Source organism: Phyllostomus hastatus, unplaced genomic scaffold, assembly GCF_019186645.2.
Source record: "Phyllostomus hastatus isolate PE091 unplaced genomic scaffold, TTU_PhHast_1.1 phas_contig_244, whole genome shotgun sequence".
Taxonomy (NCBI): domain Eukaryota; kingdom Metazoa; phylum Chordata; class Mammalia; order Chiroptera; family Phyllostomidae; genus Phyllostomus; species Phyllostomus hastatus.
This window is the reverse complement of record NW_025333796.1, coordinates 3,654-144,673: the sequence shown is the minus strand read 5'-3', so window position 1 is coordinate 144,673 and position 141,020 is coordinate 3,654. Positions and strand designations below refer to the sequence as shown.

Below are 141,020 nucleotides of genomic sequence, written 5' to 3'. Positions count from 1 at the left end.
TACACGTTTATTCCTTATTGTTTATTTTCTGTCCCTTCTAGGAACACTGGAAGATCCAAACCAAGAATTGTTACCTGCAATTATTTGCTGATACATCCAGGTTCCTAGAATGGTGCCTGGCACATAACATGCTATCATAAAAATTGAATGGAAAGCCAGTTTTGTTGGGTAGTTTGTTCTTGTTGGTTTAGAATTTGATTGTTATACTCGCCTAAACTTCTGTTCTCAACCTAGGTCTGGTTATATGCTTTAGATTCAAATTACTTTTGTGATCCACTGAAAAAATATGTGTGTGTGTTTTTTCACTGAAACCTTTGGTTCATGTCTCATAATTACAATTTTCAATCTATAATGCTGCATATAAAATTTTTATTTTTTGCCTTCTACTTGTCCAACCTGACCCATAATTAATTTTTGTCTGCTCTTGTTGAATTTTAATTATTTGGGAATTTTTTCACAGTCTGTGTTTTTCTCTACTAGTTTGGAAGTTATACACACTTTTCCTCACTTTTTAGTACCTACCCAGTGAATATAATACATACTGCTAATGGATCAAAGTCTGAAGTTAATCTATCCTTTTATCTTCCTCTTATACAACAAATTACCTTGGACATTTTAATTCCATTCCCACCTCCATCCCTATCTAAATATTACTGTGTATTTTGTTTGATTTTTTCCTTTTAGAATCTAGAGGCTATTTCTATTATTTTGTACTGTTCCTGCCAGTTTAACTTAGTCTTTGTTTTCCCCTCTGAGTCACTGATGGGATTGCTTTCCACTCGTGTCCAGCACACTCTGTAGAAATCCCTCCAGGGAGGTCGTGCTGGGGGCAGGAGCGCTCCCCTTCGTTGTCTGAAATGCACGTGTGTTGCCCTGACTCCTGACAGCTGTCCCCTGAGTGTGGAGCTCTGAGTCAGCTGTCATCTTCTCTGAGCTCAGTGCAGGTGTGCTGGCACTGTCTCTGGCTGCTCTGTTACTGGGCAGGGATCAGTGCAGTTCCACCATCTCCTCCTGGAGGATCATGGGTCTGTGCTTCTGGCTCCTTTGAGGAATTCTTTTTGCTTTGATGTCTTACAGCTTCATCTTATGTGTCAAAGTGTGAATTCCTTCTTCCTGATTGTCTTTGGGATTTGCTGGATGGTCTGAAGTTTGGGTTGGTGTGTTTCCTCAGCTCCACCATCGCAGCCTTAAAGATGTCCTCTGTGGTCTTCCCTTCTGTTTTCTCTCCACAAGCATCTTCTGCCTGTTTGCAGTGCACCCTGGCCTTTTCTTTCCCAACCCTCCCTGCACTCACCAGGTAGAGCTCAGTGACATTTTTCAGGGGTTAACCTTTTGGGGTTTAACGTCAGAGTTCCCTGTGAGATCCCTGTTGAATCTACCCTTGCCTTTGGCTCCCGGGTCAGTGGGGCTGGAGATGCACAGTCGAAGTTTTCCCAGTTGGTGAATATCCTCAGAGAGCCGGTAGGCTGCTGTCCTTCACTTACAGGTCTGGGTTTCCCCTTTCCCGGGGCTCCACATCTGAGCAAGCTCCTTTCCTTGACAGTTCTTGCATCCTTTTAAGAAAATATAGGTGATATTTTCCACTATTTTTAGTTGACTTCAGAGGAATGGTTAATAACCTCGATACCTGGGGGAAAGTTTATTTTTCGTTTGTTTGGTTAGGTTTCTTCCCAAGGTTTCCTGAGTTCATGGCTCTGTTAGGGGTTAGTTATTGTGTTATCTGTGTCCCTTCAGTGTCTCTTTCAGTTGTCTGCTTTTCCCTGGTTGTTGTTTTTTGTTTGAAAACAAATCCATACAGCAGTTTCGTGGGTGTCAGGAGGGGGGATGTCCTGTAGGCTGTCCCTGACTTCACCTGGGGCTCTCAGGTCAGCCCCTGTGGCCACCTCAGCCTCAGCCTCAGCCTCTCTGGGATGGGGTGACTGAGTGGTCACCTCAGTTCATCCTCATCTCTGTCTGCCTTCCAGAGATGGGTTGAGACCTCTCATCCTCAAGGCTCAGACTCCTAAGTCTGGGAGAAGACCCTGAGAGATGGGCTGACAGTGGTGGTCAACCCCAGGCTTCCTGGGACTGGGGTGTGATGGGTGTGAAGACAGGTTTGTGGTCTCTTCACCATGTAATTTCCACCGCAGTGGTGCAGACCTGTTTATGTGCATAAGAAGGTGAGACTTGTGGTGGAAAAGATGTCAAACTGTGAAAAAACAGGAAATGTTTACAAGACTGAAACTTGTTGAGACCACAATTGCAAAGCCTTTGAGTCTTTGAGCTTGGAGAGTTGCAGAAATAGCCCCAGGGAGCTCAGCTGGCTGGAGCATGTTCCCTGTGTGCTGACTTGCAGTTTCTACCTCTGGTCGGGTAACATAGGAGATGTATAAGTACATGGAACACCCAATCGATGTTTCTCTGTCTTTTTCTCTGCCTCTCTTCCTCTCTCCCTCAATAAATAAATTGAGAAAAAAGAACAATAACCCAGGCTGGGTAGCTCAGTTGGTTGGAGGCCCATCCCATGCCCCAGAAGGTTGTGGGTGCATTTCTGGTTCTGCAGCGTGCGGGGGGTGACCAGCGGAATGTCTCTCTCACAGTGATTTCTCTCTCTCTCTCCACCACACCCCTTCCTCTCTCTCTAAAATCAATGAAATGTCCTTGGGTGGGAATTATGAACAACTGTGCATACATGGACTCTGTCCCTAGACAGGAACAGGTACAAACTCACATGTAAAAGGCACCGACACAAGTCCATGTGACAACTCATGGCCTGTTTTACCATCAGTCTTCCACCAGTGAGTCTCCTGGTCATACCCAGTGGTACCTAAATATCTGCCATTCCCATCTTTATTGCATTCTAGTTTACGTATAATAAAATTAATTTCTTCTTTATAGCAGGTTTAATAACCAATTCTGTAAACTCATTTCTAACAAGTTCTAGTACTTCCCGTTACCTTGTATACATGTTATCATGTGACAGTGTGCACTCAGTTTGTTTCATTTGTAATTCATTTTTACTTTTACCTTTGTTCCCCTGCAACCACGCCTCTCATCTCTCGCCTCTGGGAACCAGCAATCCACTCTCTGGATCTTGAGCTTGTTTTTTCGTTTGTTCATTTGGTTTTGATCCCACACAGGAGATCATATAATATTTGTGTTTCTCTGTCTGATTTAGTGTCACCTAGCAAATGCTCTTGCATCCATGTGTGTCATTGCAAATGGCAAGATTTGGGGTGTTTTATGGCTGAACACTGTTCTGCATACATCACGGTTTCCCTGTCCGTTTGTCCATATACAGATCTTCGATTGCTCCCCATCTTATCTATTGTGAATAATGCTGCAAAGTGTTTTTTGCTTTATGCAGCTAAGATCCAGTAGTAGAAATTCTGGATCACGTGGTAGTTCTATCTTTAATATTTTTGGATCCTCACCTGTAGACATTTGTTTTCATTGCTGTTAGAACAAGGGAGAGAGAGAAACATGAATAAAAGAGAGAAGCATTGATCTCCTGCCTACCACAGCTGCCCCGACTACGGGTGGAACCCACAGTCCTTCCTCTGTAGGACGTCGCTCCATGGAAACCAGCCTCGCCAGCCAGGGCAGCTGTTTGTAATGTTTGAGGCACCTCCACACTCTTTTCCGAAAAGGCTCACCAGTTTACATTCCCACTAACAGTGCATGAGGGTTCCCTTTTCTCCACATCCTCACCAATGTTTGTTATTTCTGTCTTTTTGATAACAGCCATTCTGACAGGTGTGAAGTGACATCTCTCTGTGGTGTTGATTTCCATTTCCCTGATGGGTAGTGAAGCTGAGCATCTTTTCCTGTACCTCTTAGTTGTCCCTATGTCTTTTTAAAAATATCTATTGAAAACTTCAGCAAATTCATTCAAATTGAATTGCTTGATTTTTTGCAGTTGTGTTGTATGGATGCTTAATATAGTTTGGATATTTGCATCTTTCAGCTCTGTGATTTGCAAATGTTCTCAAATTCAGATGGATGCCTTTGCATGTTGTTGATGGTTCTATTGCTTTCTTTCATTTGCATGAAATATCTTCTTTCATCCCCTCACTTTCAGTCTCTGTGTGGCTTCCGTCTTGAGGTGGGTCTCCTGTAGACAGAGTGTACATGGGTCAGGTTTTCTTGTCCATTCAGCTGCCCCATGACTTTAGATTGGAGCAGTTAATCCATTTACATTTAAATTGGTTATTGATGATTACTTGTTTATTGCCATTTCAATATTTGTAACTCTTCCTTTCTTTGATTGTTTTTTCTTACATAAGTCCCTTTAAGATATCTTGTAACTCTGGGTTCGTGACAAAGAACTCCTTTAGCTTTTTCTTGTCTGGTAAATTCTTTTTTTTCTTTTTCTAATTTTATTTTAATCATTGTTCAAGTACAGTTTTCTCCCTTTTACTCCCAGTCCAGCCCCCCTCCCAACCCTCCCCACTTCCCTCCCATTACCACCCTCCCCCATTTTTGTCCATGTGTCCTTTAAGTTTGTTCTCATGAACCCTTCCCAATGTCCCCTGAAATTTCCTCTTCTCTCCCCTGTGGTCACTGTCAGCCTGTTCTCTATTTCAGTGTCTTTGGTTACATTTTGCTTGTTTCTTTGTTTTGTTGTTTAGGTTCCTGTTAAAGGTGAGATCGTATGGTATTTGTCTCTCACTGCCTTTCTTGTTTCGCTTAGCATAATGCTTTCCAGCTCCATCCACGCTGTTGCAAAGGGTAGGAGCTCCTTCTTTCTTCCTGCTGCATAGAATTCCATTGTGTAAATGTACCATAGTTTCTGATCCACTCATTTACTGATGGGCCCCTAGGTTGCTTCCAGTACTTGGCTATTGTAAATTGTGCTGCTATGAACATCGGGGTGCACAGGTTCTTTTGGATTGGTGTTTCAGGGTTCTTAGGATATAATCCCAGCAGTGGAATTTCTGGGTCCAAAGGCAGATCCATTTTTAGTTTTCTGAGAAAATTCCATATTGTTTTCCACAGTGGTAGCACCAGTCTGCATTCCCACCAACAGTGCACTAGGGTTCCCTTTTCTCCATATCCACTCCAACACTTGTTTGCTGCTTTGTTTATAATGGCTATTCTCACCGGTGTGAAGTGGTATCTCATTGTGGTTTTAATTTGCATCTCTGATAGGTAGTGATATTGAGCATCTTTTCATGTGTCTCTGGATCCTCTGTATGTCCTCTTTGGAGAAGTGTCTGTTCAAGTCCTTTGCCCATTTTTTAATTGGGTTGATTGTCTTCATAGAGTGTAGTTGTGTAAGTTCTTTATATATTTTGGAGATTAAACCCTTGTCTGAGGTATCATTGGCAAATATGTTTTCCCATACATTTGGTTCTCTTTTTTATTTTAATACTGTTTTCTTTAGCTGTGCAAAAGCTTTTTATTTTGATGAGATCCCATTTGTTTATTCTTTCCTTTATGTCCCTTGCTCTAGGGGACATGTCAGTAAAATGTTTCTGTGTGAAATATCTGAGATTTTCTTGCCTATGTTCTCTAGGACTTTAATGGTGTCACAGTTTTATTTTAATCTTTTATCCACCTTGAATTTATTTTGTGTATGGTGTAAGTTGGTGCTTGAGTTTCCTTTTTTTGCATGTAGCTGTCCAGTTCTCCCCACACCATTTGTTGAAGAGGCTATTTTTACTCCATTTTATGTTGCTGCCTCCTTTGTCAAATATTAATTGATCATAGAGACTTGGGTTTATTTCTGGGCTCTCTGTTCTGTTCCATTGGTCTGTGTGCCTGCTTTTATGCCAGTACCAGGCTCTTTTGATTACAGTGGCCTGTAATACAGTTTAGTATCAGGTATTATGATCCCTCCTACTTTACTCTTCTTTCTCAAAATTGCAGCAGCTATTTGGGATCATTTATGGTTCCATATAAATTTTTGAATTGTTTGTCCTATGTCTGTGAAATATGTCATTGGTACTTTAATAGGTATTGCATTGAATGTGTAAATTGCTTTGGGTAGTATGGACATTTTGATGATATTAATTCTTCCAATCCATGAACACGGTATATGTTTCCATTTGTTTGTGTCTTTCTTGATTTCTTTCTTCAGTGTTATGCAGTTTTCTGAATACAGGTCTTTTACCTCTTTGATTAGGTTTACTCCTAGGTATTTTATCTTTATTTTTGCTATATTGAATGGGATTTTTTTCTTGATTTCTGCTTCTGCTGTTTCATTGTTGGTGTACAGAAATGCCTTTGATTTCTGAATATTGACTTTGTATCCTGCTGTTTTGCCAAATTCATTTATTAAGTCAAGCAGTTTTTTGGGTGAGTCTATAGGATTTTCTATGTACACTATCATGTCATTTGCAAACAGTGACAGTTTGGTTTTCTCCTTTCTGATTTGGATGCCTTTTATTTCCTTTTCTTGTCTGATTACTGTAGCTAAATCTTCCAATACTATATTGAATAGAAGTGGTGAGAATGGACAGCCTTGTTTTGTTCCTGATCTTAGTGGAAAAGATTTTAGTTTTTTCCCATTGAGTATGATGTTGGCTGTAAGTCTCTCATATATGGCCTTTATTATGTTGAGGAACGCTCCCTCTATTCCCATTTTGCTGAGTGTTTTTATCATAAATGGGTGCTGTATTTTATCAAATGCCTTTTCTGCATCTATTGATATGATCATGTGATTTTTGTCTTTACTTTTGTTTATGTGATGTATTACATTTACTGATATGCGAATATTGTACCATCCTTGCATCCCTGGGATAAATCCCACTTGGTCATGGTGTATGATCTTTTTAATGTATTGTTGGATGCGGTTTGCCAATATTTTGTTGAGGATTTTAGCATCTATGTTCATCAGCGATATTGGCCTGAAGTTTTCTTTCTTTGTTGTGTCTTTGTCTGGTTTTGGGATTAGGATGGTGCTGGCTTCATGAAAAGAGTTTGGGAGTCTTCCATCATTTTGGATTTTTTGGAATAGTCTGTGAAGGATAGGTGTTAGCTCTTCCTTAAATGCTTTGTAGAATTCTCCTGTGAAACCATCGGGTTCAAGGCTTTTGTGTGCTGGGAATTTTTTGATTACTGCTTCAATTTCATTTGCTGTTATTGGTCTGTTTAGGCTTTCTGCTTCTTCTTCACTGAGCTTTGGAAGATCATATTTTTCTAGAAATTTGTCCATTTCACCTAGGTTTTCAAATTTCTCGGCATACAGTTCTTTGTAGTAATTTCCTACAATCCTTTGCATTTCTGTGATGTCAGTTATAATCTCTCCTCTTTCATTTCTGATTGTGTTTATTTGGGTCTTCTCTCTGTTTTTCTTGATGAGTCTGCTCAAAGGTTTGTCAATTTTGTTTATCTTCTCAATGAACCAGCTCCTGGATTCATTGATCCTTAGAGTTGTGGTTTTAGTCTCTATGTCATTTAATTCTGCTCTCATCTTGGTTATTGCCTTCCTTCTACTTGCTCTGGGCTGTCTTTGTTGTTGTTCCTCGAGTTCTTGTAGATGTAGGGTTAGGTTGTTTGTTTGAAATGTTTCTATCTTTTTTAGGTAAGACTGTATTGCTATAAACTTCCCTCTCAGGATTGCCTTCACTGTGTCCCATAAGTTTTGGGTTCTTGTGAGTTCATTTGCATTTGTTTCCAGAAACTTTCTGATTTCTTCCCTAATTTCATTCTTGACCCATTCATTGTTTAATAGCATGCTATTTAATCTCCATGATTTTGAGTGTTTTGGGGTTTTTCCCCTTAGGGTTGGTTTCTAGTTTCAGTCCCTTGTGATCTGAGAAAATGCTTGGTATGATTTCAATTTTCTTGAATTTGTTGAGGCTTGTTTTGTGTCCTATATCATGTGGTCTATCTTGAAAATGTTCCATGTACATTTGAAAAGAATGTGTATTTAGCTTCTTTGGGATGGAGGGTTCTGTATATATCAGTTAAGTCCATTTCATCTAGGGCATTGTTCAATGCCACAATATCTTTGTTGATATTTTGTTTGGAAGATCTGTCCATTTTTGACAGTGGGGTGTTAAAATCTCCCACTATAATTGTGTTGCTGTCCATATCTTTCTTGAAGTCCTCTAAGATTTTCTTTAGGTATTTGGGTGTTCCTATGTTGGGTGCATATTTATTTACAATGTTTATGTCTTCTTGGTGGATTCTTCCCTTGAGTATTATAAAGTGACCCTCTGAGTCTTTCTTTATGGCCCTTTTTTGGAAGTCTATTTTGTCTGATATGAATATTGCTACCCCAGCTTTTTTCCTGTCTGTTTGCTTGGAAAATTTGTTTCCAGGCCTTCACTTTCAGCCTGTGTAGGTCTTTTATCCTGAGGTGGGTCTCTTGGAGGCAGCATATGTGTGGGTCATGCTTTCTTATGCATTCAGCTATTCTATGTCTTTTGATTGGAGCATTTAATCCATTTACGTTTAAGGTTATTATTGAGAGGTACTTATTCATTGCCATTTATGTATCTGTGTTCCTCTCTCTCTCTTTCCCTTCCATTCCTTAAAGCAGTCCCTTTAGAATCTCTTGCAGAGCTGGTTTCGTGGAGATGTATTCTTTTAGACTTCTTTTGTCTGGGAAGCTTCTTATTTGGCCTTCTATCTTGATTGAGAGCCTTGCTGGGTAAAGTAGCCTTTGTTGCAGACCTCTGGTTCTCATTACTTGGGATATTTCTTGCCATTTTCTTCTGGCTTGTAGTGTTTCCATTGAGAAGTCAGCTGCTAGCCTTATTGGGCTCCCTTTTATGTTACTTCCTATTTCTCCCTTGCTGCCTTTAAGATTCTCTCTTTGTCTTGAATTTTTGCCATTTTAATTATGATGTGTCTTGAGGTGGGCCTCTTTGGGTTCCTCTTGATTGGGACCCTCTGTGTTTCCTGGATTTGTGTGACTTTTTCTCTCACCAAATTAGTAAAGTTTTCCATTATTACTTTTTCAAATAGGTTTTCTATCCCTTGCTTTTCTCCTTCTTCTTCCAGCATCCCTATTATACAGATATTATTATGTTTCATATTGTCTTGCATTTCTCTTAATCCCTCTTCATTCTTTCTGAGCCTCTTTTCCTTTTCTTGCTCTTTCTGGGTGTTTTTTTTCTACTTTGTCCTCCAATTCGCTGATCTGATCTTCTGCTTCATTGATCGTGCTTTTCATTCCTTCTATTGTGTTCTTCAGTTCAGAAATTGTATTCTTCATTTCCTCTTGGCCCTTGTTGATAGTTTCTATTTCCTTTTTCATGTTGATATAGTTTGCAGTGAGTTTGTTGTAATTTCCCTATAGTTTCTGGTAGCTCATTGTGAGCTCATTGAGCTTCCTGATGATCATTGCTTTGAATTCAATATCTGATAGTTGAGTTGCATCTACTTCATTTATCATTCTTTCTGAGGCTTCCTCCTTTCCCTTCATTTGGGGATTGTTTCTGTGTCTTCTCATTGTTTGCGAGACTCTTCTTGTTAGCCTCTGTCTCTTAAATTGATCTGTTCTGGTTTCCTGGGCTTATGGTGTGAACTTCTGTCATAGAATACCTGTGAGATTCAGTGGTGAAGTCTCCTTAGGGTATCCTGGTGTTCACAGCTTCCCCCTACTCTTTTTTTGTGATCAGTTGGAGGGTTAAGGCATAACGGTTTAAGACAGCAAGAGAGTATTCTATGATATTTACAGTAGCAGCCAGTAGAGAAGAGATAGGAGATCCTTTGGCTACCTATAGTGTTAACCGTGATCTTCCTCCCCACTAGCCACTTTTTAGAAAGGATGGAAAGTAGATAAGACTCTTATTGGGGAGGAAAGGATTGTGAGTTGGATCTAGAAAGCTGTGAGGCTGTGGGAGGTGAGATTATGATGTAGGGTGAGAGTAAAGAATAGTAAATAGGTGTAGTGTGTGAGAGAATAGAGTTAACCACTACAGTAATAGAGTTTGGGAAACCGTGAAGTGGGCTAAGATCTGGGAGGGGTGTTGTGTAGTGTTTACAATTGTATGGCATAGCTATTATTTATGGTAGTATTAGAGCAACAGTGATATGACAGAATCTATGAGACCTAGATAACAAGAATAGGGAGTATAGAACCTTGAGTAGTGTACTAATGGAACACAAATGAAGGACAGTAAATTAGGAATACACTATGAATGACATAACAGGGGAAACCTGTCAAATGATACAATATAACCATCCAAGCAAAGAAGACTATACATAAAGAGGAATACTAAAATACTATTAAAATAAAAAAATGTAAGAATAATGAAAAAATGATAATACAAATATGCAGTAACTTGCGGTTCAAAAAAAAAAAAGAAAAAAAGAAGGAAAAAAAGCAGAAGATGGAAGGAAGAAGAGATAAATTTAAGGGATAAACACACTCTCCTGAGCTTATGGCTGTTGTCTCCTGGATCCTGCGGAGTGTGGAGTGTGGAGTGTGCTCACCTTCCCCGTGTTCACGGCTGTGTGCTCTGGGGATCCTGCGGAGCACCCGTGCCTTTTCCTTGTTCACGGCTGTGGGCTCCGGGTCTTCCACAGAACCATACTCTCTGGGTTGCGGGCATGGGCACAGCGCATGGCCAGGCCGCCCTTTGTCGCACAGTCTCCAGCGCACACTCTTCCCAGGGCTATGTGTGGGTGCTCACAGCCCGTGTGTGATTGTCTTTCAGTTCTCACTCCCCTCTCTCTGTCTTCAAGCAACCAGGCCTCCCCCGGTGCTGCTCAATCCTTGTTTGGCTGGGGAGGGAGTGGTTGAGCCCGCTTTCTCCCAAGTGGCCTGAGGCAGACCCAGGAGCACAGGGCCTGGGGCTGCAACCTGGTCCAGGTGCTGCTCCCTGGGCCCTTATTATTCTGAAGCACTCTCCTTACCATCTGGTTTTTCAATGTCCACTACAATTTTTGATCTCCAATTTTCATGTATGTTGTGATATTGTTGGCTGTTTGCTCTGTTCCCCTGCTGATTGGCTAGGTTTTTCTCCCGAGTGTAGGAGAAGTGGAATCTGCTCCCTCCTACCACGCCGCCATCCTCCTGGAACTGGTACTCTTTATCAGTCCTTGCATTTGTTTATTTATTTATTTACTTATTTATTAAACCCTCACCCAAAGTTATGTTTTTATTGATTTTTGTAGAGGGAGAGGAAGAGAGAGAAAGCAAGATAGAGGGAAACATTCATGTGAGAGAAACATCCATTGGTTGCTTCCCTGACCAGGAATGGAACCGGCAATCTAGGAAGGTGTCCCGACCGGGAACTGACCCTGCAAACTTTGGGTGTATGGTGCAACCTTCCAACTAACTGGGCTGCACCAGCCAGGGCATTTCTCCAGTTTAAACAATTTTTTTTTTAAAAAGATTATATTCATTCATTTTTAGAGGGGAAGGGAGGGAGAAAGGGAGAGAAACATCAATGAGTGGTTGCCTCTCCTGTGCCCCCCACTGAAGACCTGGCCAGAAACCCAATATGACAGTCTTTCTGGGCAGAGGCCTCTTGACTCAGCCAGTGTGGACAGCTCCTCCCCTCACAGGCTCTCTCCTCCTCTTGGTCCTCAGTGTCCTCACTCAGCACTGCTTTAAAGTCAGAGACCAGAGCAGGATGCAGATTTTCCAGGTAGAGCAACATGGGTGATCCTGTGTGTGCTGGGGGGAGCAGCAGGGAAATGTGGGATGTGGAGCATCAGAGTCCTCTCACCCGGGATCCTTGTGAAACCTCCCTGCAAACTTGCTCTCAATGTAGATTTCTCCTTGCTTCCTGTTTCCTGTTTCTGCTGACTGAATTTGGGCTGCGATCTGATGTTAAGTCTGAGCCCTGCAAATTTGCACCTCACACAGGTTTGCTGCTCACAGGGCATTTGTACACATAAATGATTCCTTTCACCACTTAACAGACACTATAAATAAACTTGAAGCTTTCTGGGGTGGAGCTGGGTGAGTCGGCAGAATTGGCTCTGAGGGCAGCTGGTGGGCGGGGAGCACTAGGAAGGGTCAGAAGCAGGGCTCTGACTGCCATGCATTGTGGCCAAAGCTGATTTGCAAAATTCCTGGATTCCTCTTCTCAGTTTACGAGAAGGGGTTTTCTATTTCCTATCTTTAAGGCATGAAGACATAATTCTTCTTTCCAAAGGAGCGTCTGTCTTTCTGACAGTGTTTCAGGTGTGTATTTGACGGCTCCTATCAGAGGAGCCTGCTCTTCCCAACTCGCATTTTCAGCCTGTCCCAGGCAAGGTCCTCTCCACTCCCAGTTCTTCTAACGGCTCTCCCCACCGCCAAACGTGTGTAGCCAGTGAGGAGACAAAGTATTTACAATTAAACACCATGTTCCTGTGATACTGAGCATTGATGAATAAGGAAAGGGTCACCTTTTTTCACAATGTAGGCTCAACATCAAGGTCAGAGGGAATCAACAAGCAGAGGGAGTTTTGATCAATTTATTTATTTAACAACGTGTTGTGAAGAACTCTGTGTTCAGTAATGTGCTTGTCTCAGATAATAAGGGAATACAAGACTGGACACTGCCCAAGAGGGTCCATCGTCACGAACCTTACAACTGACCAGGGCAGAGTATAGAAAGCAGATGCAGAACTCCCAACTGAGATCTGTGCTGCATGGGAACCCCTGAGGACACTGGGAGAGCCAGTGGCTAGGGGACCTCAGTGCAGCTGTCCTGTGGGTAATGACGGTGTTGTGGGGAGAAGCTTTGGTGAAAATAATGAAATTTGAGTTTTAACAAACTGTCTGATTGTAGAGGTGAAGAGAGACTGAGGATGAGAGGATTGGCTAGGGGCTGTGACAGGGAAACCAGTCCCAGTGGCCTGGATCAGCCTGAAGGTGGGAGCAGAGACACTTCTGCATGTTTTGGAGGTCGATTCCACAGGATGGGTGAGCAAAACTGAGGAGTGATGCGCGGTAGGCAACCCCATGACTCTGCAAGAGCCCTGGGCCATTCACTGAAGGGGAGTGGGGGGCGGGGAATGGGATCATCCCTGTGACCTGAAGGCAAGACAGGCTGGAAAGCATGGAGGTCAAAGGTTTCCTGTGGCCATTTCTGTGTGAGATGCCCATGAACTTGCCCAGTGGAAAGGTTGAGTGGGATATGAAAGTTCAGAGCTCTGGGGGAACATCCAGGCTACAGAGTACGTTCCAATGTAGTTCAGAGGAAGAAGTTACTGAGGGGACAGGGGAAAGGGTGTCCAGTGCCCAGAAGCCCGAGCTGAGGAGGCACCTGAAGACTGTATGTTTGTGCAGAGGAAGAGCAGGAAGCAAAAAGGAGACTGACCAGGGGAGAGGAGCAGAAGTGCTGGGAAGGAAGAGAAGTCAAGTAGCCAGTCTAGGGGAAGCAGGGGCTCTTGGCTGCAGGAGGTTTGGTTTGCAGTTACTCCATTTCCCTGAAATGAGTTGTGTTTCTTATCCACAGGAACTCACACGACAATGGCAGCTCCATTGCATAGCTCAAGTTTCAGCATCAGCGAACCCTGGACCAGCCATGGTGAGAGGGAACTTGGGCTCCCCAGGCCAGGCTGAAGGAGGGGACCTGGTGGGGGCTCTCCTGTCCTGTCTCCTAGTCCCCAACTGAGCAAGACCCAAATACCCCCAACCCCATTTCTCATTTTGTCTCCATCAACTCTGCTCTTTCTTTTTCCTGGACCCTCCACCCTGGCCCCTCCTGATGTGGCATCACCAGTCAGAGGAAGAGAGGTTACAGTGTCCTGAACAATCCAGGATTGATTAGGGATCTTGTCTCCTACTTCCTAATATGCGCACACATCAGGAGGGTCAGCCATAGCCTTTCTGCGTGTTTCTCTGCCCCTCTCTTCAGTCTTAGAGAAAGTTGGGAAGGAGAAATGTGAGAGTAAATGAGTTTTTAAAGTCGTTATTGTCCCAGCTCCAGGTGGCCTCACTGTAACCAACAAATTCCACAGTCTGGCTCACTCCATTTCTCACATAAACCCCCTTTTACTCCCTTGTGTACAGAAAGTAACTGCATCAGTTGATTTCACGGTGGTTTGCAAACCACACCACAATGTAGTGGCCTGGAAGTATCAGTAATTTTGTTGGCAGTTCTTGGTTCTGGGCCAGCTGAACTCATCACACCCAGACTCCCTCATGTACCTACTGGTAAGTGGTAGTTCAGTGTATACGCTGATAATCGTTTTTTTTTTAGATGAAATGTGTTGAGGTGAGAAGGGTAATAACACTATATAAGGTTCAGGTGTACAATCCTATCATTCATCATCCGTGCATTACATCATGTATTCACAACCCAAAACCTTGTCTCCTCCCATCACCACACATTTCACCCTGTTTACCCTGTTCCTCTTTGCTCCTCCTTTCTTTCCTCCTGGTAAACACCATATTGTTGTCTGTGTCCATGAGTTTGTTTTGTTTTTTCACCTGTGGCTTCCTATTTTATACCCCATACATGAATGAAATCATATGGTTCTTGTCCTTTTTTCATGTGACTTATTTCATCTAGCATGATGCTCTCAAGACCCAGCAACTGGATAATTTGGACCTGGGTAGCCCCATGGATGTGTCTGCTAGTCAGCAGGCTCTTGGCCAGGCCAGGGTGACAGGCATAGGTGGACCTGTTTCCCTTATCACTGAGCAGGCAAGTCCAGTCTCTTCCCCAGGCAGCTACAGGGCTCTGAGGGGAGAAGGAGACAGCCAGCCCTGCACATCCACACTTTTAGGACCCATGCTGGGATCATGCTTCTGCTGCCCTCTTGTCCAGAGTGAGTCACATGGCCCACCCAGATTGAAGAGTGGGAAATGGACTCAGCATTCATGGATGTAGCTACATATCCACCTCCCAAAGAGGCACATGTCCCAGATGGGAACAGCCCGTGGCCACAGCAGCACTCTGTCACATAGATCACCACGTGCCCTCAGCATTGGCAAACTGCTCCAGGGTGGAGTTGGCCTGTGGTGGCCTTTTGTCTCACCTCCCAGGATTTTCCCACTCGCTGTGTGGTGACAGCTGATGCCCTCAGGGTGTCCCTAGGTGGTGCCGTCCACTGTGATGCTAACGGCACAGTGATCCAAACTCCCACCCACATTCCCCGTGTTGGTAGCCATCCTGTGTCCTGTGTCTCAGCTTCTGGAAACTTACCCTCTCATCCCAGGATGCTGGTTATCAAATGTGGGAAACTCACCCCCAGGGGAGGTTTGGCTACTCCCTGGATGAGCTACAGCTTCCCCACAGAGTGTGTGGAAGATGGGGAATCACTACTGATCTTGTGGAAGCCAGAGATGGGGTTTCTGCCAAATCTCTCCTCTGTTTGATGGATATTTTAAAAAATCATTCCAGTTACAGAATAGGCAGAAGGGGGCATACTGGAAATAAAGAGGCCACTCGGGGGACAGCTGAGGCATGGATGGTGATGTAGGTTGGGCTGGTATGATGGTCTTCAACATGGAGAGAAGCAGTCAGATTGTGGATGGAGGCAAGAGAACGTGCTAGTGGGTTGGATCTGGAAAGCAAAGGGAAGAGAGGAATCAAGGGAGATTCCTAGACTTTTGGTCTGAGTGCCTGGGTGATGGTGATGATTTCTCGGAAAGGGAAACGCAGTTATCACTCATGTCTCTAATGTCATCAGTGTGACCACATGGGCATGAACTCTGAGCAGAGACAGTGGCTGTGGCACAGGGTCCCTCCACAGGCCTCTGTCTCACACAAGGGCTGCACTGGAGGGTGTTCTTTCTCGGGAAAACAGGCCCTCAGCTGTGGTCGGCAGTTGACTTGCCTGGTCCTGGGCTGTGCTCACCAAATCCGGAAGCTTCCACTGTGAGACCCATTAAAGAGAGAAGCAGAGACCTACTAAACAGAAGTAGGGGAGTACTATACAGATGATCTGGTGTTTACCTTCACAGTTATTTTGAAAACATGGTTCGGTTGGTAGGCTATGCTGCTCTGTTATTAATTAACCTGCAAGTTTCCTAGGAGGTAGGTGCACCTAACCAAGTGAGACTAAGAAAGTGTAATTCTACTGATGCTAATCTGTATGAGTTGTTGTTGTTATTATTATTATTATTATTATTTAGGTATCAAGGATTTTTATTTATAGTAACTCCAGGGAATTGTTAATACTTTCTGGTTATACGTCTTCAACATATTAATTTAAAATAAGAAAACTTCATTAGATTTCTACACAAAGCTGTAGTTTTAAGTAAGGTGTTTTGTGCTTCTGTGGGTCACAGTCCCTGACAGCAGGGCTGTGTATGTGACATATAAAGGGTCTCTCTGCTCAGGTTCCCTTCTCACCCTACAAGGAGGGAGGGCCTGAATGGCCCCCATCCCTGGCATCTTCACAGGAAGAAGAAAAGTTCCCTTGTGACTATGATGTGGGGGTTAGAGGATCTTCTGCTATGATGTCCCACAGTCAGCTTTTGTGTCACTTCCTGCCTTGGATTAGAAGGGATAGCACCTACAGTGGTTCAGAGTTCTCACTTACACCTTTAGGCACCTTCCTCTATGGGCTCTCAGCTGCCAAAGGTCAGAGTGAGCAGCCCAAGGGTCTCCTGAGATGGGCTGGGAGTTCTCTTATTCCTGCAGAAGAGCTTCCTCAGAGCTCCTGTGGGTGCAGGGGTCACTCACAAGATAGAACCTGATCAGGCAACAGAGATGGGCACAGGTGGGTGTGGGTCCTGCAGGGGAAATGCTGGAGGTCAATCCTCATACTGTGGCTTTTGTTTCCTGATGTCCCAGGGCTTGGAAACCAAGACTCCGGAGAGTCACAACTGAGACTAGTCTTAGTGGGTAAGACCGGAGCTGGAAAAAGTGCTACAGGGAACAGCATCCTTGGGAAGAAAGTGTTTCACTCCAGCATCACAACAAAATCTGTCACCAAGGTCTGTGAGAAAGGGAGTAACACCTGGACTGGGAGAGAAATTGTGGTCGTGGACACACCTGGTCTTTTCCACACCAAGGTGCCAAATACTGACACACAAAAGAAGATTGCTTGTTGCATCCTCCTGATGTCCCTGGGGCCTCATGCACTGTTCTTGGTGGTCCCACTGGGCCAGTACACAAGAGAGGAGCAACAGACTGTGGAGAGGTGCTGATGATGTTAGGCCCCAGGGCTAGGAGATGCATGATTCTCATATTTACCCGAAAGGATGACTTGGATGACATGGTGTTCTGTGATTACTTAGAGGAAGCTCCAAAATTCAATCAGGATCTGATGAAGAGTTCAGGGACCATCACTGTATATTTAACAAAAAGGCCAGAGGGGCTGAGCAGGAGGCCCAGAGGGCACAGCTGCTGGACCTGGTTCGGTGCATGGTAATGGAGAACAAGTGAGGATTCTACACTAAGATGTACCAAAGGGCAGAGGAGGAGATTCAGACACAGATCTGAGTGATACAAGAGCAGTGCAGAGCTGAGCTGGAGCAAGAGGTTAGGCAGGTAAGAAAGGAATGCGAGGAGAAAATCAGAAACTTGAAGGATAGCCTGGAGTGGGAAAAGAGAAAGGCAGAAATGGAGAGGGCGTTGGCAGAAAGGGAAAAGTACTATGTTTCCAAGCAGGAAAATGCCAAGGGTGAAGTGGAGCATGAGAGCATTGACATCATCATGGGGGCACTGAGGGTTGCTGGCTTGATTCTTCAATATGTGTTCAAGCCCCTTGAAGAAAAAAAGAAAATCTGCCTATATTTCCTGCATATTTTCAGGGGTGCCTTCCCCACAGAACTCATTCCCCAAAGCCAGACCTCCCTGTTTCTGCCCCTCAGGCTCTCAGGACAAGGGAGGGCAGGAAAGTTCACTGTTGGCCATTGGTTGACATTTGATTTCACAGGGGAGGGACACGAGCCCAATCTGTAAAACTCCACAGCAGAATATACAGATGCCCCCTGTGACCTGAACTGACCTGAACTCTTTCTCAGACACACAGAGAAAAGGAATGTAGGAGACCAAAAGTCGGTGACATCAAGCTTGCTCTATTTATCGCTAGTAACTCTTTCTCCTCCAGATTCTTTGTAGATTGGCAGATAATCTGTCTGTGGCTTCTACGCCTTATTCTTGCCTCTACGACCTCAAGAGCTATTTTACTCATGTGGTTAGTGAAATCAATTCTTTGTGTTAAGTAATCTATAGATAGAGATGCTTATAGAATCCTTTCTTGATGAGCATAAATTTGTTGAATTACATTTTTACGGAAGGACTCAAACTCTTCCTCATGCGTGGCCCACTGAAGAACCAAGACCTGTCTGAAGACAGATCCCCGAGAACTCAGTGAAGTGAAATGCCAGAAAGAACAAATGACAAATTGAACAGGCTAGAGATGATCATTTGGAGTATTCAGATGTTCATGTAGAAACTCTGTGACCAGCCCTCAACAAGAGCATGTTGCTGAATGACTAGTCCTCTCCTTTTCTTGGGAAGCCAACTGTTGCCACCTCACCTCCATCTCCTTGCACCCTGATGACTCCCTGCTGGGAGGGTGTCCGCACACTGCTGTCCCACTCCCTGAATTGTTTGCTTGCTGTTATTATAATAAAACTTTTCTCTTGTCTCATATTTGTGAAAATGGGAAATCTTTTACCTTAGGAAACACCACCAAAACTTCTAAGAGCACAGGGATAAATTTCACTTTTTGCTAAAAGCTCAGGATGACTTTGGAACTTGGTGTGTCTACCCCCTAAGAGGTCTCTCCTTGTTCTTAACCCCTCTGCCCATCAACAACCACATTCTTCTTGGATTCGCTCATAAGGTGCCTGGAGAAATGATGTGTAACCAAGGTTTCTGAGACCTGTGCACATTTCTTGGTTACAAATGAGATCCCTTTAATATATGGATAACAGTAGTTGAAATCTATCCCCTCTCTTCTGGGGACACCTATCCAAATGATTTCTAAGATTTCCCAAAGCACATTTCTGTGTTCAACCCGCACGTCCTGGTGGTCACACGCCCAAAGGGAATTTCGGTGGTCTGCCCAGAGAATGAACCAAGGGACCACAGTGCAGGCCAGGTCCAGTCACCACTGGCCAAAATGGAGAGAGGATGGTCTCATTCCTTTGTGAAAAGTAAACATAATATTAAGAAATGATTTCACATCCTGAAAGATACCAACTGCTTTGGCTTTGGCAGAGGGGGATAATTTATGAAGTGTCTCTCCCTCTTGGGTTGTAGGATAAGCCCTTCCTCCTTCCAGATGGAAAGCCATCAGCTTGGTACAGTAATGCCTGGTGCTGCCTGAGGGACCCCTGCCTGTGACTTCCAAAATCTCAGTGATGAAGCTAAAGGCTATAGAAAGTTCCATACGTGCTGCTCCTGTGGGGCCAGAGACAGAACTGAATTGCAGGTCTGGGTGACCTGGACATGACGGACAGAGGACAGTGGCACATGACTGAGATCCCAGAGGGAAGAACCAGCGGGGGAGGAGCTCAGAAAGTTCTTCTAAGAGCAGCAAGGACTTGGTGCTGGGGAAGTATTCCATGAGCCAAATTGGTTCACCAACTCTCCAAAGGGTGAGGGAAGAAATATTCTGTGAGGGTCTGGTGGACACCCAGGCACTTGGTACAAACTGGGGAGGAAAGAAAATGAACACTTTGTTCCAAGCACACCAGCATCTGACAGGTGAGTGCTATGGGTGTCTTGGATGAGATGGAGACGTTTCCATAGGAAGGTCAGCTAGAAAGTGAATTCTCACGTGGACTATCCAGCTGTGCTGACTCCTCTGTCCTACACGTGGCAGCACAGGTGGTCCTGCTGTGTTCTCTGCATCACAGGGAAGGGGCCAGGGAATGTTCTTCATTGGCCTGTTGGTGATCAGTCCCCGTCAGGGTCTGCCCTGCAGTCTGAAGCAGATGCTCCCACCATGAGGGACTGGTGCCAAAGGGCGATTCAACTTCTCATCTGACAGGTTCAAAATAGTTGAACAAACCTATAGCACGCATTGAATTTTCCTCCCCGAGTTTACAACGTTCTTCATAGATTTTGGGAATTCTTTAAGACACACAATATAAATAATATTTATAGGGCAGATGTCTTATATCTCACTTCCCCTACAGCTGTAAAGAAGAACACTTGGGAGGGTCTGGCAGGTGGCAGGTGGGGAGGGAGAGGATTGCTCTGAGGAAAGAGGAGGAAGAGGAGGAATATGATGGAGACTTGCTGGAGCAGGGCCGGACCACCAGACTCACCCCAAGTCCTCCCTGGGAGCAGCGTCACAGCTTGTGGGAGTCTGGAGGGGTCAACATCAGAGGGAGGAGGAGAAAAGTGACAACATTGGGAGAAGAGGAATCTACAATGAGACAAATCCCTGCTGGAATCTGTTTGGAAGGGCAAAGGAAGTGAAGAAGGTCAATCCAGGTGTGACCCCCATAGGGACCCCAGGACACGCACCCTGTCCAGTTGCATCCTGGGGCACTGGGGCTCCTTAGAGCACTGAGAGGGAAAATGTAATTTCCTCAGTGCTGTTGTTTGCTTTGTCTGTGTCCTTCATTTCAGTCAATGAAGGGATATTGTTTACCTCTTCCTGCTATTTTTCATCTTTTTAAAATTTTTTTCCCTGACTCAAGGCAGCAATGTTGGATTCTCAGCAGTGAGGGGAAATTTATATGCATGTTTCAGCCATTACCTCTCTGTGACTTAGGATTCAGAGCATTTTTTGAAAAGTTCCTTACCTGATGATGTGTTTATTGATTTTAGAGAGAGCGGAAGTTAGGGGGAGAGAGAGAGGGGGAAAGCATCTATCTGTTGCCTCCCCTATGTGCCCACTGGGGACCAAACCCAAAACCTTCTGGTGTACAGGACGATGCTCCAACCAATGAAGCCACCAGTCAGATCCAGAAGTTTTATTTCTTTTTTCTCTGTGGCTGGAGAGAACCAGGTGCTCTGGAGTCAGCGTCGTTGGGAAGCTGATGTTCCGCTGGACGTTGCCAGTGGACGCTGGTCAGTGGGTCCTCCCTCTTTGTTGGGCCTTTCAGTGTTTATGGTTGAAACTTTATATGTAGCATTCAAATACATACTGTCAAGTGTAAAAAAAAACCTTGCAAATTTTAAATCAGTTATTGTTCCGTATTATTAAAACTGTCTTTCTTGTATGGGCAACTGTTTGATGCCTTCATGTGAGATCTTTCATGTTCAGTATGCTGTAAAAGTGTTTTGGTCTTTTATTAAAAATTGACAACAAAACCTTCCAGGACCAAAGTAATAATTTCTTTTACTGTCTCTCCATTTAAAAGTATTTTTGTAAAAAAGATTTTATTTATTTATTTTAGAGAGAAGGGAAGGTAAGGTGAGGAGCAGGAGAGAAACATGAATGTGTTGCTGCCTCTCACATGCCCCCAACTGGGGACCTGACCAGAAACCCAGGCACGTGCCCTGACTGGGAACTGAACCAGCGACCCTTTGCTTCTCAGGCCAGCACTCAAGGGCTGGTTGAGGTTATATTTTATGCAACTGTAAAAGGTACGACAACAATAGTGCCTAAATGGGGAGGGAGGAAGCAATGGTAGAATGTTGCAGAGATCTCACAGGACTTGTGCTGTGATGGACTGTTCACTGGAGGTAGAATGTAGGCTAAAGGTGCATACTGTCAATCATGGAGCAACCACTGGGAAAATGACATGAGGTTTGGCTAATAAAGCAGTTGATGAAATAAAGGGAAATTTTAAAGTTCACTAGAAAGGCTGATGAAAGGAAAACAAAGGACAGATAGGACAACAGAAACAAGTAGCAAAAGGATGAATTGAAACCCAACCATATCAGTAGTTGTGTTAGATGTAAGTTATCAAATGCTCCAGCTATAAGAGAGTCAGGTTTGGATTAAGGCAAGACCAGACTGTATTCTGTGTAAGGAAACCCCTGGGGGCTCCTCCCCGCATCCCAGCAGTTCTATTGCTGTCCCTGGCGGACCTCTGGGCTCATCCCTCCCCAACCAAAAGGCAAGGATCAAGTGTTTTGTTGCTCCCACTGGACACTTTGCTTTTCTTTCTTTCTCATTTGTTTACCATTGACCATCTCCCATCTCAGCAAAGGGATAATGGTAGCCTTTTCCTGTTTGTTCCTTTGAAAAGATATTGGAAAGTGGACAAGACCACAATCCAGATTCCTCAACAGGGCCCCCGTGGGGATCTGTGCAGGACCCTGGAAGCTGAGTGATGGTGGCAGCAGAGGAAGTGTCGAGTCTCTGCCTCGATGTTGGGTTCCTGTTCGTGTTTGCAGTGGTTCCAGGTGGGGCATGTGGGCCTCTGGCTCCACTGCATGCTCAGCTGTTGCCGATTATTTCCCCTTTGACATGTCCCTTCAGTGATGTGAGGGCATCAGTGACCTGGGACTCCCTGTCTGTGAAGCACCAGGCAGAGGACACCATAGGGACCCAGCAGGATCCAGGGTGAGCTTGAGTTTGTGTGTGAGGGTGGAGACCCCGGGGACAGAGCAAGAGTGGGTGCAGAGATGAGCTGGCTAACCTGGCTCATTTTACCTGGGCCTGGAGCTGACCCTCCCGGATCTGCATGGCACAGCATGGAGGACGCTTTGCCCACCATGGTGTCACCAGTGCTCAGCCCACCAAGGCCTGTCTGCCCTTGATTATGAGATTGGAATAAAAATCTCCAACCCTCTTAATTCTTTTGGCTTTACCCCAGAGTTGGAAAGCACACCCCACCCTATGAGTATGCCAGCCAGTGAGAAAAGTCCTCTGGGGAAGCAGACTCTCCTCAGGGCCTCTGTGGCTCCCAGGGACTTGAGTCTGTAGTTCAAGTTTCCCTTGGGCTTCAGCAGCCTCTGCATTCAGGCTGCTAAGGGGTCTGATAGTGACACAGACTCCCCCGGGGAGATGTCCCCTGCAGTGACAGAGGGACAGTTCTTCAGGGTCTTCTCTTCCTGTGGGCACACACCCTAGTGGGTGTGTGTGTCTTTCTGCACTTGGATGTGAGCGTGGTTTTGCAGGTGGGGGTGGGGATGACAGAGCAGTGCCTTTGTTCAATGTGAGTGTCAGGCGGATGAACTGACACCTACAAATACTGATGTCAGACAACATGAGGTGAACTTCCAGTGCATTTATTCACTCAATTCATGGTCAACTGAAACAAATGGGAATGGGCTGAGGGTTTGTGTGGGTTCCCATGCTTGGTCTGGTGGGGACACTGGGGCTGATTCAGTGACAGGGGACACAGCCTGAGGTCAGTGGAAACCAGGAAAAGCAACAACAGTTACTTGGCTGAAGTAGGAAAGGAGCCCAGAGAGGCCAGGTCACAGGGGCATGGATGCGGGGAGGTGTTTTTCGAGGCAGTGGGCCGTGGACCCTGGTAGGACCTTGTCGTTGGTAGATTATTGCCAGGTGAGGGATGCAAGCAAAGCCTGCAGACCCTGGAGGCACAGACAGCAGAGATGAGTATGACTGTCAGCTGGCCGGTCACAGTCCTGTTTACAGCCTGTCACTCAGGACCAACCTGGGCCTCAGGCTGGTGTCTGGTGAGCAGCAGCCAGACCTTGACCAGGGGGCCCAGCAGCAGGGCCCGGATCATCTTCTCTGTCTGCCACCCAGCCCCCTGAACAACCGTCTCCACCAGGCCTGCTGGCGGTCCTGCAGTTTCTTGGCCACCCTGCGCTCCTGCTCCTCCTGGTCCATGTTTTTCCTGGCGAGGTTCTGTGCCAGGCCATACACCTTGTTGGTGAAGGGGGCACCGGAGTGGGCGCCCTCACCAGGCGCTTCACCAGCCCCTGCAGCTCCTTCACCTGGGCTTCCTGCTCCGTGCCCACCGCCCGGTTGTTGAAGGCGCACACGCGGCCCCCGCACTCGGCTACCAGTTTCTGCAGTGCGCGGTTGTCCGTGTCACGCACGAACTCCTGCACCGAGCCCCCGGCCAGGTCCTCCTTGCGTGTGAACAGCACGATGGTGCGCGCCGTCACGCGGTCCCCGAACAGGTCCTTGAGCGCGCTCAGGGCCTGCTGGTCTTGGGCCGTGAAGCGGCCCAGCTGAGTCACCAGGATCACTGCGTGGGGCCCTGGTGCCGACAGCACGTAGCAGCGCGCCCGCTCCTGGAATCCCGGATCTGTCTTGGGGACTTGGGAGCTGAAAATGTCCGGGGTGTCCATGACTTCCACCTGCAACTCACCCCAACTGCATCTCCCCACCTCACACGTTGTGGTCACTGAGGTGGCTTCGAGCCTGGAAACGAAGACCCCTTTGCCCAGGATGCTGTTCCCAGTGGCACTCTTCCCCGCCCCTGTCCTCCCTGCCAGGATGAGCCTCAGCTTCCGCTCCTGCAGGCCCCACGTGCTGTCTTCAGAACCTGGAGGACAGGTGGTCTGTGAGCTTCAGGACCCTAAAGCAACTAGGTATCCTGGTTACCTGGTTCCCCCACCCCCAACCCCCAGAGCCCTTGTAACAAAGGAGAACAACAGGGTTTCATCTCTGCTGTCCAAGCAAACCCTTACTGTGGTCATCGGTCAGAGCTGTCCCTGCCCCAGGGCACCTTCACCATCCACCCCTGTCCTCTCAGCTTCACCATGAGCACCTGTAGATGCTCAACACCTGGTGGGCATTCCTCTAGAGAGCGTCCCTCTCTAGTCCCAGGCTCAGCCTCCCCTGCATCAGCCCTGGTCATCCCCATGGTGGAGAGCTGTCCCTGCTGGGCAGCATCAGTGGCCTCTGCCACAGTCCCCCAGGGTCCAGCCCAGGGAAGAGGGCAGCAGCGGGCAGTGGGCCTGGGCGTGAAGGGCTGTGTGGAGTCCCAGACACCCCGGGCTTGCCTCACAGGCCCGCCATGGGCCGGCTGTGTCACCCTGGAAGTTGCTTCATCTGAGTGTTAAAGCTTTGTGCAAAATTGGGAATAATAGTGTGGTGTTTCCTCCTGGGGGTGTTGGGGGTTAGATGACATCACTTCTTTCCTCCTCCTCCTCTCCCTCTCTCCCTCCTCTCCCCCTCTCCCCATCCCTCTCTCTGAACCCTGCTGCCTACTAATAAGACACCTGTCTGCCCCTCCACCCTGGGCCTCTAACCCTCTGCCTGGTGCGTGACCCCCTCCAGTGCAGGAGCTGATGCCCTCTCCACCCTCCTCTGTGGGGTCAGGTGGGGTTGGTGTCCGCATCTTACACTTTGGCACTGGTGGGTGGTGGCTCAGGCCATGAAAGAAGTTAGTGCCTCCCAGCTGGGCAGGGGCAGGAGCAGGGACGCAGCTACAGTGCATGTGGCAGGACTCTTGCTGTGTCGCCCCTGACACCTCAGGGTGCCCTTCAGGGCCTGCCGGTTCAGCCCTGAGGTTTCCCATTTCCATCATCACCCAGAGCTCATACCTGGGGGCAAGTTCCCAGTGAGAGACGTGCTCTTACCCTGGGCCTTTTTCTTATCTTGTGCCTCCTTCCGTCCTCCCATGCTTAGCTGGAAGAGTCCCAAACACAATTGGTTCATTAAAGTGGTACAACTACCCCCAAGAGCTGCTGACAGCACAGTGACACAGTCGTGGTCCCCGCCCCCCCCACCCCGAACATGGGACCTGAGGGAGCAACACTGGAAGGGCCGGGCAGGGGGGCTGACGCTGGGAGAGGTTTGCTGAGCTCGGCCTGTCTGTTCAGGGCTGACGAGGGCGAAAGGCTGAGGGGAGGTTGTGACAGTGACGACTCAGGTCAGTGACCAGGTTTCAGATGCTAATTTCTCCCAGGTAGCTCTGTGTTGGGGACCAAAGCTGTGGATGCTACATTTTCCCAGGAGTCTCTGGGAAACTGGGAGACCAGACGAGAGGCTCAGTGACTGTGGGAACCACTTAGTGGGGTTGGCTGGGAGACACACAGGATGGGAATTGGAATTGGAGTTATGGAAACCGGAGAAGAATTGTATGTCCCAGGTGGCCTGGAGAGCCTGTGACTCTGGGGAGTCGAATCCTTGTCCTGCCTCAGTGTGTCTGATGGGATCGGTGTCCCTGAGAGCTGGGCCACTGGCCTCTGACTCCTGACCTTCTGCCCCCAAAGACGTGGCTTCTCCAAGTCAGGTGGTTCCAGCCACTCAGGCATCAGTAACACGATGGAACCTTCTGTGATCACCGAGTCTCTGAGCACAGCGCCCCCTCTGTCCTCAGTGTCCTGTCCAGCCTCAGGTCAGTGACCCCCTCACTGGGTTGCCCCCCCCCGCCAAGAGAGCAGATGTCAGGTCTTTTCCCCCGCCTCCTTTTGTTCTCAGAATTGTGGCCCTTCAGCCTCCCCCACACCCTGTCTGAGCCCTGTCCTCGCTGCATGGTCCATGTCTAATTCCACCTGGTGACTGCAGGTGACTGCGTTCACTCCTGGTGGAGCCACCTAAGGAAAGGCCAAGATGGAGGCAGGCTGGACACCTTGTCTCTGGGGAAAGGACTCTGATGCCAGGCTAGTGGTCCTCAGTCCAAAGGCATTGGCATTTCTGCCAGTGCATGGCTCCCTGCCCCCCTCCAAGTCTACACTACTGTTCACATCACCACCCTCCCAGCCCCACCTTATGAATCAACACACTCCCATGGATGGCAGCAGAGCAGACCTGGAGAAAGAGCCACAGATTCAGAGCAAAGACCAGGAAATTTAGTGAAACCAAAGGGTCCTGGTCCAAGAAGGAGAAGAGAAGGTACAGGGACCACCCAGGACCCGAGGGTGGGCCCTTCAGAACTTCCCAGAGTCTGAGGTGGGATTTGGAAAGTTTTCTGTGGTTCCAGACACCCGACTTCTGGGCTGCAGGACACACGGGGTCCCTGGAGAACGGAAAGCACGCAGGGCCCTGTGTGTCAGACCTCCTCGGGGCAGGTGTGCTCACCTGGTCCAGGGCTTCTGACCCCCCGTGTTTGGGCATTATCGAGGGGACTCTGGGAAAGGTGCATTTCTCAGCGGGTTTGGTTCACATGTCAGTACTGTCAGAACATAAGCAGCCCCGCGCCCCCACCCACCAGTGATTCCAAGGTGCTCAGTCTGGACCTGGGTCTCTGGGTCAGTCTCCCCAGTCCAGCCCCTCGTCCTGCTGGGAGCGGGGGGAGCTCAGGGGCTCAGCTGCCACACACCCTGGCAGCTCGGGTTGGGAGCAGTGTCTAAGGGCAGAGTTAGGATAAGGGTGTGAAGACCAAGTTCACGACCTTGGCTGCCTCCTCCAGCAAGACCCTGTGTGGACAACTGGGAGCAGAGTGCAGTGTTTTGGGCGGTTCAGTCCGGGGGCCCACACTACTGTCCGTTTGTCTCCTGTTCTCAGGGCAGACTTGCTGCCCTGTCCTCAGAAATCTCTTGCCCATGCGAATACGCACGTGGGGAGAGTGTGCTGCCCTCTAAAGGGAGGTTTGGTTCCTGTAGGAGAGCGAGCCGACCCCTCCCTCCTTGGCAAGGGAGCTCTTGGGAGAGGGTTGGTCCTGTGGGCATCTGGGCTGGGGGAGCTGCAGCCATAACCTGCTCTGTGTGGGACTCAGGGCATCCTGAATGTCTCCCTCTGGGTCCCGAGCCCCTTCCCACTGCCCTCTGGCCCAGAGCCACTCACTCAGGGAGCCTCCTGCCCACACTGGATTCCTCCCCATCCTCACAGCCCTCCTCCCCTGGGGCACCATCTTCCTGGGGGCTCACCTTTCCTGCAGGTAGACAACAGTCCAAGAAGTGCCGGACCAACAGACCAACGGCTGTCCTCCTGTTTCAGTGCAGCAGGCTGTTCCTCCTGGTACCAGTGGAAGTGTCCTGCCTCTCAGATCTCAGAGAGCAGGAAGCCCAGGCGTGGGGTGGGGGGTGGGGCCCGGGGTGACAACTTAAAGAGACAGGAACACTCCTAACTGAGGGAGTGGGGATGCTGAGTTTCCACTGGGAAATTACGCTGTGGTCCACGGTGGTGTTCTCTGAAAGTCCCTGTGACACCAACAGCTTGTTCCCCCAGGGGCAGTAACCTCAGGGGACAAGAGCATGTAAGGTTCTGAGGCCTGTATTCACTTCTAGCCTTGACCACAAGTCTTAACTACTGTGCTCGCTAGACATTTTCCTATAAAATGCCCTCTCCAGAGCCTCCTTCCTTGGGCCAGTGCCACAATGGCGACCCTGTCTGCCAGGAAGGCCCTGGGCAGGGTCTCTGGATTCTCAACAGAAAGGAAGGCTTTTCTGAGCGTCCAGCACAGTGCTGCAGGGAGGGGAGGAGCACTCCCACCCAGAACCACCCCAGCCCCTCTGCAGGTGTCTGCTGCCAGGGGGCCAGGAGATCTGAGGAAGGTGAGGAAGCAGACAGCTTTGGTGTAGAGGGAGGAAGGCTGCCCCGGGGTTATGGGGGTTCAGGGCCTGGGCCTGGGCAGGTCAGGGACAACATGTGACAGGGTCTGACTCACTGAGACTCCCTGGAGGTGACATTGCCCATAGATGGTGAGGGCTTTGACTTCATCTGAAGATCATGGGCTGGGGTCTGAAATCAGTCCATTTTTTGCCAGCTCGTCATTTCTAATGAAGAACCCAACACCCACTGAACCCACCTACTGTCCCCCCCACTCCCCCCAGCTCTACTGAGATGTGATTGACATGTAATGTTGTGGAAGTTTAAAGTACAGAGTGTGCTGGTTTGAGCATTTACCTGTCTGCAAAGACAATCACCACCATAGTGACCGTTGGGGTGCTACCACCTGCACCACTTCCCATGATTCCTGTTTCTGTTCTGTGGTGACAACACTGAAGATCTGCTCTCCTAGCAACTTCCAGGGACAGAACACAGTGTCATTAGCTCCAGTCACCATGCGGTGCATTTCATCCCCAGAGCTAACTCATCGCTAAGTGGCTGTAGTGTAGTTTGACCACCGACCCCCATTCTTCATCCACCTGCCCTTGCTAAAGGCCAGACTGCTCTCCTCTCTGAGAGTCTGGGTTTTTAAAATCCCGCATTGATAGTGATACCAAACAGTGTTTATTACCGTGTCCGAGTAACATCAGTTAGCAAATGCCCTCCAGGTCCATCTGCAAGTGGAAAGATGTCCTTCCAATTACATCAGTTAGCAAATGCCCTCCAGGTCCATCTGCAAGTGGAATGATGTCCTTCCGATTCTCATGGCTGAAAACACACACACGCATACACGGGTGGGCAGAAGTAGGTTTACTTTTTTGTGAGTACGAAAAATAGAGGTTAATCTTGTGTCATTATTTATTAATTACTGTTTTTTACTCACCACCCTAAACCCACTTCTGCCCCCTCCTGCACACTCTGTCCCTCATACCCCTCATGTGACCTTTGTCCATGGGACCCTACACAGGACCTTAGGTGGCTCCCACACTCGGCTGCTGTGAGTAGCGCTGCAGTGAGCAGGGAGGTGCTGAGGCCTCTGTGGGGTCCTGTGCTTGCTCCCTGTGGATGGCGTCCGTGTGGACCAGGTGGTGGTGCCATTGTCAGTTTTGTGGTGACTCTCCGTGCTGTTTTCCAGAGTGCCCATCCCCCTTTCCATTCCCATGGACAGTGCACAAGAGTTCCCTCCCCCCCACATCCTCACCAACATTTGTTATTTCTTGTGTTTTTGACAATAGGCATTCTAACAGGAGTGAGGTGCTATCTCATTGTGGTTTTGATTCGCATTTCCCTGATTGTTAGTGATGTCGGGCAGCATGTTATGTTGGCCATTTACATGTCTTTTTTGAAAAGATGTCTATTCAGTCTGTCTGCCCATTTTTAAAAAAGGGATTGTTTGGTTTCTGCTACTGAGGTATAGGGGTTCCCATATATTTTGCATGTTAATCCCGGATCAGATAACATGACTGGCAAATATTTTCTCCCATTCTGTAGATTGTCTTTTCATTGTGTGGGTACCTTCCTTTGCTCTGCAGAAGCTTATTAATTTGATGTTGTCCCACTTACTTATTTTTGCTTCTGTTTCCTTGCTTTTGGGGTCAGATCCGAACAATGATGACCAGGACTGATGTCAAGGAGCTTACACCCTTTGTTTTCTCTTAGGAGGTTTATAGTTTCAGGTCATATTTTCAGACCTTAGTCCATTGGAGTTGATTTTTGTGTATGGTGTCAGAGTGGAGTCCAGCTTTCTTCTTTTTCACATGGTTGTCCCATTTCACAGCACCGTTCATTGAAGAGACTCTCCTTTTCCCATTGTATGTTCTTGACTCATTTGTTGTGAATTAATTGACCATTGATTCCTGGGTCTCTGTTTTTCCCCCTGTTGATGTATGTATCTGTTTTTGTGACAATAGCATCATGTTTTGATTAGTATAAGTTTGTAATATAGTTTGCAACCAGGATATGTGATACCTCTAGCTTTCTTATTCTGTCTTAAGGCTGCTTGGGCTATTTAGGATCTTTTGAGTTTCTATAGGAAATTTTAGGATTTTCTATTTCTGTGGAAAATGCCATTGGAATTTTGACAGGAATTGTGTTGAATCTGTAGATTGTTCTGAGTCGTGTGGACATTTGAAAAATATTAATTCTTCCAATCCATAAGCACAAAATAGTTTTCCATTTACCTGTGTCTTCTTCAATTTCTTTTATCAATATCTAATAGTTTTCAATATACCAGTCTTTCAACTCCTCTTTCAACTTAAATTTACTTCTTGGTATTTTATTTTTATGATATTTGTATGTGGGATTATTTTCTTAATTTCTGTCTCTGATAAATCATTATTAGTGTATGAAAATGCAACTGAATTTTTGCATTTGTATACTGATTTTGTATCCTGCAAATTTACTGAATGTGCTTATTATTTCTCACAGTATTTTTTGGTGGATTCATTAGGATTTTCTCTATATAACATTATGTCATTTGCAAATACAGACCATTTGACTTTTTTGTCTTTGGTTTGGATGCCTTTTATTTTCCTCATGCCTAATTGCTCTGACCAGGACTTCCAGTAGCATGTGGAAGAAAAGTGGTGAGAGTGGGCATCCTTGTATTGTTCCTGAACTTGGAAGAAAAGCTTTCAGCTTTTTACTTACAATGATCTTAGCTGTAGGCTTGTCACATATGGACTTTCTTATGTGGAGGTACATTTCCTTTGTGCCCAGCGTGTTAAGAGTTTTTATTATGAAAGGATGTTGGATTTTGTGCAACGTTTTTTCTTTATTTATTGAGATGATGAAATAACTTTTATCTCTTACATTGTGAATGTGATGCATCCCTTGGACTGACTGAGGGATGCTGACCCCTTCTCGTCTGGAACAGTGTCTTTTCTGCCTGATGGCCCTGGTCAGACCCTGCTGTGCAGAGTGGGAATGCAGTGGCAGGAGCAGGCCTCTCTGTCTTATTCCTGATCTTCCGGGAGAGCTTTCCCTCTGTCATCACTGAGTAGGTACCAGCTGTGGGATTCTTATAGATGCCTTTTAGCAGATTGTGGAAGTTTCTCTCTCTTCATAGATTATTGCGTGTTTTTATTTTGAAAGGGTGCTCAGTTTTGTCAAGTGCTTTTCTAAATCTAGAAGATTATCATGCATTTTTCTTCTCTATTCCGTTGGTAATGGTTAATTACACTGATTGATTTCTGGATGTGAACCCAGTATTGCATTCTTGGGATAGATTCTACTTGGTCATGGTGTATATGCTTTTTTTACATATTGCTGGATTCTTTTTTTTGGGGGGTTATTTTGTGAAGGATTTTTCCATCCACAGTCATAGGAGATATATTATCTGTGTATGGAAGCCATCTAGGCCTGGGTTTTTCTTGGTAGGTAATATTTTTTATTAGTAATTTAATCTTTTTATATGTATTATAGGTCTATTTAGATGTTCTATTTTTTCCTTGAGCCAATTTTGGTAGTTCATGAATATTTTTCCATTTCATCTGTGCTATCTAATTTGAGGGGCATAAAATTGTTTATGATATTTCTTTATAATTGTTATATTTTGATAAACTCAGTAATAATATCCCCCTTTTTATTCCTGATTTAGTAATTCTCTATCTGTTTTTAGTCATACTAGCTGAAGATCTGTCAATTTGTTGATATTTCCAAAGGACCTAGCTTTGGTTCTGCTGGTTTTCTGTAGTGTGTTTCTATTCTCTAGTCCATTAATTTCCATGCTACTCTTTACTATATTGTTCTTGTGACTGTTTTAGGTATAGACTGCTGCCTCAATCACTCTTTAATGTGGAAGAGTAGGTTACTGGTTTGAGATCATTGCTCTCTATTCAGTGTAGCTCCATATGAATATCCATCTACAAATTTTCCTCTAAGTGTTGTTTTAGCTGCCCCTCATAGGGTTCACTATGTTGCAGAGCCCAGCAGAGAGCTGCTGGCTTCACTCACTGGACTCGTCCTGCAGCTCAGACTGGGAGGGGTGAGAAATGCTGCCCCCCCCCACCGTTTGTGAAGCACTGAGCTCTACGGAAACTCAGGGGAGAGGGGCCCCGTCTGCTCGGCCACATGTGCCCAGAATGGGGTTTCCTTCCAGCGGAGCTGAAGGTGCACTGGGGAGGGGAGAAGAAAGTCATGGCTCAGGTACCACACGGACTCCCACTCCTCTCACTAAGGTTCAGTAGATTTTTAAAAAATAACAATTTTTCATTAACTGTGTAAATTTAGGGCAACTTTTAAAGACTTTAACTGAAAAAGTTCCCCAGCTGTGGTTGTCCCACTGGTAAGGAGTGTGCAGGGTGCCTCACGTGCAGTCTGGCAGAGGAAGCCCTGTCAGTGGTTTCAGACTAAACGTGGCAGCAAGCAGGCTCCCTCCCTGTCCTTCCTGGCGAGTGCAGGGATTTGGTGTCTCTTGGCTTCCCTTTCTAGTTGTGCTATCTTGGCATTGAATGAAATATTGCATAGTGGTGACCTTGGAGACAGCTGCCATTGTCCTCTAGGTTGCCATCTTCATCTGGAGTCCTTGGTTTCCACCTGATACCAAGGTTAGACCCGCAGAGGATCAGCAGACACATGCTGGTGTCTCCTTATTTTCCCACAGAGTCCTTTGTGGTTGTGCACAGCTTGGACACGAGTTCTGTATTCTGATTTTCAAGTGATGCTGCTTCATGACCATCAACATTAGAAAACTATGAGACTCTTCAGCTGCTTATTCACCACCCAGCTCAGAGAGCTTTGTTGTTGGAGGCTGAAAGACAGAAACGTCTGGGAGCACTTGTTCCAACGTGGAGCAGAGGACACACTCTCAGGCTCCCGTCAGAGTTGAAGTGCTCGGGGTCATGCTGGCTCAGCATGAGGATCCGGTGTGGGTGTGAGACTCCTGGGAAAACTTCTGTGCCCCATCCTCAGGGGGCTCGAAACCTGGTCCTGAGCACATGTCAGTGTGGTGTCCACAGGGAGGGCTCTTCTTGGCTCAATCTGTCTCCTTTTACCCTTCTCAACACACCACAGCAAATACAATATAGGGCATGAGCTCTGTCACCGAGCTCTTTAGCCTGTGTTGTGACCACAACTCTAAGTGATGACTCAAACAGCATCGGGAGGACGTGTGGCAGGAAAGGGCTGAGGCTGAGGCAGGTTGGACGCTTTCCTGTGCACAAGTGAATTCACAAGAAACCACCCAGTAGCTCGTTTCTCTGAAAAAATGAGGGATTATTAGAAACAATAAAACTTTTTCTGCTGTATATGCTGCAATATACATTAAAAGTGTCCCTTTGTTCCTTGTTACAGTTGTATTTATAGCATTTGTCATTAGTAATAAAGCACTTTAGAACATCTGTTTTGCTCAGGCCAGGTAGCTCAGTTGTTTAGAGCATCAGCCTTATGTGCCAAGGTTGTGGGTTCGACCAGATGTCAGGGTGCACACAAGCCACCCAGCAAATTCTTGGATATGTGGAGCAACAAATTGATGTTTATTTCTCTAACCCCCTTTCTCAAATCAATCAATAAAAATTTAGAAATATAACATGTGTTTGTGGTAGTATTGCACTAAAGCAATGAAAGATGTCATAATGGACTGAAAGAAACAATCTCAGATAATGTCAGAAATTGTGGAAACCACTGAAAATCCCAGAAAGAGGGCAAGTGCATGATGCTACCAGATGGATCCGGCCACCTCTGAATTCTCCCCCGGTGCCTGTTCTAAGCAGCCTCTCCCTCTGCCCTTGGTATCATGGGATGGTGAAGATTCAGGTGCACACAGACATGTGGGTTCTGGATGGAGGGGATGCACCAGCCTGGGCCTATGAGTAAGGAAGGGAGCTGAGCCTGGGCTGAGAGTGGAAGCAACGGGGGAAAGCTCACCTGTGTCCTTGCTTCTTGCTTTCTTGGCAGCTGGTACCAGGTGGTGAATGGACAGTGACTGACACCTGTCACTCTCTGTGACTCTCCCTCCATCTGATGACCCTAGAGACTCAAAACATGGGAGAAGGGGGCCCATAGTAATACTGCCCCCTCACACCAGAGCCCTGAGGCCAAGAGTCCCAGGACGGGTCCCTCCACGTGGGATCCTTGGAGGACCCTGTTTGTTGTCTCAGGTTTATCACTACAACCAACAGCCATCTGAGGAGAAGTGAGGGTGTGGGGCCAGGGCTCAGGACTCCTACCCCTGGGAGGGTCTGGGCCCTTGTCCTCATGGGGCAGGGACCAGACATTGTCATGTGATGTCACTCTCTGGGAGGGATGGGACTTAGTGATCTGACACCCCCTGTCTTCCATCTGTAAAGACACCTGGGCTCAGAGGGGAGTGGCTGTGCCCAAAGCCTCAGATCCTGAGAGTGGCTGGTCAGAGCCACTCACCCCTCCTAACTGCAGTTCACGGATTAATGGCAGACACCTGCGCTGATGTGCTCATAGGACAGGTGGCTCTGAAGCCCAGGGAACAAAGCAGTGTCACTGGGCTAAGGGAAGGGAACACATTGGCAGACACTTTTGTCATCCTGTGCTGTCAGCCGAGGCTGGTGCCTCCTGCGTGTTTCAATGCATGAAAGCTCGTGTTGTCTTATTTTGCAAGGGATAGTGCCCTCCTCTATGTTTTAGATGAAACTGTTACTCTTTTTATAAAAATTAAGCTTATTGGGGGTTAAGTTTATTAATACACTGTTTAATAACATTGTACAGATTTCCAGTGTACAATTCCCTGACACATCATCTGTGTATTGCACTGTGTGCCTGCCACCCACAGTCAGCTCCCCTTTTGTCACCACACATTTGACCCCATTTACCTTTTACTACACCCTTCCTTCCCCCTGGTGAGCACCTCACTGTGGTTTGTGTCTGAGCGATTTTGTCCGACTCCTCCTTCTGGCCGGTGGGCCTGGAGCTGCTGTCATGCAGACGGGGGTCTCAGGACCTGCTGAGCCCACTGCAGCCTGGCTGAGGGCCCACGCACTTAAGGGTTCAGGAGCCCCTCACTTCCTCTGTCTCTCTCAAAACAAAACTGTTTTTGGTTTTGTTTTCATGTTCTATAAACTGAGGACAACCACGAACTTCTTTGTAAGGGGCCTGAGATCAGAAAACGAAACAGAAAACAGGACGTGGCCGGGTGCCTCTAGGGTCCTGGCAGCCTGGGTTGGGAGACAGGGCCAAGCACAGGGTCAGACAGAGTTCATGGCCTTTCTGAGAAAGTCAGGAGTTCCTGGACCCCAGGCTTCCCTGGCCCAGGCCTGCAGGTGTGGCTGGAAAAGATGCCCTGGAGTCACAGAGCACTCACACAGAGAGGGGGTCCCTGGTTGTGCCGAGGAAGGAGCGGGAGGAGGCTGGAGAGATGGGGAGGAAAGGAGGAAGGTGTTGTATGAGATTCTGAGAATGGCTGAAACACTGTCCCACACACTGTGTCGCTGAAAGCCACAGAAAGTTCTGGTCCCATAGTCCTAGGAATCCCGCATCAAAAGGTTGGCTGAGTCCTATTCACTCTGAAGGCTCTGCGGAGGGTCCTTCCTGGCTGGTTCCCAGTTTCTCGTGGCAGCTGGCAGCCCTTGGAGTTCCTTGGCTGGAGGCTGCAAGGATCGGACCTCTTGCCTTCCACCTCTGACAAGGAGAAACCAGGCTGCACCCCCGCTCCCACGCTGAGCTTGGACACCCCTCAGCTGAACACTCCAGTCCATCACTTACAAGCCCTTCCTTCCACCCAGCAGCAGTCATGACTCCATGGCTCTCCCTGACTCTGGAACCCCTCCCCCTTTCTTCAGGGGTCCAATGACAGGGTCCTCACTCTCATGTGAGATCTCACCTTTAACATTCAAATTCCCAGCTTAGTCCCTCCAAGGCCACCTCCACCCCTGTCCCCATGTGCCCCGGAGTTCCCCCAGTGCCTATCCACCCCCAAGTCCACAGCCACCGCCACACGGGAGGTATTGTTTACAGCAGCACTACTTCCTGGAACCAATGCCAACCCAATGAAGGAAAAGCTCCATGTTCTACATTTTGTTATTTTTTTTCGGTCCCTTTTATTGACTTTATTGTGTGTGGCACTGGGAACCACAATGACACAGGGATTAGGTGCACAATTCTACAACACATCATCTGTACCCTGTACTGTGTGATCACCACCCAAGTCAGGTCTCCACCCATCACCCTTTATCCCCCCTACACCTGCCTCCACGTGCCCCCTCCTCCCTCCCCTGGGAATCACCACACTGTTTGTGTCCATGAGTTTTTTGCTTATTTTTTATTTTTGGTTCAATCCATCCACCCCAACATCCACTCAGCTCTACCACAACTGCAAATGGCTGTCAGTGTGCTCTGTCGCACATTCCTCATTTTACCATCGGGAATGGGAGCTAAGAGAGGTTAACTTATCCTCCTTGAAGAAAGCCGTGTCCAATCTCCAGAGCCTGTGAATGTCGCCTCATTGCTAAAGGGTCTTTGCAGATGAGGATCATTCATGGTGGGGTGACAGGGAGATTGTCCTGGGCTCTCTGAGTGGGTCCCACACAGAACCACAAAGGCCCTGAGAGGAGGAGGCAGGACGATCTAAGGAGGAAGAAGCCATGTGGTGATGGCAGCCCAGACTGGAGTGATGTGGTCAGAAGCCAAGGAATTCTGGCAGCTTCTAGAAGGGGGAGAGGTGAGAGGGATTCTCCCCTAGAGCCTCCAGAGAGACCAGCCCTGATGACACCTTCATTTTGTCTTTGTGAGACTAATTTGAGGCTCCTGCCCTAAAAAGCTGTAAGAGAATGTATTCACTTTGTCCTAGGCCACTAGGTTATCAGTACTTTGTTGTGCCAGCAATACGGAACTGACACACCAAGGCTGACTGTTCATTCATGGGGGAGTCAGGACAGTGTGAGTGGCCATTCCTTTCACCTCCTGTTGTTATTTCCATGATGCTGTAGTAGGTTTGAGCTTTGAATGTATCTACATCACAGCAGCAGAAAATGTCCTGAATTCTACAAGGCAGACCCTGATAAAACATGAAGAAATGTTTTTTCATAATCCAACCTTTGAAAAATTCATATATATCCACTGTGTGTACATATGATGTAAATAATAAAAAGGGGAAAAGAATAAAGGCAACTGTACAAAAGGAAGCTGTGACTTTCTACAAAATTCGTGTCCTTGCTTCTGACGGTGTGGAAGGAGCAGCATCCAGGGAGCAGGGGCAGCAACTTCAGGAGTTGCAGGTGGGGACCAGCAGCAGGGGGACAGGTGGCTCACAGCAGAGTGGGAAGTGGACAGGAGCCCCTCATGATGAGGAACGTGGCCACGTGAACAGTCAGAAGAGAGGTGAGATGACCCTCCTTCTGTCACAGTCTCCTAGAAGGGGGATCCCCGCTGTGTCAGGGTCAGGGTGGGCTGCCGAGTTCTAAGGGCTTCTCTGTGGTCCATGGCCTCAAGGCTGTTCCCATCCGAGACCCATGTCCCATCCCTGCAGCATCTGTGGATTCTCTCAACCTCTTCCCTCTTCCCTTTGGGAAACTGAACTGTGCACCTGAGCGTCATACCTGCAGAACAAGGAGTTCACCAGGAAAACATGCAAGGCAGCTTCTGGCAGGACAGGGTTCACTCAAGGACTGTGCAGAGTGACCTGAGACTGGGCCATGGGGGGACAGGTTGAGCAGGAGATGAGGTCCTGGCTGTGCTGCTGAGTCACACCTGTGCAGCAGGGTCAGGGTCAGCCCCCTGGGGAGTGACCTGTGGGGCTGCTCAGGGCCCTGTGCTGAGAGGGGCCCCTCACATGGGATGGTGTGCTGTCAATGTCTTCTTGCAATCTTTAGATGTTGTAACAATGGGCTTGGTGGGGTTTTTTTTTGCCAGGCCTTGTGAAATTTATACCTGGTCGTGATCATTGTCTGTATTGGAAGTCAGGACTGTTACCTGGCCACTTCATGGTGACCCTAGTCATCAGCACCAATAATTGGTCCGATGCTACTGAACAATGGCTCTGAACACCATGATTTCCAAATCTCGTTGCTTCCCTCCATGGGTTGCCAGCCTATTGTCCCCAACTTCCTGCCGCATCTGGTCTTCTTATTGCTTTCCCCAAAGCTTAAGCATTGACCAATCAAATTTCTCAATCTAGTGAACCAAATATATAATAAAAACGTGATGTTTTAATGGTGATGCAGCAGACAACTAGAGCATCGCGTCCACTGTGAGAGCTTTGGCAGCTGCCTGACACCTGAAAATCATTTCCAGAGCCTGTGGCATCTGTCTGCTGAGTGGATCTTGGACAGGCTGCTTCCGTCTGGGCCTGGGGTGGGGGAGGCAGAAAGGGTGGGAGGGGAATTGCATCTGCTCCCTGGGAGCATCTTCACCTGCCAGACCCTGGGGCACGTTCAAGCTGGCAAGGCCCACATGAAAAACCACAGAGGGGCTGTGTGGTCACAGAGACTTTTCCCCAAACTCCCCCTCCTCTTCCCTGTGGCTCCCAATGGTGTAGACCCCTTCAGGTCTGCACCGGAGTCCTGCAGTTTCTGAATGAGGAACTGAGACCCTCCTGAAAGACTGGACTCAAAGCCCACAGCAGACAATCACTAGCAGCACCCAAAGGCACCCCAAGCCACCTGCTTGACTTCCTGTTTCCAGAATCACCCTGCTGTCTCCCAGTGCACAGGCGTGGGCAAGGCTTGGGTCATTTAATAAGGGCCTTTGTGATCCACCGCCATCATCCAAAATCCTGAACATAGCTCTGGAAATTCTGGTGCGGGAGCAGGCACATCGACACAAGTTTGGAATTTGGCAAAACTGAAGCACCACCAAATTACGGGACACTGTTTCCGTCTCTTTAAAGGCAAACAGGTCCTCAGCTGGCCCCACCCAACCACAGCTTCCTGGCTCCCTGCTTTCAGGGTTGCGAACTCTCTCCTCACAGTTAAAGCACAAGCAGCAGCTGAAAGAGCTTCATTGGAGAAGACCCGGGAACTCCTCAGCGGGTTGAAGGGAAGGTGAGCCTGGCTGAGACCCAGCTGAGCCATAGGGCTGGGAGGGCACTGGGGCCAGGGCAGGTGCAGGGGGTGGCTGTGGTCCGAGGAGGAACCAGGGACAGTGCCAGCCTCACAGCGGGTAGAGGGTGCTGTCACAGGGTGGTGGTGTGGGGTAGGAAGGGGAGGAAGGGGCTGCGTTATGAGCACAATGTCCTGCATCTCATACTGACAGGACACGTGTGTGCTGACAGGGGTACTTCCTGTGTTTGCTGGTGCAGCAGACACTGATGCTGCTGCTGAGCCTTCCTCCTCCCTTGATGGGAAACTGGTGTCCCCAGGGCAGGTGTTCAGGGCTGACAGTGACATAGAGTCCAGGCCGTCCAAGTGCCTCTGTCCACTGCCAAGATCAGGATCCCAGGCAGTGCAGTTCTCCCCCTGGGAGAGAGTGGACGACCCGTCCCCTCCGTTCCTTGTCCACCTCTGACTGGTGAGGTTTCAGAGTCAGGGGCTGAGGAGGAGCTGGGCAGAGGACTGTGGGCCGTGGTCAGGAGGGAAGGCGGGAGTAGAATGGACTTTCAGTTGGGTCCCTGCTCTGCCCAGTAGCTGTGAGCTCTGTGCCCCTGGGCAAGTGTCTCAGCATTTTCAGCCACATCAATGCCCTTATCTTAAACGTTAGCATAATAACCCTGGCTGGGTGGCTCTGTTCTCCGTTGGTTGGAATGTTGTCTCATACACCAAAATTTGTGGGTTCCATCCTGGTCAGGGTGCACAATTAGGTTGTGGGTTCAATCTCCAGGTGGGGTGTGTATGGGAGGCAAGCAATTGATGTTTCTCTTGCACATGGTTGTTTCTCTCTCTTCCTTTTTTCTCTCTAAAATCAATAAACATATCCTTGGATGAAGATTAAAATATGAAAATAATAAAATGAGCTTCCTCACAGGCTATTTTTGGGGAGTAAATGAGATGATGTAAAAATATTTATCAAGGTGCTTGGTAAAGAGTATTCAACAGTGGCTATACTACACCCAGGTTAAATTTTTTTTTTGTGGAAAAGTTTATTGTGGAAAACTTATCCCAAGGTAAAGAGAGTAATATAAGGAACTTCCATGGACCCAGACCAAGCTTCACCGATTATCAATTGATGCCAATCTGCTTCATTTGTAAACTCAGTCCTCCCTCCACACCTGGAATTATTTGGAGGTAGATATCGGACATTGTTTCAGTTTATCAATAAATATTTGAAACCACTGAAAATTATTGCCATCATCAGACTTTAAAAAGCAAGTAGAATTGTTTTTATAAAAATTACCAGTTCCAAACAGATTTTCCTGGTTTTCTCATAACTATAAAAATTGAAATTGGATCTAAATAAGATCCATAAATCACAATTGTTTGATGTCTCTTAAATTTAACTTAATATATCCATTTCCACCTTCCCTGTTGCTTTCTGGGAGATTTCTCTGGGTAAGAAAGGGGGGTCTCTTGTCCATCAGAATCGGGCGGTGTGTGTCCTGTCGATTCTATCAAAGGTGTCAGCTCACCTGCTCCTCCCGTTCCAGCGTCCTTGTGAATTTGTCTAAGGAGAGGCCTGGTCAGGTTCAGGGTGGACTGATTTTGGGTGGGAACACTTCACAGGTGCAGCAGTGAACTCCCGTCAGAAGGCACATGATGTCTGGTTGTCAGCCTGTCTGTGACACTAACTGACACTAATGGCTGCCTTAGTCTCGTTAAGGGTCACAAGCGATGACACTCAAATGCTGTCATCCCTTCCTCCTGTATTGGGTGGAATAATCCTGGGAAAAGAAAGCTCCCCTCAAGCTCTCTCTCATTTCCACGAGGAGCAGGTGTGTGAGAGACACAGATGAACGCCTGACTCTTCCCCTTTGAGTGTTTTTCCAGCAGACACCCGAGGGAGTGACAGATCACTTTTAGGAAAAGCATTGTTATGAATTCATGGATTTTAACATACTTGATGCTTTCATTTCATTAGAATTACTATGAATGCTCAAAATGTCCCATCCAGGTCCAGTTGGACTCTGCTGCAGTGGCCCCCAGTCCCTGTGATGAGATGCTAGTGAGTGGTCAGCATACCCGGGCTCTCTGGCTGACGAGGGCCTGTGGGCCCCTTGCACACGTGTCTGGCCCTGGAATCAGTGCTTTCTCCTCAGAGCCCTGACCTGTGGTGGGAAATGGCCTCTGAAGGCCAGAGCTGGGCGCTGAGGGGGTCCACTGTCACCGGGCTCATTCCTGTCCCTGTGCCTCTGTCCACTGCCAAGGGCTTCAAACTACACACAAATGCACACACACACACACACGCACACACACACGCGCACAATTAAAGTGAGGATGTGAAAACAGTTGGAGGTTGTTTTCAGGTTTTGGATGTTTTTTTTTTTTGTTTTTGGTCCTTAAGACATATCTCACCAGAGACAGACAATGAATGAATGCATTTCCAAGTCTCTTGGACCAGTTCCTTATGGGGTTCATCTACCTCTCAAATACCAGTTAGATTTGTTTTTTTCATTCTCTCTTGATTTTAATATTTTAAACATAATTTTTGGTGTGTAATTAGGTAAACTACCTTCCTGGTTTCAAGATCAAGCCTGTGAAATCTACGTGCACCCAGGACACCTGACTTCGAGCCCCTGCCCCTGTCCCCCCACCCCCCCACCCTGTCCGTCCCATCCCCACACAGGGAACTTCTGTGTCGGGTTAGTTTTCAGATTATCCTGCTGGTGCCTTTTCATATGTGTGAATAGTGTACCTGTTATAGTTTATAGATGATGTTCACATCCCCCTTACTGGAGAGATGGTAGGTGAACTCCACATTATTTCCTTCCCCTGGTGGTAGACACCCTGATGGTCTCCCCACTCTGGTGCAGGGAGACACTTCTCAGTCCTTTTCACAGCTGGCCAGGTCTTCCCGGTGTGGACACACCTTAGTTCATTCAACCCGTCGTCTACTGGTGGCCATTGGATAGGGTTTTGTTTTTTGCTCTTACAAATAATGATGCAATAAATAGCTTCATGCATGATTTTTGCTATAACATTGGTCAGTGTAGTTCAGGGATAAAAGCTGAAATGGGGGATTGGTAACAGGAGGGAAGGTGCCCGTGGACTCTACAAGGTATTGCTGGCTTCTGGTCTGCGGGTTTGGACTGTGCTTCCCTCCCCCCAGCCGTGCAGGGGAGGACCTGCTGCCCCTGCCTCCTCCGGCTGACTCTTAGCACAGTCTGCCGTTCTGCCAGACCTGGAGGGGACAAACAGCATCTCACCTAGAAAACAGAGGTGTGATTTAAAATTATTTTATTAACTTATATTATTTTTGTGTTTTGATTTATTTTTGTCTATTATGAGTGTATGTTACTGTCTTTTGATATATTCAAGACACATTTAAACTATTTTTCCTCTGAATGGTTACTTCTATCTTTTGATCCATTTTCCATCAAGTTGTTGGTTATTTGTTTCTGCAGCTTTTAATTTTGCTTTTGTAATAGGGAAATTCACCCCCTAGATGTACATTGGAAAATGCTTTTTCCCTAGTTTGACATTTTTGCTTTAATTTGTCTGTGATGCTTCTTGTCTCACATTACCTGTGAGAGTTTTCTGTAATCACACGTATTAGTCCTTTTCCTTACTCTGTGTCAAACCTTAGCAATATTTTCCCTACTCCCAGGTTACAAAGAATTTGCTGAGGCCTTTTCTGTTATTTCTATGGGTTAGTTTTCTATTTAAACATGTGAGGTGTTTGAACTCTGATGGTGTGAGGCAGTGGAGGCAGTTTTCTCGTTTTCTATTCGGTTTCACAGTCGCCCCCACGTCGCTTTATTCATCCGCCTTTCTCCTCAGTGATGTGAGATGTGGACTTATTGAATCTATGGTAACATCTAATTAACTGTTTTATAAGTGAATATTGTACAATTAATTTGGTCTGTTTCTGAATATTCTATTTCAGTTTCCCTGTTCCCTCTGTTTGTGCACCAACCCCATGAGGCTGTAATGACAGAAACTGCGTGTTTGACTCCTGGTAGAGCTGGTCCTCCCTCCTTATTCTTTTTCTCATCGGTGCTGAATAATGTTCTTTTTTTTTCTCCAAATGAACTTTACCATCCATTATTTTAACTTTAGAGGAGTATCTATTAGTTGTAATTTCATGATATGCCTTAAACATGAGTTAGTGTTGAACTGAGACAATTGTTTTTTGCATCTAGTTAGTTTCTCCTTCATGTGTTAATGGCCTGTGTAGAAAAAACCAATTTTCTCATATTGAACCATCCTAGCATTTCTGAAATAAGTCATATTTAAACATGGTGTATCACTCTTTTTAGTGTTCAATAATTTTTTTAGGATTTTTGTATTACTATTTCTAAATGAGACACATCTGTGGCTTTATTTATTGGTGAAATCTTGGTTAGCCTTTGGGATCAATATTATACTTGATTCCCAGAAAGGACTAAAACTTTCCCTTCTTTTGTGTGTGGTCAGGGACAGCTCAGGGAGCTCTGAGAGAGCAGAGCTGTAAGGTGCAGGTGTGCTCCCCTGGGAGGGCCCTGGCCCTGGTGCTCTTCTGTGGGGAAACTCTATTGTTTCTTCTGTAGTAATTGAACTATCATCTCTCTATTGGTGCTGGGTTCAATGTGAATAATAGACTAGTACAAAGTTTCAGGGAGGAAATGAGGGCTGGGAATGGTGGGCACTTGCCTAAGTTGACCCCTCCCCATGTTCTTCTCCTCCTCGGGGTCTTGCAGGAACCTGCACCCAGAACCTCTTGAACCAGCATGGCTGACCTTCAGGACAACACTCTGCGGATCGTTCTGGTGGGAAAAACCGGAAATGGGAAAAGTGCGACAGGAAACACCATTCTCGGGAAAAGAGCATTTGATTCTAGAATTGCTTCCGCGTCTGTTACCAAGAGCTGTAAGAAAGAAGAGAGGGCCTGGAAGGGGAGGAAGCTTCTCGTGGTGGACACCCCCGGGCTCTTTGACACCGAGGAGAAACTGAAGACCACCTGTGAGGAAATTGCTAGATGTGTCCTCCTCTCCAGCCCCGGGCCTCATGCCATCATCCTGGTTGTACGGCTGGACCGCTTCACACAGGAGGAGCAGAATACAGTTGATTTGATCAAGGCCATCTTTGGGAAGCCAGCCATGAAGCACATGATGGTCTTGTTCACTCGCAAAGATGAATTAGAAGGTAAAGAGCTCAGTTCGTTCATAGCAAAGTCAGACAAGCGCCTAAAAACCATCATCACAGAATGTCAGCACTACTGCTGTGCCTTCAACAACAAAAGTGCAGATGAGATTGAGAAGGAAGATCAACTGCAGGAGCTGGTGGGGCTGATCGAGGCAATGGTGCAGGAGAACGGAGGGACTCACTTTTCTGATTCCATATATGAGGACACAGCAGAAAAGCAGAGACGTCTGGAAGCGGCCTTGAAGAAAATCTCTGATACTTATTCAGAAAACAAAAAAGTACTAGAAGAGAAATATGCTAAGAATGAAATAACAAAGCAAGAAAAGGAGAAACAAATGAAAGTCCTAAATGAGCAACATGTTCGACAAATTGAAAATGCCAAGAAAGAACATGAAAAAAACATATTTGTAGCTGTTTACAATCGGATTTGGAGTGCGCTTTCAAAAGTGTGGCATATGTTTTGGAAATAATGTGAATTCATTTTGATTTTTTGTTAATTTACTGTGATTTGTCGATGTGGTAGATTGTATTTTCCAAAGATGGCTATACCGATATCTGCTACCCCAGCTCTGCTTCTTGTACTCTGTGCTGTTGCTCCTTCTGTTGGGTGATGGGGACTGTGTCCCCTCCTTGAAATTCCATGGACTCTGTGACTGCTTTGATGAGTAGTGGCTGGTCAGGCTTCTAAAGTTAGACTGGGACAGTGTCGCCTTGCTCTCTGCAGTAGGCGCCCTAGGAACATGGCCCCCGTGCTGTGAGGAAGCCCACGTTGCCCATGGAGAGGCCCCAGGAAGAGGACTGGAATCCTGGCCCCATCCCCTGCCTGCTCTTTCATCTGCCTGTGAGACTACCTGCCAGCCGTGCAAGTGTGGGCACAGGGCGGTGGGCTCTCCAGCTGCTAGCAGAGCCGCCTCAGGGGAAGCTGCAGACAGCATAGCTGGGCCATCCCCACCACATCCCACCCAGTTTGTAGATTCATGAGAAAAATAAATGATGTTGTTTCAAACCACTAAGCTTCGGGCTGGTCTGTTGTGCAGCGACAACTCCCCAGAGCATCCTCCCAGCTCATTCTCACCCATCCCCACGGTGCCAATGCATTTAGGAAGTGACAAAATGGGCCCTGGCTGGTATGGCTCTGTGGATTGAGTGTGAGCTGTGAACCAAAGGATCACCAGTTTGATTCCCAGTCAGGGCACAGGCCAGGTCCCCAGTGGGGGGCAACCACACATTGATCTTTGTCCCCACTCTCTTTTTCTGTCCCTTCCCTTCTCTATAAAAATAAATAAATAAAATCTTTTAAAAAACAAGTGACAAAATGGGCACAATCAGGCCATAATACATTATATAGAGTTCAAAAACTCTATTTAGGAAAATCAAATAAAAAATTCTGCACATGCCACATGTTACCCCTCTCATGATGCACATTTTTTTTCCGTCCATGTCTATGACCCGGCGGTCAGTGAAGCAGCAGGTCTCTCCAGGAAGATGGTTTGTGGTCCACGGAGGTGCAGGAGGTGCTAAATCCTTATTGTTTTTCTTTCTTTTCTTGTCCAGGTACCATCCACATGTAGAATGTCCCTGACTATAACTTAAATATATCTTCTGGGGCAAATAGTTTTCCTTTGTCTCTATAGATCCACACTTTGCCCCCCTCACCCTAGCTCTATGCCCCAGGAGGATGACCTACATGATCACATTGTTCATGAACTCAAGGGGTTCACCCTTGGGGTGCTCTGCTCAAGGACAAGACATGGTTCTCACAAGGTAGATGTATTTACTTGCAGCCAGTGAAGAACATTCAGGGATTCATATCCTAAGTTCACTCTTTGGGATGGAGGCGGAGCCAGTGCTCACGTGCACTCACTGGTCAGTGCCACATCGGCTTCCTCTTTGCAGTTGGCTGCACTTACCTGGGGGGGCTCCTGCCAAGCGCGTCCTGCTTACAGCTGGTCTGCAGACACTGCCCTGCTGTGACATGTGGTGAGAACAGTGCTGAGTGAGAGGGGCCCCGACCTGAGGCCCCTGTCCTGTCTGTCGGCATCAGCGGGTCCCCCTGGGTCTCTGAGTCTTGCTGGGCTCCTGCCAGTGGGAAGTCCGAGCAGGAGGCCTCCTCGGGGTAGAAAAGTGAGGCTGGGGTATTTGTTCTCCTCCCTCTGTCCCTGCAAGGTCATCTCTGACCTGCTGCAACCTGAAGCTGAATGTCACACCTCCTGTACCAAACCCCCCTTTCTGGATTCCAGCTCTCCTTCACCCCCTTAGGGTTACGGTGTCAGTTTCTTACTCTTACTAACAGTGTCTCTTGCCTCTTGAATACCCTGTGCCCACCTCTTATAGCAAACTTTTTCTTCCATTCTCGTGTTCCTGTGGCTCTGACACTCCACACTGGGAGCTGTGAACCCCAGTGTATCTGTTACTCTGGGGACGTCATAGGGAGGACGTGACCTCTACTTGGCCTAAAAGCTGCACCCAGGCTTCCCCACCCATGCCAACCCATCCTTGGAATGTGTGTTCAGCTCCCTGGGTCCCTTCCCAGGAGCTGCCTCAGGGACTTGGCCTGGAGAGAGTAACGTGTTGTCGCAGCAGCTGAGGGGTCTGTATACACTCTTCAGACCTGGCAGGCAGCTGCACCAAATATTTGTTTGGGGACCACCCACGACCAGCCTTGTAAGTAAGTTCCCAGACTCATTAAACTGCCACCTCCCCATGGGCAGTGACCTGCTGCTGTCTCTCCAGGCTCCATATGAGGGCTGGTGTCAGACTTACTCCCAGGAGGCGAATTGCCAATGTGTGCTGATAAAGGAGCAGTCTTGTCTGTGGTTAGAGACAAAGATGAAAGATGGGGTGCCTAAAGCAACTGTTCTCAGGTCCTTTCTTCCTGTTAGAAGTATCTTTATGTTCCAAAATTCTTCTTAATTTTTTCATTTCTTTGTGTCCTCTTCAATTTCACTTAGTAGTGATAGCTTGTAGTTTTCAGTGTACAAGTCCCTCACATGCTCTTGATGTTTATTCCTAGGTGTTCTATACTGTTTCTGCAATAGCAAGAGAAATTGGTGTTTTAAAATATTTTTTTCTGAAATTTCATTGTTGGGTTGTGGAACACAATAAATTTTTGTACACTGATTTTGTATACTGTAAATTTACTTGTTTCTAAAAAATACACTAATAGCTAAAATTTGATGTATAGATACTGTTTTAGCTGCATCTCATAAGCTTTAAAACACAGTATTCACTTATGCTCTTGCTTTAAATATTTATCAATTTTGATTACTTCATCTGATTTGATCCATGGGTTATTTGACCCAGGCATTGCCTGAGGGAGTGTGGGGATGGCTGGAGGGCAAAATTAGGACAACTGTGATAGCAGAGGCCATAAATAAATACATAAAAATAAAACTGTGTCCTCCAATTGACGAACATATGATATTTTATTACTTATCTTTTAATTATGTTGTGGTCAGGAAATATGCCCTATGTTATTTCAATACTATACAGTTTCAAAGCACTCCTTGAGACCAGTGTTGGTCAGTGTTCCCCATCTGTTTGAAAATAAGGGACTGAATTTGAGGAAGTGTCTGCACATGTGCATGATGAGGCCAAGTCCATGAAACTGGTTGCTTCAATCTTCTGTATCCTTTTTGCATCTTCACTTGCCTGCTCTGGTGAGGACTGAGAAATGTGTGTTGCCCCTGTCACCCTAAGTGCAGGTTTGCCCATTTTCTCTGTGAATGAATCACTCCCCTTATAAAGTGAGGACTCCGAGTGCGGCAGGTGGAAATGCAAAGCGGTGTCTGAGCTGGTGCGCAGGGCTCTGTGGCTGTGCCCCCACCACACTGCTGAGGTCCCACCTGCCGCCTACACTCCTCACCCGTCTTACTATACTTGCTGTTGTTCTTCTAACATAAACGAATATGTCATACATTTTATAACTTACAAATTTATTCATTTATTGTTTATTTTCTGTCCCTTCCAGGAACACTGGAAGATCCAAACTAAGAATTGTTATCTGTGATTATTTGATGTATCCAGGTTCCTAGGACACTGCCTGGCACATAACATGCTTTCGATAAAAATTGAATGGAAAGTCTAATTCATTTGATAGCTTGGTCTTATTGGTTCTGAATTTAATTATTTTAAAAGATGTTATTTATTTACTTTTAGAGAGGGGGGAAGGGAGGGAGAAAGAGAGGGAGAGAAACTTCAATATGTGGTTGCCTCTCGCACCTCCCCCTACTGGGGACCTGGCCAACAAACCAGGCATGTGCCCTGACTGGGAATCAAACTGGCGACCCTTTGGTTCACAGTCTGCACTCAATCCACTGAGCTACACCAGCCAGGGCTGGTTCTAATTTGATTGCTCTGTTTGCCTAAACTTCTGCTTTCAACCTTTCTCTGGTTTCATGCTTTAGATGCAAATTTTTTTTGCAATCCCCTGAAAAAAAAGTTTATTCTTTTAACTGAAATCTTTGGTCCATTTATCATAATTATAATTTCTGATCTATGTGGATGCATATAAAATTTTTATTTTTGCATTCAATGTGTCCAACCTGTTCCAAAATCCATTCTCTAACTTTTTTGTTGTTGCTGATTACTTTGAATTCTATGGGTATTTTTTCACATTCTACCATTTACTACTTTGGAAATAACATACATTTTTCTAAAATTTTCAATATCCACCTAGTGATTACAATACATAGTCTTACTTATCATGGACTAAAGGTAATCTATCCTTTTATCTTCCTCTTATACAACAAATTACCTTGGACATTTTAATTCCATTCTTACCTCCATCCCAACCTAAATATTACTGTGTATTTTATTTTAATTTTTTTCCTTTCAGAATTTCAGAATCTAGAGGCCATTTCTATTATTTTGCACTGTTCCCGTTAGTTTAACTTAGTCTTTGTTCTCCCCTCTGAGTCACTGGTGGGATTGCTTTCCACTCGTGTCCAGCACACTGTGTAGAAATCCCTCCAGGGAAGTCGTGCTGGGGGCAGGAGCGCTCCCCTTCATTGTCTGAAATGCACGTGTGCTGCCCTGACTCCTGACAGCCGTCCCCTGAGTGTGGAGATCTGAGTCAGCTGTCATCTTCTCTGAGCTCATTGCAGGTGTGCTGGCACTGTCTCTGGCTGCTCTGTTACTGGGCAGGGATCAGTGCAGTTCCAGCATCTCCCCCTGGAAGGTCATGGGTCTGTGCTTCTGGCTCCTTTGAGGAATTCTTTTTGCTTTGATGTCCTATAGCTTCATCTTATGTGTCAAAGTGTGAATTCCTTCTTCCTGACTGTGTTTGGGACCTACTGGATGGTCTGAATTTTGGGTTGGTGTGTTTCCTCAGCTCCACCATCGTAGCTTTAATGATTTCCTCTGTGGTCTTCCCTTCTGTTTTCTCTCCACAAGTACCCTCTGCCTGTTTGCAGTGCATCCTGGCCTTTTCTTTCTCAACCCTCCCTGCACTCACCAGGTAGTGCTCACTGACATTTTTGAGGGGTTAGCCTTTTGGGGGTTATGGTCAGAGTTCCCTGTGAGACCCTGTTGAATCCGCCCTTGCCTTTGGCTCCCAGGTCAGTGGGGTTGGAGATGCACAGTCGAAGTTCTCCCAGTTGGTGAATCTCCTCAGAGAGCCAGTGGGCTGCTGTCCTTCGCTTACAGGTCTGGGTTTCCCCCTTCATGGGGCTCCACGTCTGAGCAAGTTCCTTTCCTTGACGGTTCTTGCATCCTTTAAGAAAATATAGGTAATATTTTCCACTATTTTTAGTTGACTTCAGAGGAATGGTTAATAACCTCAATACCTGAGGGAAACTTTATTTTTCGTTTGTTTGGTTAGGTGTCTTCCCATAGGTTTCCTGAGTTCATGGCTCTGTTAGGGGTTAATTGTTGTGTTACCTGTGTCCCTTCTGTGTCTCTTTCAGTTGTCTGCTCTCCCTGGTTGTTGTTTTTTTGTTTGAAAACAAATCCATACAGCAGTTTTGTGGGTGTCAGGAGTGGGGGATGTCCTGTAGGCTGTCCCTGACTTCACCTGGGGCTCTCAGGTCAGCCCCTGTGGCCACCTCAGCTTCAGCCTCTCTGGGATGGGGTGTCTGGACAGTCACCCCAGTTCATCCTCATCTCTGTCTGCCTTCCAGAGATGGATTGAGACCTCTCATCGTTGAGGCTCAGACTCCTAAGTCTGGGAGAAGACCCCGAGAGATGGGCTGACAGCGGTGGTCGACCCCAGGCTTCCTGGGACTGGGGTGTGATGGGTGTGAAGACAGGTTTGTGGTCTCTTCACCATGTAATTTCCACCGCAGTGGTGCAGACCTGTTTATGTGCATAAGAAGGTGAGACTTGTGGTGGAAAAGATGTCAAACTGTGAAAAAACAGGAAATGTTTACAAGACTGAAACTTGTTGAGACCACAATTGCAAAGCCTTTGAGTCTTTGAGCTTGGAGAGTTGCAGAAATAGCCCCAGGGAGCTCAGCTGGCTGGAGCATGTTCCCTGTGTGCTAACTTGCACTTTCTACCTCTGGTCAGGTAACACAGGAGATGTATAAGTACATGGAACACCCAATCGATGTTTCTCTGTCTTTTTCTCTGCCTCTCTTCCTCTCTCTCCTTCAATCAATAAATTGAGACAAAAGAACAACAACCCAGGCTGGGTAGCTCAGTTGGTTGAAGGGCCATCCCATGCCCCAGAGGGTTGTGGGTCCATTTCTGGTTCTACAGAGTGTGGGAAGTGACCAGGAGAATCTCTCTTTTACAGTGATTTCTCTCTCTCTCTCTCTCTCTCTCCACCATACCCCTTCCTCTCTCTCTAAAATCAATGAAATGTCCTTGAGTGGGAATTATGAACAACTGTGCATACATGGACTCTGTCTTTGGACAAGAACAGGTACGAATTCACATGTAAAAGGCATTATATGAGACTGTGTGACCACCCTTGGCCTGTTTTACCATTGGTCTCCCACCATTGAGTCTCCTGGTCACGTCCAACATACCTAAGGACCTACAATTCCCCAGCTTTATTAAAATCTAGTTGATGTAAAATAAAATTCATTACTTCTTTAGTAGATTTAATAATCAGTTTTGTAAATATTTTTCTAACAATTTGGGTATTTCCCATTACCTTGTATACATGTTCTCCTGTTACACTGTGTGTTTGGTTAATTTTATATTTTATTTGATTTTATTTTTTATCTTTTGATCCCCTGCAACCATTTGTATCACCTCTCACCTCTGGGAACAACCAATCCACTCTCTGGATCTTTGAGCTTGGGTTTTTCGTTTGTTTGTTTCTTTTATATCCCACATAGGAGATCATACAGTATCTGGATTTCTCAGTCTGACTTAATTTCACTTAACAAATGCCCTTGAGATCCATCTATGTCATTGCAAATGGAAATATTTGGGGCATTTTATAGCTGAGCCCTCTTCTATGTAAATCACCATTTCCTCATCCATTCCTCCATATATGGATGCTTTGGTTCCTTCCATTTCTTGGCTATTGTAAGTCATGCTGCAGAGATATTTGTTTTCTGTAGCTACATACCCAGTAGTGGAAATGCTAGATCATATGGTAGTTCTATCTTTAATTTTTTAAATCATCACCTGAGGACATTTGTGTTTATTGTTTTTAGGGAAAGAAGAAGGGGAACATTAAGAAAAGAGAGAAGCATTGATAAATCCCTATCAGCATGTGCCCCAACTACAGCTGGAACCCACAATCCTCCACTACAGGAGATGCTCCATCCAGCTGAGCCATGCTGACCAGTCCAGCTACTTTTAACTTTTCAGGAGCCTCCATACACTGTAACTGCACCAGCTTGCATTCCCACTACCAGTGCATAACAGTTCTCGTTTCCCCATGTCCTACCAACGCTCATTACTTTTGTCTTTTTGGTAGCAGCCTTTCTAATGGTTGTAAAGTGATATCTCACTGTGGTGTTGATTTGCATTTTCCTGATGATTAGCGATGTTGAGCATCTTTTTTGGATCTCTTGGTCATCTGTATGTCATTTTTTTAAAAAAGTCTATTCAGAACTTCTGCCCATTTATTCAAATTGAATTGTTGATTTCTTTTGGAACTGAGTTGTATGAATTCTTTATGAAGTTTGGACATTAGCCTCTTATCAGCTCTGTGATTTGTAACTCTGTTCTCCCATTCAGGCGGTGGCCTTTTCATTTTGTTGATGATTCTTTTGCTCCCTTTCATTTGCATGAAATATCTTCCTCTACCCTCCACTTTCTGTCTATGTGTGCCTTCCATCCTGAGGTGGGTCTCTTGTGAACAGAGTGTGTATGGGTCTTGTTTTCTTTTCCACTCAGCTGCCCCATGTCTTTAGCTTAGAGCACTTAATCCATTTACATTTACAGTGATTATAGCTGAGTACATATTTATTACCATTTGAGTATTTGTAAGAGTTTGTTTTTTTGATTATTTCTTCTTAAATAAGTTCCTTTCGATTTCTTGTAACTGTGGTTTGCTGGTGATGAACTCCTTTAGCTTTTTCTTGTCTGAGAAGATCTTTATTACTCCTTCAATTTATTTATTTATTGACCTATTTATTTAAATCATCACTCAAGGTTATGTTTTCATTGATTTTTTTAGAGAGAGAGAGAGAAAGGAAGAGAGAAAGCTAGGTAGAGATAAATATCCATGTGAGAGAAGCATCAATTTATTGCCCCCGTAGTCAGGAATAAAACCTGCAGTCTAGGTATGTGCCCTGACCAGGAATTGAACCTGCCAACTTTTGGTGTCCCAGAAACCCCTGCAAGGAACTGAGGGGAAACAGCCAGGACTCTCCTCCAATTTGAAATGAGAGCCTTTCTGTGCAGAGCCCTCTTAAAGGAGCCAGTTTGGACAGCTCCTCCCCTCACTTCCTCCTCCTCCTCCTCCTCCTTGTCCTTCCTGTCCTCACTCAGCTCAGACTTCGAAGTCACAGACAGGAGCAGGACGCAGATTTTGCAGGTAAAGAAACATGGGTGATTGTGTATGTGTAAGGGGGAGCGTCAGGGAAATGCGGGATGTGGAGCATCGGAGTCCCCTCCCCCGGGATCCGAGTTAAACCTCCCATCAGACTTGTTCTCAGTGCAGGTTTCTCCTTGCTTTCTGTTTCCTGTCTCTGCTGACTGACTCTGGGCTGTGATCTGCTGTAAAGGCTGAGCCTTGCAAATTAGCCACTCTTACTTGTTTGCTGCTCAGAGGATGTTTGTACAAATAAGTGATGGACTTCACCACTTAACGGAAATTATATATAAACTTGAATCTTTTCAGGACAGAGCAGGTGAGTGGGCAGAGTCGGCTCTGGGGGCAGCTGGTGGGTGGGAAGTGCTGGGAGGTGTCAGAAGCACCCAGGACCTACAGCCACTTTGTGGCCAAAGCTGATTTGCAAAATACTGGGATTCCTCTTCTCAAGTTACAAGAAGGGCTTTTCTATTCCCTATCCTTAAGGCATGAAGAGCTAAATCTTCTTTCCAAAGGACCATCTGTCTTTCTAACTGTGTTTCAAGTGAGTCTTCGACAGCTCCTGTCAGAGGAGCCTGCCCTTCCCAACTGGCATTTTCAGCCTGTCCCAGGCAAAGTCCCCTCCACTCCCAGTTCTTCTAACGGCTCTGCCCACTGCCAAACATGCGTAGGCAGTGAGGAGACGAAATATTTACAATGAAATACTGTGGTCCTATGACAGTGAGCATGGATGAATAAGGAAAGGGCCACCTTTTTCTCAGATGTAGGCTGAACATCAAGGTCAGAAGGAATCAATAAGCAGAGGGAGTTTTGGTCATTTATTTATTTAACAACATGTGTTGTGAAGAACTCTGTGTCCAGTAATGTGCTTGTCCCAGATAATAAGGGAGCACTGGACAGAATGCTCCCCTGGAGGTTCCATAGTCACGAAGCTTACAACTGACTGGGGCAGAGTAGAGAGAGCAAATGCAGAATTCCCGACTGAGATCTGTGCTCCAGGGGGACCCCCGGGATCACTGGGAGAGCCAGTGGCGAGGGAACCTCAGTGCAGCTGTACTGTGGGTGGTGATGGTGTTGCAAGAAGAGGCGTTGGAGAAAAATAACCAGGTTTTAGTTAAAAACTGTGTTGAGTTTTTTAAAAGTTGTAGAGGTGAAGAGGGACTGAGGATGAGGGGATCAGTTTGGAGCTGTGACAGGGAAACCAGTCCCAGTAGTCTTGATCAGCCTGAAGGAGGGAGTAGGGACACTTCTGCATGTTTTGAAGGTCGAGTCGATGGGACAGATGAGCAAAAGTGAGGAGAGATGAGCTGTAGGTGACCCCACCACTCTGCAGGAGCCCCAGGCTGAAAGGCTAAGGCCATCCGCTGAACAGAGGAGGAGTTGGGGGGGTTGGTGAGGAACGGGATGATCCTGTGACCTGAAGGCAGTACTGGCTGCAGTGTAGGGAGGTCAAGGGTTTCCTGTGGACAGTTTTATGTGAGATGCCCATGAACTTTACCAGTGGAGAAACTGAATGGGATGTGAAAGTTCAGAGCTCTGGGGAGGGTCTAAGCTACAGATAAAGTTCAAATGGAAGTAAGAACAACAAGTTACTGAGGGGATGGCGGTACAGAGTGCCTGGAAGCCGAGCTGACGAGGCACCTGAAGCCTGTATGTTTGTGCAGAGGAAGAGCAGGAAGCAAAAAGGAGACTGACCAGGGGAGTGGAGCAGAAGTGCTGGGAAGGAGGAGAAGTCAAGTAGCCAGTCTACGGGGAAGAAGGGGCTGCTGGCTGCAGGAGGTTCGGTGTGCAGTTACTCCCCATTTCCCTGAAATGAGTTGTGTTTCTTACCCACAGGAACTCACACAACAATGGCAGCTCCATTGCACAGCTCGAGTTTCAGCATCATTGAACCTGGGACCAGCCATGGTGAGAGGGGGCTCGGGCTCCCCAGGTCAGGCTGAAGGAGGGGACCTGGTGGGGGCTCTCCTGTCCTGTCTCCTAGTCCCCAAGTGAGCAAGACCCAAATACCCCCAACTCCATTTCTCATTTTGTCTTCATCGACTCTGCTCTTTCTTTTTCTTTGACCCTCCACCCTGGCCCCTCCTGATGTGGCATCACTGCTCAGAGAAAGAGGTTACAGTGTCCTGAATGATCCAGGATTAATGAGGGATCTTGTCTCCTACTTCCCAACATGTGCACACATCAGGAGGGCTCACTCTAGCCTGTCTGTGTTTCTCTGCCCCTCTCTTCAGTCCCTGTGAGGGTGGGAAGGAGGAATGTGAGAGTAAAGGAGATTTAACTCAAGTCCCTGTGGTCCCTGCTCCGGGTGGCCTCACTGTAACCAACAAATTCCCAGACTGGCTCACTCTGTTTCCCACATAAACCCCGTTTTACTCTCTTGTTTATCCAAAGTAACTGCATCAGTTGAATTTGTGGTGGTTTTCAAACCACACCACAATGTAGTGGCCTGGAAACATTAGTCATTTTGTTGGCAGTTCTTGGGTCTGAGCTAGCTAGGCCAATCTCAGGCAGACTGGCTCATGCACCTGGTGGTAAGTGGTAGTTCAGTGCATAACTGGATAAATTTTTTAGATGAAATGTATTAATGTGAGAGCGGTTAATAACACTATATAAGATTCAGCTGTAGAATCCTATCATCCATCATCAGTGTACTGCATTGTGTACTCACAACCCAAAGCCTTGTCTCTTTCCATCACCAGGGATTTGACCCCTTTACTCTGTTCCACTTTCCCCTCCTCCCTTTCCTTCTGGTAAACACCATATTGTTTTCTGTGTCCATGAGTTTGTTTTGTTTTGTTTTTTATTTGAGGCATCCTATTTTATATCCCACAGAGGAATGAAATCATATGGCTTTTGTCCTTTTCTCATGCAACTGATTTCATCTAACATGGTGCTCTCAAGATCCAGCAACTGGATAATTTGGGATTGGACATGTCTCAATCCCAATCCTCAATCCCAATCTTCGTGGATGTGTCTGCTAGTCAGCAGGCCCTTTGGCAGGCCAGCGTGACAGGGATAAGTGGCAAGTCCAGCCTCTTCCCAAGGCAGCTGCAGGGCTCTGCAGGGCACAATGACATACCAGCTTTACACATCCGCACATTTAGGACCCACACTGGCATCACACTTCTGTTGCTCTCTTGTCCAGAAGGAGTCACCTGGATTCAAGGGGTGGGGAAACAGACCCAGCATTCATGAGCAGAGCTGTAGATCCATATCCCAGGAGGCTCATGTCCCAGATGGGAACAGTCCATGGCCACAGCAGCACTCTGTCACATAGATGGCCATGTGCCCTCATCATTGGCAACCTGCTTCGGGGTGGAGCTGGTCTTTTGTCTCATCTCCCAGGATATTCCCTCTCCCTGTGTGGTGACAGCTGATGCCCTCAGGGTGTCCCTAGGTGGAGTCTTTCACAGTGATGCTAATGACACAGTGACCTGAACCCCCATCCACATTCTCCTTGTTGGTAGCCATCCTGTGCCCTGTGTCTCAGCTTCTGGAAACTTACCCTCTCATCCCAGGATGCTGGTTATCAAATGTGGGAAACTCACCCCCAGGGGAGGTTTGGCTACTGCCTGGATGAGCTACAGTTTCTTGACAGAGTGTGTGGAAGATGGGGAATCACTACTGATCTTGTGGAAACCAGAGATGGGGTTTCTGCCAAATCTCTCCTCTGTTTGATGGATATTTTAAAAAATCATTCCACTTACAGAATAGACAGAAGGGGGCCTACTGGAAATAAAGAGGCCAGTGAGGAGACAGCTGAGGCATGGATTGTGATGTATGTTGGGCTACTATGATGGTCTTCAACATGGAGAGAAGCAATCAGATTGTGAATGGAAGCGAGGGAACATTCCAGTCGGTGAGATCTGGAAAGTAAAGGGAAGAGAGGAATCAAGGGAGATTTCTAGACTTTTGGTCTGAGGACCTGGGTGTTGGTGATGATTTCTTTGAAAGGGAAATGCAGTTATCACTTCTGTCTGTAATGTCATCAGCATGACCCTGTGGGCATGGACTCTGAACAGAGACGATGGCTGTGTGTGATACAGGGTCCTGCCACAGGCCACTGTCTCACTCAAGGCTGTGCTGGAGAGTCTTTGTCAGAGAGACAGGTGCTCGGGTGCGGTTGTTTCTTGTCTTGCCTGGTCCTGGGCTGGGTTCCCCAAATCCTGAAGCGTTCCTCCATAAGGCACATTAAAGAGAAACAGAGATTTACTGAAGGGAAATGGGGAAAGAGCTAAACAGATGATTTGGTGTTTAACTGAAGGCACAGTTACTTTGAAAACATCCTCCAGTTGGTAGGCTATGGTTTCTGTCATTAACCTGCAACTTTCCCAGGAAGCACATAGGCCTAACGAAGGGAGACTAAGAAAGTGCAATTCTACTCATGCTAATCTGCATGAGTTGTTGTTGTTGTTGTTGTTTTATTATTATTATTATTTAAGTGTGAAGGGATTTTACAGTAACTCCAGAGAACTGTCTATACTTTCTGGTTGTAAGTCTTCAACATGTTAATTTAAAATAGGAAAATGACATTAAATTTCTACACACAGTCATAATTTTAAGGAAGGTGTTTTGTGTTTGTGTGGGTCACAGTCCCTGACAATAGGGCTGCATATGTGATATGTAAGGGGACACTCCTTCTTTCTGCCCAGGTGCCCTGCTCACCCCTGCAAAGAGGGAGGGCCTGAATCACCCCTCCCTGGCTTCTTCATGGGAAGAAGAAAAATTCCCTTGTGACTATGACGTAGGGGTGAGGGGATCTTCTGCTGTGACATCCCACAGTCAGCTTTTGTGTCACTTGCTGCCTTGGCTTAGGAGGGACAGCACCTACAGTGGCTCAGAGCTCTCACTTACACCCATGGGTGCCCTCCTCTGGGGCCCTATCTGCCAAAGGTCAGAGTGAGCAGCCCAAGGGACTCTGGAGACGTGCCCAGAGTTCTCTGAGTCCTGCAGCAGGAACACGCGGCCCAGGGCTTCCTCAGAGCTCCTGTGGGTGCAGGGGTAGCTCACGGAATAGAACCTGATCAGGCAACAGAGACGGGCACGGATGGGTGTGGGTCCTGCAGGGGAAATGCTGGAGGTCAATCCTCACACTGTGGCTTTTGTTTCCTGATGTCTCAGGGCTTGGAAACCAAGACTCCAGAGAGTCACAACTGAGAATAGTCTTAGTGGGTAAGACCGGAGCCGGAAAAAGTGCCACAGGGAACAGCATCCTTGGGAAGAAAGCGTTTCAGTCCACCATCGCGGCAAAATCTGTCACCAAGGTCTGCGAGAAAGGGAGCTGCACGTGGAGTGGGAGAGAAATTGTGGTCGTGGACACACCTGGCCTTTTTGACACCGAGGTGCCAACTGCTGACACACAAAAGGAGATTGCTCGTTGCATCGTCCTGACATCCCCAGGGCCTCATGCACTGCTCCTGGTGGTCCCGCTGGGCCGGTACTCAAGGGAAGAGCAAGAGGCCGCACAGAAGGTGCTGACAATGTTTGGTCCGACAGCTAGGAGATTCATGATTCTCTTATTCACCCGAAAGGATGACTTGGATGGCATGGAGTTCTGTGATTACATAAAGGAAGCCCCAAAATTCATTCAGGATCTGAGGAAGGATTTCAAGGATCGCCACTGTTTGTTCAACAATAAGGCAACAGGGGCTGAGCAGGAGGCCCAGAGGGCACAGCTGCTGGACCTGGTCCAGCGCATGGTGATGGAGAACGAGGGGGGATTCTACACTAACGAGATGTACCAAAGGGCCGAGGAGGAGATTCAGAAACAGATCCGAGTGATAGAAGAGCAGTGCAGAGCTGAGCTGGAGAGGGAGAAGAAGCAGATAATAGAGGAGTATGAGAAGAAAATCAGAAACCTGGAGGATAAACTGGACCAGGAAAGGAAAAGGGCGGAAATGGAGTGGGTGTTGGCAGAGAGGGAAAAGCAGTATGTTTCCAGGCAGCAAAATGCCAGGGTTGAAGTTGAGGATAATAGTCGTATACTTCAGTGCATCATGCAAATATTCTCGCTTCTCAGTTCTTTGTTACATTTCTTCTTCGAGTAAAATTAAGCTCATTGAAAATCTATGTGTATTTCCCATGAATTTTGGCCGCCCCCTCCCTATATTACTCATCCCCCAAAGTCAGAGCTCTCTGTTTCTGTCCCTCGGGCTCTCAGGACTAGGGAGGGTGGGAAAGTTCACTGTTGATGATTGATTGAGTTAACCAGGGACACATTCTCAATTTGTAGAAGTCCAGGGGAAAGTGTGGATGCTCCCTACCTTCTGAACTTTGTCTCAGATGCACGGGAAAAGGAATGCAGGAGACCACAAGTTGGTGAGTCCGGGCCTGCTCTACTTATCCTTAGTAACCATTTCTTCTCCAGATTCTTTCCAGATTGGCAGAGAATCTCTACCTGTGGCTTCTACTTTTTATTTTTGCCTTTAAGATCTCTGTGATCATTTTACCCACGTGGTTAGGTAATCCAAAAAGAGATGCTTATAGAATTCTTTCTTCATTAACATAAATTTGTTGCATTACATCCTAACACAAGGACTGAAATTGTTCCTTATCATCGGCCCCCTGAAGGACAAAGAACTGTTTGCAAAATGGATCACTCAGAACTCAACAAAGTGAAATGACGGAAAGGGCAAAGGACAGGGATTCAAGAAAATTCGAAATATTCAGATGTTCCTATAAAAGTGCTTTGACCAGCCTCAACGTGAGCACGTTGCTAAAAGACTAGTTCTCTCTTTTCCTTGGGAAACGAAATGATGCACCGCACCACCATCACCCCGCACCTTGATGACTCCCTGCTGGGAGGGTGGTCCACACACTGCTCCCCACGCCCTGAATTCTTTCCTTAGTGTTACTATAATAAACCTTTTCTATTCTTTCGTATCTGTGCAAAACTCGAAATCTTTTACCTTAGGAAGAAACACTGATATTTCTTCTAAGAACACAGGGAAGAATTTTACTTTTTGGTAAAATTTCAAGATGGTTTCTGAGACCTTTGCAGATTTCCTGATTACAAATGAGATCCCTTTATTATATGGATAACAGTAGTGCAAATCTACCCCTTCTCTCCTGGGGACTCCTACATGAGTAATTTCTAGGAGCTCCCAAAGCACATTTCCATGTTCTGGCCAGAGGTTCTGGTGGTCACACACCCAGAGGGAACTTCGGTATCTGCCTGGAGAATGAACCAAGGGACCACAGTGCAGGTCAGGTCAGTCACCACTAGCCAAAAAGGAGAGAGGACAGTCTGGTTCCTTTTTTAAAAAAGTAAACATAACAGTAAGAAATGGTTTCACATCCCGAAAGAGACCAACCACTGTGCCTTTGTGAGAGGGGATAATTTATGACATGTGTCTCCTTCCTGGGCTGTAGGATAAGCCCTTCCCTGTTCTAAAAGGAAAACCATCAGCTTGGTCCTATAATGCCCAGTGTTACCTGGGGGTCCCATCCCTGTGACTTCCAAAGTCTGCAGTGACAAAGCCAAAGGCTACAGAAAGTTCTGTGTATGTTGTTACTGAGGAACCAGGTAGACAACTGAATTGCAGGTTTGCAGGACCTGGACACGACGGACAGAGGACAGTGGCACATGACTGAGAGCACAGAGGGTCGCAGGAGGGGGCAGCTCAGAATGTCCCTCTAAGAGCAACAAGGACTTGGGACTGTTCATGCTGCGGAAGTATTCCTTGAGCCAAGGTTCACCAACTCTTCAAAGGGTAGGGTAAGAAATATTTTGGGAGGGCCTCATGCACACCAGGCACTTGGTACACAGTGATGAATCAAGAAACTAACACTTTGTCCCAAGCACAGCAGCATCAAATCAGTGTGAGCCCTGTGGTGTCTTGGATGAGATGGAAACATTTACATAGGAATGTCAGGTAGAAGGTAAATTCGCAGGTGGACTATCCAGCTGTGCTCAATCTTCTGTCCTACACTTGGCACCATGGGCTGTCCCGCTGTGTTCTCTGCATCACAGGGAAGGGGCAGGAAACATTCCTCATTGTTTTGCCCCTGATAGGTCACCGTTAGGGTCTGCCCCTGCAGTCTGAAGCACATGCTTCCAGCAGGTAGGACTGGTGCCAAATAGCAATTCAACTTCTCACCTGAGAGATTCAAAAGATTTGAAAATATCTGCACCACCATTTTGAATTCCACTGTCCCCTGAGTTTACAACATTCTTCATAGATTTGGGAATTCTTTAAGACACAATATTATTTGGCCAAATGTCTTATATCTCACTTCTCCTCTTCTCTGAAGATAAACAGTTGGGCAGGGTTGGCAGGTGGTGGGGAGGGGAGGGAGAGGGTGGCTCTGAGGAAAGAGGAGGAAGAAGAGGAATGTGATGGAGACTGGTACAGGCAAGGCCAAACCACCAGATACACCCCAAGTGCTCCCTGTGAGTGGGGTCACTGCTCGTGGGAATCTGGAGGGGACAACATCAAAGGGAGGAAGTGAAAAAAGTAAACAATGGGAGATAAGGAATCTGAAATGGAACAAACCCCTGGCATAATCAGTTTGGGAGGAGAAGGGAAGAAGGTCAATCGAGGTGGTACCTCCATATGGTCCCCTGGACATGCACACTGTCCAGCTGCACCCTGGGGCACTGGGGCTCCTTAGAGCACTGAGACAGAAAGTATTCTAAAATTTAATCTACTTAGTCCTGTTGTTTGCTTTGTCTGTGCCCATCCTTTCAGAGAATGAAGGGACATTATTTACCTCTGCCTTCTGTTGTTTGTTTGTTTTTCTGACCCAAGGCAGCCAGGCTTGGGTTCTCAGCAGGGAGGGGAAATATATACAGATTTTATTTTTCAGCAATCACCTTTCTGGGACTTAGTGATACAGAACTTTTTTTTCTTTGAAATCCTCACCTGAGGATATGTTTATTGATTTTAGAGAGAGCAGAAGTTAGAGAGAGAGTGTGATTGGAGAGAACCAGGTGCTCTGGAGTCAGCATCATGGGGAAGCTGATGTTCGCTGGACGTTGCCAGTGGACGCTGGTCAGTGTGGTCCTCCCTCTTTGTTGGGCCGTTCAGCGTTTATGGTTGAAACTTTATACATAGCGTTCAAATACATATTGTAATTTGAAAAAAATACTTGAAATTTTCCAAATGTTAAATTAATTAATCTTTGATATTATTAAAAAGGTCTTGCCTTGTATGGGCAATTGTTTGATGCCTTTATGGGAGACATCTCATGTTCAATATACTGGGAAGATACTTTGGCCTTTTCTTAAAATTTTCCCACAAAACTGTCCATGACCAAACTAATAATTTCTTTTACCACTGCTTCATTTTAAAGTACTTTTATTTTTGGTGTAATTTTATCCAAGGCATTTTGTAGCTTGTCCAAGTTATAAGCTCTGATCCATTTAAATACTGTTTACAATGTTTGTTTGTTTTTATTAACTAACTGTGAAGTTTATTTTAATTTTTTAGTATGTTTTTATTGTTGTTCAAGTTCAATTTTTTCCATTTCCCCCCCATTACTCCCGCCACCACAGCCATCCCCACCTCCCACCCTCCATCCTACACCTCTTTGGCTTTGTCCACGTGTCCTTCATACATGTTCCTTGACAACCCTTCCCCGTTTGCCCCCCATTATCCCCTCTCACCTTCCCTCTGATTACTGTCAGTTTGTTCTTTATTTCAATGTCTCTTGTTATATCTTGCTTCCTTGTTTGTTTTATTGATTAGGTTTCACTTATACGTGAGACATATGATATTTATCTTTCACCACCTGCCTTATTTCACTTAGCGTAATGCTCTCCAGTTCCATCCATGCTGTTGCAATGGGTAGGAGCTCCTTCTTTCTTTCTGCTGCATAGTGTTCCAACATGTCAATGTACCATAGTTTCTGATCCACCCATTTACTGATGGGCACTTAGGTTGCTTCCAGCACTTGGCTATTGTAAATTGTGCTGCTATGAACATTGGGGTGCATAGGTTCTTTTGAATTGGTGTTTCAGGGTTCTTAGGATATAGTCCCAGCAGTGGAATTGCTGGGTCAAAAGGCAGATCCATTTTTAGTTTTTTGAGTAAATCCCATATTGTTTTCCACAGTGGCTGCACCAGTTTGCATTCCCACAAACAGCACACTGGGGTCCCCTTTTCTCCACATCCTCACCAGCACTTGTTGTTTGTTGATTTGTTTATGATGACCACTCTGACTGGTGTGAGGTGGTATCTCATTGTGGTTTTAATTTGCATCTCTCTGATGGCTAGTGATACTGAGCATCCTTTCATGTCTCTGGGCCCTCTCTATGTCCTCCTTGGAGAAGTGTCTGTTCAGGTCCTTTGTCCATTTTTTAATTGTGCTCCTTATCTTCCTGCAGTGCAGCCATGTGAGTTCTTTATATATTTTGGAGATCAAACCCTTGTCCAAGGTACCATTTGCAATTATGTTTTCCCATATAGTTGGTTCCCTTTTCATTTTGCTGATATTTTCTTTAGCCATGCAGAAGCTTTTTATTTTAACAAAATCTCATTTTATTCTTTCCTTTATATCCCTAGCTCTAGGGGACATACAGGTGAAAATATTGCGGTGTGGAATATCTGAGATTTTCCTGCTTATATTCTCCTCTAGGAATTTTATGGTGTTGTCGCTTATATTTAAGTCTTTATCCATCTTGAGGTTATTTTTGTGTATGGTCTAAGTTGGTGGTCGAGTTTCATTTTTTTTTTTTTGCATGTAGCTGTCCAGATCTCCCAACATCATTTGTTGAAGACACTATTTTTACTCCAATTTATGCTTGCACACATGTTGTTGAATATGAATTGACCATAGAGACGGGTTTATTTCTGAGCTCCCTATTCTATTTGGGCTCCATTGCTCTATGTGTCTGATCTTATACCAGTACCAGATTGTTTTCATTATTGTGGCCTTGTAATACAGTTTGATATCAGGTATTGTGATACCTCCTACTTTGTTCTTCTTTCCCAAAATTGCTGCTGCTATTTGGGGTCACTTATAGTTCCATATACATTTTTGAAATATTTGTTCTATATGTGTGAAATATGTCATCGGTATTTTATTAAGGATTACATTGAATCTATAAATTGCTTTGGGTAATGTGGACATTTTGATGGTGTTAATTCTTCCAATCCATGAACATGGTACACATTTCCATTTGTTTGCGTCTTCCTTAATTTCTTTCTTCAGTGTTGTGTAGTTTTCTGAATACAGGTTTTTTACCTCCTTGGTTAAGTTTACTCCTAAGTACTTTATTTTTCTTGTTGCGATATCAGATGGGATTTTCCCCCTGATTTCTGTTTCTGATATTTTATTGTTGGTATGCAAAAGTGTCTTCAATTTCTGAATATTGATTTTGTATTCCATTGTTTTGCCTAATTCACTTATTAGGTCGAGTAGTTTTTTGGTGTATTCTATAGGATTTTCTATGTACACTATCATGTCATCTGCAAACAATGACAGTTTTGCTTCTTTCTTTCCAAATTTGATGTCTTTTCTTTCTTATTTTTGTCTGATTGCTGTGGCTGGGACTTACAATAATATGTTGAATAGAAGTGGTGAAAGCATCGCAAATCAACAAATGTAATACAGAATTTTAATATGCAGAATTTTAATTTTAACATGCAGAATTTCTAAAGCCCCACCCCCTCTGTGGCTCTGTTATTTTGGTGGGCCTCCCCATCAACTTCTGCCTGCTCTGGCTGCCTCCAGATGCCACCAGCCTTCCCTCTAGTCACCGTGAATTTCTGCCTGAAGGCTGTTCCTGGGCCACCAGGGCCTGGTGTGCTGTGGTGGGGAAACCCCATCAATGTGGCAGTGGTGTGGCCCCTTATCTTGACCAGAGGGTTCTGACTAAGGGTCAAGTCCCCTAGAGTGCTGGTCTGTGTTTGGTCACTTCTGGTGCCTTCAAACAGATGTTTTAAAGTCATTATTTTATATTTTTCCCATAACTCATCAAGGGTGTTCCAGGGGAGCTGGGAGCTGGGATCCTTCCTTGAGGCTTTGAGCCCCTGGATCGATCCACACAGGAAACAAGCACGTACTCACTGGGCCCTTCACGTGGCACAGACCCTGGCTTTTCAATCATTCCTCCAGTGTTTAGATACTTGTTGAAAATACTAATGTTAACCATTTTCACAGCCTTGACCAAGACAGCTTCTCTCTCCCTGCCCCAGCCCCACCCCACCAGGTCTTTCTTCATGATGCACAGACAGTGGAGGGCCCAGGACTGCAGTGATCCTCACTGGACTTTCTTTGCCCTGTGGAGCCCCATGAAGTGACAGCAGTGTCTGTTCCTACACCTGGAATGTTGTGGGGGGCATCATCCCTGATTTTTAGTAATAAAGGAGAGAGCACATCACATTTGATATACTTAAACACCGTTCCCTTAGAATTTTTCATGAATGCCATGGTTTGAGTGGCTTGCCAATGAGAATCAGTGAATGAGTGTCATTTGTGAAATGCTTGTACTTACTATTATGAAATGAAAGAAGCTAACAGATAAAACAGCACACTTTAGTCAATTTATCTTGTTGTCCTAATGGAAATGCAAATGGTTTGAACTTTGACTCAATAGCTCTGAAGCAGCAAGTCTTCTCCCTTAGAAACATGATGACCTTGACCCTCCAACCTTGAGTACTGACCATTTGCCCAACCCTTGTGCAGGGGTGGGAGCCAATCCACCAGAAAGCCAACAAGGTCCCATTCTGAATGTTACACCAGGGATTTTAATTTTCATGTAGAAGAATAACAAGGGAAATACAATAATGGGGAAAGCAAAGCCATTGTGATCAAATCAATACTTTATGCACCAGGAGGAGAAAAGTAGAAGACAGAACAGAACTGAAGTCCTGATGCGGGTCTTCGGCAGCACGCACACGTCACAGGGAATATGGCTGGGTTCCGTCCACGGCCTGTGGATGGCTGATTGAGTAAATGGATCTGTCTCAGGTGCCCACAAAACTGGGTCCTTGTTCTGCCCTGAGACACTTCTCTGAATCTTTCAGCCAATGAAACACACTGGCTTTCTTGGTGTCCCCCATGTCTAGGGACAGTGGGAGTCCATGGCCTCTGCACTGGGGGACCAGGGGTCCTGTTGGGGTCCCTGATGGCAGAGAATCTCTGACAAGCAGGTGAGCACTCAGACAGACCTGCGGCTGCCTCTCTGATTGCTGACTGTCCCCAAATGCTGTCACTCCACCTTATTTCCCACCCCTCCCTGAAGAAGGCAGCTAGAGACCCTCTGTCACATGGTGTGAAGAAGGGACAGAGGAGTCTGTCGGGGGCAGTTCCCTCGTTCCCACCTGTCCTGTTTCCATCACTTGGTCAGACTCCCCAGAGAGCATCCTGAGCCTCGGAGAAGCTGAGGGGCATCTGAGGAGTGTCAGTCTCTTTGTGAGGTCACATGGCACTTACCAGTCACAGGCCAGGGCTGACCACCATCCTGATGTCTTCTGGTCCTGGTCCACCTCACCTCCTGTGGCCTTGTCCCCAGGAGCTTCTCTCCAGGAAGACCCCTCATGGGGCACAGAGTCCTCCCAACTCATCAGGCAGGTGCTTCCTACCGTGCTTACAGCCTCAGCTGCTCCCTTTGCAGCTTCCCTTTCTTCCCTGCACCCCTCTATCTGACACCACAGATACCTCAGAGGGGACCCCACTACACACCCAGACACTGACCCCATGCCCCCTCTCTCCCCACTGTCCAGTGAGAATGGAAGGGCTGCAGGTAAGGCTGAGACAGGGTGGAGAACCACCTTTAATTTCTAACATCAGGAGGCAGATATGATGAGAGGGGACCCTAATCATAGCATCTCTAACCTAGTCTGCTTCAGGGAAGGCTCCTCCTCTGCCCAAGCCCCCTTGACACCTCCTGGGGCCTCATGTCCTGTAGGAGGTCTCGGGCCACCACCCTGACCAGGCCCTGCTCCTTGGACCCCCTGGCCCCACTTGGCTCATCATTCCCACCAGCAGTCCCCACAAGGCCCATTTGCTGTGGTTCAATGGCCGCCTTCAGGGGTGAGTGAAAGAGCTGCCCCTTGGACCAGGTGTCTCCCCTCAGTCCTCCTGCCCCACCCAGCAGCTGTCCCTCCCCCCTGCTGCAGAGCCACGGCTCTGTCCTGACCCACCACACACTCAGGTGCCTTAGAGTCATTATGCTGCCCCCTCTGTGGGTGAGGACACAGACCAAGACTGGACAGTCACCTGGTCAATGGCACACACTGATTTGCTGTCATTGGTAAGGAGTCACTCCAGTGACCAGAATGCAGTGGGGGTGACATGGAAGAGTGAGGAGGCCCTGCCCTCATGGAGCTTTGGTTCACTGGAGGAGGGAGAAGAACTTCAACAAATGCGATGCCATCGTGCTGTGTGGTCCGTGTGAGACAGTGGGCTGCAGGGGAGCAGGGAGGGCACACACGGGCTCTGAGAGCGAGATGCAGGACTGGGATGGGAGCTGGGACTCTGGGACCCACACCCTCTGACTCAGCAGGCTCTGCCCTGAAGAGCCCGTGGTCCATGGGCAGGGGATGCACCTGATAGTCTTCGAGGTGGACCCAGGGCTGGCGAGGCTCCCAGGAAATGGCTGTTCCACTGGAGTCAGGCACACAGTCAGACGGTGCCCCTTTAGGAGATGTCTGCGGGTTTTCTCAGTTGCCCTGGATTCTGTACAGCCCCTCCAGCCAGGACTCTGCAGTGGCTGCTTCCTCGGAGCCTCGGTCTGAACCCTCTGCCCTACCTGCCCTTCTATGTGCAGAACATGGGGCTGGCAACACCTCCTTGCTGTAAGGACAGCCTTCGTGTTCCCACAGGATCACCTCGATGGTCTCCATGAGCTCCGTCAGCTGGGCCTCCTGCCCTGCATGATCTTCCCTATTGTTGAAGCCACAGTGGCGCCTCGCACAAACCACGTCCAGGTCTGCAAGCTCCTGGTTGTCAGTGTCCCCAGATACTCCTCCAGGGAGCTGCCCTCCAGATCCTCTTTCTGAGTGAATACCAGGATGGTGCGGGCCAGGACACCCAACCCAAAGACCTCCTGGAGGCGCTTGACTACCTCCTGGTCCTCCTTTGTGAAGCGGCCCAGCTGTGTCACCAGCAGCACTGCATGAGGCCCTGGGGTGCAGCAGGTGACAGCTGCCCAGGTGCCCTGAGCTGCCCCTTCTCTTGGAGCCTGAAAAGACAGAATATCAGGGATGTCAGTCACCTCAAGCTCCTTCCCAGCCCAGTCTCAGCCTCCAAGCTGGAAGGTCATGGTCACGGGTCTGGTGCTGAGCTTGGATTCGAAGGCTTCCCTGCCCAGGATACTGTTTCCTGTGGTACTTCGACCACTTCCAATTTTCCCCACCAGCAGGAACCGTAGCCTCTTTGGGGTCTTTTCCTTCTCCCACAGATCTAGAAGCATCCAGAAAAATCAGGGGAACAGAAGTTATAGCCCATGTACCCAGGGCCGTCAAAGCAAAAGGCAGAAGGGTGATTGTGACAGTTACATCAGTGAGGAAGCTTCAGGTACTAATCTCTCCCAGGTGGTGTCTAAATGGGATCAGCATCTTGGAGAGCCTGGGCCACTCCCCTCCGACTCCTGACATCCTGCCCCCAAAACTGTGGCTTCTGCAAGTCAGTTGGTTCCAGCCGCTCAGGCACCATGAACTCGATGGAACATTCTGTGATCACTGAGTCCCCAAGCACAGATCCCCCTCTGTTCTCAGTTTCCCCCCCCAGCCTCAGGACAGTGACTCCCTCACGGGTCTGTCCCCCAAGAGAGCAGATGTCAGGCCTTTCCCAGCTGACTTTCAGCGTCCCCCACACCCTGTCTGAGCCCTGTCCTTGCTTCACGGTCCCTGTCTAATTCCACCTGGTGACCGCAGGTGACTGCATTCTCTCCTGGTGGCACCACGTAAGGAAAGGCCAAGGGGGGAGGCAGTGGGTTGAATACCTTGTCTCTGGCCAAAGGACTTCAATGACAGGCTGGTCTGGCCCTCAGTCCAAAGGGGTTGGCGTTTCTGCTGGAACAACCCCCTCAAGCCGTCAGAGAGGAGTTCACCTGATGGCTTTGTGTTGCAGAAATCAGGATGCTCCCATGACAGACACCAGGTGTGTGAGTGTGTCTGTGTGTGCTGAGTGGACACAATTAGTTTTATTGTTGAAATGAGCCACGTGTCTACTTACCATCTTCTGAGGAAAAGACCCCTGAACAGAATGAAAGACGTGAAATCTCAGGGCATTTACATCTTATTTTTTATTGTTATTTCATTATATTCAGTAGAAATTGTATTTTTTAAAGTTAATTTGTTGATTTATTTTAGAGAAGGGAAGGAAGAGAGAAAGAGAGGGAGAGAAACATGGATGTGTGCTTGCCTCTTGCACTCCCTCTACTAGGGATCTGACCCACAACCCAGGCATGTGACCCGACTGGGAATCAATCTGGGGACCTCCCAGCTCAAGGCACTCACTCCACTGAGCCACACCAGCTGGAGGCAAGTTTATCATTATCTTTACTACATTCAGTGGAAATCATAGTGTTTCCAAGAAAAAGGAGTTCCCAGGAACATGAAACTGGCTTTAGACATTTGCAAACAGGGAATTTTATGTTTAAGCTTTCAGAAGGTTTTGGAATTATATTTCAAAACAGTCATTTTAAAAATAATTTGGTTCATTGATAAATTGAGTGATGGTAAGATTTTAAAACTTTGCCAAATCTCAACCATTCACTGATGTCTGGCACCGCATTCTATAGAGGAGACACTGGGGTTCCCTCACTCTGTGACAGTGATAATAATTACTGATCAATAACTGTCACCTGGGAGTCTTGCATTCCAAACCAATGGTCTTCCCAGGAATTGTCACTGATTTTCTGAGTATAATTAACAATAATCTACAAAACAAATGGCACATACTACACAGTAAGTAGTAAAAAAATTTCATATAGTGAGCAATACACAAAATAACCAAGGTAGCAATCGGACAGATAACTGAATACAAACTAGAACACACTCACATTTGGATTGGGGCTCTTTTTAGGCAATTGCTTTTGGCCATGGTTGTGCCTCGTCTCTGCTTTTCCATGTACTTTACGAGGCACCCTTTGAAGCCCTCCAATTTTTCCTCTGACCACTCACGTCCACATTCCAGCCCTGTCGCTAGGCCATACAGCTCACTGGTACAGGGCTCCCCACTTCTCTCCACCACCAGGCCCTCCCTCAAGTCCATCAGCTTCTTCTCTTGGTCTTCCACATCACTCCTTTTGGCTCCCTTATTAAAGGCGTATGGTTGCCCCCCACACGAAGCCACCAGCCTACCTAGGGCTTTATTTTCCGAGTGGTGGATGTACTCCATCCAGGAGCCTCCCTCGAGGTCCTCCTTGTGGCTGAAGAGGACAATGTGTGTCTCATGGCACCCTCTCCAAAGACCGCCTTCACCCTCTGTGCAGCCTGCTGGTCCTGGGCGGTGAAACAGTGCAGCTGCATCACCAGGAGGAGCACATGGGGGCCTGGTCCGAGAGCAGGTAGCACTTCTGCACCTCTCCGAGCAGGGGATCGGAGCGGTCCTTCCCTGAACACAGGTCCACTGTGCCCATGACCGACCACCGTTCTCTCTCCCCAGCATCCCACACTCTCCCTGCAGGTCTGAGTAAAGGTCTGGGAGGGCAGCTGGGGCTCAAACGCTTGCTTCCCCATGGTGCTGTCCCCTGTGGCACTTCTGCCCGTCCCTGTTTGCCCACCAGCACGATTCTCAGCTCCAATCCTCTGCTCTTCATGTGTAGTCCTGCTAAGAGGCAATTTACCACATTATTACTATGCTGGTCATGCCAATGGGATGTTTTTAGTGATAAGGAGTTATTCTCACATATGCAAAAGACACTGTCACAATATATTACGTTAATGAAAGAGAGGCTAGCTCCACTATCAAATAAAATAAATTAGTCATTTAAAAATAATTTTATTGTTCAATTACAGTTGTCTTCATTTTCCCCTAGCCACTCCCTCTCTTACCCCAGCCAAACCCACCTTTCCCTCTTGCTTCCAGCCTCCCCCCACCCCCAGTGGTTTTTAAATATCTGGATTTCTGTAGGACTCCAGCATATTGCCATGTTGGGTCCTAGAAAAACCTACTTGGGGTGGGGACGAGATGGATTAAGAAACAGATTTCATCATGCAAAGCTTGCCTGAATCTCCATTCTGGACCTCTGAAAGATCAGTGTCCTGAGGGTCAGCGACATGGAGCCAAACTGTGGATCCCACCTCCGGGGGTGCTAACTACCCAAACTGGACGTCTAGCAGAATAGGTTTATCCTAGCTCTCCTCATCCTTCACGTAAATGGACTCACACACTGCGTATTCTTGTGAATCTGGCTCTTTTTTTGGATTATCATGATGTTTCTAGTTGTGTCCATATGACAATATGTAGCAATAAACTGGGCATTCTCGCTGCTATATACTGTCTGTGTGTGACTGCAACCCAGCTTTTACACATAATTTAGGATATGAACATATAATGTATATCATTCCCCTAACGACTTTGGCTATATTATTTTCATTTTCATTTTCAAATATTTTCAGCTATTTTATCTTCTGGCTTTGTTGGGGTACACCTTGACAAATAACAACTGTGTATATTGATATACACAGTGGAATTCTACTCAGCCATAAAAACACTGGATGACATGAACGAACCTAAACAGTATCATGCTAAGTGAAATGAGTCAGACAGAGAAAGACAAATACCACATGATTTTACTCTTATGTTGAATTTAAGGAGCAAAATAAATGGACAAAATGCAAACAGACTCACAGGAACAGAGAACACACTGAGGGCCGCCAGCAGGGAGGAAGGCTGGGAGTTGGGCGAGGAAGCGGGAGGGATGGAGAAGCACAGGCTGCGGTCACAGAGCAGCCACGGGGTGTAAAGTGCGGCCCAGGGAACAGACTCAGGAACACGTAGTAACTGTGGACGGGCCCGCTGGGGGCTTGAAGTAGGACGGTAAGTACTTTAGTATCAGAACACGGAAGAGGCACAGTGAAAACCCGGTGTGTAGGACGTTTACGTGCAGTGCAGTAAGTGTGCTCACACAGGCACCGCCAGAGACCCATGAGTAATGAGTTCCATTCTTTCCAAAAGTTCCAGAGGGAAAGGATGGGACGAAGCATTCACGTAACTGAAGGGGGGTCGCCAAGACCTGAGCACGCGGAGGAAAGACACTGTGATAACATGAGGAGGAAACACTGAGAAGGGACTGTGTTTGGCCTGTGTCAGCTAAAGGGGGCATGAGGATGGGAAAGTTAAAAACAAAAACAAAAACAACTGTGACACCGCACAGGGGCACAGGCCCGCTGAGAGTGGGATTTGACCCCAAGGTCACGCTCACGCTAACGGGCAGGAAAAGACATAGCCCGAAAACTCGAAGCCAGCATTAGGGCCGCTCAGCTATGACACAGATTTGGAATTGCCAGGTACAGAATGCGTGTGAGTGTGTGCACACCCACATATGTGTGTACGGAAAGATGTGTTTATTATAAGGAACACTTATTTATGATAGTGAGTGTGCTCGCATGGTTCATCATAAGCAGCTGGCTCGTGTGATCCTGGAGCGAACGTCCTGAGATCTGCAGTCAGCAAGCCGGAGACCCAGGAGACGGCGCTGTGGCTCCCACCTGAAGACATCCTGCTCAAGACTCAGAGAACAGATGTTCCAGTTCCAGTCCAAGGCCTTGTTCTGAGAGAAAACATTCAAAGGAAGGATGAGTCAGGGGAAGAAAAGGGACAAGGACTTTCTGTCACGATAGGGAAGGCAGAGATAGCTGTGTGAATCCCCCGTTCTCAAAAAGAGAAATCAGTAAAAAGCCATCCCCCTAGCACACAGTTTTCGGAAGGGCCTGCTGCCTTTTTTAAGCCTCTGAGTTCTGGTTAAGCTGGTTCAGAATGAAAGCAATAATGTTCTCCTGCCCTTGTTTTTCCTGTTCACATCACTGAGGCCGCAGACCACACGCACACGGTACTGCACGCATCCGACTCAGGCAGGCCTGGCCCCGGGGCTCCGCCCCCTTCCTGTTCCCCCTCACAGCAGACAGCGGCTCCTTCCAGCGCAGCTCTGCAGCTCAGCGAGAGTTCCGTCACATTTTCCTGAAAAATATAAGCAATGTCCCTATTTTGTTCAAACGCCAGTGAGGCTGCCTTAAATTCCTCCGGCCACGGCCCCCAGAAGCCTACAGAGTCGGCCCCAAATGGAGAAAGGGACAACTCGCCAGAGGACTTGGTCCGGGGGGTCAGGAGTCCAGGCTCTTCCTCTGGTCCGGCGGCCAGCGGGGTGGTAAGTCCAAACGTGTGGTGAGTGTGTCTGTGTGTGTTGTGGTTGTGTGTATATGTTATGTACATGTTGTATTTGTGAGTGTGTGGTGTGGTTCTGCATGTGTTGTGTTTGTATGTCTGAGGGTGTAGGTGTGAATGTGTGTGTTTATATGTGTTATGTCTGCATATGAGTTGTGCATAGTTATTTGTGTGTGCGCTGTGTGAGTGTATGTGTGTGTTGTGCATGAGTGTGTATGTGTGGACATTGTGGATGTTTATGTGTGTGCTGTGTTTGTGAGTGTATGTGTGTGTTGTGCGTGAGTGTATATGTCTGGACATTTTGCATTGTGTTTGTGTGTTACATTTGTGTGTGTGCACGTGTGGTGTGAATATGTGTGTTTCTGTGTTGGTATGTTTGTGAGTAGCTGGGTGTTCTATGGGGAGTGCATTGTGGGAGCGGTCTGTGTCGTGTTTATGAGAGTGTGTTGATTTTGGTGCGTGTGTGTCGAGTCTGTGTGTGTCTTTGAGGAACATTACAAGGGGCTGTGACTAAGAGGAGAAGAGGATTCTGTGCGTTCCGTGTCCTGCCTCAAACCCCGGTTAGTCTAGTCAAGGGGAAGACGCTTCCGTGAGGTCCACTTTCTTCCTGAGGAGCAGCAGGGTAACCCGCCTGCTCCGTGTTCTCCAAGGGAGACAAAGTGGAAGGGGTCGGAGGTGTCAGGCACCGTTGAGGGCAGGATCTGTGGAGGCTCTGAGGGACAGGTGTCCCCAAACTCGGGGCCTTCACCTGGAGACACTCCCTGACTGTGAGTGTCTCCCAGTGTCCTGTGTGTCCCGGCAGACAAGTCCTGGGCTGCGTACTTCCCATCCCCAGGCCACAGGGGAGAGGGAGCAGATGCAGCGGGACGGGCTGCTGAGACAGGGAACCATGTCGGTCTGTGAGGTGGTGCGGGAGGTGGCAGGTGCACTACTCTCGCCCCAGAAGGGTGATGACAGGTCCTGGTAGGGTGACAGGGCCCTCTCTGCAAAGACTGGGACGTGCTCTAGAAAATGTCGTGAAGTGGGTTGGGATGCTATAGGGACCACAGGGACATCTAGTTGAAGCCCAGATTTCACACTGCGGGGGACTCTGAGGCCCAGGCAGTGTGACCACGCTAACAGATGGCCATGAAGTTGGGCACTGAGGTCCCCTGGCTCCCAGCAAGACTGTCCCCACACTGTCAAATTCCTGTGCCAGGGAAATGGACCTCCTCACCATAGCACCTGGCCACCCACCTCTGAGCCCTCGGCCACCCTCTCGGCCAGGTCGTCCTCAGGCATCATCTGGGCACCAGGACCTGCCCCCAGCCCACCCCGCACCACAGCTTCCTGCTCATGGCCCCAGTCTGGCCGCTCATCTTCCCACCACTCCTAGAACAGACCATCAGACCTGCTTCTTCATCTCTGCTCTTTCCCTCCTCACAGGGAGTCCCAGGACCCTCTGTCCACCCCAACGCCATTGTGCCTTAGGCTGCAGGCCGATGGCTCCTTCTCCATGAAATCACCTAGACTCACGATGGGGACCCAGGAGCAAAGAGAAAGAAACAGGGTCCCTGAAGGAGGTAGAACATGTCTCAGACCTTCCTCCCCCTCCTCTCTCAGTCCATCCCCCAGAGCAATGCAAACACTTCCTTCTGGCAGGAGAAAGGCAAAGCCAGCTGCCTTGTGAGGCACAGGTGAAACTCAGACAGACATGTTGTTTCTCCAGGTGGAGGATGAAGAATACGAGCTGATTCTCTGGGACAGCTGTGCAGGAGCGCCGTCCCAGCATCCTACCCAAGATGTGTCAGCAGGTACCACAGCCTTGCAGCATAGGTGGCCCTGAGGGAGGAGTGCACAGGGACGTGGGTGTGCAGGGGTGCACTTGAGGAGGCAGCGGAGTGCAATCAGCCGGGCTTCACCCTGCACAGGGCCCTTGGGTGGGTCCTTGCCTACCCCACCAAATAAGAGGGAAAGACCCCGAGTAGCACAGTGGGAGAGAGGGGGCAACCGATGGCTCCAGCCACACCCTTAGGAAGGTGAGTGTGCGATAACTACTCCCCGTGGCAGAGGCTTGCACCCAACCAAGCCCACTGGGGGCAATGGGCTGACTCTGGTGGGGGGGGCGCTGAGGGTCAGCAGGGCCACCCAGCACCACTGAAGGAGTGAGTGAGGGGCTGCCTCAGGGCTGGGCTGGCCCTTCCCCAGGGCTCTTCCCCCAAAGCTTTTGCATTGGGGTCAGGGGCTTGAGAGTCATGGGTTTGACCTCATCATCTAACCGGGGGAGACAGAATTAGGGAGTGCTGGCAATGTGTCCATGTTCCTGGCCAGAAGAATTTATTTGTGATTCATTATGTATTGGACACCAATGATTTATTTAGTGTATGAACTTCAATGGCCCAAGTCATTGGGAGAAAACCCTATTAATACACTGCATGGGAAAATTACTGATACAAGAACTGTCACTTGATTGAGCCGTTCTCATGGCAATCGAGGTTCAATATTACTTTTAGAATCCTCTCTGTAGCCTGAGTGGTGTGCTCGGCGTGCACTGGCTCCTACCTACCCAGGTGGGAGTTCCTGTCTTGGTCCGGCTCTAGACTGGTGGCGACGGCAGGGATGAGCACTCTGTATTCCCTGCTTCTTTGACACCCCCCACACCCCCGATTCACCCACATTCCTCTCAAAGCCACGTGGGGGGAGCTGGAGGAATCAGCATCCTCAACCAGAGTTGGTTGCTGGGTCCACCAGCCAAGGACTCCAGGCATGCCTTAGGTGTCTGGGCTCTGTCACTGAGACACACCAATGTCTTCACTATGGAGCAGACGTGGGGGACCAGAGGGTCACTGGGCACCTGTCTGTTGCTCCGGGGATGAGGTGAAAGGCCGGGGGAAGGAATTCTCCTCCCAGCCTCAGACCCCAGTCACTTCTGAAACCCTCACAGCAGGTTTTCAATGTCAGGCTGGCATGTCCATGTCTCCTCTTTGCCCCTGTCCTGTATGCAGCTGGGCGGGAACATCCAGCCCAGGTGTCCAGGATGGAGCCTAGGAATGCGCCCCCGGGGAGCCTCTGTGCAGTGGAGCCCGGGGTCCAGCTGAAAGGCACCACCCTCCCCACGGTCAATGTGGAAAAGTGGAGGGAAGTGATGGGGTCAGACACTCGGGGACAAGACACAGACACAGAGGCCACACCTCTGCCCTCATCATCAGGGACACCCAGGAAAGCTCAGGGTCCCCCATTCATCCTGCGCTGATTCTATCCAGGTGAGAAGACATGACCCTGAGAAGATATTTTAAACCTAAACACAAAAACATGGTATTCTGCCACATTATCCAGCAACTGCATTCTGGGTATCTGCCCCGTAGAACCCAATCAGGAACTCGAACCGGCATTAGTCCACTAAGGTGCGCAGCAGCATCATTCACAGTAGGAAAAAGTGCAAACGGCTCGTGCCCACGTGTGAGAGTAAACACAGTGTGGTCCATCCATGCCATGTGATAGTATCTGGCCTTGCACAAACAGGGAATTCTGACCAGGCTGCAGGGTGGGTGAGGCTTGACACCACTGTGATGCCGAGTGAAGGGAACCCAACACAGAAGGTCAAAGTGCAGGGACCCAGGTCTCTGAGGCCCCTAGGAGAGCAGAAGAGCACAGGTCACAGAGGCAGGAAGGAGGCTGGCAGTGAGCCGGGGCTCAGGGGAAGGGAGGAATGAGGAGTTGCCGTTTCATGGGGACAGAGTTTCAGTTGGGGGTGACAAAAAATTCAAGAGATGCATAAGAGTGACAATCGCACAGCAATGTGAAGGTGCACAGTGCCACTGAATTGCACACCAAAATCCAGTGACAACAGGGATTTGAAATATTTATGTGTATTTTCCACCATAAAACAGTTTTTAAAAAAAGGAACATGGACCCAGAGCAGGTCTCCTGTACAGATGCCACTCCTGTCCCTCCTTCCAGCAGAGCCAGCCCCTGGGGCCATGAGCATCCAGGGCTGAGGACTCTGAGGAGGCTAAATGGGGTACATGGGCTATAACTCCCACCTCCCTGCTTTGTCTCGATGCTTCTAGATCTGCAGGAGAAGGAAAAGATCCCAAAGAGGCTGAGGCTCCTGCTGGTGGGGAAAAGTGGAAGTGGGAAAAGCGCCACAGGAAACAGCATCCTGGGCAGGGAAGCCTTCGAATCCAAGCTCAGTGCCAGACCCGTGACCATGACCTTCCAGCATGACTGCCGAGACTGGGCTGGGAAGGAGCTTGAGGTGACCGACACCCCCGATATTCTGTCCTCTCGGGTTTCACAGGAAGGGGCAGCTCAGGGTCCCTGGGCAGCTGTCGCCTGCTGCGCCCCAGGGCCACACGCAGTGCTGCTGGTGACACAGCTGGGCCGCTTCACAAAGGAGGACCAGGAGGTGGTCAGGCGCCTCCAGGAGGTCTTTGGGTTGGGTGTCCTGGCCCGCACCATCCTGGTATTCACTCGGAAGGAGGACCTGGGGGGCGGCTCCCTGGAGGAGTATCTGCGGGACACCGACAACCAGGAGCTCGCAAAACTGGATGTGGTTTGTGCGAGGCGCCACTGTGGCTTCAACAACAGGGCAGATAGCGCAGTGCAGGAGGCCCAGCTGATGGAGCTGATAAAGACCATCGAGGTGATCTTGTGGGAACACGAAGGCCGTCCTTACAGCAAGGAGGCTTACCCGATGCTGCCAGCTGCACCTCCTGTGCACAGAAAGGCAGGGAGGGCAGAGGGTTCAGACCGAGGCTCCGAGGGAGCAGCCACTGCAGAGTCCTGGCTGGGCTGGCTGTACAGAATCCAGGGCAACTGAGAAAACCCACAGACATCTCCTAAAGGGGCACCGTCTGACTGTGTGCTGACTCCAGTGGGAACAGGCATTTCCTGGGAGTCTCCCCAACCCTTTGTCCACCTCACAGCCTGTCGCCTCTCTTTGCATCCCATGGCTCCCAGACCCCTTGGGTCTCCAGGGCAGAGTCTGCTGAGTCCCAGCTCCCATCCCGGTCCTTCATCTCGCTCTCGGAGCCCATGTGCGCCCTCCCTGCTCCCCTGCAGCCCGCTGTCTCACACGGACCGCACAGAACGATGGCATCACATTTGTTGAAGTTCTTCTCTCTCCTCGAGTGAACCAAAGCTCCATGAGGGCAGGGCCTCCTCACTCTTCCATGTCACCCCCACTGCATTCTGGTCACTGGAGTGACTCCTTACCAATGACAGCAAATCAGTGTGTGCCATTGACCAGGTGACTGTCCAGTCTTGGTCTGTGTCCTCACCCACAGAGGGGGCAGCATAACGACTCTAAGGCACCTGAGTGTGTGGTGGGTCAGGACAGAGCTGTGGCTTTGCAGCATGTGGGGAGGGGCAGTTGCTGGGTGGAGCAGGAGGAGCCAGGGGAGAGACCTGGTCCAAGGGGCAGCTCTTTCACTCACCCCTGAAGGCGGCCATTGAACCACAGCAAATGGGCCTTGTGGGGACTGCTGGTGGGAATGATGAGCCAAGTGGGGCCAGGGGGTCCAAGGAGCAGGGCCTGGTCAGGGTGGTGGCCCAAGACCTCCTACAGGACATGAGGCCCCAGGAGGTGTCAAGGGGGCTTGGGCAGAGGAGGAGCCTTCCCTGAAGCAGACTAGATTAGGGATGCTATGATTAGGGTCCCCTCTCATCATATCTGCCTCCTGATGTTAGAAATTAAAGGTGGTTCTCCACCCTGTCTCAGCCTTACCTGCAGCCCTTCCATTCTCACTGGACAGTGGGGAGAGAGGGGGCATGGGGTCAGTGTCTGGGTGTGTAGTGGGGTCCTCTCTGAGGTATCTGTGGTGTCAGATAGAGGGGTGCAGGGAAGAAAGGGAAGCTGCAAAGGGAGCAGCTGAGGCTGTGAGCACGGTAGGAAGCACCTGCCTGATGGGTGGGGAGGACTCTGTGCCCCATGGGGGGTCTTCCTGGAGAGAAGCTCCTGGGGACAAGGCCACAGGAGGTGAGGTGGACCAGGACCAGAAGACATCAGGATGGTGGTCAGCCCTGGCCTGCGACTGGTAAGTGCCGTGTGACCTCACAAAGAGACTGACACTCCTCAGATGCCCCTCAGCTTCTCCGAGGCTCAGGATGCTCTCTGGGGAGTCTGACCAAGTGATGGAAACAGGACAGGTGGGAACGAGGGAACTGCCCCCGACAGACTCCTCTGTCCCTTCTTCACACCATGTGACAGAGGGTCTCTAGCTGCCTTCTTCAGAGAGGGGTAAAAAATAGGGTGAGGGGACAGCATCTGGGGACAGTCAGCAATCAGAGAGGCAGCCACAGGACTGTCTGGGTGCTCACCTGCCCATCAGAGATCCTCTGCTGTCAGGGGCCCCATCAGGACCCTGGTCTCCCAGTGCAGAGGCCATGGACTCCCACTGTCTCCAGACACAGGGGGACACCAAGGAAGCCAGTGTGTTTCATTGGCTGAAAGTTTCAGGGAAGCGTCTCAGGGCAGAACAAAGACCCAGTTTAGTGGGCATCTGAGACAGATCCATTTACTCAATCAGCCATCCACAGGCCGTGGACGGAACCCAGCCATATTCCCTGTGACGTGTGCGTGCTGCCGAAGACCCGCGTCAGGACTTCAGTTCTGTTCCATCTTCTACTTTTCTCCTCCTTGTGCATAAAGTATTGATTTGATCACAATGGCTTTGATTTCCTCATTATTGTATTTCCCTTGTTATTCTTCTACATGAAAATTAAAATCCCTGGTGTAACATTCAGAATGGGACCTTATTGGCATTCTGGTGGAATCGGCCCCCAGCCCTGCACTTACTTCAGGTAAAGAGTCAGTACTTCAACGTCAGGGGAGTCAAGGTCATCATGTTTCTAAGTGAGCAGTCTCATTACCTCAGAGCTGCTGAGTCAAAGTTCAAACCATTTGCATTTCCATTAGGACAACCTGATAAATTAATTTAAATGTTTATTGTTTACCTGGTAGGTTAATTCATTCAGCCCTTGTTGGTGAGGCTCAGTGGTTGAGGGCCGGCCTGAAAATCAGAGGGATGCCAGTTGGATTCCCAGTCAAGGCCTTTAGGTGGGCTGTGGGCCAGGTCCCCAGTAGGGGGCACAGGAGGGGCAACCACACGTTGATGTTTCCCTCTCTTTTCTCCCTCCCTTCACCTCTCTAAAAATAAATAAATAAAATCTTTAAATAAATAAAAATATGTTCTGTCTCAGTGGTCTAAGGCATCCAGTGCCCCAGGATGCAGCGGGACAGTGTGCGTGTCGGGGGGATGACATGGGGGAGCACCTGGGATTGCCGTTCTTCTCTTGCCTTTCCAAACCGATTATGCCAGGGGTTGGTATCATTTCAGATTCCTCTTCTCCCATTGTTCACCTTTTTTCACTTTCTCCCTCTGATGTTGCCCCTCCGGACTTCCACAAGCAGAGATGCTGCTCAAGAGAGGATTTGGGGTGGATCTGGGGGTCCAGCCCTGCCCACACAAGTCTCCAACCTATGTCTCCTCTTCCTCCTCTTCCCTCTGTTTCCTCTGGGCAACCCTCTCCCTCTCCCTGCCCCTCCCCGCCACCTGCCAAGCCTTCTCAGGCATTTTTCTTTAGAGCTATAGGGGAAATGAGATACAAGACATTTGGCCAAGTAATATCATAAGTCTTAAAGAATTCCCAAATCTTTGAAGAATGTTGTGAACTTGTGGGGGGGGGATTTAACATGGTGGTACAGGTGTTATCAAATCTTTTCAACCTGTCAGATAAGACATTGAATTGTTATTTGGCACCAGTCCCTCATGGTGAGAACATCTGCTTCAGGTTGCAGGGGCAGACCCTGACAGGGACCGATCAGCAACGGGATGATGACGAACATCCCCCCACTTCTTCCCTGTGATGCAGAGAACACAGCAGGACCAACTGTGGTGCCATGTGTAGGACAGAGGATTCAGCACAGCTGGATGGTCCACCTGCCGATTTACCTTCTACCTGACCTTCCTATGGAAATGTTTCCGTCTCATCGAAGACATAACAGGCCTCACCTGTTTGATGCTGGCATGATGGGGACAAAGTATTAGTTTCTTTACTCCCCACTTTGTACCAAGCACCTGGTGTGCACAAGGCCCTCACCAAAGATTTCTTCCCCCACCCTTGGGAGAGCTGGGGGAACTTGGCTCAGGGAACATGTTCACAGCACAGATGGTCCCGAGCTTGTTGCTCTTAGAAGAACTTTCTGAGCTCCTCGCCCCTGCCCCCTGGTGCTTCCCTCTGGGCCCTCAGTCATGTGCCACTGTCCTCTGTCCGTCATGTCCAGGTCACCCAGACCTGCAATTCAGTTCTGTCTCTGGCCCCACAGTAACAGCATGTATAGAGCTTTCTGTAGCTCCATACATGCCTTTGGCAAAGCCTTTGGTTTTGTCACTGAGATTTTGGAAGTCACAGGAAGGGGACCCCCAAGTAGCACTGGGCATTACTGCACCAAGCTGATGGTTTTCCTTCTAGAAGGAGGAAGAGCTTATCCTACCACCCAGCAGAGAGAGACACATCATAAATTATCCCCTCTCACAAAGGCAAAGCAGTTGGTCTCTTTCGGGATGTGAAGCCATTTTTTCTTATTATTATTTTTACTTTTCTGAAAAAAGGAACCAGACTGTCCTCCCTCCCTTTTGGCCAGTGGTGACCAGACCTGACCTACACTGTGGTCCCTTGGTTCATTCTCCAGGCAGACCACTGAAGTTCCCTTCGGGCGTGTGACCACCAGGACGTGCCGGTTGAACATGGAAATGTGCTTTGGGAGCTCCTAGAAATTACTCTGATAGGAGTCCCCAGAAGAGAAGGGGTAGATTTGCACTACTGTTATCCATGCAATAAAGGGATCTCATTTGTAACCAGGAAATCTGCAAAGGTCTCAGAAACCTTGATTACATGTAATTTCTAGACAAACCTGAATGAATGAATCCAAGAAGAATGAGGGGAGATCTGTTAGGGTGTAGAGAAGCCAAGCTCCATAATCATTTTATAATTTTACCAAAAAGTAAAACTCATCCCTGTGCTCTTAGAAGAAATATCAGTGGTATTTCCCATGGTAAAAGACTGCCATTTTTTGCACAAATTCAAGAGAATAGAAAAGTTTTATTGTAGTAACAGTAAGCAAACAATTCAGGGGGTGGGGCAGCAGTGTGCAGACCACCCTTCCAGCAGAGAGTCATCAGGGTGCAGGGAGATGGAGGTGCGGTGGCACCAGTTGGCTTCCCAAGAAAAGGAGAGGAATAGTCATTCAGCAACATGCTCGCATTGAGGTTGGTCAAAGAGTTTCTACAGAAACAGCTGAATGTTCCAAATGATGCTCTCTTTCTTGTTGAATCTGTGTCTTTTACCTTTTCTGGCATTTCACTTTGCTGAGTTCTAGAAGATCTGTTTTTCAGACAGGTCTTTGTTCTTTAGTGAGCCGTTAATAAGGAACAATCTGAGTCCTTCCATAAAAATGTAATTCAACAAATTTATGTTCTTCAAGAAAGAATTCTATAAGCATCTCTCTGTATAGATTACTAAATGCAAAGAGCTGACTTCACTAGACACTTGGGTACAGTGATCACTGTGGCCCTAAAGACAAAAATTAGGAGAAGAACCACAGGTGGAGATTATCTGCCAATCTAGAAAGAATCTGGAGGAGAAACAGTTACTGGGGACAAATAGACCAAGCTTGGGGCCACCGACTTTTGGTCTTCTGTATTCCTTTTCTGTGTGTGTCTGAGAAAGAGTTCAGGTCACAGTGAACATCTGTATATTCTGCTATGGAGTTTTACAGATTGGACACATGTCCCTCCCCTGTGAAATCAATTAAATGGCCAACAATGGCCAACAGTGAACTTTCTAGCCCTCCCTAGTCCTGAGAGCCTGAGGGACAGAAGCAGGTGGCTCTGACTTTGGGGAACAATTTCTAGGAGGAAGTGGCACCAGAAAATATGCAGGAAATATGGACAGATTTTCATTTTTTGTCCAGGGCTTTGAACACGCATTGAAGAGCAACGCCAACAACATTGAAAGCTCTTATGATGATGTCAAGTATCTTATTCTGATGCTCAGTTTCACCCCAGTGTTTTGCTGCATTGAAACACAGCAGTTTTCCCTTTCTGCCAGCACCCTCTCCATTTCTGCCTTTCTCTTTTCCTTCTCCTGTATGTCCCCCAGGTTTCTGATTTTCTCCTCATACTCCTCTCTTATCCTCTTCTTCTCCCTCTCCAGCTCAGCTCTGCACTGCTCTTCTATCACTCGGATCTGCTTCTGAATCTCCTCCTCGGCCCTTTGGTACATCTCGTTAGTGTAGAATCCCCCCTCATTCTCCATCACCATGAACTGGACCAGGTCCAGCAGCTGTGCCCTCTGGGCCTCCTGCTCAGCCCCTGTTGCCTTATTGTTGAACAAACAGTGGCGAGCCCTGAACTCCTTCATCAGCTCCCGAATGAACTTTGGGGCTTCCTTTATGGAATCATAGAATGCCACACCATCCAAGTCATCCTTTCAGGTAAATAGGAGAATCATGTATTCCTAGCTGTGGCACCAAACATCGTTAGTACTTTTTCCACAGCCTGTTGCTGTTCCTTTGAGTACTGGCCCAGTGGGACCACCAGGAGCAGTGCATGAGGCCCCGGGGACATCAGGAGGATGCAACAAGCAATCTCCTTTTGTGTGTCAGCAGTTGGCACCTCGGTGTCAAAAAGGCCAGGTGTGTCCACGACCACAGTTTCTCTCCCACTCCACATGCAGCTCCCTTTCTCACAGGCCTTGGTGACGGATTTTGCTGCAATGGTGGACTGAAACGCTTTCTTCCCAAGGATGCTGTTCCCTGTGGCACTTTTTCCGGCTCCAGTCTTACCCACTAAGACTAGTCTCAGTTGTGACTCTCTGGGGTCTTGGTTTCCAAGCCCTGGGACATCAGGAAACAAAAGCCACAGTGTTAGATTGACCTCCAGCATTTCCCCTGCAGGACCCAAACCTACCACTGCCTGTTTCTGTTGCCTGCTCACATCCTGTCCCATGAATGACCCCTTCACTCACAGGAGCTCTGAGGAAGCCCTGGGCCCCATGTTCTTGCTGCAGGCCTTGGGGAACCCTGGGCACATCTCCAGAGTCCCTTGGGCTGCTCACTCTGACCTTTGGCAGCTTAGAGCCCATGGAGGAGGGCACCCCAGGGTGTAAGTGAGAACTCTGAGCCAATGCAGGTGCTGTCCCTCCTAAGCAAAGGCAGGAAGTGACACAAAAGCTGACTGTGGGACATCACAGCAGAAGATCCCCTCACCCCCACAACATATTCACAAGGGAGCTTTTTTTCTTCCCATGAAGAAGCCAAGGAGGGGGGTGATTCAGGCCCTCCCTCCTTGCGAGCAGAGTACCTGGGCAGAAAGAAGGAGTGTCCCTTTACATGTCACATATGTAGCCATCCCGTCAGGGACTGTGACCCACAGAAACACAAAACACTTCACTTTACAATTTCAACTTTGTGTAGAAATCTAATGAAGCTTTCTAATTTTAAATTGATATGTTGAATCAGTGTAAATTGATATGATCTGACTTACAGCCAGAAAGTATTGATGGTTTTCTGGAATTACTATAAAAGTTCTTCATACCTAAATAATAATAATAATAATAATAATAATAATAGTAAAAATAGTAATAATAATAATTCATGCAGAATTACACTTTCTTAGTCACCCTTGGTTAGGCCTATGTGCTTCATGGGAAAGTTGCATGTTAATGACAGAAACCATAGCCTACCAACTGGAGGATGTTTTCAAAATAACTATCGCTCAGTTAAACACCAAATCATCTGCTTAGCTCTTTCCCCATTTCCCTTTAGTAAATCTCTGTTTCTCTTTAATGTGCCTTATGTAGGATCACTTAAGGATTTGGGGAACCCAGCCCAGGACCAGGCAAGACAAGAAACAACTGCACCCGAGCACCTGTCTCTCTGACAAAGACCCTCCAGCACGGCCTTTTAGTGAGACAGTGGCCTGTGGCAGGACCCTGTATCATACACAGCCATCGTCTCTGCTCAGAGTCCATGCCCACAGGGTCACACCAATGACATTAGAGACAGGAGTGATGACTGAATTTCCCTTTCAGAGAAATCATCACTGTCACCCAGGTCCTCAGACCAAAAGTCTAGGAATCTCCCTTGATTCCTCTCTTCCCTTTGCTTTCCAGATCCAGCCCACTGGCATGTTCTCTGGCCTCCACCCAAAATCTGACCGCTTCTCTCCATGTCGATCATCATACCAGCTCAACCTACATCACCATCCATACCTCAGCGGTCCCCTCACTGGCCTCTTTATTTCCAGTATGCCTCCTTCTGTCTATTCTGTAGTAGGAATGGTTTTTTAAAATATCTATCAAACAGAAGAGAGATTTGGCAGAACCCCCGTCTCTGGCTTGCACAAGATCAGTAGTGATTCCCCATCTTCCACACACTCTGTGAGGAAGCTGTTGCTAATCCAGGGAGTCACCAAATCACCCCTGAGGGTGAGTTTCCCACATCTGATAACACAGGAACACAGGATGGCTACCAACAAGGGGAATGTGGGTGGGAGTTTGGATCACTGTGCCATTAGCATCACAGTGGAAGACACCACCTAGGGACACCCTGAGGACATCAGGTGTCACCACACAGGGAGTGGAAAAATTGTGGAAGATGAAACAAAAGGCCACCACAGACCTGCTGCACCCCGGAGCAGTTTGCCAATGCTGAGGGCACGTGGGGATCTATGTGACAGGGTGCTGCTGTGGCAACAGGCTGTTCCCATCTGGGACATGAGCTTCTTTGGGATGCGGATCTGCAGCCCTGCTTATAAAGACTGAGTCCATTTCCCACCCCTTCAATCCAGGTAGGCTGGGTGACTCCTTCTGGACAAGTGGGCAACAGAAGTATGATGCCAGTGTGGGTCCTAAATGTGTGGATGTGGAGAGCTAGCTGTCTCCTTCTGCCCCACAGAGCCCTACAGCTGCCTTGGGAAGAGGCTGGACTCATCTGCTGGGTGATGAGGGACACAGGCCCACTTATCCCTGTCACCCTGGTCTGCCTGAGAGCTTGCTGACTAGCAGACACATCCATGAAGATTGGGATTGAGACATGTCCAATCTCAAATTATCCCAAACTACATTGTACTGGATATTGAGAGCATCATGCTAGATGAAATAAGTCACATGAAAAAAGGACAAGAACCATATGATTCCATTCATATGTGGGATATAAAATAGGAAGCCTCAAGTGAAAAAAAACACAAACTTATGGACATAAATAACAATATGGTGTTTACCAGAAGGAAAGGGAGGAGGGGCTAAGTGGAATAGGGTAAACAGGGTCAAATGTGTGGTGATGGGAGAAGACAAGGCTTTGAGTGCTGAATACATGATGTATTACACGGATGATGGATGATAGGATTGTACACGTGAACCTTACATAGTGTTATTAACCACTCTCACTCTAATACATTTAATCTAGAAAAAAGAAAATATTGTCCGATTAGGTACTGAACTACCACTTACCACCAGGTACATGAGCCAGTCTGCCTGAAAGGAGCCCAGCTAGCCCAGAACCAAGAACTGCCAATGAAATGAATGATGTTTCCAGGCCACTACATTGTGGTGTGGTTTGAAAACCACCACAAATTCAGCTGATGCAGTTACTTTCTATAGACAAGGGAGTAAAACGGGGTTTATGTGGGAAACAGAGTGAGCCAGTCTGGGAATTTGTTGGTTACAGTGAGGCCACCTGGAGCAGGGACCACAGGGACTTGAGTTAAATCTCCTTTACTCTCACATTCCTCCTTCCCACCCTCACGGGGACTGAAGAGAGGGGCAGAGAAACACACAGACAGGCTAAAGCGAGCCCTCCTGATGTGTGCACATGTTGGGAAGTAGGAGACAAGAACCCTCATCAAGCCTGGATCATTCAGGACACTGTAACCTCTCTTTCTCTGAGCAGTGATGCCACATCAGGAGGGGCCAGGGTGGAGGGTCAAAGAAAAAGAAAGAGCAAAGTCAATGAAGACAAAATGAGAAATGGAGTTGGGGGTATTTGGGTCTTGCTCAGTTGGGGACTAGGAGACAGGATGGAAAAGCCCCCACCAGGTCCCCTTCTTTAGCCTGGCCTGGGGAGCCCAAGGCCCCTCTCACCATGGCTGGTCCAGGGTTTGCTGATGCTGAAACTTGAGCTATGGAATGGAGCTGCCATTGTCATGTGAGTTCCTGTGGGTAAGAAACACAACTCATTTCAGGGAAATGGAGAGTAACTGCAAACCGAACCTCCTGCAGCCAGCAGTCCCTTCTTCTCCTAGACTGGCTACTTGACTTCTCCTCCTTCCCAGCACTTCTGCTCCTCTCCCCTGGTCAGTCTCCTTTTTGCTCCCTACTCTTCCTCTGCACAAACATACAGGCTTCAGGTGCTTCCTCAGCTCGGCTTCTGGGCACTGGACACCATTCCCCCATCCCCTCAGTAACTTGTTCTTCTAACCTCCATTTGAACTTTATCTGTAGCTTAGACCCTCCTCAGAGCTCTGAACTTTCATATGCCTCTCAGCCTCTCCACTGGTCAAGTTCTTGGGCATCTCACATAAAACTGTCCACGGGAAACCCTTGACCTCCCTACACTGCAGACAGTACTGCCTTCAGGTCACAGGATCATCCCATTCCTCACCACCATCGCCTGCCCTGTCCCAACCCCCAAGCCCCCACTGTTCAGCTGATGGCCTCAGCCTTCAGCCTAAGGCTCCTGCAGAGTGGTGGGGTCGCCTAGAGCTCATCTCTCCTCACTTTTGCTCATCTGTCCCATGGACTCGACCTCCAAAATGTGCAGACGTGTCCCTGCTCCCTCCTTCAGGCTGATCCAGGTCACTGGGACTGGTTTCCCTGTCATAGCCCCTAAGGGTTCATCTCATCCTCAGTCCCTCTTCACCTCTACAATCAGACAGTTTTTAAACTAAAACGTGTTTTTTTTCTCTCCAACGCCTCACCCCCAACCCCATCACCACTCACAGTACAGCTGTGCTGAGGTCCCCTCACTATTGGCTCTCCCAGTGTTCCCGGGGGGTCCCCATGGAGCTCAGATCTCAGTCAGGAGTTCTGCATCTGCTCTCTCTACTCTGCCCTGGTCAGTTGGAAGCTTCGTGACAATGGACTCTCCAGGGGAGTGTCCAGTCTTGTATTCCCTTATGACCTGGGGAAAGCGCAATGCTGGACACAGACTTGTTCGCAACACATATTTGTTAAATAAATAAATTGGTCAAAACTCCCTCTGCTTGTTGCTTCCTTGATGTCCAGCCAACATCTGTGAAAAAGGTCTTTCCTCAATCATCAACGCTCACTGTCACAGAAGCATGGTGTTACATTGTGAATATTTCATTTCCTCGCTGCCTACACAGGTTTGGGAGTGGGCAGAGCCGTTTCAAGAACTGGGAGTGGAGGGGACATTGCCTGGGACAGGCTGAAAATGCCAGTTGGGAAGGGCAGGCTCCTCTGATAGGAGCCTTCGAATACACACTTGAAATACTGTCAGAAAGACAGACATACTGTTTAAAGTAAGACCTGTGTGTCTTCATGCCTTAAGGATAGGGAGTAGAAAAACCCTTCTTGTAACTTGAGAAGAGGAATCCCAGTATTTTGCAAATCAGCTTTGGCCACAAAGTGGTTGTAGGTCCTGGGTGCAGGAGCCCGCCTCTGACACCTCCCAGCACTTCCCACCCACCAGCTGCCCTCAGAGCTGACTCTGCCCACTCACCTGCTCTGTCCTGAAAAGATTCAAGTTTATATATAATTTCCGTTAAGTGGTGAAGTGCATCACTTATTTGTACAAACATCCTCTGAGCAGCAAACCAGTAAGAGTGGCTAATTTGCAAGGCTCAGCCTTTACAGCAGATCACAGCCCAAAGTCAGTCAGCAGAGACAGGAAACAGAAAGCAAGGAGAAACCTGCACTGAGAGGAAGTCTGATGGGAGGTTTAACTCGGATCCCGGGGGAGGGGACTCTGATGCTCCACATCCCACATTTCCCTGATGCTCCCCCCTACACATACACAATCACCCATGTTTCTTTACCTGCAAAATCTGCGTCCTGCTCCTGTCTGTGACTTCGAAGTCTGAGCTGAGTGAGGACAGGGAGGACAAGGAGGAGGAGGAGGAGGAAGTGAGGGGAGGAGCTGTCCAAACTGGATCCTGTAAGAGGGCTCTGCACAGAAAGGCTCTCATTTCAAATTGGAGGAGAGTCTTGGCTATTTCCCCTCAGTTCCTTGCAGGGTTTTCTGGGACACCAAAAGTTGGCAGGTTCAATTCCTGGTCGGGGGACATACCTAGACTGCAGGTTCTATTCCTGACTACGGGGACAGTAAATTGATGCTTCTCTCACATGGATATTTATCTCTACCTAGCTTTCTCTCTTCCTTTCTCTCTCTCTCTCTAAAAAAATCAATGAAAACATAACCTTGAGTGATGATTTAAATAAAAGGGTCAATAAATAAATAAATTGAAGGAGTAATAAAGATCTTCTCAGACAAGTAAAAGCTAAAGGAGTTCATCACCAGCAAACCACAGTTACAAGAAATCAAAAGGGACTTATTTAAAAAGAAACTATCAAAAAACCCAACTCTTACAAATACTCAAATGGTGATAAACATGTACTCATCTAAAATCACTATAGATGTAAATGGATTAAGTGCCCCAAGCTAAAGACATGGGGCAGCTGAGTGGAAAAGAAAATAAGACTCATACACACTCTGTCCACAAGAGACCCACCTGAGGATGGAAGGCACACAGAGACAGAAAGTGGAGGGTAGAGGAAGATACTTCATGCAAATGAAAGGGAGCAAAAGAATCATCAACAAAATGAAAAGGCCACCGCCTGAATGGGAAAACAGTTACAAATCACAGAGCTGATAAGAGGCTAATGTCCAAACTTCATAAAGAATTCATACAACTCAGTTGCAAAAAGAAATCAGCAATTCAATTTGAATACATGGGCAGAAATTCTGAATAGACTTTGTATTAAAAAATGACATACAGATGACCAAGAGATCCAAAAAAGATGCTCAACATCGCTAATCACCAGGAAAATGCAAATCAACACCACAGTGAGATATCACTTTACAACCATTAGAATGGTTGGCTGCTACCAAAAAGACAAAAGTAATGAGCGTTGGTAGGACGTGCAGAAAAGAGAACTGTTATGCACTGGTAGTGGGAATGCAAGCTGGTGCGGTTACTGTGTATGGAGGCTCCTAAAAAGTTAAAAGTAGCTGGACTGGTCAGCATGGCTCGGCTGGATGGAGCATCTCCTGTAGCAGAGGATTGTGGGTTCCACCTGTAGTCAGGGAGCATGCTGATAGGGATTTATCAATGCTTCTCTCTTTTCTTAATGTTCCCCTTCTTCTTTCCCTAAAAACAATAAACACAAATGCCCTCAGGTGGTGATTTAAAAATTAAAAATAGAACTACCATATGATCTAGCATTTCCACTACTTGGTATGTAGCTACAGAAAACAAATATCTCTGCAGCATGACTTACAATAGCCAAGAAATGGAAGGAACCAAAGCATCCATATATGGAGGAATGGATGAGGAAATAGTGATGAATACGGAATAGTGTTTAGCCATAAAATTCCCCAAATATTTCCATTTTCAATGACATAGATGGATCTCAAGGGCATTTGTTAAGTGAAATTAAGTCAGACTGAGAAATCCAGATACTGTATGATCTCCTATGTGGGATATAGAAGAAACAAACAAACGAAAAACCCAAGCTCAAAGATCCAGAGAGTGGATTGGCTGTTCCCAGAGATGAGAGGTGATACAACTGGTTGCAGGGGATCAAAAGGTGAAAAATAAAATAAAATATAAAATAAACTGACCACACACTGTAACATGAGAACATGTATGCAAGGTTATGGGAAATATCCAAAATTGTTAGGAAAATGTTTACAAAACCAATTATTAAATCTACTAAAGAAGTAATGAATTTTATTTTACATAAACTACAATTTAATAAAGCTGGGAAATTGCAGGTCTTTAGGTATGTTGGACGTGACCAGGAGACTCAGTGGTGGGAGACCAATGGTAAAACAGGCTGCAGGTTGTCACACGGGCTCGTGTCAGTGCCTTTTACATGTGAGTTTGTACCTGTTCCTGTCTAGAGATGGAGTCCATGTACGCACAGTTGTTCATAATTCCCACCCAAGGACATTTCATTCATTTTAGACAGAGAGGAAGGAGTGTGGTGGAGAGAGAGAGAGAAATCACTGTGAGAGAGGGATTCCACTGGTCACCTCCCACACTCTGTAGAACCAGAAATGCACCCACAACCCTCTGGGGCATGGGATGGCCCTCCAACCAACTGAGAAACCCAGCCTGGGTTGTTGTTCTTTTTTCTCAATTTATTGATTGAAGGAGAGAGAGGGAGAGAGGCAGAGAAAAAGACAGAGAAACATCGATTGGGTGTTCCATGTACTTATACATCTCCTGTGTTACCTGACCAGAGGTAGAAACTGCAGCTCAGCGCACAGGGAACATGCTCCAACCAGCTGAGCTCCCCAGGGCTATTTCTGCACCTCTCCAAGTTCAAAGCCTCAAAGGCTTTGCAGTTGTGGTCTCAACAAGTTTCGATCTTGTACACATTTCCTGTTTTTTTTCACAGTTTGACATCTTTTCCAACACGAGTCTCACCTTCTCATGCACATAAACAGGTCTGCACCACTGCGGTGGAAATGACATGGTGAAGGGACCACAAAACTAACTTCACACCCATCACACCCCAGTCCCAGGAAGCCTGGGGTTGACCACCGCTGTCAGCCCATCTCTCAGGGTCTTCTCCCAGACTTAGGAGTCTGAGCCTCGAGGATGAGAGGTCTCAACCCATCTCTGGAAGGCAGACAGAGATGAGGATGAACTAGGGTGACCGTCCAGACACTGCATCCCAGAGAGGCTGAGGCTGAGGTGGCCACAGGGGCTGACCTGAGAGCCCCAGGTGAAGTCAGGGACAGCCTACAGGCCACCCCCACTCCTGACAGTCATGAAGCTGCTGTAAGGATTTGTTTTCAAGTGAATGGAGAAGAAAAAATGCATGATGATCTTTCTAGATTTAGAAAAGCACTTGACAAAACTGAGCACCCTTTCAAAATAAATCTAGGAAGGGAGAAAAACTTCCACAACCTGCTAAAAGGCATCTACAAAGATCCCACAGCTGGTACCTACTCGGTGATGATGGACTGAAAGCTCTCCCGAAGATGAGGAATAAGACAGAGAGGCCTGCTCCTGCCACTTCATTCCCACTCTTCACAGGAGGGTCTGACCAGGGCCATTAGGCAGAAAAGACACAGTTCCAGACGAAAAGGGGTCAGCATCCCTCAGTCAGTCTAAAGGATGCATCACATTCACAATGTAAAAGATAAAAGTTATTTCATCATCTCAATAAATAAAGAAAAAGCATTGCACAAAATCTAATAGCCTTTCATAATAAAAACTCTTAACACGCTAGGCACAAACAAAGCCCATATGTGACAAGCCCACAGCTAAGATCATTGAAAGTAAAAAGCTGAAAGCTTTTCTTCCAAGTTCAGGAACAATACAAGGATGCTCACTCTCACCACCTTTCTTCCACATCCTACTGGAAGTCCTGGTCGGAGCAATTAGGCATGAGGAAAATAAAAGCCATCCAAATCAAAACCAAAAAATGTAAAATGGTCTCTATTTGCAAGTGACATAATGTTATGTAGATAAAATCCTAAAGAAACCACCAAAAAGAAACTGTGAGAAATAATAAGCACATTCAGTAAATTTGCAGGACACAAAATCAATACACAAATACAAAAAATTCAGTTGCATTTTCATACACTAATAATGATTTATCACAGAGAACTTAAAAAAAGAGAAATTAAGAAATAATCCCAAATATAATAACATCATAAAGAATAAAATATGAAGAAGTAAATTTAAGTTGAAAGAGGAGCTGAAAGACCTGTATATTGAAAACTATTAGATATTGCTAAAAGAAATTGAGGAAGAAACAAATAAATGGAAAGCTATTTTGTGCTTATGGATTGGGGAAAACGAATATTTTTCAAATGTCCACACAACTCAGAACAATCTACAGATTCAACACAATTCCTGTCAAAATTCCAATGACATTTTCCACAGAAATAGAAAGAAATCCTAAAATTTTTATAGAAACTCAAAAGATGCTGAATAACCAAAGCAGTCTTAAGACAGAATAAGAAAGTTGGAGGTATCACATATCCTGGTTTCAAACTATATTAGAAAGTTACACTAATCAAAAAATGATGGTATTGTCACAAAAACAGACACATACATCAACAGGGGAAAGACAGAGACCCAGAAATCAATGGTCAATTAATTGACAACAAATGAGTCAAGAATATACAATGGGAAAAGGAGAGTTTCTTCAATGAACGGTGCTGTGAAATGGGACAACCATGTGAAAAAGAAGAAAGCTGGACTCCAGTCTGACACCATACAGAAAAGTCAATTCCAATGGACTAAGGTCTGAAAATATGACCTGAAACTATAAACCTCCTAAGAGAAAACAAAGGGTATAAGCTCCTTGACATCAGTCTTGGTCATCATTGTTCAGATCTGACCCCAAAAGCAAGGAAACAGAAGCAAAAACAAGTAAGTGGGACAACATCAAATTAATAAGCTTCTGCAGAGCAAAGGAAGCCACCCACACAATGAAAAGGCAATCTACAGAATGGGAGAAAACATTTGCCAGTCATGTATCTGATCCGGGATTAACATGCAAAATATATGGGGAACCCCTATACCTCAGTAGCAGAAACCAAACAATCCCTTTTTTAAAAATGGGGCAGACAGACTGAATAGACATCTTTTCAAAAAAGACATGTAAATGGCCAACAGAACATGGTGCTCGAGATCACTAATTATCAGGGAAATGCGAATCAAAACCACAATGAGACAGCACCTCACTCCTGTTAGAATGCCCATTGTCAAAAACACAAGAAATAACAAGTGTTGGTGAGGGACATGGGGGGAAGGGAACCCTTGTGCACTGTCCGTGGGAATGGAAAGTGGGGCAGCCACTCTGGAAAACAGCACGGAGTCACCAAACAACTGAGAACGGCACCGCCACCTGGTCCACAAGGACGCCATCCACTGGGAACAAGCACAGGACCCCACAGAGGCCTCGGCACCTCCCTGCTCACTGCAGGGTTACTCATGGCAGCCAGGGTGTGGGGACCAATGAAGGTCCTGTGTAGGGACCCATGGACAAAGGTCACATGAGAATTACGAGGGACAGAATGTGCAGGACGGGGCAGAAGTGGGTTTAGGGTGGTGAGTACAGAAACAGTATTTAATGAATAATGATACAGGATTAACCTCTATTTTGCATACTCACAAAAAAGTAAACCTACTTTTGCCCACCCGTATGTGTGTGTGTGATCAGCCATGAGAATCAGAAGGACATCTTTCCACTTGCAGACGGACCTGGAGGGCATTTGCTAAGTGAAGTTACTCAGACACGGTAATAAACACTGTTTGGTATCACTTTCAATGCGGGATTTTAAAAACCCAAACTCTCAGAGACGAGAGCAGTCTGGCTGCTAGCAGGGGCAGGCAGGTGGGGAATGGGAGGACGGTGGTCAGACTGCACAACGGCCACTTAGCGATGAGTTAGTTCTGGGGATGAAATACACTGCACGGGGACTGGAGTTAATGACACTGTGTTCTGTCCCTGGAAGTTGCTAGGAGAGCAGATCTTCAGTGTTGTCACCACAGAATGGAAACAGGAATCATGGGAAGTGGTGCAGGTGGTAGCACCCCAATGATCACTATGGTGGTGATCGTCTTTGCCGACAGGTAAATGCACAAACCAGCACGCTCTGTACTTTAAACTTCCACAACATTACATGTCAATCACATCTCAGTAGAGCTGGGGGAGTGGGGTGGACAGTAGGTGGGTTCAGCGGGTGTTGGGTTCTTCATTATCAATGATGAGCTGGCATTAATGGGCCGAAATCAGACCCCAGCCCATGAGCTTCAGATGAAGTCAAAGCCCTCACCATCTATGGGCAATGTCACCTCCAGGGAGTCTCAGTGAGTCTGGCCCTGTCACATCTTGTCCCTGACCTGCCCAGGCCCAGGCCCCGAACCCCCATAACCCTGGGGCAGCCTTCCTCCCTCTACACCAAACCTGTCTGCTTCCTCACCTTCCTCAGGTCTCCTGGCCCCCTGGCGGGAGACACCTGCAGAGGGGCTGGGGCGGCTCTGGGTGAGAGTGCTCCTCCCCTCCCTGCGGCCCTCTGCTGGACGTTGGGAAAAGCCTTCCTTTCTGTTGAGAATCCAGAGACCCTGCCCAGGGCGTTCCTGGCAGACAGGGTCGCCTTTGTGGCACTGGCCCAAGGAAGGAGGCTCTGGAGAGGGCATTTTATAGGAAAATGCCTAGCAAAGCAAAAGCAGTTAGGACTCGTGGTCAAGGCTAGAAGTGAATACAGGCCTCAGAACCTTACATGCTCTTGTCCCCTGAGGTTACTGCCCCTGGGGGAACAAGCTGTTGGTGTCACAGGGACTTTCAGAGAACACCACCATGGACCACAGCGTAATTTCCCAGTGGGAACTCAGCCTCCCCACTCCCTCAGTTAAGAGTGTTCCTGTCTCTTTAAGTTGTCACCCCGGGCCCCATACCCACCCCACCCCTGGGCTTCCTGCTCTCTGAGATCTGAGAGGCAGGACACTTCCCCTGGTACCAGGAGGAACAGCCTGCCACACTCAAACCGGAGGACAGCCATTGGTCTGTTGGTCCGGCGCTTCTTGGACTGTTGCCTCCCTGCAGGAAAGGTGAGCCCCCAGGAAGATGGTGCCCCAGGGGAGGAGGGCTGTGAGGATGGGGAGGAATGCAGTGTGGGCAGGAGGCTCCCTGAGTGAGTGGTTCTGGGCCAGAGGGCGGATGGAAGGGGCTCGGGACCCAGACATTCAGGACGCCCTGAGTCCCACACAGAGCAGGTTATGGCCCAGATCCCCCAGCCCTGACGCCCACAGGACCAACCCTCTCCCAAGGGCTCCCCCCCAAGGAGGGAGGGGGTCGGCTCGCTCTCCTACAGGGACCAAAACTCCCTTGAGATGGCAGCACACTCTCCCCACGTGCGTATTCGCATGGGCAAGAGATTTCTGAGGACAGGGCAGCAAGTCTGCCCTGAGAACAGGAGACAAAGGGACAGTGGTGTGGGCCCCGGGCTGAACCGCCCAGAACACTGCACTCTGCTCCCAGTTGTCCACATGGGGTCTTGCTGGAGGAGGCGGCCAAGGTCGTGAACTTGGTCTTCACACCCTTGCCCTAACTCTGCCCCTAGACACTGCTCCCAACCCGAGCTGCCAGGGTGTGGGGGCAGCTGAGCCCCTGAGCTCCCCCTGCTCCCAGCAGGACGAGGGGCTGGACTGGGGAGACTGACCCAGAGACCCAGGTCCAGACTGAGCGCCTTGGAGTCACCGGTGGGCGGGGGCGCGGGGCTGCTTATGTTCTGACAGTACGGACATGTGAACCAAACCCGCTGAGAAATGCACCTTTCCCAGAGTCCCCTCGATAATGCCCAAACACAGGGGGGGTCAGAAGCCCTGGACCAGGTGAGCACACCTGCCCCGAGGAGGTCTGACACACAGGGCCCTGCGTGCTTTCCGTTCTCCAGGGACCCCGTGTGTCCTGCAGCCCAGAGGTCAGGTGTCTGGAACTGCAGAGAACTTTCCAAATCCCACCCCAGACTCTGGGAAGTTCTGAAGGGCCCACCCTCGGGTCCTGGGTGGTCCCTGTACCTTCTCTTCTCCATCTTGGACCAGGACCCTTTGCTTTCACTAAATTTCTGGTCTTTGCTCTGAATCTGTGGCTCTTTCTCCAGGTCTGCTCTGCTGCCATCCATGGGAGTGTGTTGATTCATAAGGTGGGGCTGGGGGGGTGGTGATGTGAACAGTAGTGTCGGCTTGGAGGGGGGCAGGGAGCCGTGCACCAGCAGAAATGCCAGCGCCTTTGGACTCAGGACCAGGCGATTGGTCATCAAAGTCCTTTCCCCAGAGACAAGTCCTCCTTCTCTTGGCTTTTCCTAATGTGGTGCCACCAGGAGAGAATGAAGTCACCTGCAGTCACCAGGTGGGATTAGACAGGGACTGTGAAGCGAGGACAGGGCTCAGACAGGGTGTGGGGGCAGCTGAAAGTCGGCTGGGAAAAGCCTGACATCTGCTCTCTTGGGGGGGGCAACCCAGTGAGGGGGTCACTGACCTGAGGCTGGAGAGGACACTGAGGACAGAGGGGGCGCTGTGCTCGGGGACTCGGTGATCACAGAAGGTTCCATCCAGTTACTGATGCCTGAGTGGCTGGAACCACCTGACTTGGAGAAGCCACGTCTTTGGGGGCAGGAGGTCAGGAGTCAGAGGGCAGTGGCCCAGGCTCTCAGGGACACCGATCCCATCAGACACACTGAGGCAGGACAAGGAATTGGCTTCCTGAGAGCAGAGTCACAGGCTCTCCAGGTCACCTGGGACATACAATTCTTTTCCGGTTTCCATAACTCCAATTCCAGTTCCCATCCTGTGTGTCTCCCAGCCAACCCCAGTAAGTGGTTCCCACAGTCCCTGAGCCTCTCGTCTGGTCTCCCAGTTTCCCAAAGACTCCTGGGAAAATGTAGCATCCACAGCTTTGGTCCCCAACACAGAGCTACCTGGGAGAAATTAGCATCTGAAGCCTGGTCACTGACCTGAGTCACTGTCACAACCTCCCCTCAGCCTTTCGCCCTCGTCGGCCCTGAACAGACAGACCGAGCTCAGCAAACCTCTCCCAGCGTCAGCCCCCCTGCCCGGCCCTTCCAGTGTTGCTCCCTCAGGTCCCATGTTCGGGGGGGGGGGGGCGGGGACCACGACTGTGTCACTGTGCTGTCAGCAGCTCTTGGAGGTAGTTGTACCACTTTAATGAACCAATTGTGTTTGGGACTCTTCCAGCTAAGCATGGGAGGACGGACGATGGTGCAAGGTAAGAAAAAGGCCCGGGGTAAGAGCCCGTCTCCCACTGGGAACTTGCCCCCAGGTGTGAGCTCTGGGTGATGATGGAAATGGGTGACCTCAGGACTGAACAGACAGGCCCTGAAGGGCACCCTGAGGTGTCAGGGGCGACACAGCAAGAGTCCTGGGACATGCACTGTAGCTGTGTCCCTACCCCTGCCCAGCTGGGAGGCACTAACTTCTTTCATGGCCTGCGCCACCCCCCCCACCAGTGCCAAAGTGTAAAATGCAGACACTAACCCCACCTGACCCCACAGAGGAGGGTGGAGAGGGCATCAGCTCCTGCATTAGAGGGGGTCACGCACCAGGTAGAGGGTTAGAGACCCAGGGTGGAGGGGCAGACAGGTGTCTTATTAGTAGGCAGCAGGGTTCAGAGAGAGGGATGGGGAGAGGGGAGAGGAGGGAGAGAGGGAGAGGAGGAGGAGGGAAAGAAGTGATGTCACTAACCCCCAACACCCCCAGGAGGAAACAACACCACACTATTATTCCCAATTTTGCACAAAGCTTTAACACTTAGATGAAGCAACTTCCAAGGTGGCACAGCCGGCCCATGGCGGGGCTGTGAGGCAAGCCCGGGGTGTCTGGGACTCCACACAGCCCTTCAGGCCCAGGCCCACTGCCCGCTGCTGCCCTCTTCCCTGGGCTGGACCCTGGGGGACTGTGGCAGAGGCCACTGATGCTGCCCAGCAGGGACAGCTCTGCACCATGGGGACGACCAGGGATGATGCAGGGGAGGCCGTGACTGGGACTAGAGAGGGGTGTCCCCTAGAGGAATGCCCACCAGGTGGTGAGCATCTACAGGTGCTGGTGGTGAAGCTGAGAGGACAGGAGTGGAGGGTGAAGGTCCCCTGGGGCAGGGACAGCTCTGACCGATAACCAAGCAGTAAGGGTTTGCTTGGACAGCAGAGCTGAAACGCTGTTGTTCTCCTCTGTTACAATGGCTGTGGGGGTTGGGGGTGGGGGGACCAGGTAACCAGGATACCTAGTTGCTTTAGGGTCTGGAAGCTCACAGACCACCTGTCCTCCAGGTTCTGAAGACAGCACGTGGGGCCTGCAGGAGCGCAAGCTGAGGCTCATCCTGGCAGGGAGGACAGGGGCAGGGAAGAGTGCCACTGGGAACAGCATCCTGGGCCAGAACTGCTTCTTCTCCAGGCTCGGGGCCACCTCGGTGACCACAACGTGTGAGGTGGGGAGATGCAGTTGGGGTGAGTTGCAGGTGGAAGTCATGGACACCCCAGACCTTTTCAGCTCCCAAGTCCCCAAGACAGATCCGGGATTCCAGGAGCGGGCGCGCTGCTACCTGCTGTCGGCACCAGGGCCCCACGCAGTGATCCTGGTGACTCAGCTGGGCCGCTTCACGGCGCAAGACCAGCAGGCCCTGAGCGCGCTCAAGGACCTGTTCGGGGACCGCGTGACGGCGCGCACCATCGTGCTGTTCACACGCAAGGAGGACCTGGCCGGGGGCTCGGTGCAGGAGTTCGTGCGTGACACGGACAACCGCGCACTGCGGAGGCTGGTGGCCGAGTGCGGGGGCCGCGTGTGCGCCTTCAACAACCGGGCGGTGGGCACGGAGCAGGAAGACCAGGTGAAGGAGCTGCTGGGGCTGGTGAAGTGCCTGGTGGGCGCCCACTCCGGTGTCCCCTTCACCAACGACGTGTACCACCTGGCACAGGACCTCGCCAGGAGAAACATGGACCAGGAGGAGCAGGAGCGCCGAGTGGCCAAGAAACTGCAGGACCGCCAGTTGGGCTGGTGGAGATGGCTGTTCGGGGTGCAGGGTGGCAGACAGAGAAGATGATCCAGGGCCCTGCTGCTGGGCACCCGTGGTCAAGGTCTGGCTGCTGCTCACCAGACACCAGCCTGAGGCCCAGGTTGGTCCTGAGTGACAAGCTGTAAACAGGACTGCGACTGGCCAGCTGACAGTCATACTCATCTCTGGTGTCTGTGCCTCCAGGGACTGCAGGCTTTGCTTGCATCCCTCACCTGGCAGTAATCTACCAATGACAAGGTCCTACCAGGGCCCACTGCCCACCTCCCCACATCCATGCCCCTGTGACCTGGCTTCTCTGGGCTCCTTTCCTACTTAAGCCAAGTAACTGTTGTTGCTTTGCCTGGTTTCCACTGACCTCAAGCTGCTGTCCCATGTTATTGAATCAGCCCCAGTGTCCCCACCAGACCAAGTATGGGAACCCACACAAACCCTCAGCCCATTCCCATTTGTTTCAGTTGACCATGAATTGAATGAATAAATGCACTGGATGTTCACATCGTGTTGTCCGACATCAGTATTTGTAGGTGTCAGTTCATCTGCCTGACACTCACAGTGAACAAAGGCACTGCTCTGTCATCCCCGACCCCCACCTGCAAAACCACACTCACACCCAAGTGCAGAAAGACACACACACCCACTAGGGTGTGTGCCCACAGGAAGAGAGACCCTGAAGAACTGTCCCTCTGTCACTGCAGGGGACATCTCCCCGGGGGAGTCTGTGTCACTATCAGACCCCTTAGCAACTTGAATGCAGAGGCTGCTGAAGCCCAAGGGAAACTTGAACTAGAGACTCAAGTCCCTGGGAGCCACAGAGACTCTGTAGAAAGTCTGCTTCCCCAGAGGACTTTTCTCACTGCCTGGCACACTCATAGGGTGGGGGTGTGCTTTTCCACTCTGGGGTGAAGCTGAAAGAATTAAGAGGGTTGGAGATTTGTATTTCAATCTCCTAATAAAGGACAGACAGGCCTTGGTGGCCTGAGCACTGGTGACACCATGGTGGGCAAAGCGTCTTCCATGCTGTGCCATGCAGATCCGGGAGGGTCAGCTCCAGGCCCAGGTGAAAATGAGCCAGGTTAGCCAGCTCATCTCTGCACCCACGCTTGCTCTGTCCCCGGGGTCTCCACCCTCACACACAAACTCAAGCTCACCCCTGGATCCTGCTGGGTCCCTATGGTGTCCTCTGCCCGGTGCTTCACAGACAGTAGGTCCAGGTCACTGATGCCCTCACATCACTGAAGGGACAGGTCAAAGGGGAAATAATCTGCAACAGCTGAGCACGAAGTGGAGCCAGAGGCCCACATGCCCCACCTGGAGCCACAGCAAACACGAACGGGAACCCAACACCAAGGCCGAGACTCACACTTCCTCTGCTGCCACCATCACTCTGCTTCCAGGGTCCTGCACAGATCCCTAGCAGGGGGGCCCTGTTGGGGAATCTGGATTCTGGATTCTTTGTCCACTTTCCAATATCCTTTCAAAGGAACAAACAGGGAAAGGCTACCATTGTCCCTTTGCTGAGATGGGAGATGGTCAGTGGTAAACAAATGAGAAAGAAAGAAAAGAAAAGTGTCCAGTGGGAGCAACAAAACACGTGATTCTTGCCCTTTGGTTGGGGAGGGATGAGCCCAGAGGTCCCCCAGGGACAGCGATAGAACTGCTGGGATGCGGGGAGGAGCCCCCAGGGGTTTCCTTACACAGAATACAGTCTGGTCTTGCCTTAAACCGAGCCTGACTGTCTTATAGCTGGAGCATTTGATAATTTACATCTAACACAACTACTGATATGGTTGGGTTTCAATTCATCCTTTTGCTACTTGTTTCTGTTGTCCCATCTGTCCTTTATTTCCCTTTTGTCAGCCTTTCTAGTGAATTTTAAAATTTCCCTTTATTTCATCAACTGCTTTATTAGCCACACCTCATGTCATTTTCCCAGTGGTTGCTCCGTGATTGACAGTATGCACCTTTAGCCTACATTCTACCTCCAGTGAACAGTCCATCACAGCACAAGTCCTGTGAGATCTCTGCAACATCCTACCATTGCTTCCTCCCTCCCCATTTATGCATTATTGTTGTCGTACCTTTTACAGTTGCATAAAATATAACCTCAACCAGCCCTTGAGTGCTGGCCTGAGAAGCAAAGGGTCGCTGGTTCAGTTCCCAGTCAGGGCACGTGCCTGGGTTTCTGGTCAGGTCCCCAGTTGGAGGCATGTGAGACGCAGCCACACATTCATGTTTCTCTCCTGCTCTTCACCTTTCTTTCCCCTCTCTCTAAAAATAAATAAATAAAATCTTTTTAAAAAACACTTTTAAATGGAGAGACGGTAAAAGAAATTATTACTTTGGTCCTGGAAAGCTTTGTAGAATAATGATAATAAAAGACCAAAACACTTTTACAGCATACTGAACATAAAAGATCTCACATGAAGGCATCAAACAGTTGCCCAAACAAGAAAGACAGTTTTAATAATACAAAACAATAACTGATTTAAATTTGCAGAATTGCAAGTTTTTTTACAATTGACAGTATGTATTTGAATGCTATGTATAAAGTTTCAACCATAAACACTGAAAGGCCCAACAAAGAGGGAGGACCGCACTGGCCAGCATCCACTGGCAACGTCCAGCGGAACATCAGCTTCCCAACGATGCTGACTCCAGAGCACCTGGTTCTCTCCAGCCACAGAGAAAAGAAATAAAAGCTCTGGATCTGCCCAGTGGCTTCATTGGTTGGAGCATCGTCCTGTACACCAGAAGATTTTGGGTTTGGTCCCCAGTGGGCACATAGGGGAGGCAACAGATGGATGCTTTCTCTCTCTCTCTCTCTCCCCCACAACTTCCACTCTCTCTAAAATCAATAAGCACATAATCAGGTGAGGAATTTTATTTTTAATGATCTGAATCCTAAGTCACAGAGAGATAATGGCTGAAACATCCATATAGATTTCCCCTCCCTGCTGAGAATCCAACATTGCTGCTTTCGGTCAGGGAGGAAAACAAAAGAAAAAAAATGAGAAGGAAGAGATAAACAATGTCCCTTCATTGACTGAAATGAAGGACACAGACAAAGCAAACAAGAGGGCTGAGGAAATTACATTTTCTGTCTCAGTGCTCTAAGGAGCCCCCGTGACCCAGGAGGTGTCTGGACAGGGTGCGTGTCCTGAGGACCCTAGGGGGAATGGCACCTCGATTGACCTTCTTCTCTTCCTTTGCCCTTCCAAACAGATTCCAGCAGGGATTTGTCTCATTGTAGATTCCTCTTCTCCCAGTGTTGTCATTTTTCACCTCCTCCCTCTGATGTTGTCCCCTCCAGACTCCCACAAGAGGTGACGCTGCTCCCAGGGAGGACTTGGGGTGAGTCTGGTGGTCCAGCCCTGCTCCAGCAAGTCTCCATCATATTCCTCCTCTTCCTCCTCTTTCCTCAGGCCAACCCTCTTTCTCCCCTCCCCGCCTGCCACCTGCCAGACCCTCCCAAGTGTTCTTCTTTAGAGCTGTAGAGGGAGTGAGGTATAAGACATCTGCCCTATAAATATTATTTGTATTGTGTGTCTTAAAGAATTCCCAAAATCTATGAAGAATGTTGTAAACTCGGGGAGGAAAATTCAACATGTGCTATAGGTTTGTTCAACTCTTTTGAACCTGTCAGATGAGAAATTGAATCGCCCTTTGGCACCAGTCCCTCACGGTGGGAGCATCTGCTTCAGACTGCAGGGGCAGACCCTGATGGGGACTGATTACCAACGGGCCAATGAAGAACATTCCCTGGCCCCTTCCCTGTGATGCAAGAACACAGCAGGACCAACTGTGGCGCCACGTGTAGGACAGAGGAGTCAGCACAGCTGGATAGTCCACGTGAGAATTCACTTTCTAGCTGACCTTCCTATGGAAACGTCTCCATCTCATCCAAGACACCCATAGGACTCACCTGTTTGACACTGGTGTGCTTGGAACAAAGTGTTCATTTTCTTTCCTCCCCAGTTTGTACCAAGTCCCTGGTGTCCACCAGACCCTCACAAAATATTTCTCCCCTCACCCCTTGGAGAGTTGGTGAACCAATTTGGCTCATGGAATACTTCCACAGCACCAAGTCCTTGCTGCTCTTAGAAGAACTTTCTGAGCTCCTCCCCCCTGGTGCTTCCCTCTGGGATCTCAGGCATGTGCCACTGTCCTCTGTCCGTCATGTCCAGGTCACCCAGACCTGCAATTCAGTTCTGTCTCTGGCCCCACAGGAACAGCACGTATGGAACTTTCTGCAGCCTTTAGCTTCATCACTGAGATTTTGGAAGTCACAGGCAGGGGTCCCCCAGGCAGCACCAGGCATTACTGTACCAAGCTGATGGCTTTCCATCTGGAAGCAGGGAAGGGCTTATCCTACAACCCAAGAGGGAGAGACACTTCATAAATTATCCCCCTCTGCCAAAGCCAAAGCAGTTGGTATCTTTCAGGATGTGAAATCATTTCTTACCATTATGTTTACTTTTCACAAAGGAATGAGACCATCCTCTCTCCATTTTGGCCAGTGGTGACTGGACCTGACCTGCACTGTGGTCCCTTGGTTCATTCTCTGGGCAGACCACCGAAGTTCCCTTTAGGCGTGTGACCACCAGGACATTACTGTTGAACACGAAAATGTGCTTTGGGAAATCCTAGAAATTACTTGGATAGGTATCTCCAGGAGAGAAGGGATAGATTTCAACTACTGTTATCCATATATTAAAGGGATCTCATTTGTAACGAAGAAATGTGCACAGGTCTCAGAAACCTTGGTTACACGTCATTTCTCCGGGCACCTTATGAGCGAATCCAAGAAGAATGTGGTGGTTGATGGGCAGAGGGGTTAAGAACAAGGAGAGACCTCTTAGGGGGTAGACACACCAAGCTCCAAAGTCATCCTGAGCTTTTAGCAAAAAGTGAAATTTACCCCTGTGCTCTTAGAAGTTTTGGTGGTGTTTCCTAAGGTAAAAGATTTCCCATTTGTACAAATATGAGAGAAGAGAAAAGTTTTATTATAGTAACAGCAAGCAAACAATTCAGGGAGTGGGACAGCAGTGTGGGGACACCCCTCCCAGCAGGGAGTCATCAGGGTGCAAGGAGATGGAGGTGAGGTGGCAACAGCTGGCTTCCCAAGAAAAGGAGAGAACTAGTCATTCAGCAACATGCTCTTGTTGAGGGCTGGTCACAGAGTCTACATGAACATCTGAATACTCCAAATGATGCTCTCTAGCCTGTTTAATTTGTGTCATTTGTCCTTTCTGGCATTTCACTTCACTGAGTTCTCAGGGATCTGTCTTCAGACAGGTCTTTGTTCTTCAGTGGGCCATGCATAAGGAAGAATTTGAGTCCTTCCATAAAAATGTAATTCAACAAGTTTATGCTCATCAAGAAAGGATTCTATAAGCATCTCTATCTATAGATTACTTAACACAAAGAATTGATTTCACTAACCACATGAGTAAAATAGCTCTTGAGGTCGTAGAGGCAAGAATAAGGAGTAGAAGCCACAGACAGAAATTATCTGCCAATCTAGAAAGAATCTGGAGGAGAAAGAGTTACTAGCGATAAATAGAGCAAGCTTGATGTCACCAACTTTTGGTCTCCTACATTCCTTTTCTCTGTGTGTCTGAGAAGGAGTTCAGGTCACAGGGGACATCTGTATATTCTGCCTTGGAGTTTTAAAGAGTGGGCTTGTGTCCCTCCCCTGTGAAGTCAATCAAATGTCCACCAATGGCCAACAGTGAACTTTCCTGCCCTCCCTTGTCCTGAGAGCCTGAGGGGCAGAAACAGGGAGCTCTGACTTTGGGGAATGAGTTCTGTGGGGAAGGCGCCCCTGAAAATATGCAGGAAATATAGGCAGATTTTCTTTTTTTCTTCAAGGGGCTTGAACACATATTGAAGAATCAAGCCAGCAACTCTCAGTGCCCCCATGATGATGTCAATGCTCTCATGCTCCACTTCACCCCTGGCATTTTCCTGCTTGGAAACATAGTACTTTTTCCTTTCTGCCAACGCCCTCTCCATTTCTGCCTTTCTCTTTTCCCACTCCAGGCTATCCTTCAGGTTTCTGATTTTCTCCTCGCATTCCTTTCTTACCTGCCTATTCTCTTGCTCCAGCTCAGCTCTGCACTGCTCTTGTATCACTCAGATCTGTGTCTGAATCTCCTCCTCTGCCCTTTGGTACATCTTAGTGTAGAATCCTCACTTGTTCTCCATTACCATGCACCGAACCAGGTCCAGCAGCTGTGCCCTCTGGGCCTCCTGCTCAGCCCCTCTGGCCTTTTTGTTAAATATACAGTGATGATCCCTGAACTCTTCATCAGATCCTGATTGAATTTTGGAGCTTCCTCTAAGTAATCACAGAACACCATGTCATCCAAGTCATCCTTCCGGGTAAATATGAGAATCATGCATCTCCTAGCTCTGGGACCTAACATCATCAGCACCTTCTCCACAGTCTGTTGCTCCTCTCTTGTGTACTGGCCCAGTGGGACCACCAAGAACAGTGCATGAGGCCCCAGGGACATCAGGAGGATGCAACAAGCAATCTCCTTTTGTGTGTCAGTATTTGGCACCTTGGTGTGGAAAAGACCAGGTGTGTCCACGACCACAATTTCTCTCCCAGTCCAGGTGTTACTCCCTTTCTCACAGACCTTGGTGACAGATTTTGTTGTGATGCTGGAGTGAAACACTTTCTTCCCAAGGATGCTGTTCCCTGTGGCACTTTTTCCAGCTCCAGCCTTACCCACTAAGACTAGTCTCAGTTGTGACTCTCCGGAGTCTTGGTTTCCAAGCCCTGGAACATCAGGAAATAAAGCCACGGCATTAGGATTGACCTCCAGCATTCCCCCTGCAGTACTCACACCCACCTGTGCCCATCTCTGTTGCCTCATCAGGTCCTGTCCATGTGTGACCCCTGCTCCCACAGGAGCTCTGAGGAAGTTCTTCTGCAGGAATCACAGAACTCCCAGCCCATCTCAGGAGACCCTTGGGCTGCTCACTCTGACTTTTGGCAGCTGAGAGCCCATAGAGGAAGGTGCCCAAAGGTGTAAGTGAGAACTCTGAACCACTGTAGGTGCTATCCCTTCTAATCCAAGGCAAGAAGTGACACAAAAGCTGACTGTGGGACATCATAGCAGAAGATCCTCTAACCCCCACATCATAGTCACAAGGGAACTTTCCTTCTTCCCTGTGAAGATGCCAGGGATGGGGGGCCCATTCAGGCCCTCCCTCCTTGTAGGGTGAGAAGGGAACCTGAGCAGAGAGACCCTTTATATGTCACATACACAGCCCTGCTGTCAGGGACTGTGACCCACAGAAGCACAAAACACCTTACTTAAAACTACAGCTTTGTGTAGAAATCTAATGAAGTTTTCTTATTTTAAATTAATATGTTGAAGACGTATAACCAGAAAGTATTAACAATTCCCTGGAGTTACTATAAATAAAAATCCTTGATACCTAAATAATAATAATAAAAATAATAACAACAACAACAACTCAAACAGATTAGCATCAGTAGAATTACACTTTCTTAGTCTCACTTGGTTAGGTGCACCTACCTCCTAGGAAACTTGCAGGTTAATTAATAACAGAGCAGCATAGCCTACCAACCAAACCATGTTTTCAAAATAACTGTGAAGGTAAGCACCAGATCATCTGTATAGTACTCCCCTACTTCTGTTTAGTAGATCTCTGCTTCTCTCTTTAATGGGTCTCACAGTGGAAGCTTCCGGATTTGGTGGGCACAGCCCAGGACCAGGCAAGTCAACTGCCGACCACAGCTGAGGGCCTGTTTTCCCGAGAAAGAACACCCTCCAGTGCAGCCCTTATGTGAGACAGAGGCCTGTGGAGGGACCCTGTGCCACAGCCACTGTCTTTGCTCAGAGTTCATGCCCATGTGGTCACACTGATGACATTAGAGACATGAGTGATAACTGCGTTTCCCTTTCAGAGACATCATCACCATCACCCAGGCCCTCAGACCAAAAGTCTAGGAATCTCCCTTGATTCCTCTCTTCCCTTTGCTTTCCAGATCCAACCCACCAGCACGTTCTCTTGCCTCCATCCACAATCTGACTGCTTCTCTCCAGGTAGAAGACCATCATACCAGCCCAACCTACATCACCATCCATACCTCAGCTGTCCCCCGAGTGGCCTCTTTATTTCCAGTAGGCCCCCTTCTGCCTATTCTGTAACTGTAATGATTTTTTAAAATATCCATCAAACAGAGGAGAGATTTGGCAGAAACCCCATCTCTGGCTTCCACAAGATCAGTAATAATTCCCCATCTTCCACACACTCTGTGAGGAAGCTGTAGCTCATCCAGGGAGTAGCCAAACCTCCCCTGGGGGTGAGTTTCCCACATTTGATAACCAGCATCCTGGGATGAGAGGGTGAGTTTCCAGAAGCTGAGAACACAGGACACAGAATGGCTACCAACAAGGGGAATGTGGGTGGGAGTTCGTATCACTGTGCCGTTAGCATCAGAGTGGAAGGCACCACCTAGGGACACCCTGAGGGCGTCAGCTGTCACCACACAGGGAGTGGGAAAATCCTGGGAGGTGAAACAAAAGGCCACCAAAGGCCAACTCCACCCTGGAGCAGTTTGCCAATGCTGAGGGCACGTAGTGATCTATGTGACAGAGTGCTGCTGTGGCCACGGACTGTTCCCATCTGGGACATGTGCCTCTTTGGGATGTGCATCTGTAGCTACATCCACGAATGCTGAGTCCATTTCCCACTCTTCAATCTGGGTGGGCCATGTGACTCATTCTGGACAAGAGGGCAGCAGAAGCATGATCCCAGCATGGGTCCTAAAAGTGTGGATGTGCAAGGCTGGCTGTCTCCTTCTCCCCCTCAGAGCCCTGTAGCTGCCTGAGGAAAAGACTGGACTTGCCTGCTCAGTGATAAGGGAAACAGGTCCACCTATGCCCGTCACCCTGGCCTGGCCAAGAGCCTGCTGACTAGCAGACACATCCATGGGGCTACCCAGTTCCAAATTATCCAGTTGCTGGGTCTTGAGAGCATCATGCTAGATGAAATAAGTCACATGAAAAAAGGACAAGAACCATATGATATCATTCATGTATGGGATATAAAATAGAAAGCCACAGGTGAAAAAACAAAACAAACTCATGGACACAGACAACAATATGGTGTTTACCAGGAGGAAAGAAAGGAGGAGCAAAGTGGAACAAGGTAAACAGGGTGAAATGTGTGGTGATGGGAGGAGACAAGGTTTTGGGTTGTGAATACACGATGTAATACACGGATGATGAATGATAGGATTGTACACCTGAACCTTATATAGTGTTATTAACCTTCTCACCCCAACACATTTCATGTAAAAAAAAAAAACGATTATCAAGTTATACACTGAACTACCACTTACCACCAGGTACATGAGGGAGTCTGGGTGTGATGAGTTCAGCTGGCCCAGAACCAAGAACTGCCAACAAAATTACTGATACTTCCAGGCCACTGCATTGTGGTGTGGTTTGCAAACCACCGTGAAATCAACTGATGCAGTTACTTTCTGTACACAAGGGAGTAAAAGGGGGTTTATGTGAGAAATGGAGTGAGCCAGCCTGTGGAATTTGTTGGTTACAGTGGGGCCACCTGGAGCTGGGATAATAGGGACTTTAAAAACTCATTTACTCTCACATTTCTCCTTCCCAACTTTCTCTAAGACTGAAGAGAGGGGCAGAGAAACACGCAGAAAGGCTATGGCTGACCCTCCTGATGTGTGCACATGTTAGGAAGTAGGAGACAAGATCCCTCATCAAGCCTGGATCACTCAGGACACTGTAACCTCTCTTCCTCTGACTGGTGATGCCACATCAGGAGGGGCCTGGGTGGAGGGTCCAGGAAAAAGAAAGAGCAGAGTCGATGGAGACAAAATGAGAAATGGGGTTGGGGGTATTTGGGTCTTGCTCAGTTGGGGACTAGGAGACAGGACGGGAGAGCCCCCACCAGGTTCCCTCCTTCAGCCTGGCCTGGAGAGCCCGGGCCCCCTCTCACCATGGCTGGTCCAGGGTTCGCTGATGCTGAAACTTGAGCTGTGCAATGGAGCTGCCATTGTCGTGTGAGTTCCTGTGGGTAAGAAACACAACTCATTTCAGGGAAACGGAGTAACTGCAAACCGAACCTCCTGCAGCCAAGAGCCCCTTCTTCCCCTAGACTGGCTACTTGACTTCTCCTCCTTCCCAGCACTTCTGCTCCTCTCCCCTGGTCAGTCTCCTTTTTGCTTCCTGCTCTTCCTCTGCACAAACATACAGTCTTCAGGTGCCTCCTCAGCTCGGCTTCTGGGCACTGGACACCTTTCCCCTGTCCCCTCAGTAACTTCTTCCTCTGAACTACATTGGAACGTACTCTGTAGCCTGGATGTTCCCCAGAGCTCTGAACTTTCATATCCCACTCAACCTTTCCACTGGGCAAGTTCATGGGCATCTCACACAGAAATGGCCACAGGAAACCTTTGACCTCCATGCTTTCCAGCCTGTCTTGCCTTCAGGTCACAGGGATGATCCCATTCCCCCCCATTCCCCTTCAGTGAATGGCCCAGGGCTCTTGCGGAGTCATGGGGTTGCCTACTGCGCATCACTCCTCAGTTTTGCTCATCCATCCTGTGGAATCAATCTCCAAAACATGCAGAAGTGTCCCTGCTCCCACCTTCAGGCTGATCCAGGCCACTGGGACTGGTTTCCCTGTCACAGCCCCTAGCCGATCTTCTCATCCTCAATCTCTCTTCACCTCTATAATCAGACAGTTTGTTAAAACTCAAATTTCATTATTTTCACCAAAGCTTCTCCCCGCAACACCGTCATTACCCACAGGACAGCTGCACTGAGGTCCCCTAGCCACTGGCTCTCCCAGTGTCCTCAGGGGTTCCCATGCAGCACAGATCTCAGTCGGGAGTTCTGCATCTGCTTTCTATACTCTGCCCTGGTCAGTTGTAAGGTTCGTGACGATGGACCCTCTTGGGCAGTGTCCAGTCTTGTATTCCCTTATTATCTGGGACAAGCACATTACTGAACACAGAGTTCTTCACAACACGTTGTTAAATAAATAAATTGATCAAAACTCCCTCTGCTTGTTGATTCCTTCTGACCTTGATGTTGAGCCTACATTGTGAAAAAGGTGACCCTTTCCTTATTCATCAATGCTCAGTATCACAGGAGCATGGTGTTTAATTGTAAATACTTTGTCTCCTCACTGGCTACACACATTTGGCAGTGGGGAGAGCCGTTGGAAGAACTGGGAGTGGAGAGGACCTTGCCTGGGACAGGCTGAAAATGCGAGTTGGGAAGGGCAGGCTCCTGTGATAGGAGTTGACAAATACACACTTGAAACACAGTTAGAAAGACAGACGCTCCTTTAGAAAGAAGACTTATGTCTTCATGCCTTAAAGATAAGGAGTAGAAAACCCTTTCTCGTAAACTGAGAAGAGGAATCCAGGAATTTTGCAACTCAGCTTGGCCACAATGCATGGCAGTCAGAGCCCTGCTTCTGACTCTTCCTAGTGCTCCCCGCCCACCAGCTGCCCTCAGAGCCAATTCTGCTGGCTCACCCAGCTCTGCCCCAGAAGCTTCAAGTTTATTTACAGTGTCTGTTAAGTGGTGAAAGGAATCATTTATGTATACAAATGCCCTGTGAGCAGCAAACATGTATGAGGTGTGAATTTGCAGGACTCAGTCTTTACAGCAGATCATATCCCAATATCAGTCAGAGGCAGGAAACAGGAAGCAAGGAGAAATCTACATTGAGAGCAAGTCTGATGGGAGGTTTAACTCAGATCCCGGGGGAGGGGACTCTGATGCTCCACATCCCACATTTCCCTGCTGCTCCCCCCAGCACACACAGGATCACCCATGTTGCTCTACCTGGAAAATCTGTGTCCTGCTCTGGTCTCTGACTTTGAAGCAGTGCTAAGTGAGGACACTGAGGACCAAGAGGAGGAGAGAGCCTGTGAGGGGAGGAGCTGTCCACACTGGCTGAGTTAAGAGGCCTCTGCCCAGAAAGACTGTCATATTGGGTTTCTGGCCAGGTCTTCAGTGGGGGGCACAGGAGAGGCAACCAATCATTGATGTTTCTCTCCCTTTCTCCCTCCCTTCCCCTCTAAAAATGAATGAATATAATCTTTTTTAAAAAAATTGTTTAAACTGGAGAAATGCCCTGGCCAGTGCAGTTCAGTTAGTTGGAAGGTTGCACCATACACCCAAAGTTTGCAGGGTCAGTTCCCGGTCGGGACACCTTCCTAGATTGCCGGTTCCATTCCTGGTCAGGGAAGCAACCAATGGATGTTTCTCTTACATGAATGTTTCCCTCTATCTTGCTTTCTCTCTCTTCCTCTCCCTCTAAAAAAAAATCAATAAAAACATAACTTTGGGTGAGGGTTTAATAAATAAGTAAATAAATAAATAAACAAATGCAAGGACTGATAAAGAGTACCAGTTCCAGGAGGATGGCGGTGTGGTAGGAGGGAGCAGCTTTCACTTCCCCTACACATGGGAGAAAAACCTAGCCAATCAGCAAGGGAACAGAGCAAACAGCCAACAATATCACAACATACACGAAAATTGGAGATCAAAAATTGTAGTGGACATTGAAAAACCAGATGGTAAGGAGAGTGCTTCAGAATAATAAGGGCCCAGGGAGCAGCACCTGGACCAGGTTGCAGCCCCAGGCCCTGTGCTCCTGGGTCTGCCTCAGGCCACTTGGGAGAAAGGGGCTCAACCACTCCCTCCCCAGCCAAACAAGGATTGAGCAGCACTGGGAGAGGCCTGGTTGGTTGCTTGAACAGAGAGGGGAGTGAGGACTGAGTGGCAACCACACAGAGGCTGTGAGCACCCACACATAGCCCTGGGAAGAGTGTGCACTGGAGACTGTGCGACAAAGGGCTGCCTGGCCATGCGCTGTGCCCACGCCCGCAACCCAGAGAGTATGGTTCTGTGGAAGACCCGGAGCCCACAGCCGTGAACAAGGAAAAGGCACGGGTGCTCTGCAGGATCCTCAGAGCACACAACCGCGAACACGGGGAAGGTGAGCACACTCCACACTCCACACTCCGCAGGATCCAGGAGACAACAGCCGTAAGCTCAGGAGAGTGTCCTTAGGAATACCCAGATCCCATACCCAGGGCCCTGTGGAGAGGCACCAGACTGGCTCTGGGGAGAACCTGTAGCTAGCCCTGGGGACTGCACTCGAGAGGCTGACTGAGTACTGAATTGGAAGGAAGAAAAGAGATACCAGTCGCCCCTCAGCCTGCTGAAGCCAGCTAGACCAGAAAAAACAGTTTGGCCAGTTGGAAACCAACAAGGGTTTTTTTGTTATTTTGTCTTTTTTTAAGTAAATTTTTATTTTTTAATTCTTATTATTTTTATCCCTCTCAATTCCTTATGATTCTCTTTCTTTCTTTCTATTGTTATTCCTTCTTCCTTTCCAAATTTATCTCTTCTTCCTTCCATCTTCTGCTTTTTTTCCTTCTTTTTTCTTTTTTTTTTTGAACCGCAAGTTACTGCATATTTGTATTATCATTTTTTCATTATTCTTACATTGTTTTATTTTAATAGTATTTTAGTATTCCTCTTTATGTATAGTCTTCTTTGCTTGGATGGTTATATTGTATCATTTGACAGGTTTCCCCTTGTTATGTCATTCATAGTGTATTGCTAATTTACTGTCCTTCATTTGTGTTCCATTAGTACACTACTCAAGGTTCTATACTCCCTATTCTTGTTATCTAGGTCTCATAGATTCTGTCATATCACTGTTGCTCTAATACTACTATAAATAATAGCTATTCCATACAATTGTAAACACTACACAACACCCCTCCCAGATCTTAGCCCACTTCACGGTTTCCCGAACTCTATTACTGTAGTGGTTAACTCTATTCTCTCACACACTACACCTATTTACTATTCTTTACTCTCACCCTACATCAGAATCTCACCTCCCACAGCCTCACAGCTTTCTAGATCCAACTCACAATCCTTTCCTCCCCAATAAGAGTCTTATCTACTTTTCCATCCTTTCTAAAAAAGTGGCTAGTGGGGAGGAAGATCACAGTTAACACTATATGTAGCCAAAGGATCTCCTATCTCTTCTCTACTGGCTGCTACTGTAAATATCATAGAATACTCTCTTTGCTGTCTTAAACCATTTATGCCTTAACCCTCCAACTGATCACAAAAAAAGAGTAGGGGGAAGCTGTGAACACCAGGATACCCTGAAGGAGACTTCACCACTGAATCTCACAGGTATTCTACGACAGAAGTTCACACCATAAAGCCCAGGGAAACCAGAACAGATCAATTTAAGAAACAGAGGCTAACAAGAAGAGTCTCATGAAACAATGAGAAGACAAAGAAACAATCCCCAAATGAAAGGGAAAGGAGGAAGCCTCAGAAAGAATGATAAATGAAGTAGACACAACTCAACTATCAGATATTGAGTTCAAAGCAATGATCGTCAGGAAGCTCAATGAGCTCACAATGAGCTACCAGAAACTATAGGGAAATTACAACAAACTCACTGCAAACTATATCAACATGAAAAAGGAAATAGAAACTATCAACAAGGGCCAAGAGGAAATGAAGAATACAATTTCTGAACTGAAGAACACAGTAGAAGGAATGAAAAGCAGGATCAATGAAGCAGAAGATCAGATCAGCGAATTGGAGGACAAAATAGAAAAAAAGACACACAGAAAGAGCAAGAAAAGGAAAAGAGGCTCAGAAAGAATGAAGAGGGATTAAGAGAAATGCAAGACAATATGAAACATAATAATATCCATATAATAGGGATACCAGAAGGGAGAAGAAGAAAGAGCAAGGGATAGAAAACCTATTTGAAAAAGTAATAATGGAAAACTTTACTAATTTGATGAGAGAAAAAGTCACACAAATCCAGGAAACACAGAGAGTCCCAATCAAGAGGAACCCAAAGAGGTCTACCTGAAGACACATCATAATTAAAATGCAAAAATTTCAAGACAAAGAGAGAATCTTAAAGGCAGCAAGGGAGAAACAGATAGTAACATACAAAGGAGCCCCAGTAAGGCTAGCAGCTACCTTCTTAATAGAAACACTACAAGCCAGAAGAGAAATGGCAAGAAATATTCCCAAGTAATGAGAACCAGAGGTCTGCAACCAAGGCTACTTTACCCAGCAAGGCTCTCAATCAAGATAGAAGGCCAAATAAGGAGCTTCCCAGACAAAAAAGAAGTCTAAAAGAATACATCTCCACAAAACCAGCTCTGCAAGAGATTCTAAAGGGGCTGCTTTAAGGAAAGGAAGGAAAAGAGAGAGAGAGGAACACAGATATGTAAATGGCAATGAATAAGTACCTATCAATAATAACCTTAAACGTAAATGGATTAAATGCTCCAGTCAAAAGACATAGAATAGCTGAATGCATAAGAAGGCATGACCCACACATATGCTGCCTACAAGAGACCCACCTCAGGATGAAAAGACCTACACAGGCTGAAAGTGAAGGGCCTGGAAAACAAATTTTCCAAGCAAACAGACAGAGAAAAAAAAGCTGGGGTAGCAATACTCATATCAGACAAAATAGACTTCCAAAAAAGGGGCCATAAAGAAAGACTCAGAAGGTCACTTTCATAATACTCAAGGGAAGAATCCACCAAGAAGACATAAACATTGTAAACATATATGCACCCAACATAGGAACACCCAAATACATAAAGAAAATCTTAGAGGACTTCAAGAAAGATCTGGACAGCAACACAATTATAGTGGGGGGGATTTTAACACCCCACTGTCAAAAATGGACAGATCTTCCAAACAAAATATTAAAAAAGATATTGTGGCATTGAACAATGCCCTAGATGAAATGGACTTAACTGATATATACAGAGCCCTCCATCCCAAAAGAAGCTAAATACACATTCTTTTCAAATGCACATGGAACATTTTCAAAGATAGACCACATGATATAGGACACAAAACAAGCCTCAACAAATTCAAGAAAACTGAAAATCATACCAAGCATTTTCTCAGATCACAAGGGACTGAAACTAGAAACCAACCCCTAAGGGGAAAAAAAACCCAAAACACTCAAAATCATGGAGATTAAATAGCATGCTATTAAACAATGAATGGGTCAAGAATGAAATTAGGGAAGAAATCAGAAAGTTTCTGGAAACAAATGAAAATGAACTCACAAGAACCCAAAACTTATGGGACACAGTGAAGGCAATCCTGAGAGGGAAGTTTATAGCAATACAGGCCTACCTAAAAAAGGTAGAAACATTTCAAACAAACAACCCAACCCTACATCTACAAGAACCCGAGGAACAACAACAAAGACAGCACAGAGCAAGTAGAAAGGAAGGAAATAACCAAGATCAGAGCAGAATTAAATGACATAGAGACTAAAACCACAACTCTAAGGATCAATGAATCCAGGAGCTGGTTCCTCGAGAAGATAAACAAAATTGACAAACCTTTGAGCAGACTCATCAAGACAAAAAAGAGAGAAGATCCAGATAAACACAGTCAGAAATAAAAGAGGAGAGATTATAACTGACATCACAGAAATGCAAAGGATTGTAAGAAATTACTATGAAAGAACTGTATGCCAAGAAATTTGAAAACCTAGGTGAAATGGACAAATTTCTAGAAAAAATATAATCTTCCAAAACTCAATGAAAAAGAAGCAGAAAGCCTGAACAGACCAATAACAGCAGATGAAATTGAAGCAGTAATCAAAAAAACTCCCAACACACAAAAGCCCTGGACCAGATGGTTTCACAGGAGAATTCTACAAAGCATTTAAGGAAGAGCTAACCCCTATCCTTCACAGACTATTTCAAAAAATCCAAAAAGATGGAAGACTCCCAAACTCTTTTTATGAAGCCAGCATCATCCTAATCCCAAAACCAGACAAAGACAACACAAAGAAAGAAAACTTCAAGCCAGTATCACTGATGAACATAGATGCAAAAATCCTAAACAAAATATTGGAAAATTGCATCTAACAATACATTAAAAAAGATCATACACCATGACCAAGTGGGATTCATTCCAGGAATGCAAGGATGGTACAATATTCACAAATCAGTAAATGTAATACATCACATAAACAAAAGCAAAGACAAAAATCACATGATCATATCAATAGATGCAGAAACAGCATTTGATAAAGTACAGCACCCATTTATGATAAAAACACTCAGCACAGTGGGAATAGAAGAAGCATTCCTCAACATAATAAAGGCTATATATGAGAGACCTACAGCCAACATCATACTCAATGGGCAAAAACTAAAATCTTTTCCACTAACATCAGGAACAAGACAAGGCTGTCCACTCTCAGCACTTCTATTTAATATAGTATTGGAAGTTTTAGCCATAGCAATCACACAAGAAAAGGAAATAAAAGGCATACAAATCGGAAAGGAGGAAACAAAACTGTCAGTGTTTGCAGATGACATGATAGTGTACATAGAAAATCCTATAGACTCCATCCAAAAAACTGCTCAACCTAATAAATGAATTTGGCAAAAACAGCAGGGATACAAAGTCAATATCCAGAAATCAAAGGCATTTCTGTACACCAACAATGAAACAGCAGAAGCAGAAATCAAGAAAAAAAAATCCCATTTGAAATAGCAAAAAAGAAAAAATAAAATACCTAGGAATAAACCTAACCCAAAGAGGTAAAAGACCTGTATTCAGAAAACTACATAACACTGAAGAAAGAAATCAAGGAAGACACAAACAAATGGAAACATATACCATGTTCATGGATTGGAAGAATTAACATCATTAAAATGTCCATACTACCCAAAGCAATTTACAGATTCAATGCAATACCTATTAAAGTACCAATGGCATATTTCACAGACATAGAACAAACACTTCAAAAAATTTATATGGAATCATAAATGACCCCAAATAGCTGCTGCAATTTTTGAGAAAGAAGAGCAAAGTCAGAGGGATCACAATACCTGATACTAAACTGTATAACAAGGCCACTGTAATCAAAACAGTCTGGTACTGGCATAAAAACAGACACATGGACCAATAACACAGAACAGAGAGCCCAGAAATAAACCCAAGCCTCTATGGTCAATTAATATTTGACAAAGGGGGCAGCAACATAAAACAGAGTAAAAACAGTCTCTTCAACAAATGGTGTTGGGAGAACTGGACAGCTACATGCAAAAAAAAAATGAAACTTGAGCACCAACTTATACCATACACGAAAATAAATTCAAGGTGGATAAAAGATTTAAATATAAATAAAGACACCATTAAAGTCCTAAAGGAGAACATAGGCAGGAAAATCTCAGATATTTCACGCAGCAAACATTTTCACTGGCATGTGACCTCTAGAGCAAGGGACATAAAGGAAAGAATAAACAAATGGGATCTCATCAAAATTAAAAAGCTTTCTGCACAGCTAAAGAAAATAGTATTAAAATTAAAAAGAGAACCAACTGTATGAGAAAACATATTTGCCAAATGATACCTCAGACAAGGGTTTAATCTCCAAAATATATAAAGAACTCACATGACTCCACTCTAAGAAGACAAGCAACCCAATTAAAAAATGGACCAAAGGACTTGAACAGACACTTCTCCAAGGAGGACATACAGAGGATCCAGAGACACATGAAAAGATGTTCAATATCACTAGCTATCAGAGAGATGCAAATTAAAACCACAATGAGATACCACTTCACACCAGTCAGAATGGCCATCATAAACAAAGCAACAAACAACAAGTGTTGGAGAGGTTGTGGAGAAAAGGGGACCCTAGTGCACTGTTGGTAGGGACTGCAGACTGGTACAACCACTATGGAAAAGCAGTATGGAACTTCCTCAGAAAACTAAAAAATGGATCTGCCTTTTGACCCAGCAATTCCACTGCTGGGATTCTATACTAAGAACACTGAAACACCAATCCAAAAGAACCTATGCACCCCAATGTTCATAGCAGCACAATTTATAATAGCTAGAGTGCTGGAAGCAACCTAGATGCCCATCAGTAAATGAATGGATCAAAAAACTATGGTACATTTACACAATGGAGTTCTATGCAGCAGAAAGAAAGAAGGAGCTCCTACCCTTTGCAACAGCATGGGATGGAGCTGGAAAAGCATTATGCTAAGCAAAACAAGCCAGGCAGTGAAAGACAAATACCATATGATCTCACCTTTAACAGGAACCTAAACAACAAAACAAACAAACAAGCAAAATATAACCAAAGACACTGAAATAGAGGGACAGACTGATAGGGTGACCGGAGGGGAGAGAGGAGGGAATTTCAGGGGAGAATGGGAAGGGTTTACAGGAACAAACTATAAAGGACACATGGACAAAAACTAGGGGGAGGGGTGGAAATGGGAGGGAGGTGGGTGAGGGTGGGAGGGGTGGGCTGGGATTGGGAGTAAAAAGGAGAAAACTGTATTTGAACAATGATTTTAAAAAATAATAATAATAAAAATAAAAATAAAGAAAAAAAAGAAAACATTCAAAGGAAGGATGAGTCAGGGGAAGAAAAGGGACAAGGACTTTCTGTCACGATAGGAAAGGCAGAGATAGCTGTGTGAATCCCCCGTTCTCAAAAAGAGAAGTCAGTAAAAAGCCATCCCCCTAGCATACAGTTTTCGGAAGGGCCTGCTGCCTTTTTTAAGCCTCTGAGTTCTGGTTAAGCTGGCTCAGAATGAAAGCAATAATGTTCTCCTGCCCTTGTTTTTCCTGTTCACATCACTGAGGCCGCAGACCACACGCACACGGTACTGCACGCATCTGACTCAGGCAGGCCTGGCCCCGGGCGCTCCGCCTCCTTCCTGTTCCCCCTCACAGCAGACAGCAGCTCCTTCCAGCGCAGCTCTGCAGCTCAGCGAGCGTTCCGTCACATTTTCCTGAAAAATATAAGCAATGTCCCTATTTTGTTCAAATGCCAGTGAGGCTGCCTTAAATTCCTCTGGCCACGGCCCCCAGAAGCCTACAGAGTCGGCCCCAAATGGAGAAAGGGACAACTCGCCAGAGGACTTGGTCCCAGGGGTCAGGAGTCCAGGCTCTTCCTCTGGTCCGGCGGCCAGCGGGGTGGTAAGTCCAAACGTGTGGTGAGTGTGTCTGTGTGTGTTGTGGTTGTGTGTATATGTTATGTACATGTTGTATTTGTGAGTGTGTGGTGTGGTTCTGCATGTGTTGTGTTTGTATGTCTGAGGGTGTAGGTGTGAATGTTGTGTGTGTGTGTGTGTTATGTCTGCATATGAGTTGTATGTGGATGTTTGTGTGTATGCTGTGTTTGTGAGTGTATGTGTGTGTTGTGCATGAGTCTATATGTCTGGACATTGTGCATTGTGTTTGTGTGTTAAATTTGTGTGTGTGCACGTGTGGTGTGAATGTGTGTGTTTGTGTGTTGGTATGTTTGTGAGTAGCTGGGTGTTCTATGGGGAGTGCATTGTGGGAGCGGTCTGTGTCGTGTTTATGAGTGTGTTGCTTTTGGTGCGTGTGTGTCGAGTCTGTGTGTGTCTTTGAGGAACATTACAAGGGGCTGTGACTAAGAGGAGAAGAGGATTCTGTGCGTTCCGTGTCCTGCCTCAAACCCCGGTTAGTCTAGTCATGGGGAAGACGCCTCCGTGAGGTCCACTTACTTCCTGAGGAGCAGCAGGGTAACCCGCCTGCTCCGTGTTCTCTGAGGGAGACAAAGTGGCAGGGGGCGAGGGTGCCAGGCACCGTTGAGGGCAGGATCTGTGGAGGCTCTGAGAGACAGGTGTCCCCACACTCGGGCCTTCACCTGGAGACACTCCCTGACTGTGAGTGTCTCCCAGTGTCCTGTGTGTCCCGGCAGACAAGTCCTGGGCTGCGTACTTCCCATCCCCAGGCCACAGGGGACGGGGAGCAGATGCAGCGGGACGGGCTGCTGAGACAGGTAACCGTGTCGGTCTGTGAGGTGGTGTGGAAGGTGGCAGATGCACTGCTCTCGCCCCAGAAGGGTGATGACAGGTCCTGGTAGGGTGACAGGGCCCTCTCTGCAAAGACTGGGACGTGCTCTAGAAAATGTCGTGAAGTGGGTTGGGATGCTATAGGGACCACAGGGACATCTAGTTGAAGCCCAGATTTCACACTGCGGGGACTCTGAGGCCCAGGCAGTGTGACCACGCTAACAGATGGCCATGAAGTTGGGCACTGAGGTCCCCTGGCTCCCAGCAGGACTGTCCCCACACTGTCAAATTCCTGTGCCAGGGAAATGGACCTCCTCACCATAGCACTTGGCCACCCACCTCTGAGCCCTCGGCCACCCTCTTGGCCAGGCCGTCGTCAGGCATCATCCGGGCACCAGGACCTGCCCCCAGCCCACCCCGCACCACAGCTTCCTGCTCACGGCCCCAGTCTGGCTGCTCATCTTCCCACCACCCCTAGAACCGACCATCAGGCCTGCTTCTGCATCTCTGCTCTTTCCCTCCTCACAGGGAGTCCCAGGACCCTGTGTCCACCCTAACGCCATTGTGCCTTAGGCTGCAGGCCAATGGCTCCTTCTCCATGAAATCACCTAGACTCACGATGGGGACCGAGGAGCAAAGAGAAAGAAACAGGGTCCCTGAAGGAGGTAGAACGTGTCTCAGACCTTCCTCCCCCTCCTCTCTCAGTCCATCCCCCCAGAGCAATGCAAACACTTCCTTCTGGCAGGAGAAAGGCAAAGCCAGCTGCCTTGTGAGGCACAGTTGAAACTAAGACAGACATGTTGTTTCTCCAGGTGGAAGATGAAGAATACAAGCTGATTCTCCAGGACAGCTCCGCAGGAGCGCCATCCCAGCGTCCTACCCAAGACATGTCAGCAGGTACCACAGCCTTGCAGCATAGGTGGCCCTGAGGGAGGAGTGCACAGGGACGTGGGTGTGCACGGGTGCACTTGAGGAGGCAGCGGAGTGCAACCAGCCGGGCTTCACCCTGCACAGGGCCCTTGGGTGGGTCCTTGCCTACCCCACCAAATAAGAGGGAAAGACCCCGAGTAGCACAGTGGGAGAGAAGGGGCAACAGATGGCTCCAGCCACGCCCTTGGGAAGGTGAGTGTGCCAAGACTACTCCCCGTGGCAGAGGCTTGCAGCCAACTGAGCCCACTGGGCAATGGGCTGACTCTGGTGGGGGACGCTGAGGGTCAGCAGGGCCACCCAGCACCACTGAAGGAGTGAGTGAGGGGTTGCCTTAGGGCTGGGCTGGCCCTTCCCCAGGACTCTCCCCCTAAAGCTTTTGCTTTGGGGTCAGGGGCTTGAGAGTCATGGGTTTGACCTCATCATCTAACCGGGGGAGACAGAATAAGGCAGTGCTGGCAATGTGTCCATGTTCCTGGCCAAAAGAATTTATCTGTGATTCACTATGTATTTCACACTAATGATTTATTTAGTGTATGAACTTCAATGGCCTGAGTCATTGGGAGAAAACCCTATTAATTCACAGCATGGGAAAATTACTGATATAAGAATTGATACCTGATTTAGCCGTTCTCATGGCAATCGAGGTTCAATATTACTTTTAGAATCCTCTCTGTAGCCTGATTGGTGTGCTCGGCGTGCACTGGCTCCTATCTGCCCAGGTGGGAGTTCCTGTCTTGGTCCGGCTCTAGACCGGTGGGAATGGCAAGGATGAGCACTCTGCATTCCCTGCTTCTTTGACACCCCCCACACCCCCGATTCACCCACATTCCTCTCAAAGCCACGTGGGGGGAGCTGGAGGAATCAGCATCCTCAACCAGAGTTGGTTGCTGGGTCCACCAGCCAAGGACTCCAGGCATGCCTTAGGTGTCTGGGCTCTGTCACTGAGACACACCAATGTCTTCACTATGGAGCAGACGTGGGGACCAGAGGGTCACTGGGCACCTGTCTGTTGCTCCGGGGATGAGGTGAAAGGCCGGGGGAAGGAATTCTCCTCCCAGCCTCAGACCCCAGTCACTTCTGAAACCCTCACAGCAGGGTTTCAATGTCAGGCTGGCATGTCCATGTCTCCTCTTTGCCCCTGTCCTGTATGCAGCTGGGCGGGAACATCCAGCCCAGGTGTCCAGGATGGAGCCTAGGAATGCGCCCCCGGGGAGCCTCTGTGCAGTGGAGCCCGGGGTCCGGCTGAAAGATGCCACCCTCCCACGGTCAATGTGGAAAAGTGGAGGGAAGTGATGGGGTCAGGCACTCGGGGACAAGACACAGACACAGAGGCCACACCTCTGCCTCATCATCAGGGACACCCAGGAAAGCCCAGGGTCCTCCATTCATCCTGGGCTGATTCCATCCGGGTGAGAAGATGTGACCCTGAGAAGATATTTTAAACCTAAACACAAAAACATGGTATTCTGACACACTATCCAGCAACTGCATTCTGGGTATCTGCCCCGTAGAACCCAATCAGGAACTCGAACCGGCATTGGTCCACTAAGGTGCACAGCAGCGTCATTCACAGTAGGAAAAAGTGCAAACGGCTCGTGCCCACATGTGAGAGTAAACACAGTGTAGTCCATCCATGCCATGTGACATCATCTGCCCTTGCTTGAAAAGGGAATTCTGACCAGGCTACAGGGTTAGTGATTCTTGACACCACTGTGATGCCGAGTGAAGGGAACCCAACACAAGGTCAAAGTGCAGGGACCCAGGTCTCTGAGGCTCCTAGGAGAGCAGAAGAGCACAGGTCACAGAGGCAGGAAGGAGGCTGGCAGTGAGCCAGGGTTCGGGGGGAGGGAGGAATGAGGAGTTGCCATTTCATGGGGACAGAGTTTCTGATGGGGGTGACAAAAAATTCAAGAGATACATAGGAGTGACGACCACACAGCAATGTGAAGGTGCACAGTGCCACTGAATTGCACACCAAAACCCAGTGACAACAAGGATTTGAAATATTTGTGTGTATTTTCCACCATAAAACAATTTTTTAAAAAAGGAGCATTGACCCAGAGCAGGTCTCCTGTACAGATGCCACTCCTGTCCCTCCCCAGAAGAGCCAGCCCCTGGGGCCATGAGCATCCAGGGCTGAGGACTCTGAGGAGGCCAAATGGGGTTCATAGACTATAACTTTCACCCCTTGATTTGTCTCGATGCTTCTAGATCTGTGGGAGAAGGAAAAGACACCGAAGAGGCTGAGGCTCCTGCTGGTGGGGAAAAGTGGAAGTGGGAAAAGCGCCACAGGAAACAGCATCCTGGGCAGGGAAGCCTTCGAATCCAAGCTCAGCGACAGACCCCTAACCATGACCTTCCAGTGTGGCTGCCGAGACTGGGCTGGGAAGGAGCTTGAGGTGACCGTCACCCCTGATATTCTGTCCTCTCGGGTTTCACGGGAAGGGGCAGCTCAGGGTCCCTGGGCAGCCGTCGCCTGCTGCACCCCTGGACCACACGCAGTGCTGCTGGTGATGGAGCTGGGCCACTTCACAAAGGAGGACCAGGAGGTAGTCAGGTGCCTCCAGGAGGTCTTCGGGGTGGGCATCCTGGCCCACACTGTCCTGGTGTTCACTCGGAAGGAGGACCTGGGGGGTGGCTCCCTGGACGAGTATCTGCGGAACACTGACAACCAGGAGCTCGCTCACCTGGACGTGGTTTGTGCGAGGCGCCACTGTGGCTTCAACAACAGGGCAGATAGCGCAGTGCAGGAGGCCCAGCTGACGGAGCTGATAAAGACCATCGAGGTGATCCTGTGGGAACATGAAGACTATCCTTACAGAAAGGAGGCTTACCCGGTGCTGCCAGCCAGACATCTGTGCACAGAAGGGCGGGGAGGGTGGAAGGTCTAGGGCGAGCCTCTGAGGAAGTGACCACTGCAGAGCCCGGGCTGGAGGGGCTGTACAGAATCCAGAACACCTGAGAAAACCCGCAGATGTCTCTTAAAGGGGCACCATCTGACTGTGTGCCCAACTCCAGTGGGGACAGCCATTTCCTGGGAGCCTCGCCAGCTCTGGGTCCACCTTGCAGTCTATCACCTCCTTCTGCATCCCTGGCTCACGAGCCACTCGGTCTCCAGGGTGGAACCTGCTGAGTCAGAGGGTGTGGGTCCCAGAGTCCCAGCTCCCATCCCAGTCCTGCATCTCGCTCTCAGAGCCCATGTGCCCCCTCCCTGCTCCCCTGCAGCCCGCTGTCTCATACAGACTGCACAGCACGATGGCATCGCTTTTGTTGAAGTTCTCCCTCCTCGAGTGAACCAAAGCTCCCTGAGGACAGGGCCTCCTCACTCTTCCATGTCACCCCCACTGCATTCTGGTCACTGGAGTGATTCCTTACCAATGACAGCAAATCAGTGTGTGCCATTGACCAGGTGAATGTCCGGTCTTGGGCTGTGTCCTCACCCACAGAGGGGGAAGCATAATGACTCTAAGGCACCTGAGTGTGTGGTGGGTCGGGACAGAGCCGTGGGGTCAGTGTCTGGGTGTGTAGTGGGGTCCCCTCTGAGGTATCTGTGGTGTCAGATAGAGGGGTGCAGGGAAGAAAGGGAAGCTGCAAAGGGAGCAGCTGAGTTGTGAGCACAGTAGGAAGCACCTGCCTGATGGGTTGGGAGGACTCTGTGCCTGAGAGGTCTTCCTAGAAGGGGGCTTCTGGGGACAAGGCCATAGGAGGTGAGATGGACCAGGACCAGAAGACATCAGGATGGTGGTCGGCCCTGGCCTGTGACTGGTAAGTGCCATGTGACTTCACAAAGAGACTGACACTCCTCAGATGCTCCTCAGCTTCTCTGAGGCTCAGGATGCTCTCTGGGGAGTCTGACCAAGGGATGGAAACAGGACAGGTGGGAACGAGGGAACTGCCCCCGACAGACTCCTCTGTCCCTTTTTCACACCATGTGACAGAGGGTCTCTAGCTGCCTTCTTCAGAGAGGGGTAAAAAATAGGGTGAGGGGACAGCATCTGGGGACAGTCAGCAATCAGAGAGGCAGCCACAGGACTGTCTGGGTGCTCACCTGCCCATCAGAGATCCTCTGCTGTCAGGGGCCCCATCAGGACCCTGGTCTCCCAGTGCAGAGGCCATGGACTCCCACTGTCTCCAGACACAGGGGACGCCAAGGAAGCCAGTGTGTTTCATTGGCTGAAAGTTTCAGGGAAGCGTCTCAGGGCAGAACAAAGACCCAGTTTAGTGGGCATCTGAGACAGATCCATTTACTCAATCAGCCATCCACAGGCCGTGGACGGAACCCAGCCATATTCCCTGTGACGTGTGCGTGCTGCCGAAGACCCGCGTCAGGACTTCAGTTCTGTTCCGTCTTCTACTTTTCTCCTCCTTGTGCATAAAGTATTGATTTGATCACAATGGCTTTGATTTCCTCATTATTGTATTTCTCTTGTTATTCTTCTATATGAAAATTAAAATCCCCAGTGTAATGTTCAGAATGGGACCTTATTGGCATTCTGGTGGATAAACTCCCACCCCTGCACTAGGGTTGGGAAAATGGTCAGTACTCAAGGTCGGGGGGTCAAGGTCATCATGTTTCTAAGTGAATAGATTCATTACTTCAGAGTAACTGAGTCAAAGTGCAACCATTTTCATTTGCATTAAGACAACAATATAAATTAATTTAAAATGTGTTGTTTTATCTGTTTGCTTCTTTCATTTCATAATAGAAAGTACAAGCACTTCACAAATGACACTCATTCAGTGATTTTCATTGGCAAGCCACTCAAACCATTGTCTTTATGAAAAATTATAAGGGAATGGTGTTTAAGTATATCAAATAGGATGTGCTCTCTCCTTACTAAAAATCAGGGATGATGCCCCCCACAACATTTCAGGAGTAGGGATAGACACTGCTGTCACACCCTGGGGCTCCACAGGGCAAAGAAAATGCAGTGGGAATAACCACAGTCCTGGACCCTCCACTGTCTGTGTGTATCATGAAGAAAGACCTGGCGGGGTGGGGGTGAGGCAGGAAGAGAGAAGCTGTCTGGGTCAAGGCTGTGAAAATAGTCAACGTTAGTTATTTTCAACAAGTATCTCAACACTGGAGGAACACAGGAGAACCAGGGTCTGTGCCACGTGAAGGGCCCAGTGAGTATGTGATTGTTTCCTCTGTGTGGATCAATTCAGGGACTCAAAACCTCAAGGAAGAATCCAGCTCCCAGCTCCCCTGGAACACCCTTGATGAATTATGGGGAAAATACAAAATAATGACTTTAAAACATCTGTCTGAAGGCACCAGAAGTGACCAAACACAGGCCAACACTGTAGGGGACTTGGCCCTTAGTCAGGATCCTCTGGTCAAGATAAGGGGCCACACCACTGCCACAATGATAGGGTTTCCCCACCACAGCACACCAGGTCAAAATTAACGGTGACTAGAGGGAAGGCTGGTGGCATCTGGAGGCAGCCAGAGCAGGCAGAAGTTGATGGGGAGGCCCACCAAAACAACAGAGCCACAGAGGGGGTGGGGCTTTAGAAATTCTGCATGTTAAAATTAAAATTCTGCATATTAAAATTTCATATTACATTTATTGATTTGCGATGCTTTCACCACTTCTATTCAACATATTATTGTAAGTCCCAGCCACAGCAATCAGACAAGAAAAAGGAAGAAAAGACATCCAGTTTGGAAAGAAGGAAGCAAAACTGTCATTGTTTGTGGATGACATGATAGTGTACATAGAAAGTCCTATAGAATCCACCAAAAAACTACTTGACCTAATAAGTGAATTAGGCAAAACAATGGAATACAAAATCAATATTCAGAAATCGAAGACATTTTTCACACCAGCAATGAAACATCACAAGCAAAATCAGAGGGAAAAAAATCCCATCTCACATAGCGACAAGAAAAATAAAGTACTTAGGAATAAACCTAACCAAGGAGGTAAAAGACTTGTACTCAAAAAACTACACAACACTGAAGAAAGAAATTAAGGAAGACACAAACAAATGGAAACGTGTACCATGTTCATAGATGGGAAGAATTAACATCATCAAAATGTCCACATTACCCAAAGCAATTTATAGATTCAATGCAATCCTTATTTAAATACCAATGACATATTTCACACATATAGAACAAACATTTCAAAAATGTATATGGAACCATAAGTGACCCCAAATAGCAGCAGCAATTTTGGGAAAAAAGAACAAAGTAGGAGGTATCACAATACCTGATATCAAACTATATTACAAGGCCACAATAATGAAAACAATCTGGTACTGGCATAACATCAGACACATAGATCAATGGAATAGAATAGAGAGCCCAGAAATAAACCCACGTCTCCATGGTCAATTAATATTCAACAACATGAATAGAAGCATAAAATGGAGTAAAAATAGTGTCTTCAACAAATGATGTTGGGAGATCTGGACAGCTACATGCAAAAAATATATGAAACTCGACCACTAACTTAGACCATACACAAAAATAACCTCAAGATGGATAAAGACTTAAGTATAAGCCACAGCACCATGAAATTCCTAGAGGAGAACATAGGCGGGAAAATCTCAGATATCCCACAAAGCAATACTTTCACCTGTATGTCCCCTAGAGCAAGGGATATAAAGGAAAGAATAAAATGAGATTTTGTCAAAATAAAAAGCTTCTGCATGGCTAAAGAAAATATCAGCAAAACGAAAAGGGACCAACTGTATGGAAAAAACATATTTGCAAATGGTACCTTGGACAAGGGTTGATCTCCAAAATATGTAAAGAACTCACACAGCTCCACTGCAGGAAGATAAACAGCACAATTAAAAAATGGGCACAGGACCTGAACAGACACTTCTCCAAGGAGGACATAGAGAGGGCCCAGAGACATGAAAGGATGCTCAGCATCACTAGCCATCAGAGAGATGCAATTACAACCACAATGAGATATCACCTCACACCAGTCAGAATGGTCATCATAAACAAATCAACAAACAACAAGTGCTGGTTGTGAATGTGGATAAAAGGGGACCCCAGTGTGCTTTAGGTGGGAATGCAGACTGGTGCAGCCACTGTGGAAAACAATATGGGATTTACTAAAAAAAACTAAAAATGGATCTGCGTTTTGACCCCGCAATTCCACTGCTAGGACTATGCCCTAAGAATCCTGAAACACCAATTGAAAACAACCTATGCCTCTCCATGTTCATACCAGCTCAATTTACAATAGCCAGGTGCTGGAAGCAGCCTAAGTGTCCATCAGTAAATGAGTGGATCAGAAACTATGGTACATTTACACAGTGGAACTCTATGCAGCAGAGAGAAAGAAGGAGCTCCTACCCATTGCAACAGCATGGATGGAACTGGAGAGCCTTATGCTAAGTGAAATAAGGCAGGTGGTGAAAGATAAATATCATATGTCTCCTATAAGTGAAATCTAATCAACAAAACAAACAAGCAAGAAAAATATAACCAGAGACATTGAAATGAAGAACAAACTGAGAGTAATCAGAGGGAAGGTGAGAGGGGATAATGGGGGGCAGACGGGGAAGGGTTGTCAAGGAACATGTATGAAGGACACGTGGACAAAGCCGAAGAGGTGTAGGATGGAGGGTGGGAGGTGGGGATGGCAGTGGGGGAGGGAAGTAATGGGGGTAAATGGAGAAAATTGTACTTGAACAACAATAAAAACATACTGAAAAAAATAATATTAAAATAAACTTCACAGTTGGTTCATAAAAACAAAGAAACATTGTAAACAGTATTTAAAAGGATCAGAGCTTGTAACTAGGACCAGCTACAAAACACCTTGGAGAAAATTACACCAAAAATAAAAATACTTTAAAATGGAACGGTAGTAAAAGAAATCATTACTTTGGTCATGGACAGTTTTGAGGGAAAATTTTAAAAGGCCAAAATATTTTCCCAGTATATTGAACTTGAGACGTCTCCCATAAAGACATCAAACAATTGTCCATAAAAGGCAAGACCTTTTTAATAATATCAAGGACTAATTGATTTAAAATTTGGAAAATTTCAAGTATTTTTTTCAAATTACAATATGTATTTGAATGCTATGTATAAAGTTTCAACCATAAATGCTGAAAGACCCAACAGAGAGGGAGGACCACACTGACCAGCGTCCACTGGCAACATCCAGCAGAACGTCAGCTTCCCCATGATGCTGACCCCAGAGCACCTGGTTCTCTCCAATCACACTCTCTCTCTAACTTCTGCTCTCTCTAAAATCAATAAACATATCCTCAGGTGACGTATTCAAAAAAAAAAAGTTCTGTATCACTAAGTCCCAGAAAGGTGATTGCTGAAAAATAAATTCTGTATACATTTCCCCTCCCTGCTGAGAACCCAAGCCTGGCTGCCTTGGGTCAGAAAAACAAACAAAAAACAGAAGGCAGAGGTAAATAATGTCCCTTCATTCTCTGAAAGGATGGGCACAGACAAAGCAAACAACAGGACTAAGTAGATTAAATTTTAAAATACTTTCTGTCTCAGTGCTCTAAGGAGCCCCAGTGCCCCAGGAGGCAGCTGGACAGTGTGCGTGTCCAGGGGACCATATGGAGGTACCACCTCGATTGACCTTCTTCCCTTCTCCTCCCAAACTGATTATGCCAGGGGTTTGTTCCATTTCAGATTCCTTATCTCCCATTGTTTACTTTTTTCACTTCCTCCCTTTGATGTTGTCCCCTCCAGACTCCCACGGGCAGTGACCCCGCTCCCAGGGAGCTCTTGGGGTGAATCTGGTGGTCCAGCCCTGCCTGCGCCAGTCTCCATCACATTCCTCCTCTTCCTCCCCTTTCCTCAGGGTAACCCTCTCCCTCCCCTCCCCACCACCTGCCAACCCTGCCCAGCTGTTTTTCTTCAGAGAAGAGGAGAAGTGAGATATAAGACATTTGGCCAAATAATATTGTGTCTTAAAAAATTCCCAAATCTATGAAGAATGTTGTAAACTCAGGGGACAGGGGGATTCAAAATGGTGGTGCAGATATTTTGAAATCTTTTGAATCTCTCAGGTGAGAAGTTGAATTGCTATTTGGCACCAGTCCTACCTGCTGGAAGCATGTGCTTCAGACTGCAGGGGCAGACCCTAATGGTGACCTATCAGGGGCAAAACAATGACGAATGACCCCCAACCCCTTCCCTGTGATGCAGAGAACACAGCGGGACAGCCCATGGTGCCAAGTGTAGGACAGAAGATTGAGCACAGCTGCATAGTCCACGTGCGAATTTACCTTCTACCTGACCTTCCTGTGTAAATGTTTCCGTCTCATCCAAGACACCACAGGGCTCACACCAATTTGATGCTGCTGTGCTTGGGACAAAGTGTTAGTATCTTGACTCATCACTGTGTACCAAGTGCCTGGTGTGCATGAGGGCCTCCCAAAATATTTCTTACCTCACCCTTTGAAGAGTTGGTGAACCTTGGCTCAAGGAACACTTCCGCAGCATGGACAGTCCCAACTCCTTGTTGCTCTTAGAGGAACATTCTGAGCTGCCCCCTCCTGTGTCCCTCTATGCTCTCAGTCATGTGCCACTGTCCTCTGTCTGTCGTGTCCAGGCCCTGCAAACCTGCAATTCAGTTCTCTACCTGGTTCCTCAGTAACAACACATACAGAACTTTCTGTAGCCTTTGGCTTTGTCACTGCAGACTTTGGAAGTCACAGGGATGGGACCCCCAGGTAGCACTGGGCATTATAGGACCAAGCTGATGGTTTTCCTTTTGGAACAGGGAAGGGCTTATCCTACAGCCCAGGAGGGAGAGACATGTCATAAATTATCCCCTCTCACAAAGGCAAAGTGCTTGGTCTCTTTTGGGATGTGAAACCATTTCTTACTGTTATGTTTACTTTTTAAAAAAAGGAACCAGACTGTCCTCTCTCCTTTTTGGCTAGTGGTGACTGGACCTGACCTGCACTGTGGTCCCTTGGTTCATTCCCCAGGCAGATACCGAAGTTCCCTCTGGGCATGTGACCACCAGAACCTGTGGCTAGAACATGGAAATGTGCTTTGGGAGCTCCTAGAAATTACTCATGTAGGAGTCCCCAGGAGAGAAGGGGTAGATTTGCACTACTGTTATCCATACAATAAAGGGATCTCATTTGTAATCAGGAAATCTGCAAAGGTCTCAGAAACCATCTTGAAATTTTACCAAAAAGTAAAATTCTTCCCTGTGTTCTTAGAAGAAATATCAGTGTTTCTTCCTAAGGTAAAAGATTTCGAGTTTTGCACAGATACGAAAGAATAGAAAAGGTTTATTATAGTAACACTAAGGAAAGAATTCAGGCCGTGGGGAGCAATGTGTGGACCACCCTCCCAGCAGGGAGTCATCAAGGTGCGGGGTGATGGTGGTGCGGTGCATCATTTCGTTTCCCAAGGAAAAGAGAGAACTAGTCTTTTAGCAACGTGCTCACGTTGAGGCTGGTCAAAGCACTTCTATAGGAACATCTGAATATTTCGAACGTTCTTGAATCCGTGTCCTTTGCCCTTTCCGTCATTTCACTCTGTTGAGATCTGAGCGATCCATTTTTCAAACAGTTCTTTGTCCTTCAGGGGGCCGATGATAAGGAACAATCTCAGTCCTTGTATTAGGATGTAATGCAACAAATTTATGTTAATGAAGAAAGAATCCTATAAGCATCTCTTTCTAGATTACCTAACCACGTGGGTAAAATAATCACAGAGATCTTAAAGGCAAAAATAAAAAGCAGAAGCCACAGGTAGAGATTCTCTGCCAATCTGGAAAGAATCTGGAGGAGAAATGGTTACTAAGGATAAGTAGAGCAGGCCCGGACTCACCGACTTGTGGTCTCCTGCATTCCTTTACCCCTGCATCTGAGACAAAGTTCAGAAGGTAGGGAGCATCCACACTTTCCCCTGGACTTTTACAGATTGAGAATGTGTCCCTGGTTAACTCAATCAATTGTCAACAGTGAACTTTCCCACCCTCCCTAGTCCTGAGAGCCCGAGGGACAGAAACAGAGAGCTCTGACTTTGGGGGATGAGTAATATAGGGAGGGGGCGGCCAAAATTCATGGGAAATACACATATATTTTCAATGAGCTTAATTTTACTCGAAGAAGAAATGTAACAAAGGACTGGCAAGCTTGAATATTTCACGATGGACTGAAGTATACCACTATTACCCTCCACTTCACCCCTGGCATTTTGCTGCCTGGAAACATACTGCTTTTCCCTCTCTGCCAACACCCACTCCATTTCCGCCTTTCTCCTTTCCCGCTCCAGTTTATCCTCCAGGTTTCTGATTTACTTCTCATACTCCTCTATTATCTGCTTCTTCTCCCTCTCCAGCTCAGCTCTGCACTGCTCTTCTATCACTCGGATCTGCTTCTGAATCTCCTGCTCGGCCCTTTGGTACATCTCGTTAGTGTAGAATCCCCCCTCGTTCTCCATCACCATGCGCTGGACCAGGTCCAGCAGCTGTGCCCTCTGGGCCTCCTGCTCAGCCCCTGTTGCCTTATTGTTGAACAAACAGTGGTGATCCTTGAAATCCTTCCTCAGATCCTGAATGAATTTGGGGGCTTCCTTTATGTAATCACAGAACTCCACGCTGTCCAACTCATCCTTCCGGGTGAATAAGAGAATCATGAATCTCCTAGCTGTCGGACCAAACATTGTCAGCACCTTCTATGCGGCCTCTTGCTCTTCCCTTGAGTACCGGCCCAGTGGGACCACCAGGAGCAGTGCATGATGCCCTGGGGATGTCAGGAGGATGCAACGAGCAATCTCCTTTCGTGTGTCAGCATCCGGCACCTCGGTGTCAAAAAGGCCAGGAGTGTCCATGACCACAATAGCTCTCCCACTCCACGTGCAGCTCCCTTTCTCACAGGCCTTGGTGACGGATTTTGTCGTGATGGTGGACTGAAACGCTTTCTTCCCAAGGATGCTGTTCCCTGTGGCACTTTTTCCGGCTCCAGTCTTACCCACTAAGATTAGTCTCTGTTGTGACTCTCTGGGGTCTTGGTTTCCAAGCCCTGGGACATCAGGAATCAAAAGCCACAGTGTTAGATTGACCTCCAGCATTTCCCCTGCAGGACCCACACCCACCCGTGCCCGTCTCTGTTGCCTGATCAGGTTCTATTCCGTGAGCAACCCCTGCACCCACAGGAGCTCTGAGGAAGCCCTGGGCTGCGTGTTCCTGCTGCGGGACTCAGAGAACTCCGGGCACATCTCCAGAGTCCCTTGGGCTGCTCACTCTGACCTTTGGCAGATAGGGCCCCAGGGGAGGGCACCCATGCATGTAAGTGAGAGCTCTGAGCCACTGTAGGTGCTGTCCCTCCTAAGCCAAAGCAGCAAGTGACACAAAAGGTGACTGTGGGATGTCACAGCAGAACATCCCCTCACCCCCACGTCATAGTCACAAGGGAATTTTTCTTCTTCCCATGAAGAAGCCAGGGAGGGGGTGATTCAGGCCCTCCCTCTTTGCAGGGGTGAGCAGGGCACCTCGGCAGAAAGAAGGAGTGTCCCCTTACATATCACATATGCAGCCCTATTGTCAGGGACTGTGAACCACACAAACACAAAACACCTTCCTTAAAATTATGACTGTGTGTAGAAATTTAATGTCATTTTCCTATTTTAAATTAACATGTTGAAGACTTACAACCAGAAAGTACAGACAGTTCTCTGGAGTTACTGTAAAATCCCTTCACACTTAAATAATAATAATAATAATAATAACAACAACAACAACAACAACAACAACAAAAACAATGACAACTCATGCAGATTAGCACCAGTAGAATTAACTTTCTTAGTCTCCCTTCGTTAGGCCTATGTGCTTCCTGGGAAAGTTGCAGGTTAATGACAGAAACCATAGCCTACCAACTGGAGGATGTTTTCAAAGTAACTGTGCCTTCAGTTAAACACCAAATCATCTGTTTAGCTCTTTCCCCATTTCCCTTCAGTAAATCTGTTTCTCTTTAATGTGCCTTATGGAGGAATGCTTAAGGATTTGGGGAACCCAGCCCAGGACCAGGCAAGACAAGAAACAACCGCACCCGAGCACCTGTCTCTCTGACAAAGACCCTCCAGCACGGCCTTCAGTGAGACAGTGGCCTGTGGCAGGACCCTGTATCACACACAGCCATCGTCTCTGCTCAGAGTCCATGCCCACAGGGTCACACCAATGACATTAGAGACAGGAGTGATGACTGAATTTCCCTTTCAGAGACATCATCACCAACACCCAGGTCCTCAGACCCAAAGTCTAGAAATCTCCCTTGATTCCTCTCTTCCCTTTACTTTCCAGATCCTACCCACTGGAATGTTCCATTCACAATCTGACCGCTTCTCTCCATGTTAAAGACCATCATACCAGCTCAACCTACATCACCATCCATGCCTCAGCTGTCCCCTCACTGGCCTTTTTATTTCCAGTATGCCCCTTCTGTCTATTCTGTAGTATGAATGTTTTTTTTAAATATCCATCAAACAGAAGAGAGATTTGGCAGAAGCCCCATCTCTGGCTTCCACAAGATCAGTAGTGATTCCCCATCTTCCACACACTCTGTCAAGAAGCTGTAGCTCATCCAGGGAGTAGCCAAACCACCCATGGGGGTGAGTTTCCCACATTTGATAACCAGAATCCTGGGAAGAGAGAAGTAAGTTTCCAGAAGCTGAAAACACAGGACACAGGATGGCTACCAACAATGGGAATGTGGGTGGGAGGTGAGAACACTGTGCCGTTAGCATCACAGTAGAAGAATCCACCTAGAGACACCCTGAGGGAGTCAGCTGTCACCACACAGGGAGAGGGAATATCCTGGGAGATGAGACAAAAGACCAGCTCCACCCCGAAGCAGGTTGCCAATGCTGAGGGCACATGGCCATCTATGTGACAGAGTGCTACTGTGGCCACGGACTGTTCCCATCTGGGACATCAGCCTCCTGGGATGTGGATCTGCAGCTCTGCTCACGAATGCTGGGTCTGTTTCCCCACCCCTTGAATCCAGGTGACTCCTTCTGGACAAGAGAGCAACAGAAGTGTGATGCCAGCATGGGTCCTAAATGTGTGGATGTGTAAAGCTGGCTGTGTCATTGTGCCCTGCAGAGCCCTGCAGCTGCCTTGGGAAGAGGCTGGACTTGCCTGCTCAGTGATGAGGGACTAGGCCCACTTATCCCTGTCACCCTGGCCTGCCCAAGAACCTGCTGACTAGCAGACACATCCATGAAGACTGGGATTGAGACATGTCCAATCCCAAATTATCCAGTTGCTGGATCTCGACAGCATCATACGAGGTGAAATAAGTCACATGAAAAAAGGACAAGAGCCATATGATTTCATTCCTGTGTGGGATGTAAAATAGAAAGCCTCAAGTAAAAAAAAAAACAAAACAAACTCATGGACACAGACAACAATGTGGTGTTTACCAGAAGGAAAGGGAGGAGGGGCAAAGTGGAACAGGGTAAACGGGTCAAATCTCTGTTGAGGTTTGGCTTTGGGTTGTGAGTACACAATGCAGTACACGGAAGATGGATGACAGGATTTTACACCTGAACCTTACATAGTGTTATTAACCACTCTCACCCCAATACATTTCATCTAAAAAAATTTATCCAGCTATGCACTGAACTGCCACTTACCACCAGGTGCATGAGCCAGTCTGCCTGAGAAGGGCCCAGCTGGCTCAGACCCAAGAACTGCCAACAAAATGGCTATTTCCAGGCCACTACATTGTGGTGTGGTTTGAAAACCACCACAAATTCAACTGATGAAGTTACTTTGTATAGACAAGGGAGTAAAAGGGGGTTTATGTGGGAAACAGAGTGAGCCAGTCTGGGAATTTGTTGGTTACAGTGAGGCCACCCGGAGCAGGGACCACAGGGACTTGAATTAAATCTCATTTACTCTCACATTCCTCCTTCCCACCCTCACGGGGACTGAAGAGAGGGGCAGAGAAACACACAGACAGGCTAGAGCGAGCCCTCCTGTTGTGTGCACATGTTAGGAGGTAGGAGACAAGATCCCTCATCAAGCCTGGATCGCTCAGGACACTGTAACCTCTTTCTCTGAGCAGTGATGCCACATCAGGAGGGGCCAGGGTGGAGGGTCGAGGGGAAAGAAAGAGCAGAGTTGATGGAGACAAAATGAGAAATGGGTTGGGGGTATTTGGATCTTGCTCAGTTGGGGACTAGGAGACAGGACAGGAGAGCCCCCACCAGGTCCCCTCCTTCAGCCTGGCCTGGGGAGCCCAAGTTCCCTCTCACCATGGCTGGTCTCGGGTTCTCTGATGCTGAAACTCGAGCTGTGCAATGGAGCTGCCATTGTCGTGTGAGTTCCTGTGGGTAAGAAACACAACTCATTTCAGGGAAATGGAGAGTAACTGCAAACTGAACCTCCTACTGCCAGCAGCCCCTTCCTCCCGTAGACTGGCTACTTGATTTCTCCTCCTTCCAAGCACTTCTACTCCACTCCCCTGGTCAGTCTCCTTTTTCTTCCTGCTCTTTCTCTGCACAAACATACAGGCTTCAGGTGCTTCCTCAGCTCGGCTTCTGAGCACCCTTCCCCCGTCCCCTCAGTAACTTGTTGTTCTAACCTCCATTTGAACTTTATCTGTAGCTTAGACCCTCCCCAAAGGTCTGAACTTTCATATCCCACTCCGTTTCTCCACTGGTCAAGTTCATGGGCATCTCACATAAAACTGTCCACGGGAAACCCTTGACCTCCATGCTCTACAGCCAGTACTGCCTTCAGGTCACAGGATCATCCCATTTCTCACCAAACGCCCCTGAAACTTCCCCTCTGTTCAGCAGCTGGCCTCAGCCTTTCAGCATAAGGCTCCTGCAGAGTGGTGGGGTCTCCTACAGCTCATCTCTCCTCACGTTTGCTCATCTGTCCCATCAACTCGACCTCCAAAACATGCAGACGTGTCCCTACTCCCTCCTTCAGGCTGATCCAGGCCACTGGGACTGGTTTCCCTGCCACAGGCCCTAAGGGATCATCTCATCCTCAGTCCTTCTTCACCTCCACAATTTTTAAAAAACTCAACACAGTTTTTAACTAAAACTTGGTTATTTTTCTCCAACGCCTCTCCCCGCAACACTGTCACCACCCACAGTATAGCTGTGCTCACCACTGGCTCTCCCAGTGTTCCCGTGGGTTCCCCTGGAGCACAGATCTCCGTCGGGAGTTCTGCATCTGCTCTCTCTACTCTGCCCTGGTCAGTTGGAAGCTTCGTGACTATGGAACCTCCAGGGGGGCATCCTGTCCAGTACTCCCTTATTATCTGGGACAAGCACATTATTGGACACAGAGTTCTTCACAACACATGTTGTTAAATGAATAAATTGACCAAAACTCCCTCTGCTTATTGATTCCCTCTGACCTTGATGTTCAGCCTACATCTGAGAAAAAGGTGTCCCTTTCCTTATTCATCCATGCTCACTGTCATAGGACCACAGTATTTCATTGTAAATATTTCGTCTCCTCACTGCTTATGCATGTTTGGCAGTGGGCAGAGCCATTAGAAGAACTGGGAGTGGAGGGGACATTGCCTGGGACAGGCTGAAAATGCCAGCTGGGAAGGGCAGGCTCCTCTGACAGGAGCTGTCGAAGACTCACTTGAAACACAGTTAGAAAGACAGATGGTCCTTTGGAAAGAAGATTTAGCTCTTCATGCCTTAAGGATAGGGAATAGAAAAGCCCTTCTTGTAACTTGAGAAGAGGAATCCCAGTATTTTGCAAATCAGCTTTGGCCACAAAGTGGCTGTTGGTCCTGAGTGCTTCTGACACCTCCCAGCGCTTCCCACCCACCAGCTGCCCCCAGAGCTGACTCTGCCCACTCACCTGCTCTGTCCTGAAAAGATTCAAGTTTATATATAATTTCCGTTAAGTGGTGAAGTGCATCACTTATTTGTACAAATATCCTCTGAGCAGCAAACCAGTAAGAGTGGCTAATTTGCAAGTCTCAGCCTTTACAGCAGATCACAGCCCAGAGTCAGTCATCAGAGACAGGAAACAGAAAGCAAGGAGAAACCTGCACTGAGAGCAAGTCTGATGGGAGGTTTAACTCAGATCCCAGGGCAGGGGACTCCGATGCTCCACATCCCACATTTCCCTGACGCTCCCCCCTACACATACACAATCACCCATGTTTCTTTACCTGCAAAATCTGCGTCCTGCTCCTGTCTGTGACTTTGAAGTCTGAGCTGAGTGAGGACAGGGAGGACAAGGAGGAGGAGGAGGAGGAGGAAGTGAGGGGAGGAGCTGTCCAAACTGGCTCCTGTAAGGGGGCTCTGCACAGAAAGGCTCTCATTTCAAATTGGAGGAGAGTCCTGGCTGTTTCCCCTCAGTTCCTTGCAGGGTTTTCTGGGACACCAAAAGTTGGCAGGTTCAATTCCTGGTCAGGGCACATACCTAGACTGCAGGTTCTATTCCAGACTACGGGGACAGTAAATTGATGCTTCTCTCACATGGATATTTATCCCTTCCTAGCTTTCTCTCTTCCTTTCTCTCTCTCTCTAAAAAAAATCAATGAAAACATAACCTTGAGTGATGATTTAAATAAATAGGTCAATAAATAAATAAATTGAAGGAGTAATAAAGATCTTCTCAGACAAGAAAAAGCTACAGGAGTTCATCACCAGCAAACCACAGTTACAAGAAATCAAAAGGGACTTATTTAAGAAGAAACAATCAAAAAACCCAACTCTTACAAATACTCAAATGGTGATAAACATGTACTCATCTAAAATCACTATAGATGTAAATGGATTAAGTGCCCCAAGCTAAAGACATGGTGCAGCTGAGTGGACAAGAAAACAAGACTCATACACACCCTGTCCACAAGAGACCCACCTGAGGATGGAAGGCACACAGAGACAGAAAGTGGAGGGTAGAGGAAGATACTTCATGCAAATGAAAGGGAGCAAAAGAATCATCAACAAAATGAAAAGGCCACCGCCTGAATGGGAAAACAGTTACAAATCACAGAGCTGATAAGAGGCTAATGTCCAAACTTCATAAAGAATTCATACAACTCAGTTGCAAAAAGAAATCAGCAATTCAATTTGAATACATGGGCAGAAATTCTGAATAGACTTTGTATTAAAAAATGACATACAGATGACCAAGAGATCCAAAAAAGATGCTCAACATCGCTAATCACCAGGAAAACGCAAATCAACACCACAGTGAGATATCACTTTACAACCATTAGAATGGTTGGCTGCTACCAAAAAGGCAAAAGTAATGAGCGTTGGTAGGACGTGCAGAAAAAGAGAACTGCTATTCACAGGTAGTGGGAATGCAAGCTGGTGCAGTTACTGTGTATGGAGGTTCCTGAAAAGTTAAAAGTAGCTGCACTGGTCAGCATGGCTCAGCTGGATGGAGCATCTCCTGTAGCAGAGGATTGTGGGTTCCACCTGTAGTCGGGGCACATGCTAATAGGGATTTATCAATGCTTCTCTCTTTTCTTAATGTTCCCCTTCTTCTTTCCCTAAAAACAATAAACACAAATGCCCTCAGGTGATGATTTAAAAAATTAAAGATAGAACTATCATATGATCCAGCATTTCCACTACTGGGTATGTAGCTACAGAAAACAAATATCTCTGCAGCATGACTTACAATAGCCAAGAAATGGAAGGAACCAAAGCATCCATATATGGAGGAATGGATGAGGAAATGGTGATTTACATGGAAGAGTGCTCAGCTATAAAATGCCCCAAATATTTCCATTTGCAATGACATAGATGGATCTCAAGGGCATTTGTTAAGTGAAATTAAGTCAGACTGAGAAACCCAGATACTGTATGATCTCCTATGTGGGATATAAAAGAAACAAACAAACGAAAAACCCAAGCTCAAAGATCCAGAGAGTGGATTGGTGGTTCCCAGAGGTGAGAGGTGATACAAATGGTTGCAAGGGATCAAAAGGTAAAAAATAAAATAAAATAAAATAAAGTAAAATAAAGTAA

The 141,020-nt window shown here is 47.6% G+C and overlaps 8 protein-coding genes, 1 long non-coding RNA gene and 3 pseudogenes across 14 annotated transcripts; 6 read left to right on the top strand and 6 right to left on the bottom strand.

The window, feature by feature from the left end:
- The first annotated feature begins 12,004 nt into the window (after positions 1-12,004).
- Positions 12,005-17,893, top strand: LOC123818004 (annotated as a pseudogene).
- Positions 17,894-22,901: 5,008 nt separating this feature from the next.
- Positions 22,902-27,988, bottom strand: LOC123818010 (GTPase IMAP family member 1-like). The gene is given in 5 exon segments (XM_045837863.1): positions 22,902-23,412; positions 23,415-23,559; positions 23,562-24,157; positions 25,197-25,245; positions 27,429-27,988. Coding segments are annotated over 4 exon segments (897 nt in total). The 5' UTR covers positions 25,240-25,245; positions 27,429-27,988; the 3' UTR covers positions 22,902-23,299.
- A 10,942-nt stretch (positions 27,989-38,930) lies between these two features.
- LOC123817989 (GTPase IMAP family member 7-like) lies at positions 38,931-45,235 on the top strand. Of its 2 annotated transcripts, none has more exons than XM_045837834.1 (2): positions 38,931-39,059; positions 43,787-45,235. In XM_045837834.1, exon 2 carries the CDS (start codon positions 43,817-43,819, stop codon positions 44,699-44,701), a length of 885 nt encoding a protein of 294 aa, XP_045693790.1. In that variant the 5' UTR covers positions 38,931-39,059; positions 43,787-43,816; the 3' UTR covers positions 44,702-45,235. The 2 variants fall into 2 exon arrangements, with proteins under 2 accessions (XP_045693790.1, XP_045693791.1); XM_045837835.1 differs by lacking the exon at positions 38,931-39,059 and adding an exon at positions 42,182-42,326.
- Positions 38,942-60,054, top strand: LOC123817987 (GTPase IMAP family member 4-like). 5 transcript variants are annotated; one of them, XM_045837829.1, is made up of 4 exons: positions 39,007-39,059; positions 50,351-50,479; positions 55,006-55,077; positions 58,294-60,054. In XM_045837829.1, exons 2-4 carry the CDS (start codon positions 50,464-50,466, stop codon positions 59,217-59,219), a joined length of 1,014 nt encoding a protein of 337 aa, XP_045693785.1. In that variant the 5' UTR covers positions 39,007-39,059; positions 50,351-50,463; the 3' UTR covers positions 59,220-60,054. The 5 variants fall into 5 exon arrangements, with proteins under 5 accessions (XP_045693787.1, XP_045693785.1, XP_045693788.1 ...); XM_045837831.1 differs by lacking the exon at positions 50,351-50,479 and having other exon boundaries at positions 38,942-39,059; XM_045837832.1 differs by lacking the exons at positions 39,007-39,059; positions 50,351-50,479 and adding an exon at positions 50,523-50,545.
- Positions 60,055-67,781: 7,727 nt separating this feature from the next.
- On the bottom strand, positions 67,782-68,533 carry LOC123817954 (GTPase IMAP family member 6-like). Its single transcript, XM_045837770.1, is given in 2 exon segments — positions 67,782-68,077; positions 68,080-68,533. Coding segments are annotated over 2 exon segments (750 nt in total).
- Positions 68,534-69,924: 1,391 nt separating this feature from the next.
- GIMAP2 (GTPase, IMAP family member 2) lies at positions 69,925-70,885 on the bottom strand. The gene is given in 7 exon segments (XM_045837769.1): positions 69,925-70,052; positions 70,055-70,125; positions 70,127-70,508; positions 70,511-70,624; positions 70,627-70,708; positions 70,710-70,843; positions 70,846-70,885. Coding segments are annotated over 7 exon segments (951 nt in total).
- A 2,296-nt stretch (positions 70,886-73,181) lies between these two features.
- On the top strand, positions 73,182-79,842 carry LOC123818006 (GTPase IMAP family member 6-like). The gene is made up of 3 exons (XM_045837861.1): positions 73,182-73,435; positions 75,161-75,245; positions 77,502-79,842. Exons 1-3 carry the CDS (start codon positions 73,265-73,267, stop codon positions 78,251-78,253), a joined length of 1,008 nt encoding a protein of 335 aa, XP_045693817.1. The 5' UTR covers positions 73,182-73,264; the 3' UTR covers positions 78,254-79,842.
- Positions 79,843-82,550: 2,708 nt separating this feature from the next.
- Positions 82,551-111,150, bottom strand: LOC123817990 (annotated as a pseudogene).
- On the top strand, positions 95,212-100,724 carry LOC123817936 (GTPase IMAP family member 1-like). The gene is made up of 4 exons (XM_045837719.1): positions 95,212-95,276; positions 95,636-95,688; positions 96,147-96,254; positions 99,488-100,724. The coding sequence occupies exons 1-4, from the start codon at positions 95,212-95,214 to the stop codon at positions 100,255-100,257; spliced, it is 996 nt and encodes a 331-aa protein (XP_045693675.1). The 3' UTR covers positions 100,258-100,724.
- LOC123817991 lies at positions 106,692-110,298 on the bottom strand. The gene is made up of 3 exons (XR_006785567.1): positions 110,245-110,298; positions 109,616-109,759; positions 106,692-107,017 (listed from the first exon to the last, which is right to left on the bottom strand). It is a non-coding gene; the product is annotated as an uncharacterized LOC123817991 (long non-coding RNA).
- Positions 111,151-120,043: 8,893 nt separating the features above from the next.
- Positions 120,044-126,555, top strand: LOC123818002 (GTPase IMAP family member 6-like). Its single transcript, XM_045837858.1, has 3 exons — positions 120,044-120,311; positions 121,966-122,050; positions 124,295-126,555. The coding sequence occupies exons 1-3, from the start codon at positions 120,141-120,143 to the stop codon at positions 124,972-124,974; spliced, it is 936 nt and encodes a 311-aa protein (XP_045693814.1). The 5' UTR covers positions 120,044-120,140; the 3' UTR covers positions 124,975-126,555.
- Positions 126,556-132,314: 5,759 nt separating this feature from the next.
- On the bottom strand, positions 132,315-140,431 carry LOC123818001 (annotated as a pseudogene).
- Between the last annotated feature and the right edge of the window lie 589 nt (positions 140,432-141,020).

Excerpts from the sequence above, each read along its gene's own strand:
- LOC123817989 (XM_045837834.1), top strand. The coding sequence starts at position 43,817 with ATGGCTGACCTTCAGGACAACACTCTGCGGATCGTTCTGGTGGGAAAA.
- LOC123817987 (XM_045837828.1), top strand. The coding sequence starts at position 53,410 with ATGTTTGTACAAATAAGTGATGGACTTCACCACTTAACGGAAATTATA. Across the intron at positions 53,489-55,005 it reads ATCTTTTCAGGACAGAGCAG|GAACTCACACAACAATGGCA; the intron begins GTGAGTGGGCAG and ends TCTTACCCACAG. Across the intron at positions 55,078-58,293 it reads TGAACCTGGGACCAGCCATG|GGCTTGGAAACCAAGACTCC; the intron begins GTGAGAGGGGGC and ends CTGATGTCTCAG.
- LOC123818006 (XM_045837861.1), top strand. The coding sequence starts at position 73,265 with ATGTCCCTATTTTGTTCAAACGCCAGTGAGGCTGCCTTAAATTCCTCC. Across the intron at positions 73,436-75,160 it reads GTCCGGCGGCCAGCGGGGTG|GTGGAGGATGAAGAATACGA; the intron begins GTAAGTCCAAAC and ends TTGTTTCTCCAG. Across the intron at positions 75,246-77,501 it reads TACCCAAGATGTGTCAGCAG|ATCTGCAGGAGAAGGAAAAG; the intron begins GTACCACAGCCT and ends CGATGCTTCTAG.
- LOC123817936 (XM_045837719.1), top strand. The coding sequence starts at position 95,212 with ATGGGAAGTGGTGCAGGTGGTAGCACCCCAATGATCACTATGGTGGTG. Across the intron at positions 95,277-95,635 it reads GTGATCGTCTTTGCCGACAG|GTCTCCTGGCCCCCTGGCGG; the intron begins GTAAATGCACAA and ends CACCTTCCTCAG. Across the intron at positions 96,255-99,487 it reads GTTGCCTCCCTGCAGGAAAG|GTTCTGAAGACAGCACGTGG; the intron begins GTGAGCCCCCAG and ends CCTGTCCTCCAG.
- LOC123818002 (XM_045837858.1), top strand. The coding sequence starts at position 120,141 with ATGTCCCTATTTTGTTCAAATGCCAGTGAGGCTGCCTTAAATTCCTCT. Across the intron at positions 120,312-121,965 it reads GTCCGGCGGCCAGCGGGGTG|GTGGAAGATGAAGAATACAA; the intron begins GTAAGTCCAAAC and ends TTGTTTCTCCAG. Across the intron at positions 122,051-124,294 it reads TACCCAAGACATGTCAGCAG|ATCTGTGGGAGAAGGAAAAG; the intron begins GTACCACAGCCT and ends CGATGCTTCTAG.